This window comes from Geotrypetes seraphini, chromosome 4, assembly GCF_902459505.1.
Source record: "Geotrypetes seraphini chromosome 4, aGeoSer1.1, whole genome shotgun sequence".
Taxonomy (NCBI): Eukaryota; Metazoa; Chordata; class Amphibia; order Gymnophiona; family Dermophiidae; genus Geotrypetes; species Geotrypetes seraphini.
In genome coordinates this window covers 93,053,816-93,197,994 of record NC_047087.1, presented here as the reverse complement: position 1 = coordinate 93,197,994, position 144,179 = coordinate 93,053,816, and positions in this window count along the sequence as shown.

Below are 144,179 nucleotides of genomic sequence, written 5' to 3'. Positions count from 1 at the left end.
GGACTCTCACTGTTATCTGGGATTTCTAGTTGGGTGCTAACCTGATATTTCGTATTGAGGCATTGTAATGAGAAAATAATTGTGTTCTCTCTGTTCTGTGTATATCTTTCATGTTGGTGAATAAAAAAGTTTATATATAAAAAAAAAAAAAATACAAGATATGCATACAACATATAAATTTTTTTTAAAAATGACAATTCAGTGAAGGGGTTAGACCGACAGACCAACAGACAAGACTGGATGTGGAGGAATGAAGGGATAAAGTTACAATATTAATAATTTTAAAAAGAGGGAAACAATAAGGGAAAAAAATCCAACTGCAAAACCAGCACATAACCCCCCTTCCCCCAAAAAACTAAAAAAAAAACCCAAAAGATAAAAAGGCTCAAAGCAGTCTTTTATTAGATCAAGTGGTCCCAGGTACGAGGGGGAGCTGAAAAGTTCTCAGCCCAACCAACCAACTTTCTAAATTCTGAGCGTTTTTTGTTGTTGTTTTTTTTGCTGAAAACAATTAAATGCCAATTTGCAGAAACAAAATTCTATGTTTTGACTGTTTCAGATCATTGATTGAACCATATCCACCTCATTCTCTTCTTGGATAGGCTGAGAACTTTTCAGCTCCCTCTCATAGGTATATAGAGACTTCAAAAACAGTTCTTTATAATGCCCAACATGTATCGGCGCTTCAGCGCCCGCGTCAGGGGCATCAATCAAAAATTGTCTGTTAGAAGACAAACACATAATTAAGGGGTCCTTTAATAAAGGTACGCTAACCGATGTAGCGCACGCTAAATGCTAAAGGCATCCATTATATTCCTATGGGCATCTTAGCGTTTAGCGCGGGCTACATCGGTTAGGGCACTTTAATAAAAGGACTCCTAAATTCTCTCTTAAATATAAACATATAACCAGAATAAAAAAAATCAAACCATAATACAAGGAAGTAGATATTATCAATTAAAATTAATAACAATCAAAACTAAAAATCAGAGGAAAAAGAGGCAAGAGATGTTTTGGTAAAATTACTTCTCAGATTGCACCACTTTAATGGCAAAGCCTTCTAAACGACTAGAAAGACACTTATCAAAGCCCAATCAGCTTACCCAAATTCAACTATCAAAAGAAATCAAATATATATATATATTTTTTTAAAGGAACTGCACAGTACAAACAAAATGCTTCTAAATGTGAAATACAACTAACAATCTGTAACATGCAGCTAAGAATCTTTAAACTTGCAAGTATGCATATCTTGCATGAGCACAAAATTGCTTCAAATACAGGTAGAAGTTAAAAATAAACCTTAATTTGATTCTACATTAAAAGCCCTTTAAAAAGTACCTGAACAGCAGTAATTGTGATGTAAAAAGGTCCTAAAGCACATACCAATTTTTGGAATGCATACAATACAAGTGCTGGATTAAGTCTGGTTTGCCCACACAGCTTCAGTGAAACAGTGGCTGGCCACCATCGGCTTTGGCTGCTTTGTATAACGAGCATGATATCTATTGAGAGGCTTTGGCTGAACTTTACAAGCTTGACATCTACTGAGAGTTTCAAAATTTGAGATAAGTGAACTTTAAAGTCTTTTGGGGAGTATTGGATTTGACTGATTGAAATTATTTTGAAAGAATTATCTTGTTTAAAGATATTTAAGATCAAGAGGACAGTCTTTAAGAAGATCTAAAGAAGACAGTATCATTAATCTTATTTAAAGGGACATTTGAAATTTTGGAAGAAGAGTTTTTTTTTTAATGCCAGAGAGGTGTCACCTAATTTTGTATCTCTCTGCATTAAAAGTCAAAGTCTGAGGCATTTTCCTCCTCCTCAACAAAATTTTACAATCCTTCTCATTTAGAGATTAGCATCTATTCTCAGAAAGGGTTTTTGGGCAGTGATTATTTTGCACCCTTTAGTTTGTTTGTATTTTAGTTTTTCACATGACGTCAATCCTAATCTCAGTCCTCCCACTCAACCCTCAGCCTACTCACTGGAATCACACCACAATGTAACAAATCTTATTTTTGTTCCTCTCCTCCTCCCTTCCTCCCTGCCCTTCTCATGCACCCTGTGGAATGCCCACTGTATCTCCAACAAACATGGAGAGGCATAATCAAACAAACATGAAGGGGCATAATAAAAAAATACATCTAAAGGCTCCTTTTACTAAGGTGAGCTAGCGTTTTTAGCACGCGCTACAGATTAGCGTATGCTAACCACGCACTAAACAAAAAATACTAATGCAAGCTCTATGGAGGCGTTAGTGTTTAGCAAGTGTGGTATTGTAGCACGCGCTAAGCGTGAGCTAAAACTGCTAGCGCACTTTAGTAAAAGGAGCCCTAAGTCTGTTTGGGCATAAGTTGCTAGTCACCCAAAATTGGACGTTTCCAAAGTCCAGTCTCAAAAAATACAGCCAAAATATATATATATTTTTCCGAGAATCGTCTACTTATCCATCCTGCCATTTGATTGTCCAGACTGCTAAGTATTCTATTTTTATACCCCATTCTCAGCCAGTGCTAAAATAACCATGGCAGCCAGTGTTTAAATGTAATACGGACTGCTACAGATGAATATCACTCCAAAAGAGTTTTTGCAGTTACCATGCTTTAATTGCAGCAATTAACATGCGATAACTACAAAAGAATGACTGTACTTTAGCAAATAGGCTCCTACGTTAATTGTAGCAGTCTTTTGAGGAAAGCAAGATTGCAATTCAGGGAATGTATGAAAGAAATTGGATTGTTTCGATTAGAACTAAATTATTTGGATCACTTGGCTCTGTTTAGAGCTAGGTTTTTCACTGCTCCTTTTTAGTGGATAATACTTGTACATTTAAATTATGAATGAGGCAATCCGATTTTTCTTTTCCTTTCTGGAGACCTGTATTTCAATTCATTTAATAATATAGCATCCATTTTCTACTTTAGGGGAATATTTAAAGGAAGAGTTTGCCTAGTAATAGCACATCTTTTTATAATAAGCTTGTTGACTAGAATTTGATCAGGTGAGCAAAGCAATGTCTCTTTATTTAGAAAAACAAATCTATCTGTATGTCTACTAGCTTGTGTCTCCAAGACAAACCTCATGGCTATACTGAACAATCATTCAAACAGGCTTCATAATGTGTTGCTAGTAAATCAATTTGTACTTGTCAAGAAACCTGATGCAATTAATTTTTGAGCAAGGGACAGGAAAAGGTGAAAGGAAAACTGCGAGTGAGAATATTTTGATGTATAGAAGAAACAGCATTTTGCATTCTGAAGAGAATACATTTTATGGCAATTGATAGAATTATGTAGATGCGTCATTAGAAAGTTGAGTTTATATAAAGCTACACATTCATGATGCATTTTAAACAAGGCTTTCCATATAATAACATAAGAATAGCCATACTGGGTCAGACCAATGGTCCATCTAGCCCAGTATCCTAATCTAATCTAATCTTCCATCTTCCATTTGTGAGTCGCACAAACCTATACAAGCTCAAGGTGACAGATCAAAGAAGAAGTGGGGAAGTAGTAGGGGACGGGGGCATGGAGAAGTAAGAGGAGGGACCTAGAAGTAGGGGGTGCTATACAGAAGCTGTAATAGTTAATTGTCAAAGAGGTGGATTTTCAGGTTTTTTCAGAATGTGGTGTAGTTTGTCTCTTTCCTGATTGCTTCTGGTAGGTCATTTCAGGTTTTTACACCCAGATAAGTTAGGATAGAGTGGAAAATTTGCTTGTAGTGGAGGTATTTTGTGGATGGCAGGTTTAGTTGGATTCTGTTAAGGATTCTTTTTGATGTCAACCAAACAATAGAGATTAATTGGATGAGAGGGACTGCTGAGTTTCCATATAGAATCTGGTGTAGGATACATGACATTTTGAAAATTATTTGAGATTATATTGGGAGCCAGTGTAGTTGCCTGATGAAGATTGTGATTGAATCATATTTCTTTAATTTGTAGATTAGTCTAACAGCTGTGTTCTGGATGAATTGCAGTTTGTGGATAAGAGTGATGTTGATGTCAAGGTAGCTGGAGTTGCAATAGTCCAGTTGAGGTAAGACCATCATCTGAACGATCAGAGCAAAGTGATGTGGGTGGAAGTATGGTCTTGTGAGTCGCAGTTGACGCATAGTGTAGATGGTCTTTTTTCGAAGGTTAGAGATTTGAGGTTCCATTGTGAGAGTGTCATCTAAGATGCAGCCTAGTACCTTGGTGGATTTTTCCATTATGAGAGTGATGCCTGATGAAAGAGTAAGGTTAGATATGACATTCTGTTGTGCGGTGCGGAAACCAATGGCTTTGGTCTTGGTGGCGTTTCAACTTATCGTTTCAACTTGTTCGTTGGCCAGGTTTGGATTTTATCTATATTGTTTGAGATTTTTTCGGCAATATTAGGATGGTTATTGGTTATGGAGATGAGGAGAAGGATGTCGTAGGCATAGGATAGTACAGTTTCATATTCCATTTTGATGTGTCCCAATGAGCTCATGAATAAAATGAATAGGATTGGGGATAATGGGGAGCCTTGTGGGACACCACAGAATGCCAAGGGTTGGAGTATACTTCTTGATTTTTGACCATGTATTCGCAATTTTGTAGGAAGTCGGCAAACCATTTCAGTACAGTCCCTCCTGTTGTTACAGTGGCCAATCAAGGTCGCAAATACCTGGTAGAAACCCAAATAATAGCCACATTCCATGCTACCGATCCCAGGGCAAGCAGTGTCATCCCCCATATCTGTCTCAATAGCAGGACTAAGAATTTTTCCTCCAGGAAAATATCCAAACCTTTTTTAAACCCATCTATGTTAACTGCTGTTACAATATCCTCAGGCAATGAGTTCTAGAGCTTAACTATTTCTGAGTGAAAAAATATTATTGGTTTTAAAAGTATTTTTCTGTAATATCATTGAGTGTCCCCTAATCTTTACAGGTTCTGATGCAGTAAAGAATTGATTCACTTTTACCCGTTCAATACCACTCAGGATTTTGTAGACCTCAATCATATCTCTAACCTAATCTAATCTAATCCTTAGGTTTGTATACCGTATCTTCTCCACGTTCATAGAGCTCGGCACGGTTTACAGGAGATGAAATAGGAAGGAACTACAATAACAGGTTAGGGGTCGAAGCATGAACAATAATTAGAGGATTTGGGATGTCAGATAAGAAGAGTTTTTGAGGACTTGGGATACCAAAGTTGGAGAGAGACTTACATTTTTGAGAAAAGCCAGGTTTTCAGATGTTTGCGGAAAACTTGGAGAGAGCTCAAGTTCCGAAGAGGGGAGGTAAGGTTATTCCAGAGCTCAGTGATTTTGAAGGGGAGGGAGGTCCCTAGTTTTCCTGTATGGGAAATGCCTTTTAGCGAGGGGAAGGATAGTTTTAATTTGTGGGAGGGTCTGGTGGTATTAGGGTTTGAAGAATTCCAAGAAAGAGGGATAAAGGGAGGGATGATACCGTGTAGGATCTTGAAAGCTAGACAGGCGCATTTAAAGTGGACCCTGATGATTATCGGAAGCCAGTGAAGTTTGGACAAGAGTGGAGAGACATGATCAAATTTACTTTTAGCGAAGATGAGCTTGGCTGCGGCATTCTGAATCCGCTGAAGTCTATGAAGGTTTTTCTTAGTTAGGCTTAAGTAGATAGAGTTGCAGTAGTCTAATCTGGAAAGGATTATGGATTGGACAAGGAGGGTAAAATGGTTTTGATGGAAGCAGGATCTAACTTTCCTCAGCATATGAAGGCTGAAAAAGCATTTTTTTTTTTTTACCAAGGATTGGAGGTGGTCGTTGAAGGACAATGTGGAATCAATGATGACGCCCAGAAAATTGGTCGAGAACTCAAGCTGCAGAGTGGAGCCAGAGGGTAGTGGGATGGAGATGGGTATTTGGTCTAGTTTTGGGCCGAGCCAAAGAAGTCTTGTTTTGGACTCGTTTAGTTTCATTTGCACAGTGTGGGCCCAAGATTGTAGGTTCATTATACAAGAGGATATGTTTTTAGACAGGTTGGTGAGGTTCGAATCGGTCTCGAGGAGGACGAGGATGTCATCAGCATAAGTGTAAATTGTTTCAAGGGGGGATAGATGGAGGAGTTTGAGGGAGGACATGTAGATGTTGAAAAGGATAGGAGATAGGGGAGAGCCTTGCGGGACTCCACAATTCGGTTTCCAGGGGGAGGATGAGGTGCCATTCATGTTGACAGTATAAGAATGAGAGCGTCTCTTTTCCAAGCTGATGAGCCCTAAACACACTATTTTCTTCCCTATGAATGCAATCTAAGCAATGTGGAAAATTACTGGACATAGTAACACACACAAAAAAATAGCTGGATTTGCACAAATTGGAAACTTGTAAGCAGTGGCGTTGCTGCCAAGCCTGCTTTTTCCATGACTGTCTGGTCACTTAACTCTCAAACGCATTCCCACACACAAACGGCGATTTGTTACATATTGGTCCGGGGGTTTTGTGAGTATAGTAAGCACACAGAGAGCAGTTCTATAAAAGGCACCTAATTAAAGCCTGTTCTGTAATGGAAAGTAGGTGCCTATGTTCCTTCATAGATTTTCGGTGGAACAGGGAATATGTGTGTGAATGTGTTTAGGTGCAAGCGCTTACTCCAAGATTCAGGAGATATGTGCAGTAGCATAGCGAGGGTGAGAGGCTCCCCGGGCGATGACGCCCCTTCCCCGCCCTTATCTCTACCCCCCTTCGCTCTTTCCCCGATCCCACCTGCCACGCGCACCCCCTGCTCCTGCCTGCCAAGTACGTGCCCCTTCCCCCATACCTCTAGATGAAGTTGTTGCTTGCGGTAGTCAACAACATGCTCCTTGCGACCCCCATCGGCTCTCCCTCTGATGTCACTTCCTATGTGCGGTACCCGGAAGTGACAGTGGGAAAACCAACGGGGGTTGCGAAGAATACGTTGTTGACCACAGAGAACAACAACTTCTACTAGAGGCATGGGGGAAGGGAAGGGGGGCATGGGGGAGGAATGGGCAGACACAGGGGGTGTATAGGAGGAGGGGTGTCAGTGCCCCGACCAACATGGCACCCAGGGCAGACCTCCCCCTTACTAAACCACTGGATATGTGTATAACTTATAGAACCTTGTAAGTTACACATGTATGAGCCCTACTAGGCTCCACCCAGAATCCACCCATAAGAATGCCTATTTGCAAATCATGCATTAAGATATGTGCATAGTTATAAAACAGCACATAACTTAATGTCCAGCATTTATGCGCTTATATGCCTTTATTCTGGTCATTTACACACATATTTTTTCAGTAGGATAATTTTCAAAGGCATTTTATGTGCTTTTATTAAAAATGTGTCTAACTTACGGGCATGCTTGAAGCATAAGTTAAGCAGTTTGTTACAACATTATACTACTTGTCACCACCAGTTTAGAGCAGTAAGCAGTGAAAGAGTCAGCAGAGGCTGCCAAGGGTGTGATTCTTTGTTTTGAGACAGATCGTTTGAATTCTTGCATGCATTCTTGCTGAGGGAGTGGGAGGCTGAAAAAGGAAGGCTATTAATACTTTCATCCATTCAATGCCTTTGAGGAAATGCTTAATAAATCATGCAATTAGTGATGAGGAAAGAAAGTTAGAGGGAATAACTGAAGAGAAAGGTAAAAAGTACTTTGGATAAAAGATTAAATGGATAAAAGATAAAAAAGCCAAAAACAGAAAACTATTACTGTTGGGGGATTCCATCATTAGAGGCATTAACCTTGGAACACAGGGCGAGGAGACCAAAATAGTGAAATGTCTTCCAGGATCCTCAGCTACCAGGAGTTCCAGGCAAATACTGACTATAATTAAGGAAGAAACTAAGGATTTTAACACTGATGTTGTTATCCATCTGGGAACAAATGACCTGGCCAACAACTCCACACTTGCAGCACAGAAAGCTTTTCGGGAGCTTGGTGAGGGCGTGAAACCTTTTGTAAAGACTTTAGCTTTTTCTGAAATACTGCCTGCATATGGAAAAGGAGAGCAAAGAGTGAAAAACACAGAGGACTTTAATAGATGGCTCAGAGCCTGGTGTCATCAAGAAGGCTTCAGGTACATAGGAGGATGGGGAAATACATGGAAGGACAAGAAGCTATATTGCACTGATGGGCTACATATTACTACAGCAGGAAAAAGAAACCTTGCAGAGAAATTTAGACAATATTTTTCTAGGCATTTAAACTAGAAGGTGGGGGTGGTGTATGTACGAAGGACAATTATAGAGACCACCCCCGGCAAAAGAAAAGATGTGATAGTAGTAAAGGCTGCAACATAAGCAATATCAGCAACTCATTTCTTAGTATTGCAACGGAAAGTGAAACGACACAAAAATCCATACGAAAAAGGAGATTATCGCTGAAAAATAGCTGGAAAGCGATGACCACAAATGCTCGCAGTCTGAGCAACAAAGTTCATGATCTGCAAGCCCTGATATTAGAGGCAGATCTAGATATTGTTGCTATCACAGAGACATGGTTCAGTGAATCACATGGATGGGATGCAAACATACCGGGATATAATCTTTTTAGGAAGGACAGAGATGGTCATAAAGGTGGAGGAGTAGCTCTCTATGTAAAGATCAATATCCAAGCGACCGAAATGCAAGGGACCTGGGGAGAGGAAGAAGCGATATGGATTGCTCTGAAAAAAGAAGATGGAACTTCTATCTACGTGGGTGTAGTCTACAGACCTCCGACTCAATCGCAGCAAATTGATAAGGATCTGATTGTGGATATCCAAAAGTTTGAAAGGAAAGAGGAGGTTCTGCTGTTGGGAGATTTCAACCTGCCGGATGCGGACTGGAATGTTCCATCTGCGGAATCGGAAAGAAGTAGGGAGATTGTGGATGCCTTTCAAGAGGCTCTGCTCAGACAAATGGTGACAGAACCCACAAGGGAAAAAGCGATATTGGATCTGGTCCTCACAAATGGAGAGAGTATCTCTAATGTTCGAGTGGGTGCTCACCTGGGTAGTAGCGATCATCAAACGGTTTGGTTTGATATAACGGCTAAAGTGGAGAGCGGCCGCACGATACTTAAAGTCCTAGATTTCAAACGTACGGACTTTAATGCAATGGGAAGGTACCTGAAGAAAGAGCTGTTAGGATGGGAGGACATAAGAGAAGTGGAAAGACAGTGGTCTAAGCTGAAAGGAGCGATAAAAATGGCTACGGACCTTTATGTGAAGAAAATCAATAAAAACAAGAGAAAAAGGAAGCCGATATGGTTCTCCAACCTAGTGGCTGAGAAAATAAAGGCGAAAGAGTTGGCGTTCATGAAATATAAAAAAACCCAAGAAGAGGAGAGCAGAAAGGACTACAGGGTGAAACTGAAAGAAGCCAAGAGAGAGATACGTTTGGCAAAGGCACAGGCGGAAGAACAAATGGCTAAAAATGTAAAAAAGGGAGATAAAAATTTTTTCAGATATATTAGTGAAAGGAGGAAGATAAAAAATGGAATTGCTAGGCTAAAAAATGCTGGGAACAAATATGTAGAGAGTGATGAGGAGAAAGCAAATGTGCTAAACAAATACTTCTGTTCTGTGTTCACAGAAGAAAATCCTGGAGAAGGACCGAGATTGTCTGGCAAAGTTACACGAGAAAATGGAGTAGATTCTGCGCCGTTCATGGAGGAGGGTGTTTATGAGCAACTTGAAAAACTGAAGGTGGACAAAGGGATGGGACCAGACGGGATCCATCCCAGGATACTAAGGGAGCTCAGAGAGGTTCTGGCGAGTCCTATTAAAGACTTGTTCAACAAATCTCTGGAGACGGGAGTGATTCCTGGGGATTGGAGGAGAGCGGATGTGGTCCCTATTCATAAAAGTGGTCACAGGGATGAAGCAGGAAACTACAGGCCGGTGAGCCTCACTTCAGTTGTTGGAAAAATAATGGAAGTGTTGCTGAAAGAAAGGATAGTGAATCTAATGGGTTACAGGATCCGAGGCAACATGGCTTTACAAAAGGTAAATCGTGCTAAACGAACCTGATTGAATTTTTTGATTGGGTGACCAGAGAGCTGGATCGAGGACATATGCTAGATGTAATTTACTTGGATTTCAGCAAAGCCTTTGATACAGTTCCTCATAGGAGGCTGTTGAACAAACTTGAAGGGCTGAAGTTAGGACCCAAAGTGGTGAACTGGGTCAGAAACTGGCTGTCAGACAGACGCCAGATGGTGGTGGTTAATGGAAGTCGCTCGAAGGAAGGAAAGGTGACTAGTGGAGTCCCTCAGGGTTCGGTGCTGGGGCCAATCCTGTTCAATATGTATGTAAGTGACATTGCTGAAGGGTTAGAAGGAAAAGTGTGCCTTTTTGCAGATGATACCAAGATTTGTAACAGAGTAGACACCGAAGAGGGAGTGGAGAATATGAAAAAGGATCTACAAAAGTTAGAGGAATGGTCTAATGCCTGGCAACTAAAATTCAATGCAAAGAAATGCAGAGTAATGCATTTGGGGATTAATAATAGGAAGGAACCGTATATGCTGGGAGGAGAGAAGCTGATATGCACGGACGGGGAGAGGGACCTTGGGGTGATAGTGTCCGAAGATCTAAAGGCGAAAAAACAGTGTGACAAGGCAGTGGCTGCTGCCAGAAGGATTCTGGGCTGTATAAAGAGAGGCGTAGTCAGTAGAAGGAAGAAGGTGTTGATGCCCCTGTACAGGTCATTGGTGAGGCCCCACTTGGAGTATTGTGTTCAGTTTTGGAGACCGTATCTGGTGAAAGACGTAAGAAGACTTGAGGCGGTCCAGAGGAGGGCGACGAAAATGATAGGAGGCTTGCGCCAGAAGACGTATGAGGAGAGACTGGAAGCCCTGAATATGTATACCCTAGAGGAAAGGAGAGACAGGGGAGATATGATTCAGACGTTCAAATACTTAAAGGGTATTAACGTAGAACAAAATCTTTTCCAGAGAAAGGAAAATGGTAAAACCAGAGGACATAATTTGAGGTTGAGGGGTGGTAGATTCAGGGGCAATGTTAGGAAATTCTACTTTACGGAGAGGGTGGTGGATGCCTGGAATGCGCTCCCGAGAGAGGTGGTGGAGAGTAAAACTGTGACTGAGTTCAAAGAAGCGTGGGATGAACACAGAAGATTTAGAATCAGAAAATAATATTAAAGATTGAACTAGGCCAGTTACTGGGCAGACTTGTACGGTCTGCGTCTGTGTATGGCCGTTTGGAGGAGGATGGGCAGGGGAGGGCTTCAATGGCTGGGAGGTTGTAGATGGGCTGGAGTAAGTCTTAACAGAGATTTCGGCAGTTGGAACCCAAGCACAGTACCGGGTAAAGCTTTGGATTCTCGCCCAGAAATAGCTAAAAAGAAAAAAAAAAAAAAAAATTTAAATTGAATCAGGTTGGGCAGACTGGATGGACCATTCGGGTCTTTATCTGCCATCATCTACTATGTTACTATGTTACTATGTTACTATGGGTTTAATATTCAATGGCATTAGTAATTGGAAGTGTGGAAGGGCATTTTTGGTAGAGCGTCTAAGTCTGAATTTGGACCTCTTTGAGAGTGCTTTCAACTCCTAGCTCCTTTCACTTTGAGTTCTGCATCCCCAACCCTATATGCCGTGTCTGTCTGTCCAAGTTAGATTGTAAGCTCTTCTGAGTAGGGACTGTCTATATATGTCAAAATGTACAGTGCTGCATATGCCTTTCAATGCTATATAAGCGATAAGTAGTAGTAGCAGTTTGGGAAAACCATTCAAAAATCCAGTAGAGAAAATGACCATTTATGAAACAGCAAAACATTTTATCTTTTATTTTCAAAAATGACCATTTCTAGTTGTGTACGCCCTTAGTGCATCTATCTTATTTGACCATTAAAAAAATTCCAAAACAAAACTGCACAAAAACAAGCCGTTGGAATATACGCAGAGGGGTACTTTAGGGGGTGCTACACTGAACATCACATTCAAAAGTTTCAGGTACACATGTCACCATAACCTGCTTATATTGTATGGTGATCCCTTCAAACCCCACCCAAAACTTACTGTAACCACCTGTACACCACAACAATATGCCTGCAGGTGTCATCCTTATGTCGGTACAGGAAAGCACTTATATGTATAAGTGCTAGAGTGGATGAATGTAGGAGTGGCTTAATGGTTAGTGCAACGGATTGTGATCCTAGGGAACTGGATTCAATTCCCACTGCAGTTCCATGTGACCCTGGGCAAAAAAAATCCCTCCATTGCCTCAGGTACAAAACCATAGATTGTGAGATCAGTAGGGACAGAGAAATTACCTGCATATAATGTGTACAGCACTGCGTAGATCTAGTTGCACTATAGAAATGATTAGTAGTTAGGAATAGTAATATACTCGAGGGGGGTGAGGGTTGTAAATGTGTTGGCCAAGATTAAAGACTGAATGAAAGGGATAGGTCACACAATCACACTATGGGATAAACTACTTTGTGTGTTCATATTATGCTATCGTGATTGAGAAGCACATTCCATGTGCCATAACCTGGCTGAGCCAAGGACACACGCATTAAGGTGGGAAGAAGAATAAGGATGGGGAGGGGGAGGTACATGTGGGGGAGCTGAAATAGTGGGCTGGAGAACAGAAGTCTCTGATTGGGTATCCTACACCTTTGCTGCACCAATCAAAGTCTGGTTGGATAGGGATGTTGGTGTGTTTTTTTTTTCCTGAGGGGAGAGTTTTTGTTTTGTTTTAGTGTGGTTGGGCAAGAGTGAATTTTTGACCCACCCTCCCTGTAGTTGTTTTAGTGTAATTGGGGTGAGGAGATAGTTGAGTTTGGATTTGTTGCAGCGGTATTGTGGGGCCATTCCTCCTCTTTGCTTAACACTTATGAAAAGACTATAGATACTGAAGTGGGATTGGATATTTATGTACATTACCATCATATGTAAATTCCAGGGGATTTGGCAGGTTTGGCAGTACTGTGAACCTTGCCTGGGGATCGGGATGTGTGATTGAAACTAAATAGAAGGTTAGTACCATGACCGTCTAACCTTACACATGTTATGTTAGGTTAGGTTTGGAGACATGAATTGAATTGTTATTTGTAGGGGAATGGTTTGGGGGTAAAGGTTTGAAATTATACAATAAAGCTGCAGCCGGATAGTTTGCCACATGGCTGGATGTTCTGGAGATATTATTTACCTTACATTATTGTGTGCTTGGTATATGACAAGCGCGAATAGCATTGTTATGTGACTTGTACAGGAAGATTTGCAATGCTGTAACATTATTCTGACCCCTGACCCAGGCATTTGCCAAAACATGGGCCTTTTAGGGTCTCTGAATAAATTTCCATCCTCTTAATTCCAGCACTGCCTGGTTTTATTTTCTGAAGCTATCTACACTATTACTGCTCCATGATTGTGTGTTGCTGTTTCCTTCTGATCTGTTTGTATCTTTATCTTGGATGCAGTAAAACCAGGTATAATTTGGGGCTTCCTTGCATGACATGTAAGCTATTTGTACAGTGCTACTATTTACTATTTCCATACCCAGTTTTATGATGGAATGTATGTCTCATTACAAGACCAGGATCATAACAACAGGAAAGGACTACACCAAAAGGCAACATGGGTCTGAAAGTAACCTCTTAAACCCCTGCTTATATTCGGGATGAATAACAAGGCCCTGTGGTTAGGTGGTGATAGTCGGCAGTGAAGACAGTATGGGTGGTGTCAGAGGTAGGCTGTCACTTACAATCCTATATGAACAGTTTTCTGACAGTTTGGAAGGTTTGATTGGTGTCTACTACCTCAACTCAAAAGACTAATTTGCATCTTGATTTGCATGAGATAGAAAACTAATGAAGAGGGTTGTTTAGAAAGGAAAAATGCCTTCTGGAAACATACGCTAGGCCCTGAGAGGGAAAGGATATATATCACTTCCTCAGTCTTTGGAACTTGGTGGACAACTGGTTACAACAGGACAAAAAGCCTCATCCTGATTGTACGAAGAGGCCAATGATAGGACTTCAGGGGAAAGGAGCCCTAAGAGAAGGGTAAGCATGTGAAGTGGCCAAAGTGAGCAGAGTGAAAGACCTGTTGAAACAATGGTATTTAGTTGAATATATACTTTATACATGAATTTTCAGGATGCAAAGATGCAATTATAGAATATAATATAAATTGGTATTGTTGTTCTTACATTTAGGTGTACCTATTCCTGGTATTCTAACATTATGAACAAATTTTAGGAAAACTCCTGACCTGCCCATGCACCTCCTTTGGCCATGCCCCTTTTGGGTTGTGCATTATGGGATTTGGGTGCACATTGCTATAGAATAGTACCTAGCAAAATGGGCACGCAAATTCAGATCAGTGCCAATTAGCACCCATTTACTGACACTAATTGGCTTGCTAGCCATTTTAGTTGGTTGCACACCTTAGATCCAGGGCTGGATTTTCCTATAGGCTAACTAGGCTTCAGCCTAGGGCCTCAAGATCCGTGTCACATTTTTTATAAAGGTTAGTACCAATAACAACATGTTTCATTTAACATATTGATATATATAACAGTAATGATGTATTTTATTATCTCTTATGTAATTTACAAACTTAAAAATGGGAGGTGAAAGGGCCTCATAAGTGGAATAGCCGCCCTAGGGCCTCTTTTCATCTAAATCCGGCCCTGCTTAGATCACTAACAGTTTTGGATGTTATATGTAGAATCTGAGGGATTATTATTTGTAAGCGAAATGAACCTATGCATCCAGTTTCAAAACTGGCTTAATGGACATTGATCCCATGCAGTGTGATCTTTAGTAAATGTGCAAAATTTGCCTTACCAAAATTACAGTGAAATCAACCAGTTTGTATTGCATGCATACAAATAGAAGATGAATAAACACAGTTAGTGAATCTGTAATTAAGCCTTGCCTAATAAAAAAAAAAAAGATGCTATTACCCTTATATACAAGTGACAGGATAGCAAAAGAACTTTAAATGAACTAAACCCAGTAACAACCTCCTTTTCTCCTTCCTCTTAACTCCTCCTAATAATCCTGACAATGCTGGATAAGAGCATCATTGTAATTCAAGCCATGAAATTAGAACATCTTCTCAATATTTTAAAATGTTTTGGATATATTAAGTCAATTCAAAAAATAATCACCTTGTTTCCACATAAATTTATGTGGAAACAAGGTGATTATTTTTTGAATTGTTATATGGTTATCATATTTGAAGAAACAAAGTCCCTTATATTTTATATGTTGGATATATTAAGGATCATGTATTTGACATCCCACCTTTTTGAAGTATAACCAAGGTGGTTTACATATTATAATGCAGGTACTTTCTCTGTCTCTAGTGGTCTCATAATAGTGGTGTAGTAAGTGTGTGTGGGGGAGAGGGGGGGTTGCAGTCCTCCTTGGGCACCGTCTTGAAGAGGGGGCAGGCACCCTTCCTACTCTCCACCACCCCACCCCCTTTTCTGGTTGTTTTTTTTTGTGTGTGTCCCATACCTAAAGGCTGTGTCCTGACCATAGGCATGAGATACATGCACAACAGCTGTGTCCAAATTATAGTGTGACCAAAAAAAAAAAAAAAGGTCTACTTTTACTTCTGCCTTAGCAAAGATCTTAGCTGCTTCTTCTCGAAGTTGAGTACTAGTGATCTTCAGCCCTGGACTGGACTGGGCCTGCATACAAGAGCCGTGCTTAATGATAAGCTCTTGTGTGCAGGCACCAGGCCCAGTTCCTCCCCCTTTCACGGGGTACTCAGCAGAAATAGCATGCATATAATTTACAAGCTATTTGTGCAGAGCATAGACCGATAAATCAAAATCACTTCCAAGCCGATGTTTTCTATCAGGTTGCCATAGCTTTGTGCATTCTGCCCTAAGTGACTTGCTCAGGGTCACTGATTCTTAACTGATATACTAGAGTCTTTTGGATTCTGACTTCATATCATCATCAAGACAGTTCTGTTTTCAAGAGAAGGTTTTGTAAAATGGAATCTGGAAACTGATTGGGAAGAGGGTTTTATTAAACTTGGACAAAAATGTCACTTAGCCCTAATTTTAATGAATGGTGCAAATTGGCTCTGAACTGATGCAACTCCAGCCAAGATGTTTCTGAGTCTAGTAATTGGTTTTCTCTTTCTGCTCAGAGTTAATGTTTCAGTTCCAAGAGCTAATAACTTTTCCCTGAAAAGCTGCAAAATATTGCCATTTTTCACTTGATTTTCTAATATTGCTCAAAAGAAATGATTTCAAGGCTACAGAGGACAGCGAACGATGCCTGCCACCATTGCTACAGTAATTACAGTTATATGTGGAATAATTGCTTGCAAACTCAGCAGAAACAAGTTAAGTCATAACTTACTTAGAAATGATGAAGAACAGATGGTTTTCTACAGCAGTACATGAATCTAATAGCAGCACCATTAAAAATGTTGCATATGACTTAGTAAAGCTGCCCCAGTTTACGATTGCTAGTGTACAGTTAATGGAGCTCCAGTCCTAAGGGTTGGATATAGCTTGTTAGTTTAAGTTTGCTGGACATCATTGCTCTCAGAGGGCAGAGGAATGCTCAGGAGTCAATCATAAGTTGTCCAAGCTGAATATATCTCAAGCTCATTTTGCAATGAGAAAAAAAATGGGCTATGTATTGTCAGGTATTTGACCATTTACAAATATCATGAATTTGCAGCATTTCAGTCACAAGTTTCTAACATTTAAGGATGCACATGGACAACTTTTGGGTTCTGTTCATTTTTGGTTCAATCACCCATTCAGTTTGCTTTCATTGGTTTAATTTGTACCAATTAAAGTCAGTGGGGAAAGATATTTTGTACTCTTAACAGTGGGATCTTTTGCTTATCAAGCAGGTAAAGCTCAAGAACGGTTAGACAACCTGATTCAACAATCTGCATCTTATTGCATCTTTAGAAAATTGGTTAAGACCTATTTGTTCAAAAAATTAATTACCTAATTGATGACTATGTCATAGTTTCTTATTGTATTTTTCGCTATTGAAATATTGTACTGCTTTTCTGTATGCTTTGTATCATCACTGGAATGTCTAGTCCTCTTTATTTTGTGAACAGCGTATAACTTTTTGGTGTTGGCGGTATAGAAAAATAAAGTTATTATTATTATAATTATATTCATTGTTAATAAAGTTTGTTTAGAACTTGCTTAGAACTCATATCACAGAGACAGCTGATTCCAAAGTAGCAAATCTATAAATTGGTGCCTTAGTCTAGATTCCTCAATGCCTGTGCTGAGCAGCAGTTCTATAATGGCATCTTGGCATCTAGATTCCATTATAGAGTTCTGTTGTAAGTCAGCATCAACGTACCCACATTTAGGCATGCCTTCTTAAGCTATATCAATAAATGGCATAAGTTGGCATGCTTAGGCTCAATAAGTGACATAGTTTATATTATTCTATAAACTAGCACATATCTGAGGACATGTCTATAGTCTGCCCATGCTCTGCCAATGTATATGTCACCCTTGCAGTTAGACACTATCAGGCTCATATTCAGACCACAGGAGATCACTGGCAATCTCCAGCGATCTGTAGCAATACTGCAAGTTCAATGCTGGCACCTTATCCGGTCACCAGCATTGAATTTCCAGTCTATTTTTGGCTGGCCGAGATAAAGCCAGCTGGGCCAATATTCAGAGGCTAGCCACCTAAGTCTCAAAGGCTAAAGATATATCACCTTTTTAGGTTGTCTTTTGCCATCAAACTTAGCTGGTGAGCCGTAGAATATTGGCAATTATTGGCTATATTGTGCAACATAGCCAGTCACCAGCCACTCCACCAAGCTGGATATTTAGTATAAGCTAGCTGACTATCCCCTGCTGAATTTCAGCGGATAGTCAGCTATGTGCTATTTAGATGTTGGAAGCTGTGCCCAGCCATCTAAATAGTGCTGAATATTGGTCCCTATAGTGCTTAGTGCAACCTTATAGAATAGTACCTAGTTCACATAGGTTCCAGTCAATTAATGGTGCACTTCATGTGCCTAAGTGGCATCACATTATAGAATTATCTACCCCCAAGTCAACAAGATTGGAATCAAGATCCCATAGAACCATCATAGATCCCATAGATCCCATACATGGCATCAATACTCCAATCTACCATAAGAGAGACCAAGTGGCATAAAGAGTGGAAGAAAGAACTCAAAGCAAGGAGACAGGGCTAAAGCAGCACCAATACTGAATATAAGACCCCAAAACACATGAAGAGGACCAAAGAAGAACAACATTGGCTGGAAGGCCCCAAAACACTTGAAGAAGCCTAAAGCAACAGCAACATTGGCCAGAGGGCCAGAAAACAATGGGAAAGGAGTAAAATGACACAAAAATTGATATGAAGACTCCTAATCCTCTTGGCATGGGGCAAAGAAGCACCAAGAAGGTTAGGCCAGGCTCTGAGTTTTTTGGTAATGTAAGAAGGAATATTTATTTATTTATTTACTGGACCTGGGGCTTGGCTTTGTTCCCTCAGTGCGATATGATGCATTTGAGAAACAAATATTGGTATCTATTTATAGATTTATTCAGAAGATTCAATTAAGAGATTATTTTAATATGAGGGGAATCAGTCAAGATATTTCTATTATATATTTAATATTCGCCTTGAACCGCAAGGTAATGCCAGAATAGAAATCACTTATGTAATTTAATGTAATCATCTTGGTGCCCCCAGATCCAATGAATCATATTATATTTACTTTTTTGAATCTTGTGTTGTAGGATTTGAACTAGGTAGAGAATTATAGATTATCTAGTCAGTTTTATTCTAATTTGTCTAGAAATAATCGAGCACCGCTTTATCAGTTACATTCATATAATGGTTTAATCACCACTAGAGCAGAATATGTGGAAGAAACTTATAAACAAGTGAATGATAGAACCAACTATGGAATATTATTGTTGGACCCATGTTCATATTTGATGGTACAAATTTCTAATTTAATGAAGCAATTTGAAGCTAAAGACTTTTTGACACTAAAGGAGCACCATTTTTTGCAAGAATTACACCCAAGAATCTCATATATATATATATTTTTTACCAAAGGTTCATAAATCCTTGGAGAAACCCCCAGGATGGCCTATTGTGAATACAAGGGGCTCAGTTTTAGAACCTTTTTCAAAATTTTGGGATGTGTTTCTAGGATTAGATCTTTTTTGCAAGATACATCACATTTTTTACAATGTTTGGTGGAAGTTATAGAAATTTTGCCTGATTATTATTTTGTAACGCTTGATGTGGTTTCATTAGATACAATGATCCCACATGATAAGGCACTGCAGGTAATCTTATATATTTTGAAAACAAGATCTTCTCCTCAGAGAATTCCTACTGATTTTTTGGTGGAAATTGCACAAATTGTATTTACTCAGTTATTTTTTCTTTGATGGGAAGTATTATTGTCAACACCATGGAGTTGCTATGGGAGCATCCTTTGCCCTGTCAGTTTTTTACATTATGAGCTCCTTTTACAAAGCTGCGCTAGGGCCTTAACATGTGGAATAGCGTGCGCTAAATTGCCGCATGAGCTAGCTGCTACCGCCTCCTTTTAAGCAGATGGTAGATTTTCGGCTAGTGCACGCTCTAGTGCGCGCTAATCTGGTGCATGTGCTAAAATGCTTAGCACACCTTCTTAAAAGGAGCCCTATATGTTTCTTAGGTTGAAGAAAAAGAATTATATCCTTCAGAGTAGTTTCGATCAATCTGCATGTAGAAACGTTTTTTGGATGATATATTATTTATTTAGACTAGTTCAGAAGATTCCCTATTGGACTTCTTGTAGTGGCTGAACAGTCGGGATGGTAATTTAAAATTTGTAGCTCCTTATAATGAAGAAGTTGATTTTCTAGATGTTCATGTGTATAAGAATAATGGAGGGTTAGCAACAACATTATACTGAAAACCATCTGATCAAAATACTTTATTGAGATTTCATAGCTTTTACCCACGGAAAAAAGGAAAATTTACCAATTGGGCAATATCTACATCTTAGAAGAATCTGCTCTGATTTAATATCATTTAAGGCACATGTAAGAATGTTGAAATAGCATCTTCTTGAAAGGGGATGCTCTTTTAGGCAAGCATATTTACATGCGTGATTTGCACAGTGAGATCTTTTGCTCCATTACAATAGAGGATACTCAGATGATAACAGCGATCGATTAGCATGTGTATTGTCCTATTTGAGTTTTGGATCTGAAATTAGTAAAATATTAAGATGACATTGCCATGTGTTGGGTCTATTGCCATTTAAGTTAGAATTTCCTTTGATCACTTATAAATGGCATATATGAATACTGATTGCAATTCACCATTTCTGGTATATGCGGTTATACGTCCATGTCAACTGATATAATGGTCATTCAACTAGACCAATTAAGATTTGTCTGAATGAGCATAAATCAAGAATTAATACTCAAACAGTTACTGTATCTTTAGTGGAACACTAGCTAGATAAAGATCATAAAATTTCAGATATTAGATAACAGGTGATTAATGGAATATAGCGTGGGTGGGTGGCAATTATGAGAGAAAGTTGAACTATAGAGAACAGCACTGGATTTTTGAACTGGGTACTCTGTCCTCGCGTGGTCTCAATGAAAAACTTGATTGGATGTTGTTGATTTGAGCTACTGATGATTGGCTGTTTAGTACTTTATATTGACTGACATCAGACGCCACCACCATCTTTGGAGATGCAGTAGAGTATGCAGAAGATTGGATAAATGAATGTAGGATATCAAGTATGTGAGTACTAAAATTTAATGAATTTTATGAGTTAGTTTTAGCACTTTTATTTTTGTGAAATATAAAAAAATTCAAGAAGAGGAGTACAGAAAGGAATATCGAATAAAGCTGAAAGAAGTCAAGAGATAAATACGTCTGGCGAAAGCGCAAGCGGAAGAGCAAATGGCTATAAATATAAGAAAAGGAGACAAAATTTTTTTTCAGATATATTAGTGAAAGGAGGAAAACAAAAAATGGAATTACGAGACTAAAAGAAGGTACTAACCGCTATATGGAGAGTGATGAGGAAAAAACAAATACTTCTGTTCAGTGTTCACAGAAGAAAAACATGGAGAAGGACCGCGATTGGTCAGCAAAGTTACACCTGACAATGGAATGGATACTGCACCGTTCATGGAAGAAAGCGTTTATGAACAACTTGATAAATTGAAGGTGGAAAAAGCTATGGGGGTAATAATCAAAAAAGAAAAACATCTAACAAGTGTCCTAAATGGCTACTTGGACGATCAAAAAAGCCTGATCGTCCAAGTACCCATAACCAAAGCTAGTTTTTAGATGTATCTAAAACCAACTTAGGCCTTTCCCCTGCCTCTAAACGCACAGAGAGAAAAGAGGTGTGTTTAGAGGAGGGGAAAGGGCGGGCAATGGGTGGGAGGTGGGCCGAACTACACCTAGCCGAACAACAGGTATAATCAATACAGTTTAGTCGGCACTTAGACCTTTTTCACTTAGACGAAATAAAACCAGGTCTAAGTGCCGAAAAACGGGGCCACTGAGCTGATGGCCGTTGGCGCCATCAGTTCAGCGGCCTGGCAACCTAACCATCGCGGCAGAAAAAATGCCTCATCTCCTCTACCGCGATGCCATCACTCTTCTACCCGAACTGCCGCGACCCGCGGCAGTTCGGGTAGAGGAATGATGGCATTTCAGTAGGGGAGATGAGGCATCTCTCCTGCCGCGATGCATCACTCCCCCCCCACAACATCGGGGCAAGAGGGAGCTCAAGCCCTCTTGCCCCAGCCAACCGCGGCACCCCCGACACGATCGGGGCAAGAGGGAGCCCAAGCCCTCTTGCCCCGCCGACTCCCCAACAATATCGGGCCAGGAGGGAGCACAAGCCCTCCTGGCCTTGGCGACTCCCCCCGCTAGTTGTTCGGGCCAGGAAGGAGCCCAAACCCTTCTGGCCCAGCCGATCCTGCCCCCCCCCGACAACATCGGGTCAGGAGGGAGCCCAAACCCTCCTGACCACGGCGACCCCCTACCCCCACCCCGCACTACATTACGGGCAGGAGGGATCCTAGGCCCTCCTGCCCTCGACGCAAACCCTTTCCCCCCAACGACTGCCCCCCCCAAGAACCTCCGACCGCCCCCCCAGCCGACCCGCGACCCCCCTGGCTGACCCCCATGACACCCCCACCCCCTCTTCCCCGAACCTTTGGTTTAGTTGGCCGGACAGACGGGAGCCAAACCCGTCTGTCCGGCAGGCAGCCAATGACGGAATGAGGCTGGATTGGCCCATCCTTCCCAAAGCCCCGCCTACTGGCGGGGCCTAAGGCACCTGGGCTAATCAGAATAGGCCCGGGAGCCTTAGGCCCCTCCTGGGGGCGGGGCCTTAGGCACATGGTCGGGTTGGGCCCATGTGCCTCAGGCACCGCCCCCAGGAGGGGCCTAAGGCTCCCGGGCCTATTCTGATTGGCCCAGGCATCTTAGGCCCCACTAGTAGGCGGGGCTTTGAGACAGATGGCCCAATCCGGCCTCATTCCGTCGTTGGCTGCCTACCGGACAGGCAGGTTTGGCTCCCGTCTATCTGGCCAACTAAACCAAAGGTACGGGGAAGGGGGGTGGGGGTGTCGTGGGGGTCGGCAGGGGGGGCGGTCGCAGGTCGGCTGGGGGGGCGGTCGGAGGTTCTTGGGGGGCGGTCGTTGGGGGGAGGGGGGTTTGCGTTGAGGGCAGGAGGGCCTGAGATCCCTCCTGCCCGTAATGTAGTGCGGGGTGGGGGTAGGGAGTCACTGTGGCCAGGAGGATTTGGGCTCCCTCCTGGCCCGATGTTGTCGGGGGGGGGCAGGATCAGCTGGGCTAGGAGGGTTTGGGCTCCCTCCTGGCCCGAACAACTAGCGGGGGGGGGGTCGCCAGGGCCAGGATGGCTTGTGCTCCCTCCTGGCCCGATATTGTCGGGGAGTTGGGGAGTCGGAGGGGCAAGAGGGCTTGGGCTCCCTCTTGCCCCGATCGTGTCGGGGAGTCGGGGGGCAAGAGGGCTTGAGCTCCCTCTTGCCCCGATCGTGTCGGGGGTGCCACGGTTGGCTGCGGCAAGAGGGCTTGAGCTACCTCTTGCCCCGATCGTGTCGTGGAGTCAGGGGGGCAAGAGGGCTTGAGCTCCCTCTTGCCCCGATGTTGTGGGGGGGGGGTCGCGGTTTGACATGGCAGGAGGGCTTGGGCACCCTCCTGCCTGGATCGTTGGGTGGGGGGATTCTGTAACCGGTGTTGTTTTTGACAGGCACCTGTTACAGAATCCAGCTTTTAGGCAAAGGACTGGCTCCTCCTTCGCCTAAAAGCTCTTCTGTTGGACGTTTGTGGCCTAGGCATGTTTTTGTTTCATTATGGCTAAAAAGTGTAGACGTGCTGTGGGGGTACTTGTAGACGTAGTGGAGATTGGGCGTTTAGGCAGAAGAAGGCCATAATTAAAACATGGACGTTTGTTTTGGTTATGGACACTTTCCCTGCTTCTGGGTTGAACGTTTAGGGACTTAGGCCAAAAGGGGACTTAGACGCTTTTTTTGATTATGCCCCTCCACGGGACCAGACGGGATCTATCCCAGGATATTGAGGGAGCTCCGAGAGGTTCTGGCGGGTCCTCTTAAAGATTTGTTCAATAGATCTTTAGAGATGGGAGAGGTTCCACAGGACTGGAGAAGAGCGGATGTGGTCCCTCTTCACAAAAGTGGTTGCAGAGATGAAGTGGGAAATTACAGCCTCACTTCGGTTATTGGAAAAATAATGGAAACATTGCTAAAGGAAAGGATAGTGAAATTCTTAGAATCTAATGGATTATAAGATCCGAGGAAACATGGATTTACTAAAGGTAAATCGTGCTAAATGAATCTGATTGATTCCTTTGACTGGGTGACCAGAGAATTGGATCAAGGACATGAGCTAGATGTAATTTACTTAGATTTCAGCAAAGCCTTTGACACAGTTCCTCATAGGAGGCTCTTAAACAAACTTTGTGGGCTGAAGTTAGGGCCCAAAGTTCTGAATTAGATTAGAAGCTGATTAACGGACAGACACCAGAGGGTGGTGGTTAATGGAATTTGCTCGGAGGAGGGAAAGGTGACTAGTGGAGTGCCTCAGGGATCGGTGCTGGGGCCAATTCTGTTTAATATGTTTGTGAGCGACATTGCTGAAGGGTTAGATGATACCAAGATTTGTAACAGAGTGGACACCCTGGAGGGAGTGGAAAACATTTAAAAGGATCTGCAAAAGTTAGAAGAATGATCTAACATCTGGCAACTATAATTCAATGTGAAGAAGTGCAGAGTGATGCATTTGGGTGGTTGAAATCTGAGGGAACCCTATGTGCTGGGAGGTGAGAGGCTGATAAGCACTGACAGAAAGAGGGACCTAGGGGTGATTGTATCTGAGGATCTATAGGCATCTAAACAGTGTGATAAGGTGGTGGCTGTAGCCAGAAGGATGCTAGGCTGTATAGAAAGAAGAATAACCATCAGAAGAAAGGAGGTATTGCTGCCCCTGTATAGGTCATTGGTGAGGCCACACTTGGAGTATTGTGTTCAGTTTTGGAGGCCGCTTCTGGTGAAGGATATAAAAAGACTTGAAGCGATCCAGAGGAAGGCGACGAAAATGATAAGGGGTTTGACCAAAAGAAATATGAGAAGAGACTGGAAGACCTAATTATGCATACTCTGGAGGAAAGGAGGGACAGGGTAGATATGATACAGACATTTAAATACTTGAAAGGTATTAATATAGAACCAAATCTTTTCCAGAGAAGAGAAAATGGTATAACTAGAGGAAGACAGGAGCAATGTTAGAAAATTCTTTTTCACAGAGAGGGTGGTAGATGCCTGGAATGCCCTCCCGAGGGAAGTGGTGGAAAGGAAAATGGTAATAGAATTTAAAAAAGCGTGGGATAAACATAGAGGATCTCTAATTAGAAAATTAAAGAGCTAAGGCCAGTACTGGACAGACTTGCACAGCTGTGTCCCATATGTGATGATTTGGTGTAGTATTGGGCTGGGGACGGCATAGAAATATAGAGTATGACAGGAGAAAAGGGCCGTCGGCCCAACACGTCTTCCCACTCAAAAGAACTCTCCCCTTAACAGAACACTCTCCCTAAGCAATTCCCCGAAGTGAACCCACATGTTTATCCCATTGTTTCTTGAAGTCGAGCACGTTGCTGGCTTCAACTACCTGACGTGGAAGGCCATTCCAATGATCAACCACCCTTTTGGTGAAGAAGTATTTCCTGATGTCACCATGAAATCTCCCACCCTTGAGTTTGAGCGGATGCCCTCTTGTTGCTGTGGGACCCGTAAGAAAAAGGATATCTTCCTCCACCTCGGTATGGCCTGTAAGATATTTGAACGTCTCTATCATGTCTCCCCTCTCTCTGCGTTCTTCGAGAGAATATAACTGCAGCCTGCTTAGACGTTCTTCATATGGGAACTCCACTAACTTGGAACATGAGGGTGTTACTGGCCAGGCTTTATGGTATATATCCTGTAAACAGGATGGTTGGATAGGCTGGAGTGAGCTTGGATGGCAACTTCAGCATTTGGAACCTAGGACAATACCAGGTGGACTTTACAGTCTATGACCCAGAAATATGAAAGAAGAGACAAGTTAATTTAATCATATATTTTTAATGGATATAACTAATTGGCGAACTGGATGGACCGTTCAGGTCTTTATCTGTCGTCATTTACAATGTTATTAAGTTATGTTACTATGTTAAAAAGAAATAAAGTAGAAAATTATGTGCTTCCCTGAAGCAGCCACATTGGCGAAACATAGCGTTTTGTCAGAAGCCTTATAAACAATCTCTACTACATATTAAGATAAGTACAGTGCATGACACTATATAAGCTAACTATATAAACTAACTTATTTTCCTACAAAAAATTGTTTGAAAGATATCAGTTTGGAGCTATATACTTTATTTCTGTTGTATTGCTGATAGCTTCAGTGGATCGATTTATTACTGCATCACTAAACTTTCCAGCATCAGATGAGTAAAATGCCACTTGGTACCAACAATCTGAATGCTTCTCATGCAACTCGTTTCCACCTAAAGGCGCCTAATGTTAGATGCCTAACTTAATTAGAAAATTGGCTTCAATAATGAGCTTTAACAAGCTCATAACTGAAAAAAATTAATTGTGAGATAGGTGCCTATCTTTTTAGGTGCAATTCTACAAAAGATATGTACCAATTGCTTGGTACCTAGTGACGTCTAACCCCAAAGTAGGCGTGTTTAGGGATGGAGAAAGACATAGGAATGCTAGGAGTAATTCTCTAAAGGTCTTAGGCACCTATAACGTATGTCTTTAAAACCCTGGCCTACATTACAGGCACCTAAGTTTTAACTTAGGCGCTGCTAAGCTCTATTCTGTAATGGGCGCCTAAGTGTGACTGATATGTAATAAGAACCTAACTTTAGATGGTTATTTTTTTGGGGCGCCCATTGCAGAATCTGGCCCTTAATAATTGAGGGCTAAGAGATATAGCATCACATATTTTCAACCACCTACAAGGTCTGGTCATCCAAAGAAATCATTCCCTTGATGTACCATGTCACTATCTTTGATGCTACCTTCCATTTATCCCAGGAGAGTGCTTCTGAACTGAGCTTTCAATGATTATTTGCTTAGATTCATTTTGAGGGCTGTCATCTCACTGGAGGAAGAGACTTAAGGATTGGCTTGAAAAGCACATATTATTTTTTCTTCTAAAACTTTCTCATCACTGCTATTTTTACTGCTTGTGATGGTTTAAGGTTTGAATGTTTGTTGTTAAAGTTATATATAGCTTGGTGCCAGACTAGATGCCAAACTACTTTCTTTATTTCATTGTACTATCCCAGTAGACAGTTGCGGTCCTTTTTGTAAATCAAACTGCAGGTACCCTCAATAAAAGTATGTAGGAAATCAAGGAGATAGATCTTTGATAGTCCGTGGTCCGGCATTGTGGAACAGTTTACCTAAGAATATTCAAGCTAGCTCCTCTTATTCAAGTACTTAATTTCATTTTAGATTTAATGTTTTATATTGCTTCAATCTAAATGTTTATAATTATGGATTTGTAGGTAATTGAACTTTTATAATTCAAAGGCTTGTCTTTTGTCTTATTATTTGTAAACTGTCTTGAGCTTTATCGATTAGACGGTATATAAACTCCTTGATTAGATTAGATTTAAATCTTCAAGCTAGAATCCACGTCCTTCCTTGAATTTAGCAGGAAAGGGTAGTGTTTCTGTAAATAATGCAGCATATTACTGTTGGAAAAATGGCTCATCTGCTTCCCTGTACCAATGGTGTTCCTACTGTAATAACATTCTGCATATGCCAGATGCTGATGCACTTTTAAAATGCCTCTGCGTTTTTGAGGATTTATTGTCTACTTCTTTGGGGGTGCTCGCTTCTGCTGCTGCTGGCCCTGAAGACAAGGGAATGAAAGGCCAGGACCATTGTTCCCATTTTCTACTCTCTGCTCTAACTGTGGAGTGGTCTTGGCTCTAACAGAATTACTTCTTTCTTCGTTACTATTTGGTACACTAACAAGATCTTCCAGACCCTGTTCAGCTACAAAACTTTCAGTATCTGATGTTTCTAATAGAAATCTCTTACATGAGGATTCATGAGATTCTTTATCTGCTAAAATCAACTCCATACATTTCTCAGCAGGGGAGAAGGCATGTCTGCTACTATTGACTGTTGGCATTACCCGCTGTTGGTCTTCTGTCCCCTCATTTGATACCATTTCTGCCTTATTTTGCTCATTTGTGGAGATGGGAACTGAAAACTGCTAAAGTACTATGAGGCCACCACAACCTCTTTCATCAGCCTCGTTATTCTACAGTGGACTACGAGACTGCCACAAGAGATTGCAACACCATTTGGAAGATGCTACCATTAGAGGCAGGAGTGAGTGGGGTTCGTTCTTTCTTCCATTGCCCCCATTGCCCCCATTAGATCACCATAGATGTGAGGTAGGCCTTGGGGCCTATTAAGCCAAGGGGGGTTGTGGGGATGTTCCAGGGGGAGGACATTGCTACTGTCACAGGCTTGCAGGAGAGTGCCAAGAAGAGAGGGATTACATTGAGGAGCAGGAAGGGGATCTGGAGGAAGGATGAAAGAAAGGAAAAAAAAGTTATTCAGGTGCTAGCCACCACATAGCTAAACAGGCCAAATTAGGACAGCTTTTGAGCTGTCCTAAATTCACCTACTTAACTATGGAGGTGCTAGCACTGAATATTTACAGCATGCACATAACTGTTGGCTCCTTTCAAATGCTTCTCCTTGTACCCCACCCCCGACCAGCCTATTCCCCCCCCCCCAGCTTTTATAAAACCACGTTAGGCTTTTTTATCACTGGCCATGGCAGTATTAGATCTGATTCTCATAGGAATTCTATGAGCGTCGGAGATTTGCTGCTGCAGTCGGTGATAAAAAAAAGCCTAACGCGGCTTCATAAAAGGGGGGGCCTATATTTTTTTTATGGCCAGTCAGAGTCGATATTCAGCAGCACTGCCAGGTTAAGTGCCACTGAATATCAGCAGTTGGGTGGCCCTGAACAATTTAAGCTTTAATCACTTTGAATATTGAGTGGGTAGTAACTATTAGGAAGATAGAAAAAGCTCTACAACCACCAGCCAGAACTGCACCAATAGAAGCGGCAGGAAATCCCCAAGGAAGCAATCAAATAAACAGAAAAAAGTGGGCAGGTTGAGATGTTCCAGTAGGGGGTCTTTATTGTCAGTAACATAAAAACATTCAGCAACGCAACGCTGCATGCGTTTTGGTACTCAGGGTACCTTCGTCAGGAGTCATGAAATTTGTTGTTTAAGAACCAAACATTGTGTTTTAATGGTACGTTTTGAAAAAAATGTTGCCTCTTATAAAGACAATTTAGACTGCCTCTCAGTCAAACAGTGCAATGAAATTCTATGGCTCACTGTTGCAGAGGGCTTTACTGAGTTTGATCCTTGGTAGGAAATCAGCCAGCAACCACAGAGTTTTATCTGCTATAATATAAAATCTGCCTGAGTTACTGAGCTAACAAGATCTACCTGTATACTATACTATATATCAGTTAACTGTTACTGAAACTACCAGGCAGACACAGAGAGTGCTGCCCTATAGCCACCAGCCAGAAACCCTGCAAAAGTTGTAAACATGGTTTTGTTTGCTTCTAACACAGATCTATCTTAGTCACAGAGCTGTGTTCTCTTTGGCTGATATTTTTGTTTGTATGTTTTATATTTTGACATAGGGTGCTCTCTGAAAGCCTTAAAGGCATTGGTACCCTGCTCTGATCCTATGCCATCTTTTCCTATCCAGCTGCTGCCATCATCACTCAATGAGAATGGAATAGACCAGGTAGATATCGGTTTAGCAGGAACTGCCAAATTAACCCCAGAACAGTAGGTAAAGTGGGTTCCTCGTACATAACTATATTACCCCTGAAATTCAAAGGGATCCTAAGATAGAAAGCAATGTGCCAAGTAAAGTCCTTGAGAAGAAAGAGAAAGAAATCATCTGTTTCAAGGGATATCGGTTCAGCTATAAGTTGAAGTTTCCCTAACAGTTTTATGGGACCAAGTGGAAGCTAGCAAAGCTAACAGGGATATGCACAAGCAAAAAAATGTTGCTTTGCTTTTGGATCATTAACATTTTACCCAATTTCTGGATTTATTTTTGGAGGGGGGGAGTTCTTTTCAGACATTTATGTTAACTTTTTAAGATGCATTGGAACATTTTAATGTATGCAAATTGTTTATACACACATTAATTCATAAATTAAACATGAGATAAATTGATTTTTGCATACACTAATTTTTTAAGGCACCCTAATGAACCAAATGCACAGTAATGAATGAGCTTTCTTAATGCCTACAGAGATTGCTCTGTAATTTATTGCGTTATACGAGGGGGTGATGAAAAGTTCTCCGCCCAACCAAGAAGAGAATGACGTGGATATGGTTCAATCAGTGATCTGAAACAATGGCAAAATGTAGAATTTCTTTTCTGCAAATTGGCACTTAACGAAATAAGATAACGCTCTTTTCAGCTACAATGGCAAAATAACGCTCAGAATGTAGGAAGTTGGTTGGTTGGGCTGAGAACTTTTCAGCACCCTCTCATATACCGTAGTTCATTGTTTAGCTCTAAATCTGAGTCCTGATCATGGTTTTCTCTAGAATGCAACAGCCTGCTATAAAACCCTCATAATGTACAAAATGTCAGAACAGTCTAGAACCGCACTATCGGAGTATATCTGAATTTATTGGAATTCAGGGACAGGATTGGTATCTTAACCAAAGAGACAATTCCTTGCTTCATAGTGAGTTCCACGTGGTATGCTCCATCATCTGATGGACCACTGTATAAAGAACCCCAAACCAACTAGGACACACACTGACTACCAACATTTATGTCATTTTCAGTTTTTTGGTTTGTTTTTTTTTACCTTCTCCTAGAGTCCAGTCAACTGAATCTGGAAGAGATCTGTTCCCATTACAGGTTGGATCTCCTAGGTAATACAGAGTCTTGTAAAGCGCAACTAAAGTGAATAATTAAAGGCTGATTACGGCTTGTAAGAAATGAACAGACAGTCAAACTGCAAGATCAGAGATAGGCAGTACAGCAGCAGATTGATGATAATGAAAAGTCCACATTTATTCACCACATAAAAGCATAAATTCATAAATAGTTAAAAGCCCAATATGACTGTTTCCCCCTTAACTCTGTACACCGTGAATTGCTGACATAGCCATTGAAAGGGTGAAATATGGCCATGTCAGGCATTTAACGATTTATGTATTTATAATTTTATGTGGTGAATAAATTTGTACTTTTCATTATCATCTATCTGCTGATTTATAGCATACTGTATATACATCTCTCATGTGTGTGTACACTTTGGAGGCAACTCACTCTATAACTAGACCACAAGTTAGTCACCTAGCTAGTTTCAAGAGTTTCTCACAAACAGATGATACAGAATACTGAAAGACAAAATTTAATCTGACCACTGGACCCCACCATGTGGAGTACCACAAGGATCCCCTATTTCACCTTTACTTTACAACATCTTCATTACCACCCTAAACTCAATGAAAGAAAAGCCTGGAGAATGGCTTTACTCATATGCAGATGACATTCTTCTACTAATCCCCATAAACCTGAATTCAACCAACCTCAATGCCAAGTTATCCCAAGCCATATGTAGAACACAAAAATGAGAAACAAAACACCATCTTAAACTAAATGCTGAAAAAAACTAAGCTATTATGGTTTGAATTACAAACACACATAATCTCTCCTATCGCATTGACAAAAGGAGACAACTTCAATATAGAGAAATCTGTCAAGAGTCCTGGGAGTCATCCTAGATAACTCATTGACATTTCAAAATCAGACATATAAGCTAGACTGAAAATTTTATGCCACAATACAACAGCTGAGAAGGATCATACCTTATTTTCTCCCCCAACACTACAGGATACTCATCTAATAAATAGTCACTATAGCATTGCACTATTCTTGGGACTATTGAAGAAACTAAAAAAAAACAACACCCTCCAATTAATACATAAGACAGCGTCAAGACTTAAATTCTATAAATCAAGATTTGACCATGTCACATTGAGAAGAGGATTGAATTTAAATTATGCTAACATTCAAAACCTTACATAGAGAGTCCACCAAAATTTCCACAGAATTGCTGAGCTACTTGGAACATCTGCCAAACAGCAAAACACCAACCAATTGATACTATCCTTTCCATCCCTGAAAGGAGCAAAATATAATGGGCAACAATGCAACTCATTCAACTATCAAACCACAAAATCATGGAACTCACTTACCATAGATAGTCGTGCCACTTACAACCTGTTTTATAAAAAACGGAAAACATGGCTCTTCAAAAAATCATGGCCAGGAGTTTAGACCAACCCCAACTGTAATCTACAACCTCAAGACTCATCATATAAATACACTACCTATGAACAGAATGTATCAAAAGCCCACTAGGAGCTAAACTGGACTATTTTTCACAATGTTTATTAACACTTGGACTGAAACAAGTTCTACTCTAAAGTATCAATGTATCATGTAATAACTGTTTTCTTGTAATCCACCTCAAACTCCACCTCAGAAGATTTGGTGGGATATAAGACCACAAATAACATAACATAACCTGATCCTGGAATATATCTTCTTTTATATATATTGTGAAATGGAAGTTCCTGTCATGGGTTCAAAATCTGCTTTAAACCCTGCCAGACCTACTATGTCAGCATCCATATGCCAGTCTACATTTTTCATAATGCATAAAGCTTACTGGACCCCTGCTAAAATGGCTAAAGTGTTACATGTGACTTCAGAGCTCTGTTGGTCATGTCAACAGCAACTGGGACTCTAATATACCTCTTATATGAATGCCCTAACTTACAAGTTTACTGATCAGACATTTGGTCCAAAATCTGCTCATTTTTAAACATGAATATTAATGAGTTGCCCATTTAATATAAATCAATCATATTGCGTTCCTCTAATCCAGATATATCAATATCACCGTTATAAAAAAAATATTTGATTTCATGATTGCCTTAGCTATCCACCATATTGTTTCCAATTGGAAAGACAATTCTAGGCTTAATTTTTATGAATGGTGGAATCACCTTTGTGTCATCAGAAAGTATGAGGAAATAATAACATTCAAACAAAATAACATAGCCAGATTCACAAAAATTTGGGCCCCTCTTGATGAATATGTAAGGACTCATGTAAATCTTAATTAACTTTACTTTGTATATTAACTATAGCATATTTTGCATATTATTAGGTATATTTTGGTATCTGCAGCTTATTGTTTTGTTTTATTCTTATACTTTTGTATTTGTAAAATTTCAAATCAACCAAAAACCCTGCCACTAAAGAAAATGTGTCTATCCCTAAGCCAAGGAAGCTGCCCATTAACTCTGTTCCCAGTGCTAAGATCAGACAGGCAGGGCAGAACAGAGAAAGGATAGCAGAGAAGAACAGAATACCTGTTCCAAGTCACTATAATCCCTTTAAAAAAAAATCTGTTAATTCTCCAGTAAAACTTCTGGTCAGGCAATCTGACACAGCAAGGGTTAAGGAAAGGGGTGGAGCTGACAGGCAGAATATGGTTAGAACACCAGTGAAAGTTGCACAACAGGATAAATCAAGGCAGCTGAGAACACACACAAGCAATCAGGAACCTGGAGGGAAGGATGTTCCTCACAGAACAGGGAACTCTGTCTTACTGTCTTCTGCTAAGCAACCTCCAATTCCACAGTACCGCCATGCTGACAAAACTTTGCTTTCTAAGCAGAGGCTAATTGGAAGGGAAAAGCTCCATAAGCAGGGCTGGCCAAACGCTGCTCTAGAGGATAGCTTGTACCCAGCTTCAGAGAGTGAGGAGTCTCTTATGGAAGTAGAGGGATATGTCTCTGAGAGGAATGAAATGGACTGTAGCTCAGAAGCCTTAGACTGCATGGCTAAATGCAGTATGAGTCAGTAAGGTACTGTGTGGGGGAAGGGAATGAAAGTTTATTCTATGACAATGGTCTAAAGCAAGGGTGCCCACACTTTTTTGACTCGCGAGCTACTTTTAAAATGACCAAGTCAAAATGATCTACCAACAATAAAATTGTAAAAAAACACAACGCACACTGTACGCATAGAATTGTTAATTATCATTCCTATTCCGGGTTTTTTTCAAAGAGGTCAAAGCAGATGACTCTATGCACTGTCACCTCAGTAACAACCATACAAAATTGGACAAATACCCACCCCCTCCCTTTTTACTAAACCACAATAGCATTTTTTAGCGCAGGGAGCTGCGCTGAATGCCCAGCTCATAGGATCATAGGCTCCCTGCACTAAAAACCACTATTGTGGTTTAGTAAAAGGGGACCATATTGTAAAATATAGACAGCAGATATAAATTCAGACACATTTTGATCACTAAATTTAAAATAAAATCATTTTTCCTACCTTGTCTGGTGATTTCATGAGTCTCTGGTTACACTTTCTTCTTCTGACTGTGCATCCAATCTTTCTTTCAGCCTGTTTGCTTCCTCTCCTCCACACCTCATTCCCTCCCCCAACTTTTTCTTCCTCTCTCCCTGACCTTTCTTTCTCTCTTCATGCCCCTTTCTTTTTTTCTGTTTCTCTTCTTTCCTTCTGTCTCCCTGCCTTTCTCCCTCCCTCTCTTCTTTCTTTTTCCCAGCCCTTCCCCAAGCCACTGCCACTGCCGCTGCCATCGGGGAAAAGGACCCAAACGCCACCAATGGATAACAGACCCCGACGCCAACACCGCCCCATGCTCTCTCTGCTTCGGGTCAATCAATCTTCCTCTCCCCGACGTCAATTCTGCCGTCGGAGAGGAAGTTCCGCCAAGCCAGGCAGCGATTGGCTGGCCCGAACTTCCTCTTCGACGGCAGAATTGACGTCAGGGAGAGGAAGATTGATCGGCCCGATAGATCGCCAAGGCAAAGTGAGTCCTGGATGATCGACTCACTTTGCCTTGGCGAGCTACTGGTCGATCGTGATCGATCTATTGGGCACCCCTGGTGTAAAGTATTTAAAGAAACATTTCTGTCCTTATGTATAATGAATGAGAGTTTGATGTGTGAATGTGAAGATTGCCTAATAGCAGAAATAAAACCAGAATCCCTGTATGCAAGCAGAGCATAGTGAGTGGGGGGATGGGCAATGCTAACTAACCTTAGAAGGAAAAATAAAGCCTGAAGTGGATTCAGTGACCTGACATTTCACATCCCTGATAGTGGGAACTATTGGGAGGGGAATCTTAGACCATTAAAACAAGGATGGATGGTTCCCAGCCCAGAAATAAGAAGGGTCAGTGGGGGTATTTATAATTCAGGTAGTCAGGTGGGGAGAACTTCCTGAAGAAACACAGTGGACTCAATACAATAATTGTGCCAAGCCTAAAAAGAGTGGAGCTAAATTATTGTATATAAATTCTTGAAACCAGAATGCTGCCCAGAACTGAGCAAAGCATGGCAGCAGAACTGTGAGAAAGAAACCCGGTTTAAAGGCAGTGGCGTACCAAGGGGGGGGGGGCAATCCGCCCCGGGTACCAAGCCCTGAGGGGGTGCTCCCGGTCCGGTCCAGTTACCCCCCCCCTGCGCCGGGTGTCGCGTCTGGAAACAGCCTGCAGCAAGATCGCGATGCCAGAGATCTTTGCCTGCTTCGACTGTTTCCTCCGCCACGGTCCTGCCCCTCCTCTGATGTCAGAGGAGGGGCGGGACCGCGGCGGAGGAAACAGCCGAAGCAGGCAAAAATCTCTGGCATCGCGCGATCTTGTTGCAGGCTGTTTCCCCAGGGCAGTAGCGTACCAAGGGGGGCGAGGGGGAGGTCCATCCCGGGTGCCGCCTTAGGGGGGGGTGCACAGCTGGCCCGGTCCCTATCGCGCTCCTACCCTCCCAGCGAAAGCAGCATCGGCGCCATTATCGAAAAAGGTAATGGCGCCAGGCCTTGGAGCACCAAGGCAGACCGCTTCTCCCCCCTCCCAGCCGAAACCCCGCTGACCATCCTATCTCTCTCCCCCCCCCCCAAGTGAACCTTTCTGACCCTCCCAGCGAAAGCAGCAAACCTCCCTCCAGTAGCGTCGGCTTTATCCTCCCTCTGCCGCATCACTGATGACGTCATCAGTAACGCGGCAGAGGGAGGAGAAAGCCGCGAAGGAGGTTTGCTGTTCTCGCTGGGAAGGTCGGAAAGGTTCACGGGGGGGGGAGATAGGAGGGTCAGCGGGGGTTCGGCTGGGAGGGGGGAGAAGCGGACTGCCTCGGTGCTCCATTACCTTCTTCGGGCAGCAGCAGCGTTTACAATTCGCTGCTGTTGCCGGCTTCAGGCCTTGTTCTCTGCCGGGTCCTGCCTACTTCCAGTTTTCATGAAGACAGGACCCGACAGAGAGGAAGGCCTGAAGCGGGCAACATCAGTGAATTGTGAATGCTGCTGCTGCCCGATGAAGTTCAGGACATCGGGGAAGGAGCAGGGAGAAATCGGCTGCTGGCTTGGGGGTGAGGGTAGGGAAAGAATCGTGGAAGTGGAGAAATCGGCACGATGGCTTTGTGCAGGCTAGGGGGGGAGAGAAAGAAAGGAAAAAATAAAGAGGGGGGGCTAGGGGGAGAGAGAAAGAAAGGCAGAAAGAAAGAGGGGGACCAAGGGGAGAGAAAGAAAGGCAGAAATAAAGAGGGGGGTCAAGGGGGAGAGAAAGAAAGGCAGAAAGAAAGAGGGGGGCCAGGAGGAGAGAGAAAGAAAGGCAGAAATAAAGAGGGGAGCCAGGGGGAGAAAGAAAGAAGAAGGATCAGAAGAAGGACCAGAGACTCATGAAATCACCAGACAAAAAAGTAGGAAAAATGATTTTATTTTCAACTTAGTGATCAAAATGTGTCCGTTTTGAAAATTTATATCTGCTGTCTATATTTTGCACTATGGCCCCCTTTTACTAAACCGCAATAGAGTTTTTTAGCGCAGGGAGCCTATGAGCGTCGAGAGCAGCGTGGGGCATTCAGCGCAGCTCCCTACGCTAAAAAGCGCTATCGCAGTTTAGTAAAAAGGGAGGGGGAATATTTGTCTATTTTTGTATAGTTGTTACTGAGGTGACATTGCATAAAGTCATCTGCCTTGACCTCTTTGAAAACCCGCGGAATATAAATGATAATTAACATTTTCTCTGCGTACAGCGTGCTTTGTGTTTTTAAAATTTTATTGTTGGTAGATCATTTTGACTTGGCCACAAAGGTAAGGGGGAGGGAGGGAGGGGAACTGCTGAAAGACATCTAATAATCCTTGCAGGCTTGACTGCAGGGAATTATTTTTGTAAAATCATGTTTTGTTATGTGACTGGCATTATCTAGACTTTAATTTCTATGAATGAATAGAATGAAAATGATATAAAATTACTTGCTTGTTTTTATGTGCGTGCGCTGAAGGAAAGTGGAGAGAGAGAGTGGGCTGAGGATGCTGAAGGGAAATGGGGAAGAGAGTGGGGAGAAGACGCTGATTTATAAATTGACAATTGTACAGAATATTGTTTCTTTTTATACTTTAATATAAACAATTCAAGGCTTGTGTGGATGGAATCAGGTGGTTTGCGGGGATGGGGACCGAGCTTACGGGGATTAGTCCAATAAAATTGTATTTTTTTATATCTCATTATTTGTTTTATTTTTATTTGTTAATTTATAAAGTGGTGATTGTTATGTATCAGTTTTTTCAAATTTACATCTACTGTCTTTATATTTTGCACTGTATTAGAGGACATGTGTTACTGTTTTTTGTGGTGTTGCATTGTATCCAGGGTCTGGTTTCTTGGAGGATCAGTTTAACTTTTGTCTACATATTTCTATTTTTAGTTTGTGATTATTCCATTTTGGGCGAGGGTGTATCTCTGTTCTGTGTGTATGAAAAAGACATAGTTTTCAGTTGGCATTGACTACAGGACCAATTGACTGTGCGGGATCTGGCTTGTTTAGTTTTACAATGTATGTGTTGGTGTTCTAGTGCTCACTGCAGTGTTTAAGATGCAGCCTTTTCCTAGGTACACTCTTGTGGTGCGATATGTAGATTGGTACTAAAAATCATATTTTTCATATAGATGGGGGGGGTGTCAAAAAATGATGGGCCCTGGGTGCCACATACCCTAAGTACGCCACTGCCTGCAACTACTCCATATGTACTTCTAATGTCATGACAATTTAGACATAATTTATGTTTTGTTATGTTTGGAATAATGGTTACATATATGAGGTTCAATAAAAGAAAATTTTCACTGCCTGTTTCTATTCTGACCATTTATTCCATTTCATGGTTATTGCAAAAAAAAAAATAAAAAAATTTTTACATGGGGGGGGGGGGGGGGGTGTCAAAAAATGATGGGCCCCGGGTGCCACATACCCTAGGTACGCCACTGTTTAAAGGGAAATGTTTTTGTTTTGTTTTTTCCTTTCCTGATTGATGCAAGAAGTTGCTATAAAAGAGGACTTTATTTGTGATAAAATCTTTTCCAAGCATCATCAGCCGGTGTGGTAGAACCAGTGCAAGATGAACTGGATAATAAAACTTGGAACTGTGAATTATTGGTGGAGAGTTTTTTTTCTGCTGTGCTTTATTCCAGAGTGGTCCTCCAAAGAGCGCTATTTTTGGCCCTGGAGCAGGAGCCGGGTTGCCCACACTAGGCTTACCCCTGGCTCCGTCACAATATTAATTCCATTAATATCCTTTTGAAAATTTAATGTGCACAAAACTGATTCATGTGCAGATGATTTGTTGGCATTATAAAGTTCTAATGTGCTAATTTCTTTATTAGTAATTGTGAAATGAACAGAAAAAGTCAACAAAATTTTTTTTGAAATTGAACCAAAACTTTATTGCCTGTTCTCATCCCTAGGTTAATCTAGGAAAGTACAAGATCAACCAATATGGCTGCTAATTTGTCTCTAATTTGTAGTATATAATATTTCTCTGAATTAGAACTATGTATATGTGGACAAGTGTTATGAATTGGCCGCTTTGCAATTCCTACCTGCTACAAGAGAAATCCTAGTATTGACCTAGTGTTGTGCCACTAATTTTGTATAAATAGTGAATTTGATGAGTCTTAGCATTTTCATCTGTTATTTCCAGAAAATCATATTAGCATGTAAATGGATTATCATCTGAAAGATGATTAGACAACCAAAGAGAGAGATTACCAAGAATAATCAGAGCATGTAGAGGTAAACATCCAAAGTGTCAGTAAAAAAACTCCAACAACTTTGAATACATTTCAAGTTAGGTTACAGGAATTTTGAATGTAAGACTATTTCATTTTTGGTAATGGCAGGGGGAGGTAGGGTTTTGGGCACCCCCAATAATTTTGAAAAGTTGGCTCCCATGATACTGATCACTACCTCAAGAGATACTCCTTGCCTCCCTGCCCCTTTCTTCCTCCTCCCCATGCTATATCATAGTAATGGTGTAAATGCATACACATAAATTGTCAAATAATATGTGCAGATTATAGTGTTTTATAAACAGTAGTCCCCCAAAATTTATGGGGATTCCGTTCCAGGAACCCCCGCAAATTTCAAAAAACCACAAAAGGCAGGGGAGGCAGGAGAGGGTAGCTGGAGTGCCGGCGGGTAAAGAACATCATTCGCAGTCTGCTCCAACCGCCTCTTCCTGTAGTAAAGTCGGGCTACACCAATCAGGAGCTGCTTTGACACACAGCTCCTGATTGGTGTAGCCCAACTTTATTACAGGAAGAGACGGTTGGAGCAGACTGCGAATGAGCGAGTCCGTGATTTGTGAATTTGCGGGGGAACACTGTACACACATAATTGGGCTCCAAGTCCCTGCTCCACCCAAATTCCACCAAGTGAATATCCACCTGCAAAGTACAAGTAGGGGATCATTTTCAAGGCATTTAGACACAAAAAGAACCATAATAATCAATTGAACAGAATAGCACTTGGAAAATGGCCATTTACAAACAATGTATCCACATATACACATAAATGACTAGAATACACAGTAACACAGTAATATACATAGTAAATAACAACAGGAAAAGACCCTCGTGGTCCATCTAGTTATTTGTAAATTGAGATTCGTAATGCTGTAAATTTGAGCAGCATCCACAAGTCACTGTCATATTCTTTGGGCCCCTGAGGAAGGCCTTGAGGCCGAAACACGGACTGTAGGGTCTAGTGACATATATTTGTGGATTTTTACTCAGAATGAAAATGCCAATAAAGCACTTTACATCTGGATCATCTGTTCCACTTTCTTGTTATTTTTGGGATGTTTTCCCATCCTTAGTGGAACTTTGTGGCTTCCCTTTTGGGAATTTTTTTTTGTGCATCTAGTCTGCCCAACAAGGGGACCAGTGTAGACCCAGGTCACCCATGTTTAAATGCTGATTGTGAAGTCACCATGCCAACCATATAAGCAGCCAAACATGATGGGGATGATAAGTTGAATACTGTCAGCAGTACACCACATATCAGTCAAGATGCCTACCCCTTCCTCCTAAGTCACCCACACTTGCATGTTAGTTTTCTGTGATAAATATTACTTGAGGAAAGGTATTACCCTGAGGAGCACCGTGTGCAGCCGTGACTCTTGAAGATGCTTTCAACGAAACACAGTCTAGTGTTGAGCAAGAATAGCTCCAACTGTTGTATGAAGATTCAAAATATAAGTTACTGAAAATAATATTTTATGGGACTATCCAGTGAAGATACTCACTGAGATCTTTTGAGCAAATTTATCACTTTGTGCTTGCAGTGGACATCGACACAGTTTTTAGGTGTTTTTTTCTTGGGGAAATGTCAGTATTGGTGTTTAATTTTGTGTACTGGACTAAAGTGATTATATTGTATTACATTTTAGGCTTAAGTGTAAATAAGTTTACTATGCACTCAGCTTCATTATTTTAAGTATGTGTTAAGATTGGAAGCTAGTTATAAATTGTATAATTCCCAGTTTCGTTTTATGTTTTGGTAAAACAATCAAATGATCAACACGCTGGAGTTGTCGAACCTAAACATAGAAACATAGAAAATATAGAAGATGACGGCAGAAAAGGGCTACAGCCCATCAAGTCTGCCCACTCTGCTTACCTACCCCCTGTCTATGCCCTAATGACCCAATTTCCTTATCTTGACCCTCGTAGGGATCCCACATGGGTATCCCATTTATTCTACACCTGTGTCTTATCATGTTCAGGACACAGATTGTACAAGTCTGTCCGGCATCAGCTTCCGTTCCCCGGTGCTGGATTTGGCCACTTGTCTTTGTCTCGGTTTGTGGGACAGACCATTCAAGTCTGTCCAGCATCTGCCTCAGATCCCACTATTCTTACCTGCATTTATGTGTGCTCTTGCCTCCTTAATCAAGGTGGCTCCTTATAAAATTATCCAAACCCCCCCCCCCCTCGATTGCAATCCTAAGTTAAACTTAAAGGTCTGGAGAAATTAGATTTTCTGGTATTAAACACAAGTCAGACTGGCCTAGCAAGCTGCATTAGCATTATAAATCTGCAGAAATAAAATTAAGGATAGTAACATATAACATTTTTCCAAAAGTGAAATGGAATAAATGACCATAGCCCCAGTACATTCATTTTAAAAAGTATCATAAATATTATGTGTTCTGGAAATCAGGCCTTGCTGTGATGTAAAGCAGTGACATTTTACCTGGGCAAGAAAGCAAATCACTAATTTTCTCATGTGAACAAACATAAGTGTATAATCCATCAGCCCTGGCTTGACAAAATCGGATCTATCAGATAAACCAGTGGAAGTAGATTTATTGGAAAGGCTGAGAGAAGGCAAAAAACAGCAACAGAGTGAAATAAAAATATCAGATCAGCCGCAGGATTATATATTACATTATATCATCTTGGACTGGTCTACCATCAGAATACATCTCTGCTGTCAATTCTGCTTGGGTACATGACCAGAAGGTTTGAAATTTTAGATTTCATTTCAGCTGGGGGTGAGAGGGAGAGATATTACAAATAGATTAACGATTCAATAAAAATGTTTATGAAAATGCTGCATATTGGTTTCACACCAGTGAGGGAAAACAGTGTTGCTGATCATTATAAATTTGTCAGTTAACGGCTAATAACAGTATTTGCTTCAATAGTATAATTAGAGCTTCTGTTATTGGGAGTTTATAAATTTAACTGTTTTCCAGCTAATTAAAGGTTCTTTGAGGGCACATAAAAATCTGTGGGGGTTTTCAGTGTTTCTACACCACAGGTACTACTGCTGGGTACTTTTTTTCTTATGGAATCAAAAATCTAGGCTTGTATCAATTAGGGTCCTTTTTTACTAAGTTTCGGTAAACATAAGAATTGCCGTTGCTGGGTCAGACCAGTGGTCCATCGTTCCCAGCAGTCTACTTCCACAGCAGCCCTTAGGTCAAAGACCAGTACCCTAACTGAGACTAGCCTTACCTGCGTACGTTCTGGTTCAGAAGGAACTTGTCTAACTTTGTCTTGAATCCCTGGAGGGTGTTTTCTACTATAACAGCCTCCGGAAGAGCGTTCCAGTTTCTACCACTGTCTGGGTGAAGAAGAACTTCCTTATGTTTGTACAGAATCTATCCGCATTTATCTTTAGAGAGTGCCCTCTCGTTCTCTTTACCTCGGAGAAGGTAAACATCCTTTCTTTATCTTGAAGATTTCAATCATGTCCCTTCTCAGTCTCCTCTTTTCAAGGGAGAAGAGGCTCAATTTCTCTAATCTCTCGTTGTACGGCAACTCCTCCAGCCCCTTAACCATTTTAGTAGCTTTTCTCTGGACCCTTTCGAGTAGTACCGTGTCCTTCTTCATGTACAGCGACCAGTGCTGGACGCAGTATTCCAGGTGGGGGCGTACCATGGCCCGGTACAGCGGCATGATAACCTTCTCTGATCTGTTCGTGATCTCCTTCTTAATCATTCCTAGCATTTTGTTTGCCCTTTTTGCCGCCGCCGCACATTGCTATGCTATGCGTATACTACAGATTAAAATTCTAGGATGCAAAGATAGGATATCAGTTGGATGGCTGGTTTTAATATTAATGCACTCATTTGTATGCCAGAATCAGAGAATGAGCAACTGTAGGGAAAGCCACGTGGAATTTAGTGCATTGTCTAAATACAATCAGTTGCTAAACCAGTCAAACCGGTGCCGTTCTTTGATTTTAAAAAAAAAAAAATATGCGGGTGTATTCTGCACATGTGCAGATCACTACTACCAGCGACTCATCCCAAGTAAATTTAGCAAGCCTACATAAACATCCATGAACCTCATTTGCATGTGGGGTATTTTGAGAATGACTCATCTTTTTGAAATCATTACAATTGCGACCTCAGTGGTGGATTTTACCGCTAAATTTTAAGAATCTTCCCCTAGTTCAGGAGTAGGCAATTCCAGTCCTCGAGAGCCGGAGCCAGGTCAGATTTTCAGGATATCCACAATAAATATGCATGAGATAGATTTGCATCTCAAGGAGGCAGTGCATGCAAATCCATCTCATACATATTCATTGTGGATATCCTGAAAACCTGACCTGGCTCCGGCTCTTGAGGACCAGAATTGCCTACCTCTGCACTAGGTAATAATAATGACCAAACATTATAGAAGGATAGCTGTCTTTGCAATGGACACATATCTTGCCTAAATTCACAGTGCCTAACATTTCAAAATGCTAGCTATGTAGTATTTTCTTCTGTCTTTATTACAATGATATCAGAATATTGAGAAATACATAGGAGGAAGATATGATGAAATGAGACTCCACTGTAAAAAATTTAATGTTCAAGATCTAGATTCAGTATATGCTGTATGGTCTGACTGCATATACTCTGGGAAAGATTGAAGGAATAATTTGTTAATGCAAGGTGTCAAACACTGCTTGCGGACAGTTTCCAGCACACCCAGCCCCTTTGTTTGGCTTATAGCAGCAGTATCCTGTAAGTCTGGGAAAAGTGATCATTTGCTCATCCACAGGGGTAGCAGCGTCTGTTCTTTCTGCCTGTAGGATATTGCTGTCAAGCTCTGATGCAACCTGTCACCGCTGTTGTTACCAACAGCAGACACTATGGAGTCGCACAGCTACATCTAGTTCCAGAACTGACTTTGCTTCACAACACATCGCCCTGGGCTGAAAAGGAGCTGATGGTCACTTGAAGCTCTTTCAAATGTAGCCACTTTATCCCAGTTTTCCTGTTCAGGTCTTCCTTGTACTGGTCGCCGGGAGTTTCACAAGCTGCAAACATGTCCTGTGTGATATACCCCCCAAATGTTCCCATCCTGCCCACCAGTGACACGGCCACAATGAAAGCTAATGGATGGGGTACAAGTTTAGTGTCTCAGCTTCCCTTGTGCTCTATACCAGTGTTCTTCCATCACCGGTCCATGGACCAGTGCCGGTCCACAGGGCCAGCACGTGCATCAGGCCCAAAACAGTATTCTTCAACCGCCGGTCCACAGTGCGATCGATGCGGCGTTATCTTCGAGCCAGCTCCCTGTTCCTAACTGATTCATTGCACAAAGCCACGGGCAGTGGCTCCTACAGGCATCCTGCGCCTGAACCGGAAGCCTTCTCTCTGACGTTGCAATGTCAGAGGGAAGGCTTCCAGATGAGGCACGGGACGTGCAAAGTGCAATTAATACTATTATGGGGGCGGGGTCTGGGGCAGAGATTGGGTAGAGATGGGTGGGGTCTGGCCCACAACTTAGCCCAGTGTTCTTCAACTGCCGGTCCACAGAATAATTCTTTTATTTCTGCCGGTCCATAGGTGTAAAAAGGTTGAAAAACACTGCTCTATACAGCCCCAACGGCTAAACGTAGCTAGCTATGGCTCAGTTGATGGTTGATCAAGAAGTGTAGTTCTTCAGTGTAGCTACTAGGTAGTGAAGTTCAACTGGTGTGCCCACATTAAGTGTTAGTATTGATAAACCACTTCTCTCATGAGCCAGACCCACCCATACTCATCACCCCAGACTTACTACTCAGAAATCATGAAGGGTGTCAAACCCAGTGTTTTCTAAGAGTATCTCCTTGCCAGTCAAGTTTTCGAGATATCCACAATGAATAAGAATGAAAGAGATTTGCATATAATGGAGACAGTACATGCAAATCAATGTTATGCTTATTCCTTATGGATATCCTGAAAACCAGATTGGCAAGGGGGTACTCTAGGACCGACTGCATCCCTATGGACCTCCTGTAGCTCCTATTATAACTACCAGATCATAAGAACAAAAGAATTGCAGTCCCGTATCCCATTTCCAACAGTGGCCTTTTCCTCCTCCCTATGTTGTGCTGCACTCATTCTGCCTTGCTGGGAAAAGGAAGAAAACAGCAATGAAGTTTTGGGGCTGTGTCCTTCTCCTTTGCTCCTCAGACACATCGTGTCATACTTTGAAATGACCATAGAGCTGCACTGTTCAAGTTTCAAAGTTCAAGGCTATATTCTGCAATTTTGTGATGGGAGACCGAGGGTTCCTTTTACGAAGGTGCGCTAGCATTTTTAGCGCACGCACTGAATTAGCGCACGCTAGCCGAAAAAACTACCGCCTGCTCAAGAGGAGGTGGTAGTGGCATTTTAGTGCACGCTATTCTGCACGTTAAGGCCCTAAAGCGCCTTTGTAAAAGGAGCCCTGAATTTTAAGAAAATGTTGAAAACACAATTATTTGTTAATGCCTTCATGTGCTAATGCTATTTGCTACTGAAGCCGTGGAGGGGCATAATTTTAAAAAAACGTCTAAGTCCCCTTATGGCCTAAGGCCTTAAACGTTGAAAGCAGAAGCAGGGAAAATGTCCATTATCAAAAAAACATCCAAAAGGAAGTTTTTTAAAAATAATGGCCTGCCTCTACGTTCAGCTGTTTAAACGCCCAGACCACCACGACGTCTAAACTTATACCATATAATCAACCTAAAAAAAGCCTAAGACCCAAAGGTCCAAAACAAGAGCTTTTAGGCGAAGGAGGAGCCAGTCCTTCGCCTAAAAGCTGGATTCTGTAACCGGAGTCTGTCAAAAACAACACCGGTTACAGAATCCACCCCCCCCCCCCCACCGATGACATCAGGGCAAGAGGGAGTCCAAGCCCTCTTGCCCCAGCGGCACCCCGACTCCCCACCTATGTTCGGAGCAAGAGGGAACCCAAGCCCTCTTGCCCCAGTGGCACCCCGACTCCCTGACTACGTTCGAGGCAAGAGGGAGCCCAAGCCCTCTTGCCCTGCGATCCCAAACTCCCCCTGGGCTGAGTACGTTGGGGCCTGGAGGGAGCCCAAGCCCTCCAGGCCCGACGATCTCCCCCCCCCACCCCCAACACGATCCGGCCAGGAGGAAGCCCAAACCCTCCTGGCCCGCGACACCCTCTAACTCCCACTAAAATATGGGCAACTAGTCCATGTGCCTAAGACCCCGTCCATAGGAGGGGCCTAAGACAACTGGGTCGATTCTGGTTGGCCCAGGCACCTCAAGCCCCACCTGTGGGCGGGGTTTGAGCTGCCTGGGCCAATCAGGCCCTAAGGCCCATCCATCCGACCAACATTTTGTAAGGTACGGGGAAGGGGTTGTGGGGTCGGCGGGGGGGGTCACAGGTTGGCGGGGGGGGGCCGATCGGGGGTTCGGGGGGTGGTTATGAGGGGTTGCATCGAGGGCAGGAGGGCCTGGGATCCCTCCCGCCTGTATTTTAGTGGGGGGTGGGGGTTAGAGGGTATCGCGTGCCAGGAGGGCTTGGGCTCCCTTCTGGCCCCAAAGTATTCGGCCCATCCTGCAAATGTTTTTATGGGATTTGTCTTTCCATCTTATTGGATGAATTTGAAAAAAGGTTTTAATAATACGACTGTTAATGTTTTATTGTGTTTGTTCTGTCGAAGCATCTTTTAGTATTTTTAATATGTATGCATGTAATTTTATAAACCGCATAGTATTTATGCAGTAAATAGATTTTTTAATAAACTTGATTTATCGCCTAGGGTCAAGCCATCAAAGTGGATTACAGTCAATAATAATCATTAGTACTAGAAAAGAAATACAGTCTAGTAGGAAAGAACAGTTAATTCATAGCTCATCTATAGGTCAACTGGGTCATAGGTGCCATGCAGAAAGCTGGGTTGGGATGCTGGCAGTTTTTTTTCTTGAATTCCGCTCTTCAATTAAGTGCCTCAGCCAGACACTTTCTGGAAAGGTGACGTTTATCAATGAACTGTGGATTATTACCACAATTTTAATGCAGCAGTAATTTTCATGCTCATTGATTAGACTGAAGCATGCTGCAGTATTTTTTAGTAGTAATTTTACAGTAGCTTGCAGGCTCTACTGCAAAGCTTTTTATAGGGCCCCTCAACATTTGTGATGAAGGGCCTTGAAGGGAAATCCCTTCATCCTGGAGAAAATCCATTCCCTTGGAGAAGAGTGTGTATATGATGACTGAAGAAGGGTACACCATCAATAGTGCGCAGGACATTGGTGCGCCGACAATTCCGCTCTGTCAAATGCGTGCACCAAATGCGTATGAATGGAGGGGAATTGTTGAGGCAGAAATGTAAGCCTAGTGGGGGGAGGAGGGTTGCAGGAAAGATTGTGTCAGCATTGAACACCCCCCTCAACAGAGCGCTAGTGTTTGGAGGGTTCCCTACCCACCTCACCCCTCAAAGCGCAAAATACCTTGTAAGTTTAGGTCATGTGCAAGTTGTAAGTTTAGTGGGGGGTTCCCTCCACACCCCCTAAACCAGATCGCGAGTGTAGTGGAAGGATTACCCCACACCCCTCCCCCCCTAAGATTGCAAAAAGGAAGGGATAGGGGGGCACACACTTGTCCTGTGTGCAAATGTTGGGGTAAAAGTGTCAGTGCGCCAATGTCCTGTGCGCATTTGATGAGTCACCCTGAAGAAGAGGTGAGGACAGTGGCATAGCGAGGGTGAGATCAGTGATTGATCCATATTTTTATTTTCCAACCCTTCGGGCCTTCATAACGGTAAATAGAACCAGCTATAAACAGAAAAATAAACATAATAATAAAAATTTTTTAAAAATACCAAAGCAAATCTAGAATGGTAGCACGCATAAAATATTTAGATAGAAAAAAATGTCTTGTGCATATTATTTCTGCCATAAATAATGTATGGTTCTTAATTAAGTTAATATAATTGGCATCAACAAATTCTAAGTACGTGTTCATAGAAAAATGTAAAAGTTTTTTTATTTGCAATCAGAAGTTAATTAGGTTTTCAACATTAGAAATTAATTCTTAAATGAATACCTGTCCAACAAATAAGAGAGCACACTTTGTAATCCTAATTATTATCTAAATTCAGTGTTTTATACTCTCATCTGCCATAATTCTACAATGATTTGTTACAAAACGAGAAATTAAAACAAGTTTAAATGCAATCATATTGGCTTTTATCTTATTTCATTTATACTTTTAAAATAAGTTGTTTTTTTCCCATGAAAAATATCCTCCTCTCCTTTTACAAAGTCATGTTAGCGGTTGCCACATGGAAATGGCCCTGAAGCCCTTTACACTTCTCCCTCGGTATTCGTGGGGGATAGGGGCAGAGCCGGACCACGAAGTGTGAAAAACCGCAAATAACTTCTCGTCCTGCTCTGACCCACCCCCGCCTCCCTCCCGCCTTTCCCCCGGCATCCCGGCCTTACCTGGTAGTCTAGTGGGCTTTCGGGGCAGGAGCGAACTTCCTACCTTCCTGCCTCGTGCAGATCGCCAATAGTAAATGACTGCCGTGAGTTCCCGTAGTCTTTCCTGTAGGGAGGCGGGAAGGTCCTAAACTATGCTTTTTTTTTCCCACCCAAAAAAATCATGGATAATCGAAACCGCGAACCCCGAAACCGTGAATAGGGAGGGGGAAGTGTAAATCCCTATGGGCTTTGGGGCAGTCACTGCAGTGGCCCGCACTACATGGCTTAGCATGGCTTAAAGCATCTTCAATCAATTCATTCTATACTTCTTCTTAAATGATCCCATCCTTTGTGTTCAAACCTTACATGTTTCTTTTTTTTAATAAATTGTAGTTCTTCCCATTACCCATTTGTACCAGTTTGTACTAATTTGTAATAGAACAAAATGATTTGTATGTAATGTCTTATCTTATTTTATTTTGTCCACCCTGCTCTCTTTTTATGTATTGGAAACATGTAATACGCATTGAAATATATGATATTGCGTAAAAATCAAAATCTATTAAACTTGAAACTTGAAAACTTAGTAAAAGAGGCCCTCTGCCATTTGGAAAACACTCTGGGATTTATGGGAGGAATAGTGGCTTACTCAGATACTGTGTGTGGTCTCTGCAGAGTCAGACAAATAACAATTCTTTGGAGATTAAGGAATGGGAATAAATGCACTATGACTTTAGTGCAAGTGATTAGGGCCAGTCATGTGCCATAATCATACACTACTTCTCCCACCTATCCCTTCAGTGATTGTCGGTAACTGCGTAACTGTATATATACTGTATTAAAGGTGCGTTTTATGCATGCCCGTTTTGTCGCACCTCCTGAAGATTGGCAGGAGGGATGCCCTCCTGGTTCGTCTAACTGGACCCCCCCCCATATTCTGGATCTCCCTCCTCAGTGAAGATCACGGCCACCCACACACACACACTTGCACGGTCTGTGTCTGTGTATGGCCGTTTGGTGGAGGATGGGCAGGGGAGGGCTTCAATGGCTGGGAGGGTGTAGATGGGCTGGAGTAAGTCTTAACAGAGATTTCGGCAGGTGGAACCCAAGCATAGTACCGGGTAAAGCTTTGGATTCTTGCCCAGAAATAGCTAAGAAGAAAAAAAAAAAAAAAAAAATTTAAATTGAATCAGGTTGGGCAGACTGGATGGACCATTCGGGTCTTTATCTGACGTCATCTACTATGTTACTATGTTACTATGTTACTCCCATCACCCCTGTAAAGATCATTAGCAGGAGAGGTATCCACCCCCTCCTGCCTTGGCTAACCGAACCTCCCACACCCCTGCCCCTACCGCCAAACTCACCTCTTCAAAATGGCAGGCCTTCCCCTTCCCGGGCTTTACTTCCATTGAAAGCAATACTCCAGGTAAGGTCGCACCATAGAGCGATATAGGGGCATTATAACATTCTTAGTCTTGTTAATCATCCCTTTTTTAATAATTCCTAGCATCTTGTTTGCTTTTTTGGCCGCCGCCACAAGTTGTGCAGAAGGTCTATGATGTCACCCAGATCCTGGGGTACGATAGCCTCTATTGGCTGCTTCTCTTACCTCCTCCTGTACCCAGTAGCGTACTAAGGGGGGGCGGTCTGCCCCGGGTGCCAGCCCTGAGGGGGTGCTCCTAGCCTTGCCGTTCAGTCCCCCCCCACCCCCGAAGGACCGCTCGCCCCCCTGGCCTCCTCGCACCACCTATGAAGCAGCCCGCAGCAGGATCGCGATGTCAGCGATCCCTGAGCTGCTTGGGCGCTGCTTCCTGCACTGCGGTCCCACCCCTCCTCTGATGTCAGAGGAGGGGCGGGACCACAGCGCAGGAAGCAGCGCCGAAGCAGCGCAGAGATTGCTGACATCGCGATCCTGCTGCGGCCTGCTTCATAGGTGGTGCAGGGAGGCCAGGGGGGCGAGCGGTCCTTCGGGGTGGGTCGGGGCATCAGACCTTCAGGGTGGGTCGGGCGGGCAGGCAGGCAGGCTTTCAAGGGGGAGGGGGGTGACAGGCAGGCAGGCAGGCCTTCAAGGGGGGACAGGCCTTCAATGGGGGGGGGACAGGCAGGCCTTCAAGGGGGGGGACAGGCCTTCGGGGGGTGTGCAGACCTTCAAGGGGGTGCAGGCCTTCAAGGGGGAGGGACAGGCCTTCAAGGGGGGGCAGGCAGGCCTTCAAGGGGGGGACAGGCCTTCAAGGGGGGTGCAGGCCTTCAAGGGGGGACAGGCAGACCTTTAAGGGGGGACAGGCCTTTGGGGGGGACCCCGGTTTAGAAGTACACAGAGGGAAGGTGGTGTTCAAAGAGACGTGCATATGCCAAACTTTGGAGGGGGGAATAAATAATGGGTCTAAAAATAGAGGAAAGGGAGAGAGATGATGGACCATGGGATTTAGGGAGGGAAGGAACAGAAAGGGAGAGAAATTGGACACAAGGGAAGGTGTGGAGGAGGGATAGAGATACTGGATAGGAGGGTAATTGGGAAAAGAAAGGGAGAGATGGTGGACTCTGGGGTGGTGGGGAAGGAGGGAGAGATGCCGGATGAAAGGGTAGTTAAGAAAAGGTGGATCTGTGGAGGGAGATGAAAAAAAGGAAAGATACCAGACTTCCTGGGGAGGGAAGGGAAATGGAAAGGGAGGACAGAGTTGGCAGATGGATGGTTAGCATGCAGAAAGAAGAAAGAAGGAGACCCTGGCAAGCAAGTTATCAGAAGAAAACTAGACCCTTGGACCAACAAGATTTGAAATATAACCAAACAAAAGGTAGAAAAATTAATTTTATTTTCTGTTTTGTGATTACAATATGTCAGATTTGAAATATGTATCCTGCCAGAGCTAGTGTTGGACTGCAAATGTGAACTAGGATTTAACAGAGAGAGGAAAAGTCCTTTTTGTTTCTTTATTTTATTTACACCACAGCGCCAGTGTGGTTAGGAGAATCCAAAGGGGGTGAAAAAGCTATAAAACCCACCAGGATTTTTGAAAAAAATCACCCAACTGGGCAGGAGAATCGAATTGAAAAACCAATTCAATCGAATCAAAAATTTTTTTCCTGAATCTGGCAGCATTAGATTACGCTACTGTCTTAGACTTTAGGACCTGGGATTGGGGAGAGATGGCATCCTCAGTACTTTATAATGCAAGTGAAACGAGGATTTAGTCAGACTTTTGAAGGGTCTGCAGAAAAAAAATATTGTATAGGCCGGGGACATGAGACAGCAGGAAATGGGAACTTTTCTTCCTTCTATTTTTGTGAATGGAAAGGCTGAGGATGTTAGAGAGTTCAGTTAAAATATGTGCTTTATAAGAAAATATAATAATGTGTTTTATAAAGTTTATAGCATAGCTGGCCTACCCAGTGAGGTGTTCCTAGAGGTGGTGGTGGCAGCGTGTCAATGTGTTGAGAGGAAGAGGTAGTCTGGGAAATTCTGCTGAGCAAACTCCGGGCCCATTTCCACCCCCCAGTTAGTCCACTCCACTCAACTGGTTCACACACTGAGTGGGTCTTTGGGTGTTGTTTTGGGATCTCTTCCAGTGGTTTATCAGTATCTCATTCTGGTCCAAGGAAGGAAACTTTGTTATCCTTAGTATTGACCTACAGAATATGTTTGTAACAGCGCTGCTTGTTTGGCATTAGGCTATGTAGTGATCGAAAGAAAAAAACAGACCTTTGCACATTTTTGCACTATATGGTGGGTGTATGAGATTCACATTTCCTGCACAGCTAAGTCCATGTGAAGTTACCTTGTGCTGTATTTGATATCTAGCAAGGTCTCTGTTTGAAAGGAAAGATCTAAACTTAAAAATGAAGTGGCCAGAAGTTATGGTTAAAGCAGATAGTGTAGCTGGTTTTAAGAAAGATTTGGACAAATTCCTGGAGGAAAAGTCCATAATCTGGTATTAAGACATGGGGGAAGTGTCTGCTTGCCCTGGATCGGTAGCATGGAATGTTGCTACTCTTTGGGTTTTGACCAGGTATTAGTGTCCTGGATTGGCTACCATGAGAATGGGCTACTGGGCATGATGGACCTTTGGTCTGACCCAGTTAGGCTATTCTTATGTTATGTTCTCATCTGTAGGGGCCTTTGTTTTCACTTCTTATTTTCATGTATTTTTTTTCTGGGAACTTATCAGTGTTTTTTATAATGGGAACAAAAATGGAAGAGAATTAATGTGTGTGGGATGAGGGGGTAACTAATTCCTTCAGCTAAATAATTCAATCCACCTCAAACAGACATAGGAGAACTCACGTACCATTCACACACCCTCCAACCAAAAACGTCAAAAGAAAAAAACTGTTTGACAACCTCCTAGCCATTCGAGCTGCAACACTCGACCCCCAACTCTATAACCTATTGACCTCGACCACAGACTACAAAACCTTCAAAAAGAAATAAAAACCCTTCTATTCAAAAAACACATAAAACCGAACTAACACAATCAGAACTGTCCCAAGCATCACCTGCAACTACTCCATATGTACTTCTGATGTCATGACAATTCAGACATAATTTATGTTATGTTATGTTTAGAATATAAGAAAATTTTCACTGCCTGTTTCTATTCTGACCATTTATTCCGTTTCATGGTCATTACAAAAAATATTTTTTTACATGGGGGGGTGTCAAAAAATGATGGGCCCCGAGTGCCACATACCCTAGGTATGCCACTGCCTGAACCCCATGGGAGTGAAAGACTGTCTGTGCTTCTTAGTAAAGGAAACAAAAGCCTGGGCAAACTTCAATTTTCTTTCCTTCAACCCCGTGGTGGAACGGTGAACAGGCAGAAAGATTGTTTCCTTGCACTTCACTGCCATCTGCTCAGTCTGTGTGGAAGAAGCAGTTATTTTCATGGGAGGGGGAGGAAACGAGAGTAAAAAAAGCTAGCAACTAGTAACTGGAGCTAGCCACCTACATCATTTCTTCCCCCGAGCATGCGTCCAAGAGTTTTGCTTATTGCAAAATTGTTGCATGCATGCACTAAGTACGTTTCTCCCCCTTAGCTTCCCAATTCTCAATGCTTACAATGCATGATTTGCATACTATCAGTGTTGAGAATTGGGAAGTTTTTTTGGTGCTGTTCTGGCTGTATTTTTCCGGTGCTGTTCCTTACAGCACCAGAGTTCTGAGCATCAGCCTGTTGGTGTTTAGGAAGATAAAAAATGTTGGTCTGGCCAGCTGCCAGAAGTTATTTGGTCAGTCTGGTGCCTGGATAAAGTCAGGGCAGTCTTTTTGCTGCTGTAACGTTATCTGGGCATTTATTCATAGAGCTGATTGAAAATTACTGCTAACTGGGTAAATCCTGGCTTCACCCAGACTCAGTTCCTGGACCACCCTGGCATTAACAGGAGAGTGCTGTGGCAGTAAGAGCACATGTTCAGTGGCATTAGCTGTCTGAGGGCTGCTGAACATGTGTTCTGGGACCAACCAGATGGATTTACCTGGGTAGAAGTTTTATTACCCAGTTAAATGCTTCAAAATATCTACTCCTGTGCTTTTTGTCTTCAGCCGCAAGACGAAACTAGCACCACTTTGAACTAGGAGATGGACTTACCAAGAGGTCCCGCTGCTGTGAAGATTGTGGCGCAATAGGGCTCGGATTCTGTAAACAGCGCCGTCATCATCTGCCACCTAAAAATGACCACCGATCACGTGCAAATCACACAATGGCGCCGTTTGCAGAATCGCAGCTACATGAAAGGTTGGCGCCAGAAATGTAGGCAAGGATTTTAAAGGTATACATTTCTGGCGCCTACCTTTCAAAAGAATCACGCCTACAGAGGTGCTTTACTACTCATAATGCCACGTCCGGTGTTAACCATGCCTATGGTGGCGTTAGGCGTCGTAAGGTGCCTCCGTAGGCAGGATAATGGCAGCCTTTTTGGATGTGCCCTTTGGCGCCTCCATTATTTAAAATTGTTTTTTATTAGTGCAGCCAATTATTTCACCGATTAAATCAATTAAAACCAATTAAGTTAGGCAGCAATAGAATTGGACCATAGGTGTCTAATGGAAGGACTGATCTAATGCACCCCTTCTCCTCCCCCCCCCAAAAAAAAAAAGTAGAAAAGTTGCTTTAATTTGCATTCTCCCTCATTGCTTCCATCCTGGAATGTCTATTTTAACCACTGATTTCAAAGCAGACAAGTTAGGCAAGTGGCACTGATCTCTGCTTTCCCCAGATTTTTAAAACTTCTGCAGAAAATGGAAAGCTGTATCTCATCAATGAAATGCTCTTGTTCTTCCTTTCCTCCCAAGATGCTATCCCTATGCTCTTCCTCCTTGCCCCTTTCCCAGCAGTGTTTACTAAAATCCTTTATCCTCCACCCTCCTGCTCCCAAAAGAAGGAGAAATTATCCAGACACATGAAAAAAAAGAATACATTGATATTAAAAAAAAACACCCAAACAAACAAATCTATGCAATTTGCCACAGAGCTGTTGCAGAATTTCAGAACCTTTGTGACAAAACTGAAGTCTTGCCACAGGAAACTGGTTATTCCACTGCCTATGATTTATCTTGACCAGAGTGCTCTTGGAATATGATAAAGTTCCAGCAGCTACATTTCTGCAAACCTCATTTTCAACAACCAGAAATGATGGCATTCTTAGTGCAAGATTTAGTGAATTCATACTTCCTTGACATATTTTTTTTAAATAAAGGGGTTTTCACTGATTTGTATTTAAGTCAGTTATTGAAATTCACATCAGGAGCGGGGGAAAAAACCCCCCTCCACATAGACATTTGCATTACAAATAAAAAAAACAATGGCAGTTCGTTTTTAATAAGCTAGTAAAGTCCTTTCAAACAGTGACAGTTTGATTGGCCAATAAACTCTATTATAGTCCCCAAAGAGTTCTATTATGTCAGTTCCATAACAACAGTTGAATGCAGTCTGTGGCTGTTTTTAATACGATTGCTTTTCTTAGAATGACCTTATGGCTATATATGAAGGGCTACAGTCCTGGTTTTCCCCCTATTGACAGCCATCTTTCTTTTTTTGTTCATTCTTTTTATTGAATTTTAGAGAAGTATACAGATAACATGAAAAAAGTGGGTGTAATGTCACAAAAGAAGTAAAAAGTTAAATCTAAAATTTCAGTAAATTAAACCTCTCTGGCAATATGCGTCAATACAATAACCACAAGCAAACAAAAGGAAAAGAATGTTATAGGAAAATGTACTAAGATAGAGGAGGAAAGAAAATGAGAAGAAAAGTAGGAATATACGAATATATATATACTGTATATATATATATATTTAAGTTCAATCTTTAGTAAGTTTTAACACGTTACAGAATAAAAAGAAATTATATCATATATTATCCATTATATTACATTAGTGATTTTTATTCTGCCATTACCTTGCGATTCAAGGCGGTTTACAGAAGAGGATTTCTGGATATGTCCAGAGGTATTACAGAGTAGAGCAGGCTGTTTCAGAGGATTGAAATGTTTCATACGATGTTAGTTCGTCTTCATGGATTTCTTGAATAGCAGGGTTTTTATTTCTTTTCTGAAAGTTTTGTAGTCTGGGATCGCGATTAGTAGATTGGAGAGTTGATGGTCTAGTTTTGCTGTGTGTGTGGCTAGAAGGCCATCGTACAGTTTTTTTTTTCCTTTTGATGTCTCTGATTGGAGGGTATGTGTCTGGGTTCTCCTGTGTCTAGGTGTGGTAGTTTGGATTAGGCAGTTGTTGAAGTAGGCTGGGCTAATTATATTTACATTAGGAAATTATTAACAATAATACATCAATATCTTATCCCCCCATCCATCCCTTACCCAAACCCCAATACTCCCACCCACCTTTACCCAACCCTCACTCTCTCTGCATTCCAAGTAGTAGGAATATTCATGAGAGTTTGTTATGGCTCTTTTGCACATATTGATCAAGAAGATACCAAGGTGAATGTTTAGAAGATATATAGGAAGACATTAAGGGAAGGCTATGCTTTCCAAAGGCGAATTGTTCATATTTTTTTGTAGAGGCAGATAGTTCCACCAGAAATTGTAGCCCACAAAAGAAGCTGATTTCCAGTTTTTAGAATGTGAAGTATACCAATTCCAATCAATGAGTCTATCAGTTTAGGAGGACAGTCTGAAGATTTAAAGCAAGGGTGGTGTGATCGAAAGATAATAATATTGAATGAAAATTCCGTAATGCAATTGCTAATTTCCTTGATAGTACTCCATATCTTGGACCAAAAGGCTTTGGATGAAATTGCAGTAATAGATTGACAGCCATCTTTCTAAGGCACTGACTCTCCAACCAGTGCTTAGGAGACAACTAGCCAGTTGGCATTTCAGGATATTCACAATGAATATGCATGAGGCAGATCTGCATACAAGGGGAGCAATGCATTCAAATCTGCTTTGTACATGTTCTGCCTCTTGGATATTCTGAAAACCTGACTGGCAGTGTCCACAAGATTGATTTGAAAAACTCTGCTCAGTAGAAAGAAGGACACTCTCTCCAGGCAAACAAAGATGTAAAACAAAGGGGTGGGCAACCTGCAGCCCGTCATTGAATTTTATGCAGTCCGTGACCATGGGACAAATATACAGAAGACTTATCTCAAGAAAGATACAGTGGCACTAGAAAAGGTTCAAAGAAGAGCGACAAAGATGATAAAGGGGATGGAACTCCTCTCATATGAGAAAAAGACTAAAAAGGTTAGGGCTCTTCAGCTTGGAAAAGAGATGGCTGAGGGGAGGTTTGATTGAAGTCTACAAAAGCCTGAGTGAAGTAGAACAGGTACAAGTGGATCGATTTTTTACTCTTGTCAAAAATTACAAAGACTAGGGGACATTTCAACACAAAATATTCAGGTCCATATTTTATTTATTTAAAAAATATATATACCGTCTACAACTAAGAGGTTTCCAAGAAACATACATATCATTAACATAGATACTATTACATAAAACAAACACAGCCTCTTTATTTGCACCTTCATAACTGTCTACTTACCACCTATTTACAAAAATGCACTACAAATAGCTGTGTTTTCATGAACTTCTTAAAATTCACACGATCAGCACAAAGCCGCAAATGCCCTGGAAATGCATTCCACAATTTCACACCAGCTATAGAAAACATTGCAGCCCTCATCACAGCATAATGCACTCCCAATTCCCTGGTCACTGTCAAACTTATCCCACTCTCAGACCCCAACACTCTTCCGGGTCAATATATCTCCAATAGAGTTTGAAAAGACACATGGGCCATCTGATACAAAACTTGATGAGCTATGAATAGTGTCAGCCTAGAGCACCTTAAATGCACTCTTTGTTGTAAATAAAGCCAATGTAACTGTTTCAAAATAAGTATAATGTGAGCTATCCTAGAAACACCAATGATCAGCCTAGCAGCTGAGTTCATCAATAATTGTAAAGCCTTACTCTTCGTCTTAGCTATTCAAGGACAGAGTGAATTGCAATAATCTAATCTTGACAGTATTAGCCCTTGAAATACTGATTGAAAATCATAGGGCATCAACATGGATTTCAATCTGTGCAAAATATGCAACTGAGCATATCATCCTTGAATGATCTTTAAAATTTGTTTTCCCATTGACAAGGCAGAGTCTCAAGTTTCCAAGGCAAATATCCCAAATTTCTAAGTTTATTAATTACTTGATAGACCATCTATCACAAAATAACTACATGGTTTACAATAAGTTTTATAATAAAATACTACTATAAGAAAAAACAAAATATAAAAACAATGCTAAATAAAAATAATGAAGAGGGGGGTCACGAACCAAGATAAGTTGACATTGAACCATGAGGAGAGGAGGTACAGGGAAATAAGATTACATCGAGATGATAATAAAAAAAGAGGTCGGAAAGGGAGAAGGGAAAATACAGTAGGAAGGGGATTGCTTCTTAAGAAGCGATTATTTAGTCTTGGCTGGAAAAGTCTAATCTCAAGTGTTAAAGGCATCTTTAAAAAGAAAGGTTTTGATCTTAGATCTAAATTTCTCCAATGAGGATTCTAGTATGATGTTGAGCAGTCGAAAGAGAAGGGGTTGAGCAGTCAAAAGAGAAGGAGCGGTAACTGAGAAGATTGTCTTACGGGTAGTGTCGTAGAATATTTTGTGGATGGATGGGTTTACTAGTATATTCTGATTGTTGGATTGTAGGGTTTGAGAGGAATACTAACATCTCTTTCTTCACATTTAATTGAACACCCAACACAATCAAACATTCTAGATATATTTCATCTTTATCCTGATCCACAATCATCACCTCAGTCTTGTTAACATTTACCGTATTTTTCCACTCCATAAGTCGCACTTTTTTCCACCGAAAAATGGGTGGAAATGTCAGTGCGCCTTATGAAGCGGAAGATACAAAATTTTTACCATTTTAAAACACACACACACACACACCCTCAACTTTGCGCAGCAAAACTCTCCAGCCCTCAGTCTTTTGAAACACTGTAGGCTGGAACATTGCAGTATCTCTACTAAAACTCCCAGGAGGCAAGCAGCCGACAATCAGCTAACTGCGCATGCTGGCTTGCATTTTCTGATTGGCTGCTTATTTCGTGTTTCTATCCCACCTCGTATGACTGGGTTAGGTGGCGACGGTGGCAGCAAAGCTCTGGTCATGTGTCTGGAGTGTGCGAGAGCTGCCGGCAGGAGAAATCCCACAATGAGGTAAATTGTTGTCAGGGAGCGGCCATTCTCACTCAGTCACCACTAGGTGACGAGGGCTCAGTCCTGCTATACTGGTTATTGCTGCTGATAGGGCATAGGTCCATCTCTATCTTTTGGGGGTACCACAATGTTGTTGCTGTGGAGATGCTCGTGTGGCATCACTTTGGAGAATGGGGAAGGAGAGTCAGGAAGGAAGAAGGAGAGGGTGACAAGAGTCATGAGCTTTAGGTTATTTCTGCGAGAATAGAGAAGTGGATGAGGTGGGGCTTAATGAAAAGTGCATTTTTGCTCTGCCTCAGATGCTTGGTCCTCAGCAACATATTTTTTAAAAGGTACTGGGGGGGCTGCCTATGGGTTTTTCACTCTGTAAGACCCTGTCCCAGCCTACCACTAGACTGCCAGAGGGGGTACAGGGCAGGGTGGTGGGAATTATTTTTTCTAGGGTTTTCCTCCTCTACAGGTGGGTGTGTCTTATGGTTGGGTGCATCTTATAGAGTGAAAAATAAGGTAATTGTAAACCATGACTAGACATGCACAGTCCCACCTCGTTCATGCACAGGTTCAGTCTAGCCTCAACCTCTTATTGTTGCTCTCCAATGGGGAAGAAAAATAAAATATCATCTCCTTACAATCTATACTGAACCCCTAATTTTTGAAATACCTTTCCTAATTTTGCCATATTCTATAAACGGCATTTTAACTTAGGTGCTGGTAGGTGCCCTACCAGCGCCTAAGTTAAGAAGAAAATGCGGTTTAAAAGTGCTTTTAAAAGAAATTTCATGACAAATACTGATGCCTAAAAAAGTGGAGCCAGATTCGTACCTGCGTAGACACTTTATGATGCCTAACGTCAATGTAGGTGTGGCTAACGCTGGAAGTGGTGTTAGACTCCGTAAAGTCCCTCCATAGCATGATTCACATCAAAGATAGGCACCAGAAATTTAGACCTTGAAAACCCTGGCCTACATTTCCGGTGCCTACCTCCTCTGAAGGTGTGATTCTCTAAATAACTCCATCACGTGATTGACATGCAATTGGAATGGCCCTGTTTAGAGAATCCAGGCCTCAGTATCTTGCTAGCTTGTTGAAACTGAACCACAGGGCTTCTGAAAACCAGTGGCTTTCAGGTAACAGCCTAATTGAGAGCTCTTGCTCCTTTCCCTGGTACTCCAGCTTTACTCATGCTGCACAGAGAAAATGTGCAGCATGCATTCAGAGGACTTCAGGTGTTTTCAATTATTCATAGAAGCCTGCCATGCTCTGCTATATTTGATGATATTTCATTCCTGGGTCATAAGATGATACCTTAGCTAGAGTATTCATAAGTACAAATTTATAGGACTGGGTTAAACAGAGGCATTCACAGAAAAATTGATTTCAGCACGAATGCTGCCACTACTGCTACTATTACAGTATGGGGCTCATTTTCAAAGCACTTAGACACACAAAGTGCTATAGAAACCTATGGTACTTTGTGTGTCTAAGGAACATAGTAACATAGTACTTGATGACAGATAAATACCTAAATGGTCCATCCAGTCTGCCCTGTAACTACATGCATTACAATTTCATGATTGAATTGTCTTTTTTTAAAATTTTTTCAGTGCTTTGAAAATGAGCCTCTATGTAATACAATTTTTTGTTCCTCTGCAGTAAGTGTAATTTCCTAGTTGCTCATACCTACAAAGTATAGAAAATGTCTGTTATTTCCATAAAATTTTGCTTTTGTGACCAGGATAATCAAATTTTGCAATATACCTATTTAAAATGTGAAAACACTGAATTTTCATCTTTTCAGACTTATAAGGTCATAAAAAGCAACATATGAATCACAATTAACATGTACTTATATTGAAGTTATACAAAGATAACCACAGAAAATTTAGAAGTGAGTAGTTTTTCAAAATTTGTTATTACATTGTAAGTCAGTTTCACAAATCACACCCCCCTTCCCTTCCCCCCCCTCTCCAACCAGATGTAGCCTTCCATCATGTTCTAATTATGTCTTTGGCAGCGGCGTTTGAAGTCCAGTATATCCTCGTGAAAGTGCTCACCTTGCTTCTCTGAGTATGCTACCATGCTCTCCTTGAATGTCTCAAGATGAGCATCAAGGTCATGGACTTTGAGAGACATCCTTCAACCCATTTTACTGTAATTTGGTACCAGATTCTCAACCAACTCCATGTAGTTTTCGGCCTTGTGATTTTCCAGGAAGCCCCAAACTACTGCGACAAAATGTTCCAAGCTGCTTTCTCCTTACTAGTTAGCTTCTTGGGAAATTCCTTGCACTCCAGGATCTTCTTTATCTGTGATCCGATGAATTTACCAGCTTTGACCTTTGCCTCAGACAGATTAGAGAAAATGTCTTGAAGGTACTGGAAGACTGCCAACTCTTTACCTAGAGGTCTGACAAATTGTTTCATCAAGCCCAATCTGCAATTTCCAGGGGTCCACCAGTGGTTCCCATTTGACATTGTTTGTCCCCATAGATAATTCGGTCTGCTGTGTCCAGTCCCACCTTGGTATCCCTCCTGTCCCAAAGGCAGAGATAGCAAAGAAACATGGTAAAACTGCCTTGGAGACCCATTAGGAATGCTACCATTTTGAAGTCTCCAATGACCTCCTAGTTGTACTTATCATACTTCAAGGTGCCTAGTAAGGTCTTGATGCAGTTGTAATTTTCTTTCAGGTACACTGAGTGAGCCAGTGGAAGAGTGCTCCTAAGTTTACTCAGTTAGAATCAATTTGAAATAGAAACATAGAAACATGATGACAGATAAAGGCCAAATGGCCCATCTAGTCTGCCCATCCGCAGTAACCATTATCTCTTTCTCTCTCTGAGAGATCCCACGTGCCTATCTCAGGCCCTCTTGAATTCAGACAGTCTCTGTTTCCAGCACCTCTTCTGAGAGATTGTTACACGCATCTACCACCCTTTCTGTAAAAAAAGTGTTTCCTCAGATTACTCCGGAGCCTTGTCACAAAAGCAAAGTTTGAGGGGAATGATAGCCATTTTCTATACTTTAGTGGCATAGCCAATTAAGAAAGAATATTTATTACCCAAGAACAAAAAAACAACACAACGTTTATTATATAGTATTATTTATGGTATTTCTTCTGTAGTGTTACTTAGCGTACATGGTACTTTACAATTACACATAAGAGACAGTTCCTAATCTGTAGAGCTTACTATTTAATATATATAAACAAAAAGGATGCTAGATGGAATGAGATCCACATATTGAGCTTTACCAGCCCTATGATATATTGTGAAAGCTATTTTAAAAAAACTAAATTTGGAGGTGTGTTAAAACTACAGGGTAATAGTTGACATCCTTTTCTTAGCAAGTAAGATATGACCTCCAAAACTGAACACAATACTCCAGTTGAGGGTTCACCAACAACTTCTACAGCAGCATCCTTTCTTCTGTTGGTTATGCCTCTCTCTATACAGTCTAGCATCCTTTAGGCTATGACTACCACCTTGTCACACTGTTTCATTGCCTTCAGATCCTCAGACACTATTGCCCCAATGTCCTTCCCTGCTAGACATCTGGGACAGCCTGATAAGTGTCAGGAGAACTTGAACTGTGGAGAACTTGAACCATAGGAAAGATTTGAATAGGGATTTGAACTAGGGGTGCTTCTGCCAGGAAGGGCTTAAGTTGAGGGGGTAGTCTTCAACCAGGCAGAGAGTTGAATGGGAAGGGGGTGCTTTAACTAGGTGGGTTTCTTCTGGGAAAGCTTGAACAATGGAGAGGGATTTGAAAAGGTGAATCTGCTGAGAGGGATGGGTGGGAATTTGTGTTATACACCTTTTAAGTATCTGTGCATTAGTGGTCCAATGCTTCTGAGGAGGAAAAATAAAGCAGTTTGTGAAATTCAAAGCATTTTACTATCTTAACTTTATCTGAATCCAGACAATGCCTAACTCCATCTAAGCTCTCTTCCTGGACCACTCCAGAACTTTCTGAATAGCACTGCTGAATATCCATGGAAAAACCTGTTCAGTACAAATATCCGGATAACTTCAGAAGTTGTCCAGATATTTACATTTGAATGAGGAGTCCCACATTTATCAGCATTATTGACATTATGATAAGTTGGATGGGCCATTTGGTGAAGTTAAGAGGTGATAGGCTCAGAAGTAATCTAAGGAAATACTTTTTTACAGAAAGGGTGGTAGATGCATGGAACAGTCTCCCAGAAGAGGTGGTGGAGACAGAGACTGTGTCTGAAGTCAAGAGAGCTTGAGATAGACATGTGGGATCTCTTATAGCACAGGTGTCAAACACAAGGCCCATGGGCTGAATCTGGCCCGCCTGGCTGTTTTATGTGGTGCGATGTGGTGTTTACATTGCCACCTCCGGGTGTTTTATCATCTGGTTGGCTTCCTCCTCCTCATTGCCGCAGTTTGCACAAAGCTGCAGGTAACGGCTCCTCGCGCATCCTGCACCTCATCCAGAAGCATTCTTTCTGACATTGCGACATCAAGAGAAAAGGCTTCTGGTTCAGGCAAAGGAGTCAGGATGCGAGTAGGAGCCGTTGCCCACAGCTTTGTGCACTATGGCAGTGAGGAGGAGGGAGCCGGCCAGAAGATAAAACACCTGGGGGCTTCAATGAAAAAATAAGACACCCACCAAAGAGAAGCACCTAGTTGAGGCAGGGGAAGGGAGAGGGGTGTGTTGGGACTCAAGAAAGAGGGAGCACAAACTTCGGACAAATGATAGAAGAGAGAGAGGGAGGGGGAATGAACTTGTGATATAGAATGGAAGGAGGGAGAAAGTGAGGGAAAGAGATGCTGAGGTGAGGGAGGGAATATAAAGGGAGAATTGGGTGTCTGAGAGAGAGAAAGAGAGATGGTGCACATGAGGAGAAAAAGGAGAATCGTTGGGTAGAGATAGGAAGGGAGAGAATTATTGGATATGGTGGTGGGAGAGGAGTGAGGTATAAAGATGAATGGGGAAGAGAGAGATGTCAGACCACTGGAGTGGGAAGGAAAGAGAGAGAGAAGCCAGACTGCAGGGAGGAGAGATGCCAGACTGCAGAAAGGAGAGGAGAGAAGGAGAGAGATATTAGACTTCGGGAAGAGCGAGGAAAGGAGAAGAGAGGAGAAAGATGCTAGATCATATGAGGGAGGAAGGAGAAGACAGAATTGTCTGACCATGGGAGAGGGATGAGATGATGCACAGGGATGGAGGAGGAGGGAGACAGAAGGAGGAGATGGTGTACAGCAATGGATGCGGCAAGGAAGAGATAAGAAGAAATGCTTCTTATGACTAGATGGGAATAGGGAGACAAGAAAGAAGGAGGAGATGGTACACATGGATGGTTGGGAAGGGAAGGCATGGAAAAGTAGATAGATTTTGAGAAAAAAGCAGAAAAATGGAAGAAAGTTGAATGTTAAAAGTTAATGCTAAATATGGATGTAAGGCAAAAAGTGAAGGAAAGAAAAAACAGCAAATGGATAAGGTGGCCCTGGATACACAGTTAAAAGCAAAGACAGAAGGAAATGCAGCCAGAGACTGGGAAAAGAAAGTTTGAAAACCAAAATCATAAGACAACATAGGTAAGGGAAATGATTTTATTTTCAATTTAGTGATTGAATTATGTCAATTTTGAGAATTTACATCTGCTGTCTATATTTTGCACTGTTCAGGAAGAAATGCATTTGTTTCTTTTTCTCTGGAGTTGTACTGCATAGATTGTAAGCTCTTCTGAGCAGGAACTGTCTATTTTATGTTATAATGTACAGCGCTGCGTACACCTTTCAGCGCTATAGAAATAATAAATAGTAGTAGTAGTAGTAGTATTGAATCTTAGGGTTTCATTTGTATATATTACTACTTTTAGTTTTTGTCCCATATTTACATAGAGGAGTGTGTGGCGCAGTGGTTGGAGCTACAGCCTCAGCACCCTGGGGTTGTGGGTTCAAACCCCGTGCTGCTCCTTGTGACCCTGGGCAAGTCACTCAGTCCTCCATAGCCCCAGGTACGTTAGACAGATTGTGAGCCCACCGGGACAGAGAGGGAAAAATACTCGAGTACCTGATTGTAAAACCGCTTAGACAACCTTGATAGGCGGTATATAAAAAAACCTAATAAACTTGAAACTTGAAGGTTATCTGTGTTCTGGTAGGAATGAATGTTGAGAAGCATACAGTGTGCTTTGTTTAGTTTAATTTTATGGTTAACTATTATGTGCTGTTAATAAGGTTATATTGTATGCATATATGAAAAATGAATGGAAAAAATTGTGTTACAATTAGTACTATTATGGGGGTGGGGACTGGCGCAGAGATTGGGTGGAGATTGAGCGGAGTCTGGCCTGCGACTTAGCCTGTGTTTTAGATTTCGGCCCCTTAATGTGATTGATTTTGACACCCCTGTCTTAGAGAGAGGAATAGATAATGGTTACTGCGGATGGTGAGCAAGGGTCATTGACGCCATTTGTGAAAGCTTCAGGTTTGAAAATAATTCTACATGCAAAATGACACCAGCGCAAGGTTTTAAAAATTATAACCAAGATTTATTGAATTATTGTTTCTATTTTCCCATTATTAGATCAAAAGAACAGCATCATTGCTTACCGATTGCGCTAATGGGAGATCGTTAGAGGTGCCAAAATACTGGCCTTCTCCTAACGGTCTTGTTTTCATATCTCATTACATTCTATTATATAACTTTTGGCTCAGTGACATCATCAAGTTTGACATCCAATAACAATTCATCAAAGAGGTGGTCCTAAAAGTTTAGACAAAGGAAAATAAATCCCTCCATGTTTCCATGTCCAAAAGTTTAGAACAGTACATTTGATTTCTGAATTAACATTATTATTCAAGAGAATCTACAATTATTAACATGGTGCTGAAAAATTCTCAACCTCTCCCTAAATTGACAGTAACTTTAGTCTGGAAGAGGAAAGCTGACAGCTTATTGTTACACACAGTGATAAGCATGGGCTTCCAATGCCCCCCTTCCTATGCTGGAGACTGAAGCAACAGTCTCTGACTCTAATTACTCCCAGATGTTGCCTCAGGATTTTCCTTAGTGTTTCTTCAGGTTTAAAATATATAAAATATGTTTTTTCAAAGCAACACAGTCATACACTTCATTTATACTTTGCTTCATTCATTCTTTGCTTGGTCAAGCTTTTCCATTCAATAAATCATAATTTTCATTCAAAACTACATCCAATTCAGTTTGAGACACGTTATCCTTCTTTACCAGACTAAAGCAAGCCCATGTGGTATTAATTAACACCACGAGGCTGGGAGCGGGAAAACTCAGAGAGGACAAAGACAGAATATTATTCACTGGTCCAAGATGGTGGCCGAAGACAGGACAGATATAGTACACACAAAGAACCCAAACTGGATTCCATGTAATCATGATTTCCACCATGATTTGGCTCAACAGCAAAGTACATACACAGATATTATTATGCTTTCCCTTATATTAATCCTTAGTGTGTTTTTCCCTGGCCTTAGCTACATTATATTCAAATTTTTATTCACCTGTTTTTCCGTACGCTTCTATTTGGGCGTGGTCCTTAACTGACACAGAATTGTCTCTAACTAGAATTATCCAGAATCATATGAAAAACTGGCGCTTTTGTAGAAAAACTTCACAAAAATACTGCACTATCATGCTCCAACATCCATTCCATTATCGTCCCATAAATAGCACCCCCTGCTGGCCATGAGCCACTACTCCTCAATGGGCAGACTGGATGGGCCATTTAGCCTTTAACTGCCATCCTGTTTCTATCTTATCTAATCTAATATGGGCATTTCTATTTCTCCTGCTTGACCAAGCAACTCAAGGCAGATTATAAATATAAAGGAAAAATGGACAAATCCCATTTGATTACAGGACATAAAAATAAAACCAAGACATACTGAAATTCAAATACATATTGCCCTAAATATATTATATAAGGTAATTTCTTGAATTTCACTTGTAATTTATTCCATAAATCAGGACATCTACCTACCAAAGATATCAATCTAATAGTAGATTTCTGACAAATGGAGATGGGAATTTTTAATCTGACCTCTTGAGATGAGCATAATGATCTGGGAGCTGAATAAAGACAAATTGGGTTTTAGAGGTTTTCTGGAGCTAATCTAAATAATATCTTAAAGACAAACATTGATAGCTTCACCTGTAGAGCACCCATGTCTGTTTTTTCATTCCCTCAGTAAGAAATTCCTTAAACCCTATTTGTCCTATTTGTAAGCTCTATCGAACAAGGATTGCCTCTTACATGTTTAATGTATAGCGTTGTGTATGTCTAGTAGCACTATAGAAACTATTGGGGGGGGGGGTTGATTTATATGTAGTAGGTGCCATTTTCCTAGGCACCTACTAAGTTGAGTGCCATTTATAGAATCTGGCCTTTAGGCCCAGATTCTCTATAGGGTATCAATATCAGCGGCTGCCTACAAAGCAGCCACTGATCGTGTGTCAATCATACAATGGTGCCCTATAAAGAATTTCACCTCCACAAAATATAGGCACCAGAAGATAGGCACCAGAAATGTAGGCCTGGGTTTTCCAGGCCTACATTTCCGGTGCTTATCTTTGTCATGAATCATGCCTACGTAGGCACTTTAGGCCACCTAATGCCACTTTCGGTGTTAGCCATGCTCAGAGTGGTGTTAGGCAGCCTAAAGCACCCATGGAGGCATGATTCCAGGGTGAATTATTTAGGCACCATTAGGCGCTTTAATGATGCATTTTTTTTGTTGTTTTAAATGGCATTTATTTATTAACTATGGTACACAAGGATGTCCATTAGTGTAGAAGGACCCCAATGTGAGTTATGGCTGTAATGCACCTTAATTTCTACCTCCTTTAAGGCTCCATGAATAAACTTTAAAGTATTTTTACTATACTGGGGTCATTCAGTAGGGATTAGCAAGTGCTCTCTGCTATAGGGCCCATTTTATTGCTGTGAGCCCTATGGCAGATTGCACTAACCTTTAATAAATAACCTTCTTTGCTAGAAAATATACAAGACTTTAGTGTGTACTATATTCATTCAATTTTCTATACCATACTCCTGAGGGAGCTCAGAATGGTTTACATGAATTTATTTAGGTACTCAAGCATTTTTCCCTGTCTGTCCCAGTGGGCTCACAATCTATCAAATGTACTTGGGGAAATGGGGTGATTAAGTAACTTGCCCAGGGTCACAAGAAGCAGCATGTTTATTCACACTTTCAAAGAAGTCAATCAAATTGGTGAGGCAAGATCTGTCTTGGCTGAACCCTTGCTGACTCTGTCTCATTAAATCATGTTTGCCTACATGTTCCACAATTTTATTTCTTATACTTGTCTACACTACTTATTACAGGAGACCTCTGTTAGATTGAATCTCTGGCGAGCCTATCCGCCTTCCTTGCTGAGTCGTATTCATCTCTTTAATATGTTATTGGCATCTAAGTGGTTGTTTTTCAGATGTTACCTCTTTTTCTCAAAGCCAGTGATTAGAGAAGACTATACAAATTATTACAAACATTTGTTTAGGCTGGGAGACTATTGATAATCTACCAGAAAACCAATCTTGAATTTTGCTTTTATATAGGTACCAAGGATCACATTATTATTACCATAATATGCAATCCAGAAATGGTATTATTCCCCAAGTAATATACATGGAGCGGAATAATAATAATAAAAAAATTCTAAGTCTGTTTTGGGCCTAGGGTGTGAGGACTAGTGGCTCTTGGCCAGTGGGGGGAGATGTCTATGGGACCGTAATGGAATGGACATCAGGACATGATAGTGCAGTATTTTGTGGAGTTTTTCTACAAAATGCCTGCTTTTCGTATGATTCTGGGTAACTCTAGTTAGATACAAGCATATGTGTTAGTTAAGGCCACGCCCAACAGAAGCGTATGAAAAGTTGGTGAATAAAAATCTGAATATGGATGTAGTCAAGGCCAGAAAAACACACTACAGATTAATATTAAGGAAAAGCATAATAATATTCTTTTTATGTACTTTGCTATTAAGCTAGATCATAGAGGAAAACAGGATATACATGAATTCCATCTCTGTTTTTCTGTCTTCTGCTTGGCTTTACTCCATTTTGTGTTCAGCCTATATCCCTAGTCTTTGTTCAGGTTTTTCCCGCTTTTAGTCTTGTGGTTCTAATTGATACCAGATGTGCCTTAGGCTGGTTAGGAAGAGCATATTAGATTAAGTATCCCAATCTGAGATATAACATGCATTAAATATGAATGAAATATATGGATGGATGAATGAAGGGGCCCCAAGTGTGGATGGATGTATGAACAATATATATATAAAAGAAGATGTATTAAAAATGAAATAGTTTATAGAAAGAACACTAAAGAAAAATCCTGAACACAGCATCTGGAAATGGTTAAGTTAGAATCAGAGACCTGCAGCAGTCTCTAGCATAGAAAGGGGGGCACATGAAGCCCATTCTTAGAAAGGCTTCTGTGTGAGTATCAGTGTAATTTGAAACTGTCAGTTGTTCAAAGCAGGAGGAGGGAGTACCCCTCCTCCAGGATAAGGCTGAGAACATTTCAGCAGCTTGCCTGATACAAATACAAACTGTCTGAAATAAGTTTTAAGAAGGACAAAAAGAATATTGAATATGTTATAAAATGTTAATGTATATTCAAGGATGAATGTAAACAAAAAAAATTATGATTTCTGGAACTTTTATTCCATGTTAAAAAGAATGTCTTTGTCTAAATTTAAGTACAGCCTCTGTTAGTTGATTGGCTGACGGCCAATGATGTCAAACTGGACTGAAGGTATATATTGGGGAGCTTCGAAGTATCGGGTTGAGTTCATTATCAGAAGGCCAGCATTTTGGCAACTATAACGACCTCCCGCTAACGCAACTAGCCTTTTGAGGTCCATGATGGAAAAATAAAAGCAATAAATAATTATTTTGGTAAACCTTGTGTTATGCGTCATTTCCATACATTTGTTATTTTGCACACCTTGAGTGAAAGCTAGCGCTTGTGTCTCATTATCCATGCTCAGGTGCTAGTCGCTCAAAATCGGCATATTTCTTGAAAAATATGTCCAAAATATTTTTTTTTCTCAAGAATCGTCTGCTTATACATCCAGCTATTTGCCACCAAGTCATCTATCTTTATATCACATTCTCAACCAAAAATTCATCCAAGTCTGTACTTTGGCCCTGCAGTGGTTATCTGGTCATTTTGGATACCTTCTGGGCACTTATAACTGTTTTTAGATCGCCTAAGTCACAACGTACAAGTTCCATCTAGGAAGTCACGTTAAACTTTCGATTATCCCTGCAGGATGACTAAGTCTAGGTCGACCCACATCTCACCCACCTCCCGTCCTAACCACTCCTCGAAAATGCCCCTTTTCACTCTGGACACCCAGCGGCAGTCAGAGTCCTAAAATGCCTCTAGATACGTCAAAACACCCATTTCGATTATTGGCACATGGATGACCTGTCATAGGTCATCCAAGTGCCAATTTAAGTGGGTTTTTAGACGTATTTCTGTTTCGATTATGAACCTCTTAGTCTTGTTTAACAAACTGTGTCAAAAGCGTGAACTGAAGCCAATTTGACATTCACTTGGAAATGTACAAGTCAAATGAAACTGGCTTGATCTTGGTCCATGCAACTATGGGATGTGCACCTTAGAAAATGAAAATCCTGTTGAAAGGCTCCATGCCTATTATGAAACAATGGCTTGACTTGCTTTGGCCTTACATAGTTTCATGCACTGTCTTCTCAAGTGTGGAAAGTGCTTGTGTCAAGCCTCCTTCTTTCTTTTGTCAACATTAGCATCTAATTTCTGGTAAATTAGATATGGCTAATCACATATGCTTTCCTTTTTTAAGTGTTTGTGATATTTATAACTTTTGCAGTTACAGTATATTTCCTAATAATAATATCAACAATTTTGATGTTCTATTCTCCTTTCAAGCTCAAGGTAGATTGCAACAATTCAGGCACGATAAGAATGATTTTACAATATATTTCCTTATTATTTTTAATGATACTTTGCAAAAAGTACTATACTGACCATTTCTCATCTCTGGGCTCTCTGGATTATTTCAGGAACACAGCAATATGCAGGCATACCTGAAGCCTCATACTGACTCCATCCAACATATTCTGCTATATATCATAGCTTTGACTGCATTTTGTGATTCATCCACCTGCCTCCTATCAAAAAGCAATAATTTAAAAGTGAGCATCGAACAGTTGCTGTTATCATTCAGTCTTACTGGATAGGTTTCATATGAGTTCTCTTGGGCTTTGATAGAAGCCACGTGTTAGTGTCATATTCATAATATGTGAGTAATTTGATGTACTAATTGGGAAAGGTAGAAGTGGATGTTGAACTGAGGTCTTAATATTCTTAAATATAACTAGTACATGATCAATATAGCCTTTTAATGGTTATCCAATACCCAAAGATGACGTATAAATAAACTGAGTGTGCTTGGTACAAGTCTTAAAGTGATTTATTGCATTAGAAATTGATCGGGTGGGAAGTAACAAAGGTTTGTAATAAATAGCGTTCACACCATGGATAAGGTGCTACAAGTGGTGTGATACAGGCATCAGTCCTTGGTCCAGTTCTTTTTACAATTTTGTAAGAAATATTGCATAAATGTTGTTGGGTAAGGTTTGCCTCTTTATGGATGGTGCCAAATCTATAATATGGTAGACACCCCTAGTGTGGATTAAAACAGCCAATGTAGGTTCCATGCTATATGCCTAGCATGAGATGGAGCAAGGACTGGGCAAGATGGGTGCAGATTGTGCATAGACTGCACATTTCAGTCAGGAGGTGGTAGGTAGCATGTGCTAACTGCCAAATGTGCAGTTAATGTGGGTTCATTTAATGCTACTACTAGTCATCATTTCTATAGCACTGGCCAATACTCATTTTGGTGCCTCAAATGTTAGACTTGTTTCTGGGTATATTTGACCTGCTGATTCCAGTTTTTTTCCTATCAGCTGTAGTTATTAAGGTACAGAACATAAACCATATACCACTCTTCGCTCTGTTTGACCATTAAAAAAATCAAGATATTTTAATGTAGTGTTTAAATTAATATATTTTAAGCATGAAGGAAACATAGTAAAAATTAAAAGAAAAGTGTACAACAGTGTTCTTCAACCGCCGGTCCGCGGACCCTGGTCCGCAGAAATTTCCTGCCGGTCCACAGTGCCAGCACTTGCATTGGGCCCAAGACAGTGTTCTTCAGCCACCGGTCCACAGTGCAATCAATGCGGCATTGTCTTCGGGCCGGCTCCCTCTTCCTATGTGTTGCAGTAAACAAAGCAGTGGGCAGAGGCTCCTATGTGCGTCCTGTGCCTGAACATCACAAAGTCAGAACATCACAAAGTCAGAGGAAAGGCTTCCAGATGAGGCACGGGATGCATGAGAAGCCACTGCCCATAGCTTTGTGCACAGCAACATAGAGGAAGAGGGAGATGGCCCAAAGATAACACCGGAGGCGGCATAAAATGACAAGGTAGGAGCAGGCCAGAATGCAAGGCACAGCATTGAGAGAGACTACAACGGTAGGGGGAATGATTTTATTTTTTAATTTAGTGATTGATTTACATCTGATGTCTGTATTTTGCACTATTCAGGAAGAAATGCATTTGTTTCTTTTCCTCTGGGGTTGTACTGCATGCAGAGTCTTGCATCCCAGGTTTTGTTTGTATATATTAGTACTTGTAGTTTTTGGTCCCGTATTTGCATGGGGTAATCTGTGTTCTGGTAGGAATGAATATTGAGAAGCATACAGTGTTCTTTGTGTAGTTTAATTTTGTGGTTAGCCATTATGTGTTGTTAATACGATTATATTGTATGTGTGTATATATGAAAAATAAATGGAAAAAATTGTGTTACAATTAGTACTATTATAGGGGTGCGGTCTGTGGCAGAGATTGGTTGGAGATGGGTGGGTTCTGGTCCACGACTTAGCCCAGTGTTCTTCAACTACCGGTCCGCGGACTGGTGCCGGTCCACAAAATAATTTTTTTATTTCCACTGGTCCATAGGTGTCAAAAGGTTGAAGAACACTGGTGTACAACATGAAAATCTACTTATTTCATATGAAAAGCAAAAGTTTATGATACAAACTTTCCAGTCATTCGACACACAAGAAGCTCATTTTATAAGAATTCTGAGAGTGGGATCTGCCAGGACAATCCTGCATGATTCCAACAATAGTCTGCCATCATGTGTACATCCAATCTTCCATGGGATCTGGCTTCCATTGTTTTTGTCTTGGTGAAATCTTTCACCTTGCTCTTTGCCTAAGGTTCTCTGGAAAGCGATCTAAGTGACTGTGTAGATAATTGACTTAAACACTCATGTTACAGTCAAGTCTGTTGAAATGAAAGAGCATATCCTCAACTCATTGTGCGTAGTTGTCTGCTTTCTTGTTGCCAAGAAAGTTTGTCAAAACAAGAACAGGCACATGATTCGATTTTATTACATTACATAAGAACATAAGAATAGCCTTACTGGATCAGATCAATGATCCATCAAGCCCAGTAGCCCGTTTTCATGGTGGCCAATCCAGGTCGTTAGTACCTGGCCAAAACCCAAGGAGTAGCAACATTCTATGCTAGCGATCCAGGGCAAGCAATGGCTTCCCCCATTGTCTTTCTCAATAACAGACTATGGACTTTTCCTCCAGGAAACTGTCCAAATCTTTCTTAAAACTAGCTACGCTATCTGCTCTTATCACAACTTCTAGAAACACATTCTAGAGCTTAACTATTCTCTGAGTGAAAAAATATTTCCTCCTTTTGGTTTTAAAAGTATTTTCCTGTAACTTCATTGAGTGTCCCCTAGTCTTTGTAATTTTTGATGGAGTGAAAAATCAATTTCCTTGTACCCATTCTACTCCACTCAGGATTGTATAGACTTCAATCAAACCTTCCCTCAGCCATCTCTTTTCTAAGCTGAAGAACCCTAACCTCTTTAGTCTTTCCTCATATGAGAGGAGTTCCATCCCCTTTATCATCTTGGTCGCTCTTCTTTGAACCTTTTCTAGTCCCGCTATATCTTTCTTGAGATAAGGTGACCAGAATTGAATACAATACTCCAAATGAGGTCGCACCATGGAGCGATACAGAGGCATTATAACATTCTTAGTCATGTTAACCATACCTTTTTTAAATAATTCCTAGCATCATGTTTGCTTTTTTGGCTGCCACTGCACAATGGGTGAAAGGTTTAATCGTATTGTCTACGATGATACCCAGATCCTTTTTTGGGCGCTAACCCCCAGTGTGTGATTTGGGTTATTCTTTCCAATGTGCATCACTTTACATTTGTCTACATTAAATTTCATCTGCCACTTGGACGCCCAGTCTTCCAATTTCCTAAGGTCTGCCTGCAATTTTTCACAATCCGTATAAGTTTTAACAACTTTGAACAGTTTAGTGTCACCTACAAATTTAATCACCTCACTTGTTGTTCCAATTTCTAGATTATTTATAAATAAGTTAAATAGCACATGTCCCAGTACAGATCCCTGTGGCACTCCACTTTTTATTCTCCTCCATTGAGAAAAATGACCATTTAACCCTACCCTCTGTTTTCTATTCGATAACCAATTCCTAATCCACAACTGAACGTTGCCACCTATCCCATGACTCTAATTTTCTCAGGAGCCTCTCATGAGGAACCTTGTCAAAAGCTTTCTGAAAATCTAGATACACTACATCAACTGACTCACCTTTATCCACATGTTTATTCACACCTTCAAAGAAGTCAAGCAAATTGGTGAGGCAAGATATCCCTCAGCTGAACCCTGACTCTGTTTCATGAAATCATGTTTGACTACGTGTTCCACAATTTTATTTTTTTAATATAATTGTTTCCACCATTTTGCCCGGCACTGAAGTCAGACTTACCGGTCTGTAATTTCCTGGATCTCCCCTGGAACCTTTTTTTTAAATTGGCATAACATTGGCCAACCTCCAATTTTCAGGTACTACAGACGATTTTAGTGACAGGTTACAGATCATTAACAGCAGGTCAGCAATTTCAAGTCTGAGTTCTTTTAGTACACTGGGATGTATGCCATACGGTCCAGGTTATTTTTAACTTTTTAACTTATTGATTAGGCTTAGTACAACTTCCAGATTCACCGAGATTTCTTTCAGGTCCTCCACATAATCACCCTTGAAAACCATTTCTGGTTCAGGTAGATCTCTTTCATTTTCTTCTGTAAGTCTCATCGCTATGGCCTTATCCTTCATGAGTACCCTTTTTGCTTCTTGATTATCCAACAGTCCCAAGGATTTCCTCACAGGTTTTCTGCTTCTGATGTACCTAAAAAAAAGTTATGAGTTTGCTTCTTTTGCAATCTTCTCTTTATATTCTTTCTTAGCTTTCTTTATCAATGCTATGCCGGTGCTTGTGTCTTTTCTTATTTTCTTCATTCAGATCCTCTTTCCATTCTTTAAAATATTTTTTTGGCTCCAATAGCCTCTTACATTTCACCTTTTAACCATGCCAGCTCTCGTTTCCTCTTCTTTCCACCTTTGCTGATATGTGGAATGCATCTAGTCTGGGCTTCAACGATGGCCTTTTTAAATAACCTTTGCAACTGACCCATTTAGCTTCTTTTTAATCATTTTCGTCATTTTATCATAGTCTCCCTTTTGAAAATTAAACGTCTCTACATTTCTTTTGCAACGTCACTCCTGGTATCAGCTCAAATTTTATCATGTTATGATCACTGTTTCGCAGCTGGGAATCGCGCTGTTTGGGGCTCCTCAATAACTGACCTCACGACATTCGATATGCTGGTATATGTAATGTAATTTTTATTAATTAATCAGTAACAGCTTACAAGAATAAATCTTTCAGCATATAGAGTAACAGAGCATATACTGGTACACCAGGCCGGCCTTAGGACCTCTGATCTGTCCCAATTTCTCAACCCAAGGAGCTATCTTATATATGCTTTTGATAGCTCAAGGCCATGTAGGGGCATATTACATTTTTATTGGTTAATCACATACGTCATTACACTTATTTATCTCTTGATTGGTTAGTATTTTTACTTGTTTTTGAGTGATACTGTGCGTTACGCCACTTTTCACTAGAACTACTCTACTTCCCCATAAATGTCCTTTTAATATACCAAGATCCTCAATTCTGAACACCTGGGGGCCAACTGTGGTCTATCTATTTCAAGACTTTCCTAGTATTCTGTTTCAATTCCCTTTTCTTATGAAACTTCTAACAGATGGCCATGTTGACTTGGGTGGAGGGACATTTTTCTCAAGAATTGTTATTTTCAGCATTACTTTCTGCATGACTTGCTCTTCTTAGAAAAGTAGGACTAGATTGTGCAAAAGGCTGACAGCTTTGGTCAGAATGTCTTTTCAGCCTTTTCAGGCTTCTTAGTTATCTGTTAGGCCTTTAAACAATGTTAGCCTATTTCTATTATGCTGGGGATTTCAGGGGGCTCTGTCTTCACCTCTAGTTTCATAGAGGACTTGAAATCTTCACCTGTTCATACCTGCACAGGTCTTCATCTTCTCCCCTTCCTCTCTCACAGTGGACCCAACACAGTTAACTCCCATACTATGCCTTGCATTCCACTAAGTACCAAATCTATAATAGCTCCCCTTCTTGTTGGTTCCCGGACCTGTTGCTCCAAGAAGTAGTCATTTATGACGCTAGGAATTTTACCTCTCTAGCACTCCCTGATATAACATTTAACCAGTCAGTGTTGAGGAAATTGAAATCATTGATGCTATGAAATGTGGGTCATTTATAAGTTATTTGATCTGTGGACAATCGACAATTCCTGCCTTCAGTTTTTCCATAGTAAGTCCAGGTAACATATGCGCTATGTATTCAATGTATGAACCATTTTTATTCAAAGTCTTTACAAATTGTTTACATTTTTACGCCAGTGTGCATTATACGAAAGGAAGTAGATAAATAGTTGTGAAACAAAGGTCATTATACACCAAAAAAATGTGTGTAATTTAAATAAATAAATTTCCCATTCAAAAAAGAAAGCTTATTATCACATCCTGATTCTGCAAAAGAGATCTTATAAAATTGTGGTTAAAAAAAGTAATAAATTCAACCCTTTCTAAGAAATTAGAGCTGATGCAATCTATCCAATGTGATTTTCTGAATCAGCACCCCAAATAGCCCTAGGACCAGGTCAAAAAACCCAAGGCACCAAGAAATTATTATTTTTTTGGTGGCATGTGTAGTGCTACCAGACACATACAGAGCTGTATATTAAACATGCAAGAGATAGTTCCTGCTTGAAAGTGCTTACAAACTAATTGTGACAAAAAGGGTAAATCTATACTCGCTGCTCAGGAGGGGAATTACAGAAGGAATAATAAGGCAAATAGGGTAGGGCGACTATAGGGGGAATGACAAACAGATAAGGGAGTATTACAAGTGGTTCGGAGTTAGGATGGATTTAAATACCGCCAGAGACGGAGCCTGATGTACCGAGTCAGGCAATTTGTTAAGGGTATACAGTACCAGGTGCATCTGTGCACATAACATCTGAAAGTAAAGCACAATAGGGAGAGAAGCTGACAAAATTTCAGTTTTGGTTTCAGCTTTGCCACTGAAACTGGCCTGAACTTCATGTTTGGTCTTGTTTTGATTTCAGCCTAAAATGCTGGTACATTTTCAACTGAAATCAAAACTGTGCTGCATAGTCCCCTTTGCCTCCCTCTTTCACTGTAACCAGAAGAAGTCCCTTTCCCAGATCCACTTATCGGTGGCAACCCCTCTTCCAGCCTACCATGTGGCCTGTCAACCAAATTTGAGTCAGTTTAAACTGTTGTTGAAGCAACATTTGTTTATTCGAGACAAGATGCAAGGGACTTGTTTTTCTTTATTTGCTTGTTGTTTTAATATTATGCAAGTATTTGTGTACACCACTTTGGAATGGTACACTGACAAATCCGCGCATCCCAACAATTGTGCGCACGGACAAGTGCACGTATGAGAATTGTGGCCCGTCAGATTTGGCGGTATACCTCCCTACCTCCCAAGGGATGGGGCCTGAGGAGTCTGAGCAAATCAGGGCCTTCCAGATATCCACTAAAAGGGTTCCCATAATCATGATTAAAACCTAACCCTAACACTAGATAGGAAGTGCATGTTTTGAGTGTAGTAGGGGTTCCCTCCCACCCCCTCTCAAAAAAGAGGGTTACTTTGTAACCCTCAAAAAAATAAAATAGTATTCTAATTTTTGGATCACCTCCCATTCAGTGCGTGCAAATGTTGGGGTGCAATTGTCAGCGCAAAATTGTCCTAAGTGCATTTGATGGGTCACTCTTTGGAATAAGGTGGTCTTTAATTTTTTTTTAATTGAAATGAAATGTTACTGATGGCTGGTGCCGCTGGAGGTCCAGGAAACCATTTTGAAACAGGAGCTAGCTCAGAGAGGTTTAAGCAGACAGGAGCTGCCAGATTCTAAAAACAGTGCCGGTATTGGTGGCCGCCTGAGAAACGGCTGCCGATCAAGGGTCAATCACGCACTGACACCATTTGTAGAATTGCAGCTGTTTTTTTAACACAGGTGCCATAAATGTAGGCCAGTATTTTAAAGGCCTACATTTGAGGTGCCGGTCTCGCATCTATGAAGGCGCATAGGGATGTCTATACATGTCTAAGGCCATTTATGGCACAAACCACGCCCCATCTGACCTTAGGTGTCAGTAAGCATCCCTATGTTCCTCCGTAGGTGTGAGACCAGCCCCTCCAACTGCATCCCAAGATGCAATGGGAGGGGGAAGGCCTTTCATTCTGAAGAGGTGGCCCTTTCGGTAGGAAGGAGTGGGTTTCCCTCCTGCCGATATTTCATCAGAAGGTGCGGGGGTGTCGGGTGATGTCAGCGGGTGTTAGTGATCTCAGGTGGTATCTGGTGATATTGGGGGTGTCAGTGATATTGGAGGGATGTTGGGGGGGGAGTGGTGTTGGGCTCTGAGGACATGCTCTGTGTGGAGCGGGCTGGGGGAGATTGGTGAGTGTGAGGGAGGGAGGGAAGGATCACGGTTCTCTCTGCTGCTTCAAGAGATCCTGGCTGGGGAAATCTCCGATCAGCTGAGCTGGCAGGTCTCCACAAAACCATCTCAGCTGATCAGGATTCCCCTGCTGCAATCAGCTAATGGCAAACCATTCGGACAGATTGGACAGTACTGTTTTTTAAAGATCTTTGGGTGGTGGGAGGGGGTCAGTAACCATTCCAGTGGTCATCTTGTCAGTTTGGGCACCTTTTTGACCCTTATCCATGTATGAAACAGGTCTAGCTCTATACGTCTAAGAAAGGTTTGATTAACCCTGCCAAATGTCCAAGTGATAATCACGCACAAAACACGCCTCCAACACCTCCCCCCCTTAAGATTTAGATGCACCAGAGACAAAAATAATCAAAAAAACATCCAGAAAGTCAGTGTTGAAAATGCCCACTTGGACATTTTGTCTAGTAAGACATCCAAGTGCCAGTTTAAGCTGTCATTTCGACGTCTGAAAATGAATCTGATAATGTGGTAAAATAGCCCAGCTTGATGATAGCCCACATTGATAACTTTCCCAAAATCTTAGCTTCCAAAATCTAGATCCCTTGTAATATTACCCACATGGGCTACTGCACTAAAACCCATAATAACTAGAAGTAGTTAGAGTTCCTTGATAATCATGCTCCTTGCTTTTTTAGTTTCTTGGGTCTACCATTTGCCATTGTTAGCTCAAATTAATATTCAGGTTGACATTTTTAGCTGTTTTTAGCTATAAGGTTAATACAATTAGGAGAGGATGCTCCTGTATGAAAAACTTCTTAAAGATGTCAAACTGGATCCAGAAACAGAAAACAAGCATTTAGTCCTGTCACTTTTTACCTTCATAATGACAAGGTGCACATTAGCTAATTAGCTGACAGCAAGCAGATGCCAGTGAGCTTAACCATACCTTTTCTTCTGAATGACTGGTAAAATTCATCAAACAAATGCAGTGCTTGACCCCAATTTTGCAGGCATCAGATGGATAGGTTCCTTTTTGTTGTTTAAATAGTCCTGTTTTATGAGCTATAAGCTTACAAAACATATTCTTTACCAACACTTGCCATGGTCATACTTTGACGTCTACTATGTGAAATCAAAATATTTATATATTTATAGCTATATCTGTCTATACACACACATATACACACACCCCACTGAATTCCATGTATTGTGTCCAAATTTGTGTGTGCACCCAGTATGTCCAATACGCAGTGTCAGTGGGAGAAGCACAGGGAGTGAACTCCCATCCTGGGAGCTATTCACAGACTAGAAAGTGGAACTTGCTCCAATACTGAAACATCTTCCAAAGTTCTGGGAGTCATTATGGACAGGTTGCGAATTTTGAAGAACGCGTTAACAATTCTGGAGACCATACCTTCAAAAATATATAAAAAGGATGGAGTTGTTCCAGAAGGCAGGAGAGGGGAGATTTAATAGAGACATTTAAATACCTAAGTGGCATAAATGCGCATGAGTCGAGTCTCGAATGGAAGCTCTGGAATGAGAAGACATAGGATAAAGTTAAGAGGTAATAGTCTCATGAGTAATCTAAGGAAATACTTTTTTACAGAAAGGACGGTAGATGGAACAATATCCCTGAAGAGGTGGTGGAGACAGAGACCATGTCTGAAGTCAAGAAAGCATGGGATAGGCACGTGGGATCTCTTAGAGAGTGGAAGAAATAATGGTTATTGCGTTTGGGTAGATTGGATGGGCCATTTGGCCTTTATCTGTCATCATGTTTCTACAGCAGTTAAGAAAAGTCAGATCCTACTTTTTCCAGCAACAGTATAGGATGCTAGTACAATCAACTATTCTGATACAAAACACTGCATCAAGACATATTTCTACAAATCAAGGTTCGATCATGTCACATCACTGCTCATGGAGCTACACTGACTCATGATAGAAAAACGGGTTGACTTTAAGTTATGCTGTATGGCATTTAAATCCCTATATGGAGATACTCCAGACAGCTTCCTCAGATTCACTGAACTATTAGGCAGATCAGTAGGACACCACAATTTTGTCCAATTGATTCTATCATTTTCATCTATGAAATGAATAAAAAATACAAAAAAATCACACTGCAATTCCTTTAACTATCAGTTCACAAGAGTTTGGAACTCACTTCCTGCGGAGATCAGCAAATATCTGAAAACTTGGATTTTCAAAATTCTCTATGAAGATCCTAATGTGATCCAAATCACACACTAAAATCTACTCTGCAACCTGCTATTTATGATATGACTATCAACAATTTGCTATCTACGAAAACACTATGGGTCAGATTCTCAATGAAGCACTTTAAGTTAAGCAGTGGTAAGTGTCCTACCACCACTTAACTTAATTAGTTTAATTGGGTTTAAGTGGTGCGATAATTGGTCACACAATTAAAACACAATTAAAAACTTTGTTGAAAAAACGTCCCTGCTACCTGGCCTAGTGATGCTAAAGGCCAACAGGGGATGTAGTTAGGGGCGGTGTTGGACTTTGGCTTCACTAAGTGATGCTGGATGTGATTCACAAAGGACCCTAGGCAACCGAAATGTAGGCCTGTGAAGCCCTGGCCTATATTTCTGGCCCCTAGGGTCCTTGCTAGGCGCTGGTATGCCCAATTCTATACATAGCGCCTATTGGTGATTGACATATGGCAGGCACCACGTATAGAATCAGTCCCTATTTGTAAATCACTGTTTCTGAAAGACTTATTAAGGATGTCATTTGATCTTTATCATATAGTGTATGTATATAAGTTCTGTGTAACACTTATGCTATTTGTAACCCACCTAGAACTCCAATCTGCAAGGATTCAGCAGGATATAAGACTACATATAATATAACATATGTACAAATTAATTGGATAATGAGCCCTTATCTATCAATAATTGGGTGCTATCAACCAGTTATTGAAGTTACTTGGAACTCATTAAAATGTGCATGTGTATCTGGCCATGGTTTATTTTATAAGGCATGATGCCTAATTCCTAGCACATAACTGAAAAGGGGGCATGGTTATGGGCATGTCAGGGCCCCGCCCCCTCAACCTGTACATTTGTCGGGAGGGCGTCTGGGCATGTGCTAGTGTGACGCACGTGCGTAATATCACCGCGTTGCATCCCCGCATGCGCAGATGCTGTCCCAATCAATGTTCCCTCTAAGGATTGATGAGGTGTGTGCAAAAAAAAATATGCATGAGCGACAAATTACATACTCCACAAATTTATGAGCAGGCGCGGAGGACGCATTTTTAAACAAATGTAGTTTATCCTTATACTCCTTATGTATTTTTAATTATCTATGGATATGTTTGTATGTTTATTGTTCAAATGGTTTTATTTATTTCCTCATATTTATTTTTGTTATACGCATTGAAAATATTTGATATTGCGTTTAAATCAAAATCTCAATAAACTTGAAACGAGTGCCCGTGAGATTGTGGGAGGGTTAAATACTCAAAACTTAGAAGAATAACAATTTACTTAAAGTTTTTGCTTCGCCAGCTTTCTGATATCTTTACATACAGTGGCATACCTAGCATATGTAACCCGGGGCCCATCATTATTTGGCACCCCCCCTCCCCATCTGTACGAAAAACATGATTTTTAGTAACAAGCCACGTCACACATGAGTACCTAGGAAAAGGCAGCATCTTACATATTGCAGTGAGCAGTACATCAATACACCCATTGTAAAACTAAACAAGCCAGACCAGCACAGATCAATCCTACACCGTCAATCCTAACAGAAAACCATGTCTTTCGAACACACAGAACACAGAAAACACCTTCGCCTAGTATGGAATATGTCATCACAAACTAACCCCTCCCCCTTTTACAAAACTGTAGTGTGAATTTTAGCTACGGAGGTAACAGCGCTGATGCTCATAGAATTCTGAGCATCAGAGCTGCTACCACCATGGCTGGCGCTAAAAAACGCTCCACAGTTTTGTAAAAGGGGGGATAAAATAGAAATACACAGCTTCAATGCTCTAACTCAGGGGTGCCCAAACTTTTTGTGCTTGCGAGCTACTTTAAAATGACCAAGTCAAAATGATCTATCAACAATAAAATTAAAAAACACAAAGCACACTATACGCTGAGAAAATGTTAATTATCATTCCTATTCTGGATTTTTTTCAGAGGTCAAGGCAGATGACTCTATGCATTGTCACCTCAGTAACAACCATACAAAAATAGACAAATATACCCCCCTTCCTTTTTATTAAACCACAATAGCAGCTTTTAGCGCAGGGAACTGCGCTAAATGCCCAGCGCTGCTCTCGACGCTCATAGGCTCCCTACGCTAAAAAACACTATTACGGTTTAGTAAAAGGGGGCCATAGTGCAAAATATAGACAGCATATATAAATTCAGCCACATTTTGATCACTAAATTTAAAATAAAATAATTTTTCCTACCTTGTCTGGTGATTTCATGAGTCTCTGGTTGCACTTTCATCTTCTGACTGTGCATCCAATCTTTCTTCCCTTCTTTCAGCCTGTATGCTTCCTCTCATCCAGACCTCATTCCCTCCCCCAACTTTTTCTTCCTCTCTCCTTGCCCTTTCTTTCTTTTTTTTCCTCTTGATGCCCCCTTTCTTTTTTTCTGTTTCCCTTCTGTCTCCCTGCCTGCCCCCTTTCTTTCTCCCTACCCTCCACAAAGCCACTGCTGCCACCATTGGGGGAAACAGGCCCCAAAGCCACCGCCGCAACCATCGGGGGGAAACAGGCCCCAAAGCCACCGCCACAACCATCGGGGGAAACAGGCCCCAAAACCACCGCCGCAACCATGGGGAGGGAAACAGGCCCCAAAGCCACCGCCGCGGCTGCTCCAAGCTCTCTCTGCTTCCCCCGATGTCAATTCTGCCGTCGGAGAGGAAGTTCCGCCCAGCAAGGCAGCGATTGGCTGGCCCGAACTTCCTGCCTTAGGGGATGTGCACAGCCGGAGCAGACCGCCCCCCCTCCCCCTTGGTAGCCACTGAAGACGTGGCAGCGGCTCCTCTCACGAAGTCCGATGCAGTCGGGGATTTTGAAAGGAGCCACCGCTGCATCTTTCAACTTTGGAAAATACAGGCCGCTGCTGCCGCTTCCTCTCACCTCCCTCGAGTGAGCAACAGGGGAAAGTGTATGAGCGACGCCACTGAAAATAGTGAGCGATCGCTCATGCGCTCACCTTAGAGGGAACACTAGTCCCAATGTCACTCCTGGCTGGAAGCTTTTCAAAACCCAGACAAAGTGCCCTCGAGTAGCCCTAATAAAGAGCCGATTCTCTTTATAGCTCTTAGGCCCTGATTCTATAAAAGAAGTCTAAAGTTAGGCACCTAGATTGGTACGCCTAGCCAAACTAGGTACCTAACTTAATTTTTTAAATTGGTTTAATCAAGGCTGATAATTGAAAGCGCCAATGAAAAGCATTAAAAATATTAGTTGGTAGGCACCTAACTCAGAAGGTGCCTATCACTTCAAGGCAGTAGGTGTGGTTAGGGGCTGATTCGGGGTATATTTTGGGCATAGCTTCACTTAGGTGCACTCATTTAGGTCAAGAAAAATCTAGCCTAAATGACAGTGCATCAAAGGTTTTAATGTCTGTTGGCGCCTAAGAATGCTTACGTGCCACTAGGTATGATTCTAAAAATGACGCCTAGTAGGTAATTGATGCCTACACTCAAGGCGCTGTTTATAGACCCAGGACCTATTCTTGAGGCAATTTATAGAATTCCCCCTATAACTTTTGTTTAGGATATAAAGATATTACATTTATCAAATAAGTATTTCAGTTTCACAAAGCAAATTGTCAACTTAGATTATGTATAATATATATATGGTGTATATGTGTATACCGTGTATATGTATATATTATATATGCTGTGATACTGTGTGTATGTGTAGCACAATGAAATGCCAATTTATCATAACAAAATATGTTATGAACAAAATAGCCAAGGGCTTTTTGTTGTGATATACACCATGAGCTATATAGAGTGATTTATATTCTTTCATATCTGAAGGCAGCGATGTGACTTACTGTATCACAAAGACTGGAAACTGGGCAGGATCTGACTGGCAGTACTTTAATGAGTTTGTCGAAATGCTATTATGGCTTCGTGCACCTTGCATCAAGAAATTTGCACCAGTTAAAGCAAAGGGCACACACTGCCCAAGTTTATTCACTTTTCATTCCGTCTATTTACCTGATGACCCAATGTTTTGGCTCTTTCTAATCTAAACTCCCTTGTTGTAGAAATGTAGTATACCAAAGGGTGACCAGTGTCTGTCCTTTGTTAAGCAAGTGAATTCTGTAGTTGATGGGAGGGAGTATGTGTAAGGGTTTGTTTCTAGAATTCCATCTACTGGAGCTCAAGTTAAAACCAGTGCGAAAGTCATGTGTGTGTCTATTGTCTTCAAGTCTGTAAGCTGCAGGACTGCACAGAATTAAAATGTGCATTTTTACTCCTATTATTTCCATTTCTTATCTAATTTACCTCTCACCTCTTTTTACAAAGCCACGGTAGTGGCTGTTGAATGGCAAATGCTCTGATGCCCATTAATTCCCTATGGGCGTCAGACCTATTGCCACAGCAGCAGCTCCTACCGTGGTTTTGTAATGGGGGGGGTACATTTTAGCTAGCTAGTTTCTTATAGTGTGTGCAAGTGCTTCTGTCCTATCCACATTTCGAGTTTCTTTCTTAATGAATATTTTTTTAATGTATGTATACCGTCTCAGCCCATATAAGTATATATAAAAAAAATAATAAACATTATCTCATTTCAACTCGCCATCAAGGGCTCCTTTTATAAAGCCGCGCTAGCGGTTTAACGCGCATGGTAGCGCACGCTAAACTGCTGGCTGCGCTAGCCGCTCCCGCCTTCTCTTGAGCAGGCGGTAGTTTTTCGGCCAGCGCGGGGGTTAACGCGTGAGGAAACGTCACCCTGCTAGCGCGGCTTTGTAAAAGGAGCCCCAGGTCTCACTTTGAAATATTTATTATAATGAATTGTGGAAGAGATTAGATGGTAAAAACTTGTTCAGAATTAGTTTCTGTGGAGTGAAGGACAAGCATGTTGGCCTAATAAATTGGTCTATTTAGGGCAGGGGTGTCAGACCTGCGGCCTAAGGGCCGCATATGGCCCCCATGAAGTATTTTGTGTGGCCCCGGTCGAAGGTGATACAGTGTTTTCCTCTGCTGCCCCCGGGTGTTTACAGTCTTGCCGGCTCTCTCCTGTGTCTTGCTGCAGTGTTTGCTCATTTATGTGGCCCCAGAAACATTTTTTTCAGCCAGTGCGGCCCTGGGAAGCCAAAAGGTTGGACACCCCTGATTTAGGGCTTACAGAATGTACCCTAATATCCTAAACCCAATTATTTGGTGCAAAATGAGAGAAAATTCTCAGTCAAGAAAATGACCAGCCAATGCAAATGACCAGCATTTAGGCTATTTTACATCCATCAATGGGTAGAAATATTTGTTTTTAATTAATGATCATAAGTTATTAGGTTTAGGTAAATGTGAGATTTCTATGGTTATAAATAAAATAGTCAAACTTTCAATAGAAATCTAAAGTGCAATTTATGATGTGGAAAAAGGTCAGTAATAATAAATTGTCTGCAGAAGTGAGGAACTTAAGAATAATTCAAATCTGTAATCAGCCTCCATACACCTGAAACCATTCTAGATCTTGAAAAAATTTAGGAACAGAAGAAATGTTGCCATGGCAACCACAAAATTAAATACAGGACCATGTAAGTGCAACTGTAATATACCGTTTACTATGATTACAACAGCGAGTGAAGAATAGTTTATGCAGAATCTCTCACTCCCTTCTCCCCCTCCCAAAAATATTATTCACCACAGTGAGGACCCTGCACCCTAGTATTCCCATTTAATGTGTAAACAACTGGAAGAAGATGAATTGGCTGCAAACTTTCCTTTAATTCTCTATCGATGCTGTGCATCTTCCAGCTATAACCAGGTTGACTGACCCATAAGGATCCATTTATGCAAGGTATTTTTGGAAGAATCAATGGGGAGCCAGCCAGTAACATGCTGCTCGTATCTTGAGGGTATTGTTATCAGCTCTACTCTACTCAATGAGATGTGATGCTTTTCATTTTCACACAATTAATTTAATTAAGGAGTTCCCGCAGCAAGTCTGCGTGCCCCACACAGAATAAAAAGAATGTTACTAATTATCTATGCCTTAAAAGCTTCCTGATGGGAAGTACTCAAGTGGATCATTCACACTGTGATGAGGAGCATTTTGTTATATGGTTATATAGCCATATGCCTGCTGTTGGTTTTAAACCAACTCGTAGTGCCATGGGCACCGTCTCTGAACTGGTTCTTTAACTTTTAGAGAACTGGAAACTAGGGGAATCATGTCAGAATGGGTTTGTGATTGTAAGAAAAATGGTTGCATTTTTCTCAGTTGTAGAACTATGTATTTTTTTTATCAAACCAAGCTGTCTTTCATGGCATTCCTTTCTAACAGAACATTATTTACAATAAGTACTTCAAATCTGTAATATGCCAAAGTGAGGCTGGGTCATAGAATGGAAAATTCAGTTATTGCTTTATCACTATCAGAAATGATTCTATGGAAAATCTTAAAGGTTTTAATCTACATTAAGGGGGCTACTTTGGAAACATCTCAACATGTTAATCATTCCCATAATAAATGAAACTCATTAGCCTCCTGTTTGTCTGTTTTGAATAGACTGTAAGCGCTGATCAGCAGGGGTTGTTATGTCTTGTTTGTGAGCAGCATTAAGTGCATTTACTAGCACTATAGATATGTAAACAAACAGGTCACTATTCAAAGCAATTTAACTGGCCAGAAACAGCTCCTGGTAGGTTAAGGGGCTCATTTTCAAAGCACTTATATATACACGCCCAAGGTACATTAGATAGATTGTGAGCCCACTGGGATAGATAGGGAAAATGCTTGAGTACCTGATTGTAAAACCGCTTAAATAACCTTGATAGGCGGTATATAAAATCCTAATATACTAATAATACTAATAAACAAAGTACCATAGGTTACAGTGGGTACTTGTCTGTCTAAGGGCTAGATGCACTAAAGATATTGACTTGATCACTGTTGGCCAATTCTCTGGCTGCTTCTTCAGTAGTGATTGATGCGCTATCAAGTTTGTATGCAAACACGACTGATCAATCGCTCAGTGAACGACTGTCACATGCACAGAGTTCTAACAGCAATGACAGAGGAAGCAGCCTTTTGTCACTGCTGTTAGGGCTTTTTTTTTTAATGGCACAGATGTGTTTGTGTTACACATGCACAATCTGTCCCATTAAAAAAAATAATAACCCCCCCCGTGCCATGCCCCCCCCCCTTGCACCAGGCACCCCCATGCCACTGTTCCTCCCAATCCCCCCAAATGGCAGGAGGATGCCCACTCCCTTCCGCCATTCCAACTGCACCCCCCAGTGGCAAAATGGCAGGGGGGATGCCAACTCCCTCCTGCCACAAAGGACCTCCTGTGCCAATTGCCCCCCCCAACCACCCCTACCCTCCTCCCCCAGGAAAAAAGGCAGGAGGGATGCATACTCCCTCCTGCCACTGGAAGTCTCTCCTTCAACCCCCCCCCCCATACCTTTTAAGTTGGGAGCAGGAGGGTGTTCAGTCCCTCCTTCTCTGAGGCCAAGTTTACAGTGCCAGGTCTTCCTCTCCCCGGTGCATCATGTGATGCATGGGGAGAGGTCTAAGGCTCAAATGCCTCAGGCTCTTCCTGGGAGGGGTCTTAGGCATCGGAGCCATCAGGGACTTCCTTAGACTCCTTCCTCTGTATCCTAGATACATGGGGAGGAGCCTAAGAAAGTCTCTGATTGGCTCAGATGCCTAAGACCCCTCCCATGAAGAGGAGCTTGAGGTGTCTGAACCAATCAGGGCCTTAGGTCTCCTCCCCTTGCATCACATGATGCACCGGGGAGGGTAAGACCCGTCATTACAGACCACGGCCTCAGAGAAGGAGGCACTGAGCGCCCTTCCTTTTCCCAACTTATAAGGTACGAGAGTGGGGATAAGTGAGTTGAGGGGGGCCTCCGGTGGCAGGAGGGATTGGGCATCCCTCCTGCCTTTTTTTCAGAGGGGGAGGATAGGGGATGATTGGCAGTGGGGCGATTGAAGAGGGTGGCCTTCATGGATAGAGGGAGTGGGCATCCCTCCTGCCTCTTTTTTCAGGGGTGTGGGAGATGATTATTGGGGGGGGGGAGGGGAAATTGGCATGGGGGACTTCATGGCAGGAAGGAGTGGGTATCCCTCCTATAGTTTTGCTGTAAATTATTTGCATGCAAACTTGGAAGCACATCGATCGCTCCTCCACAATCGGCCAGAGAATCAGACAACAGTGATCTATTCGGTATTACCAATTGACTTTAGTACATCTAGCCCTTAGTGCTTACAAACAGAGAAAGTGTTTCTGATGTTACACTCATCTAGCTTCTAGTGATCACCGCATGGTGAGGTTTAATATTAAGACAGGATTCATTAAGACATAGTTCATTTGAAAATGAAAGTTCTAGACTTAAAAAAAACTAATTTTGTTCAGATGGGGTTTTCATCAAGGAATTGTCTGGATGGGAACATAAGAATTGTTATACTGGGACAAACCGAAGGTCCATCAAGCCCAGTATCTTGTTTCTAATAGTAGCCAACCCAGGTCCCAAGTACCTAGCTACTGTAGATCCCAAGTAGTAATACAGATTTTGTGCTGCTTATCCTAGGAATAAGCAGTGGATTCCCCAAGCCATCTCAATAATGGCCTATTGACTTCTTTTTTTAGGACATTATCCAAGTCTTTTTAAAACCCTGCTAAGCTAACTGGAAGAAGTAGGAAAGCAATGAGCAAAACTGAAAGGAGCTATTGTAAGAGCAACACACCATTTTAAATAAGAGCAAAAGAAGGCTACATTAGTTATCAAAAGTAGTAGCTGAGACGGTAAGGAAAATGAGATTAGCTTTCATAAACTACAAAAGATCACAGAAAGAGGAAAATGGGCAAAAATATTTGGAAAAGCAAAGATGCAAATAGAAGAAAAACTAGCCGACACAGTAAAATGGGGGGACAAGACATTTTTTTAGATACAGTATAGCAGTGATAGGAAGAAATGTAAAGGTAGCATTGTGAGACTCAAAGGTAAAGGGGATAAATATATAGACGCTGAATTGCTTAACAATATTTCTGTTCTGTGTTCAAAGCTAAAGTGCCAGGAGTTGGATCACAGATGACAAACATAAATAGGGCTGGAGATGTGGTAGACCCTGGCATGATCGATTTTCAGAGGATTGGGTTCATGAGGATTAGGTAAATTAAAGGTGGACAAAGCAATGGAGCTGGATGGAGTACATCCGAGGGTATTGAAGGAACTTTAAAAAGTCTGGCGATTCCACTGGCTGATGTTTTCAATGCTTCTCTAGAGTCGGCAGTGGTACTGGAGGACTGGAGAAGGGAGGATGTGCTCCCTCTCCATAAAAGTGGAAATAAGGAAGAAGGAGGGAGCTGTAGGACTGTAAGTCTGACTTCTGTGGTAAGTAAATTAATGGGAACACTTTTAAAACAGAGAATAGTGACGATTACAGAATTCAAGGCAACATGGATTCACTAAAGGCAGGTCTTGTCAGATAAATCCAATCAATTTCTTTGATTGGGTGTCCAGAGAATTGGACAGAGGGAGAGCACTAGATGCGATTTAGATTTTAGCAAAGCCTTTGATAGTGTTCCACGCAGGCATCTAATAAATAAACTGAGTGCCCTCGGTATGAGCCCCAAAATGATGGACTGGGTCAGGAATTGGTTGGGTGAAAGGCAACAGAGGGTAGTGATTAATAGAGATTGCTCTGAGGAAAGGGATGTTACCAGTGGTTCAGTTCTTGTGCTTGTTCTTTTTAACATTTTTATAAGCGATATTGCTGCTGAAGGACTGTCACGTAAGATTTGCCTCTTTGAGGATGATACCAAAATCTACAATAGATTAGACACCCCTGATGGTGTGAATAACACGAGAAAGGAACTAACAAAGCTTGAAGAAAGGTCTTGAAAGTTGACAGCTAAGATTTATTGCTAATAAATGCAAGGTCATGCATTTGGGCTGCAAAAATGGTTCAATTTAGGGGGTGAAGAGCTTTTGTGCACAAGAGGAGCAAGACTTGGATAATGATAAGTGGCCAAAAAGTTTGAAAAGGTGATGGCAAAAGCTGGAAGGATGCTTGGGTGCATAGGGAGAAGTATGGCAGGTAGGAAAAAGCAGATATTGATGCCCCTATATAAGACTCTGGTGAGACCTCATTTAGAATATTGTGTACAATTCTGGAGGCTACACCTTCAAAAAGATATAAACAGGATGAAGTTGGTCCAAAGAAGGGCTACTAAAATGGTCAGTGATCTTCGTCATAAGGTGTATGGGGACAGACTTAAAGATCTTAATATGTATACTTTGGAGGAAAGGCAGGAGAGGGAGAGATATGATAGAGACATTTAAATTTCACACTGCTCCTTGTGACCCTGGGCAAGTCACTTAATCCCCCATTGTACTGAGTACATTAGATAGAGTGGGAGCTCAATAGGACAGGGCAAAATGCTTGAGTACCTAAATGTAAACCACTTAGTCTATAAGTGGTATATAAGTACTTAAATAAATAAAATAAATACCTACATGGCATAAATGTACATGAGGCGAGTTTCATATGAAAGGAAGCTCCAGAATAAGAGGGTATAGGATGAAGTTAAGAGGTGAAAGGCTCATGAGTAATTTAAGGAAATATTTTTTTACAGAAAGGGTGGTAGATGCATGGAATAGTCTCCCAGTAAAGGCGATGGAGACAAAGACTGTATCTGAATTCAAAAAAGTGTGGGACAGGCATGTGGGATCTCTTAGGGAGAGGAGGAGATAGTTCATGGGCAGACATACCCCCTCTGCAGTAAAATAAGTGCATGCAGATTACTAAATTACCACGAGATGCCTCAGCATTAGTGCTGCACGATTCAGGGAAAAAAAAATTCAATTTGATGTTATTCAGCCTATTGAATCGATTTTTCGATTCGATTCAATTTTTCTGCCCAACTGGGTGGGATTTTTTCAAACATCCTGGTGGGTTTATTTTATAGCCTCTTTACCCCTTTTATAGCCTCTTCACTAAGCATTTCCTGCAAGAAGCTCTTTTCAGCTGCAGTAAGAACATGCTAATGTGTACTACAGCTTTGTAAAAGAAGCCCGAACAGATGCAATTTACTGTTACTGTTATTCAATGTGAAAACATCTAAATCAATACTGCATTTAGCATGCTGAGGTTTTACTATAAGGAGGGCAATTTTCATTTAAAAAAACACAACTATTTAAAAACCTACTTATCTGGACTAATGAGAATTTATACAAACAAACAGGAAGTCTGATAAATGCCCACCTTTTTTTCTGGTAAAAATATGCATGGGGGATCACTAATGCATGAACATTTTCCTGTAGGAAAAGTAAATAAGCTTCGAGGTTGAGTGAAGCAATAAAATTTAACAAAGAAAAAAGTGATACAAGGTGGTAACGTGTATAGGAATAAATATATTTCTTAACAGAATATTATTGAAACATATCCACATAACATGGAGCTCACAGTTAAAAACAAACAAACCATAGATTCAGTTTACTATACTGTGAACAGTCCCATAACTGTTTCTTTGCTGACAATTATATCTTTACAGGTCCAAATTCGTAGTATTGGATGCAGAATATATTTTGAAGTTATATTCAGTTACAAATAAACTATCAACTGAATTGTTGTCACAATATGTTTCAAAGCCAGATAATATTGTAAAGAATGATTTTCAATTTCTGTTTGGAGCTATAAGCTAGTAAATTGCAGCATAACATTTTGTGCTATAACAAAAGCCTGGTTACCAGAATGTATTGAAAACACAGGTTTCCCTTTGTTTTTTGTTAAATGTAGCATTTGTATTCAAGACGTATTTTCAAAACCCAATTGTCAGCATTGGCAATCATTGCCTAACCTGAAATTCATTTTGCCTATGTGTTATTATAGGCCCCAGAAGGGTTTATTTAACTTGGGAAAGAGAAGAGTGAGCAATTGATAGAAATCTGCACACACATTATAGAATGGTGATGAGTTTCTTCTACTTCACTGAGGAACAGACACGAAACAATGGGATTCTGTTACAGCAGGAGACATTTACATTATACATTATGATTATTCTGATTATTTTATTTATTTATTTATTTATTTTTTAACAAAATTTACTATGAGGTCAGTGGTCAAAAACTCTACACACGTACGAAGAGAGACTGAACAAATTGCAGCTCTACACTCTTGAGGAACGTAGGGAGAGGGGAGACATGATCGAAACATTTAAGTACCTCACGGGACGTGTCGAAGTGGAAGATGATATTTTCTTTCTCAAGGGACCCTCGGCCACAAGAGGGCACCCGCTCAAACTCAGGGGCGGAAAATTTCATGGCGACACCAGAAAGTATTTCTTCACAGAGAGGGTGGTTGATCATTGGAACAAGCTTCCAGTGCAGGTGATCGAGGCAGACAGCGTGCCAGACTTTAAGAATAAATGGGATACCCATGTGGGATCCCTACGAGGGTCAATATAAGGAAATTGGGTCATTAGGGCATAGACAGGGGGTGGGTAAGCAGAGTGGGCAGACTTGATGGGCTGTAGCCCTTTTCTGCCGTCATCTTCTATGTTTCTATGTTTCTAATATAATGTACCCAACATATAGGTATAAAGGGGCAAATTCTGTCCAACCACTTAGGCGTCCAAATAAATTGAATAATAAGACAAATTAACAACTTTAACATGCAATAATTGAAAGTTAGACAACCATAGGCTGTGCGTGCTTCCCAAAATAGGCATCCAGAATTTCATAGACGCCCATTGGAAAAAGCTGTGCCTAAGGTGATAGGTATGGGCGTGATTTTAATATGGACGTCCATTTACAGAATCGCTTGCCACTCAGCATCCTAATGTATCTACAATCTTGCCTAAAATGTAGGAGTAGCAAAACCAGCTCTCATACTCACTTTCTCACTCACACACTCTGGGGGTCACTCTCTCTCTCACACTCTTTCTCACTCTGTCTCTTACACCTAACTCTCACTCTTTATATTTCTCTCACACTCACTTCAGCTGGCACACTGTCTCTCTCTCTCTCTCTCTCTCCCACACTAGTACTCTCTCAGTCTCTCTCTCTCTCACTTAACCACCTATCCTCTCTCCAACACTACTCCTCACTAAACACACAAAGACTTGTCATTCCACATGTAGGGCTATATATTGACATGCAGGATGTCGGGAGCATCATGTTACTATTGCGGTGACATTTTGATGTCATCAGGAACGTTTTCTAGCACAACTTTACTTTAGGCATCTTGCAGGTCATATAATCAAAATACTTGGATGTCCAGTAGAATGGGCTTTAGACATATAGCTAGTTCATTTTCAAAATGTCCTGTTCTTCCTCAAAGTCATTTTGATTATGAGCTCTGCATTTTAGACATCCAACTCTGGATGTCTTGAGTCAGACGTCCTATCAAAAATGCCCCTCTATATCAAACATCTCCTCTTTATTCACATGTTTATTCATACCTTCAAAGAAATGCGGCAAATTGGTGAGGCAAGACTTCCCTTGGCTGACCCCATACTGACTCTGTCCCATTAAACCATGTTTGTCAATTGTGTTCTGTAATTTTATTTTTTATAATAGTTTCCACTATTTTGCTTGGCACAAACGTCAAGCTTACCAGTCTGAAATTTCCTGGATCACCCCAGGCATCCTTTGAAAATATTGGTGTAACATTGGCCACCCTCCAATCTTCGGGTACTATAGTCAATTTTAGCGATAGGTTACAGATCACTAACAGCAGATCAGCAATTTCATGTTTGAGTTCTTTCCGTACCTTGGGATGTAAACCATCTGCCTAATCGCAGCACACCATATTCAATTGAAAATCTTTCTCTTCTTCTATAACTTTAAAAGTTCAAAGTTCAGCCACAGCAATGAAAAATAATTCTGAGCGCTATCTTTAGGAATCCGGGCTTCGGTGCTTGGCCATTGTTGTTACAGGCTACTTTGTGAAGTCAACTTCAATGTGTAAGTAGTAGCAGCAAATAATCCATACAATTTGATGCAGCCAGCATTTTGCGGCATTTCTGCTGCTGCATATGGGCAAGAATAATTATGCTATCAAAATTACAGAAGAAAAAAAATTAAATTGAATATTCTTTACTGCGATTAGGCATCGGTATTTAACTTGAAGTACTAAATAATATATAGATACACATATAAAATCCAGGGAGCTTTTGAGCCAATGATCAATATGGAGAGGGTCTGAAAGTTTTTATGACCCCCTAGTTTGAGGCTTTTCCTACCCTGATATAATACCCTGATATGTTTTTGAACTTTTTGATTTAACACACTGTACATATACGGTTGTGTACATTAAAAATTTTATACATGACAGATGCTAAGCATTGGAATATATTACCTTGGGGAGGTAGAATCTTTACCAGGAAAGCTTTTGAAGAGCAGACTAAAAAATATAGAACAGATAATACAGGTGTAGGTTCATCTTGTACTTTATTTATTTATTCATTCATTAATTTTTCTATACCGTTATCCCAGGAGAGCTCAGAATGGTTTACATGAATTTATTCAGGTACTCAAGCATTTTTTCCCTGTCTGTCCCAGTGGGCTCACAATCGGGGGGTGGGGGGGAGGAATTAAGTGACTTGCCCAGGGTCACAAGGAGTAGCGTAGGTTTGAACTCACTGTAGCTTTAATCACTGCGCCACATGGATTGTAATAGCAAATACTGGCAGCAATTTTTAAACTGATATAAAAATGGCAACTCATTGTCCAGCATTGTGAACAAGCAGTGACAAAACCAAAGGAGCAAAAAGGAGCCTGGGCCCCCTCACTTTCTGCTTGAGCCCCTGCTACTTCATTTATTTGTTTCATTTTTAAACAGGAGTCCTTTATTAAGCAATTGGAAGGAAGAACAATAAATACAGAATTCAAATTACAGTCCCGCTGTAGCTGGTGGTATATACATAGCCTCCCTCAGGTTCTACCTAGTTAAACATGGCATAACCTCATACAGCTGTGCAGATGACCTCACTATCCTCCTCCCCTTCGACCACCCAGAACCCACCATGACAAGCACAATGCACAAAACTCTCAAACAGTAGCAACATGGATAACAGAGCACAAATTAAAACTTAACCTTGACAAAACAAACTTCATCCTCCTAGAAAACAATAAAACTCCTACCTTAACAAATCTAGTAATAAACTCGATCTCATACTCTATTCAACCCACACTAAAACATCTGGGAGTACTAATTGACAGAGGCTGTACCATACAACCACAGATCAACAAGGTAATAAAAGCTTCATTTGTGACGATGAGAAATCTAAGACAAATCCGAAAATTCTTTGACAGGAAACAATTCCTACTGTTGGTACAATCCCTTATCCTTGGACTAATAGACTACTGCATCATACTTTAACTCCCATGTATAGCGACCGTGATAAAACAATTACAAACTATACAAAATACAGCCCTAAGACTCATTTACTCGTTGAAAAAATATGACCACATCACAGAAGCATACCATGATTCTCACTGGCTCCCAATACAAGCAAGAGTACACTTCAAATTCTACTGCCTACTATTTAAAGCCATTATGAAGAAAGCCCAACTTACTGGAATAACCGACTAACTCAATCCTCCTCATCCAGGCACAGGAGAACCCACTCACTTTTCACACACCCACCATCCAAAAATGTCAAACGAAAAAAAACTATATGACAACCTAATAGCTACCAAAGCAGCTAAACTAGACAGACAAATCACCATTCTGCTGTCATCGACCACAGACTACAAAACCTTCAAGAAAGATACTAAAACCCTACTCTTAAAAAAAAAACCTATCTAACACGACCAGTCCACCTAAACACGACCAGTTCCTACCTAAATATCTTCCGGCTCATGGGACCCTCGACCACCAGAGGGCATCTGCTGAAAATCAGGGGAGGGAAGTTTCATGGCGACTTCAGGAAGTATTTCTTCACCGAGAGAGTTGTGGATCATTGGAACAGACTCCCACTCCAGGTGATAAAGGCCAGCAGCGTGACGGATTTTAAGAGAAAATGGGATACTCACGTGGGATCTTTAAGGGAGTAAACTCGGGGGGGGGGGGGATACTTGGAATGGGCAGACTTGGTGGGCTATAGCCCTTTTCTGCCGCTTTTTTTCTATGTTTCTAAATCCCACTTCTAATTACCCAACTAATGCTAAAATGCCTCTATTTGCCCATCACTTACCACCGTAAGATCTTGACAACTCTTTGGTAATTCTTATTACCCAACATTTATCACCTTAAGATAACGACAACTCTTTGGTAATTCTTATGTAACTCTTATGACATCTCTTATACTATTCCTGTAAATTTTTATGTAAACTTTTTATGTAATCTCTGAAAACTTTTATATAATCCGCCTTGAACCACAAGGTATTGGCGAAATAGAAATCAGTAATATAATGTAATGTTATAACAGTTTTCTCCCCCCCAAATAAAAGGAATGAACCCTCCTGCTAAAACAAAAGAAAATGGGGGGGAGGGGAGAGAGGATAGGGAGGGCATAAAACCAAGGATACTAGCAGTCTTTCAAAAGGAAACAAAATATCATCCTATTCACACAGGAAATTAAAATTTTTCAGAGAACCCCAGACTTTCACCCATTTTCCTTCTTATATATATTATACAGTCTAGATCTCTACTTAAGGCCTTCTCTACTTTAATGGCTGGCGGGGATGCTAAGCCCTGGCAGCTGAAGAGGTCTCCTCCAGGAGTCTTACCTTTGCTGTTCGAGCAACATTCACAAGTCAGCAAGCATACTTCTGCTTTTAATGCCAACTCTATCAAACATGCTCAGTTCAGCAATTGGACTGAGCATGTGCGGGATTGCTGACCTCAGTGGCTAAAGAGCACTGTTGATTTGAGTACTATGCTGGCAGCACAAGCGGGATTCATGAGGGAGACCTCTTTGGCTGGTGAGGCTTGGTATGGTATGCCTCAATATTGCAGTGGCAGTGGTGATGGGGAGGGGGAGGGAGCGAATACATGGCCCCCTCTGTCCACCTTTGGGCCCCTCTCCAAAATGCACTTTGTGCTGCATATGCACCTGAACAAGAAAGCTGATTGGCTCATTTTAGAAACAGTTGCCATTTTAAAATGTTGTGTGTGTTTTTTGTTAAAATCAAAAGGGGGCTAATGACATATACTGAAGGATCCTATAATTGAGGATATGAATAAGTTGCTCCAACAAACTTGGGCAAAACAAAGAGCCAAGTCAGGTGAGTTCTATACATTATATACTTTGAATGGGATATCCTGCAACCTATCAAGTGGACTAACACTTGGATGAGAGACAAATAAGTGGACTTTTGATTTTTTAATATTGTTTTCAAGTGAAAAAAACACTAAAAATAAATAGAAATTGAATAAGGAATGGACAATCTATGAGTCTTGGGAACAATGATTTTACTAAATGACACTGGTTGTATAATATGTGACAATCTGTCTCAAAGGCATGACTTAATAAGATTATCAAAAGGTGGAGAGAGACTTTAGAAATTCTTATTTTGATTTTTTTTCTAATTTACTACTGATTTCTTTTATATATAAGTTACTTTTTCCTTTCTTTTTATTAGCAATTTTTACATTTTTACAAGCAAAACAAAATATTTGACCAGAAAATAAGATTACTGGATATACAGCGTAACTAAAGAGGTAATGAACTAAACAAAAATGATAAGAATCCTCTTTTAGTTCCCAATGTGGGATAGGTAATATATAAATAATTAGTAAACATACCCCCTCTTCTATTAAACTGCGCTAGCAGTTTTTAGCACAGAGAGCTGCACTGAATGGCTCACGCTGCTCCTGACACGCATAGGAACTCTATAAGCATTGGGAGCAGCGCAGGCCATTCAACATGGCTCCCCGTGCTAGAAACTGCTAGCGCAGTTTAATAGAAGAGGCCCATGGTATTTGTCTGCTTTAATTAGAGTGTAAGTTCTACTGAGCAGGGATTATCTCTTAGATGTTTATTGGGCAGCATTGCATACATCTAGCAGCACTATAGAAATGATAAGTAGCAGTACTTCCTCCCACCTATGATGCCCTTTTCTCCTCCCTCTGCTCCCCTCCCTGAAAGAAAATAAGGTCCCCCAACAATGATCCCCTGGGCCAATCTTCTTGATGCCTGGTAGTAGAGAATGACATGGGGACAGAATTTGTCCCCGCCCCTGCAGGTAACTGTGGGAAACCATCTGGTGTCATTCTTTAGTGTCTATCTCAACCTAAGTCCTTGTACACCATCATCCTTCAATGCAAGGCTTGAGGGTCAGTGGTTGTGCCCATTCATACTCTGATTCTTATGCGAGCCAAGTATAGGACAGTCAAGCCATTGTGACATCACTGATGCGGTTGTCTCTTAGGCATTGGTGGAATGAGGCATTATGACATCACAATGTCAGCTCTGGATACCAGAGACTGTCATTCTTTAGTGTCTATCTCAACCTCAGTCCTTCTACACCAACATTCTTCAATGCAAGGCTTGAGGGTCAGTGGTTGTGCCCATTCATGCTCTGATTCTTCCCTCTCTCCTTAAAGAATGGCAAGGGGATGGTTTCCCGCAGTTAAGCGTGGGAATGGGGACAAATTCTGTCTCCATGTCATTCCCTACCTGGTAGTCTAGCAGAGGAAGTGCAGAAGAGCTAATCTAATCTAATCTAAACCTTAAGTTTATATACCGCATCATCTCCATGAGTATGGAGCTCGACACGGTTTACAAGAACTTAAAATAGTAGGTAGAGAGGAAGAAAAAAGAATTACATGAACTTATGTGAAGAAGGGGGGGGAAGGGGGGAAGGATAGAGTTAATCTAATCTAAACCTTAAGTTTATATACCGCATCATCTCCATGAGTATGGAGCTGTCCTCTTACTTATGGCCTTCGCAGCTCCTACTTCAAAATGGCTGCTGCATCCTCTTGCATCAATATCACAAGTCTCAATGAGTAAAAGCAAGTGGATATCACTCCTGCCCTTTCTCTGCTAGACTACTGGGCATCTAAAAGGTAGATCTAGGAGGCCTATGGGGTGGGTGGGTGGGGGATCACTATTAGGAGGGGCCCAATTTTGTTTAATGAATAGGAGATAGGGAGGGATGGGGATCAGATGCAGGAAGATCCTGATGCACTTTAGGCAATGACATGTCTGGTCATACCTGAATATTCAATGATGGCAGCCGGACATGATCCAGCACTGAATGCTCAGGGCTAATTTAACCAACTACAGTTGATGCTTAAAAAAGGCTGGCTCTTTTCTAACAACCGGAGTTAACAGTAAAATACCACATCTTAACAGTTGCCCATGTTGATAACTTTCCCCAATATTGCTATTGCTATCCACATCTTATATACATGTTTGATCTGAATAGGTATCGTCATAAACTTATCTTTTTAGCGTTTTTTAAGCATTCTTAAAAGGGGAGGTTCCCAATATGATATCACATTTCACCATATGCTGTTTCAAGGTTTCTCCCCTTTCTCTCCACACTGCATAAGAGAAAGAAAGGGAGACGTGCGATATGGAGAGACAGGGGTACAAGTGAGTCGATTTTTCACTCTGTCAAAAATTACAAAGACTAGGGGACACTCGATGAAGTTACAGGGAAATACTTTTAAAACCAATAGGAGGACATTTTTTTCCACTTAGAGAATAGTTAAGCTCTGCAACTCGTTGCCAGAGGATATGGCTGGTTTTAAGAAAGGTTTGGACAAGTTCCTGGAGGAAAAGTCCATAGTCTGTTATTGAGAAAGACATGGGGGAAGTCACTGCTTGCCCTGTATCGTTAGCATGGAATATTGCTTACCTTGGGTTTTGGCCGGGTACTAGTGATCTGGATTGGCCACCGTGAGAACGGGCTACAGGGCTTGATGGACCATATTCTTCTTAAGATTTATGTATTTTGGTTTAGCTTATGTTTTTTTACAGGTATCTCATAACATGTTACATTTAAGTACATTTTACTTGTTCTACCAGTTTTTGCTGAAAAACTCTCAAGCATTCCCAGGACATATGGTTGAAAATGAAGAACAGTTTTACAGAATTGAATAGCATGAAGACAAAGTTCTTTAAACAATGATTGCTTTACTATGCACATCATAGGAGGAAAGGTCTTTTGGAAAAAAAACAAAATGTGCTTGAATGCCATTGCAAGTCAAGCATAACAGGGGCTAAATCCTAAGCTTTCAGACAGTGCAGGACACACTTCTGCTTACAGTTTACAGTACTTGAGCAGATTGCTTTTCAAACATCACTTTTCATATTCTATTGATTTAAAAGTCTTGCATATTCCCAAGATACTTATGTAAAAGGTTAAACATATTCAGTACAAAATTACTTTTTTTGAGCATTTGGTTTCCAAAGTCAAGATTTTCACTCTTACAAAATCCCCTTCAAGTCAATTTAGAATTCATTTTACGAATGCAGAACCTGTAGTCCACTAGGTTAAAATCATATTGCAAAAGTCAAAAGAGATAGAAAACTAAAAATATAGAGGTTAATTTTCAAATGACACATATAAATTCCAATGCTTTTACTGGCACTTAAATAAATGCATTCAGTACCAGTAACTGAATATCTAGCTGTACTGACCATATACTGTATACGTATATTCAAATATAAACCTATCCAAATATAAACCGAGGTACCATTTTTGCCCTCTCCCCCTTTTTAGAGGAAAAATGGTAACTCGAATATAAACCAAGGATTTATATTCTACCACCCTCCCTCCTAGTAGTCTTACTCCTCTACCACTGCTACAAAACTCCCCTAAACTGGCATGCATTTGCTGCTACCAGCAGAGCATGCCCATACCCTGCCAATGCCCTAACCCCACAGGAATGTTAGCTACTGCTCCCGCCTTTCCTCCATCCCAAGTGAAATACCCATGCATACAACCTTGCCTGCGCCCCACTGGAACGTCAACTAGTGCTCCTTCCCTGCCTTCCAAGCAAGAATAACACCCGCACCACTGTTCATGCCCCAACCCCGACCAGAACATCAGCTACTGCTCCCTCCCAAGCCAGAGGAACACCTACACCCATACCCTGTCTGTGTACCATCAGAACATCAGCTAGCGCTCCTTCCCTCCCTAGCAAGCGAGACTGACATCCCCCCAGGCCTATTGTAATCTCCTGGTGGTCAAGTGGCTCAGTGGGGCAGGAGTGATTCTCACTCGCTCCTGCTCATTCTTCCTCCGCAATAAAAATGGTCACCGGGACTTCCAGCAGCAGTTAAATTGGCCTTTTTCCAGTTTGCTGGCATGCCTAATGTCTTGGGTGACATTGATTATAATCTAAAACACAACACACCCTCAAATTAGCACCAAAAAATGGTAATTTTATGAATGTATTGAGGGGAGCCTCAGAGACTATGAAATCAAACAAGGATTCCAGTCAAGTTAAAATCTCAATCATTGGCTCCACCCTCACAGGTATTACAATCAATTTGATTTTTTTAAGCTTTTTATAAACTTTTTTTTTATTTTTCCTTAAATATATAAATATGAAAAAAAGCACTTATCTTAGTTGATGTGATCGACAGCACTGCAATATGAAACCCGATGGGGCCTCCGTTTCACCCTAATCGACTTCGTCAGGGATTTAGATTTTGGCAGTACCTAAGTATTAAAGGAATAATCATTATTGCTTAGATTAACCTTTATTCAATTTTAAATTATCTTAAATTGTCTTAACTTCTAGTGCTTAGCATAAAAACATAACAACTTATGGAACACAGCTTCTTCCGTGGCTCAAAAGAATTTTTTTCAAAATGGTGCCGTCAGCTGAGAACGCCAAGTTTTTATAGAGCCAATCATCATGAGTTACGTCACAGATTTCAAAAGACGTAAAACAAAAGTGAATTAAAAAAATATTGTTTAAACACTTGATAGCATTGACAAAATATTTAAATATGTGTATTGTTATTGAACTGTTGTCTATTTCGTTGGCATTCCTCTCAAATCAATAATAACCAGACCAATTGATCTTATCATTTAGTCCATTGGGGGACAAAGTTTGCAGCATAAAAATCCAATAGCATTCACGTTGTTTTAAAGTTGAAATCCTATCAACTCCTCTATCATTCCTCTTATATTAAAACATTTTGTCAAAAGCTAAATGAACATTATTACATCTAATGAATATAGTGATGGCTGTTTTTTGTTAAAGAAGAGAAGATATTGCTTCCAATATATTTAAAGAACTATAAGAACTCTAAATTTTACAAATTATTCTCAGAGTCTTAAAATGTGATCATGGATTTATGAAGTTGCAATGACTGGAAGGTGAACTCTTTTTTACGGAGGTTTAGTAGTTTCATGTCTCTGAGCATTTTATATATTTAATTGATCACACTTTATAGACTAGCTCCTATTGAAGTCAGTCTTTTGTTGTATTCAAAGTCCTCTTCTGGCTTCATCCCCCTTTTTTTTTATATATTTATAACCCTAATTTATTCATAAAGATGGATGTAGGACAGAAAGTGAAGGAGAAAACAGCAAATAGATAAGAAGACCCTAGAAACAGAGTTAAGAGCATAGACAGAAGGAAGTGCAACCAGAGACTGGGAAAATATGATTAGAAAAATAAAATCACTAGACAACAACGGTAGGTAAAGTGATTTTATTTTCAATTTAGTGATTGAAATGTGTCAGTTTTCCAGATTTGCATCTACTGTCTATATTTTGCACTGTTCAGGAAGAAATGCATTTGTTTCTATTTCTCTGGTGTTGTACTGCATGCAGAGCCTAGCATCTTAGGGTTTTGTTTGTGTATATTAGGACTTTTAGTTTGTGGTCCTACATTTGCATAGGGTTTATCTATGTTCTACATGTGTGACCAAGGCCAGCTGCTCTGATAAGAATGAATGTCATGGTCCCAAGTAGGAAGATATTTGTCGGCTCTCCATCAACCCTTTTGGACCCAAAACGGCCCTCGCTTAAAAATTAGTGAAGACCACTGCCCTACCATTTCCAGGGTCATGCAGGACCTCCAACACCCCTGGTGGCATCAGCTCATCCAACGAGACCACACCCCAGCCGGGACCCAGCCATGGTCCGTCAGTCTTCTGGACTCCAGCCTGTATCAAGCTGGGGTTCATTCACATTTCCACCACTGTCGGCAGCAGTCTGGAAGACCTCTCTCCTCTTGTCGGACCCCTCCCAATCTTTGGCATGTGCTAGGCCTTCTCTCTGGCCCCACGCCTCATTGCCATGCATGTGCTAGAATGAGCGCACTTCTTCTACCTTTACCTGGCACTGGCATGCAGAATCAACATGTGCCATGGCCACCAGGAGAGAGATCAGCTGAAATCAGCTGATCAGCCTGCCTCCTACTAATATGGTCTTGCTGACCCGGAGCAGCAATGCTATGCCATCCCAAGCCCACAGATCATAACAGGATCGAGGGAAAGCCTCCAGTCCCCACAGCCAGACCCCACATGGGTTTTATTGAATCCTCCAAAGACCCTAGCCTCATTCCACTTGGGCACACCACAGGCTCCTGCTGCATGCACTCGCTGGGATTCAGTGCCTGGAGAGAATCCACCTAAAGGCTTTTTTTTTTTTCTTTTAATTTCATTGGTTGCACAGGCTCGGAAGTTCTGCTAGCTCAACCAAAATAAAAACAAAACACTTTGGGGGATTCTGTCTAAACTGTCGTCACTCCTGTGCAGGAGGACAGCAGGATGCTATGGAGAAGGAGCCTGAATGCTGTGCTAACCTCTGATTGCTCATCCAACAGCCATAAGGGAATCCAAGAATCCCCTGATGGCAAGAGGCACATGACTGCATGGACACATAGGAGGAGCTAGTAGCGAGCAGCCTGAACAGAGTGAGCAGTGCAGCATAGAGCTGCAGTTACGGTCAGGGCCTTCACTCATTCCCCTGCTGAAGGGTTACCAGACATCCAGGAAAACCCGGACGTCCTCTTTTTAGAGGATTGTTTAGGAACCTGGAGGGATTTCCAAAGCTCAGCAATTTGTTCAGGTTTTGGAAAGCCCCAAGCTTGGGACTACATCTAGAGGGACTCTACGCGTGCGTGGATGTCAACGTGATGATATCACATACATATGCGCATGAGCGTGATGTTATCATGGCCCTCCAGACATGGCCCGGAGCTCAGGGAAGGAGACATGAGGTTTGTGTGGGGGCAGGGCTATGGGTGGAACAGGGTGGGGCTATGGGGAGAAAAGGGTGGGGCTGGAATGGAAACCTGGTAACCCTATGCCAGAACATTTTTACCTCATGAGACATGTCTTCTTAAAGGGGATGGTGGCTATGTGTGTAAGCCATGGCTAATGACTCCATTACTGGCACCCTACTCAGAGGCAGTGAAGCGCTGCAATAAGGCACATATCTCAGCCAGGTATACCATCAAGTGCACTTTTGGGGTGCTGAAGAGCTGCTTCCTCTACCTGCATCTCTCTGGAGGATCCTTGCAGTATAGCCCTCAGAAAGTGTCAGACATTGTGCCAGGGTGCTGGATGCTGTATAATATTGCGCTGAGACCCTAGTTGAGATTCCCATTGATGTGGCACATGATGAGTTGGGCATTGCCCCACCTGCTTCAGGATCAGATTTTGCAGGGGGAAATGCAGTGTGACATAATTGCTCCAACAGAAGGCTGCCCTTGTTGGGGTTTTTGACAGTGTACTGTTGACTGTTGCCCGGAGGCGAGTTCTGCTGGAGCAATTTTTATTTTTTCTTCTCTTTGGAGTATTGCTACAGTGGAATAAATTGTGACTTGCCGCCCTGTGAACCTAGCTTCTAGATCTTGGCCAGGAGAGAGACAACTGACAGCTAAGTGACTGTTTTTTTAAGTGTCAGCTGTCAGCTAAGTAACTATTTCTGAGCAGTGTGCTTTGATGCATTTTTGATTTACTTGAGACCAGAACAAGATTTGTATATATTACTGTTTGTTTGGTTGGGGTTATTATTATTATTATTTTTTTTTTTTGGGGGGGGGGTGCCTTCTATTTTCTTTGTTGGTATGACTAGTTTTTTCCTGAGCAAAGGAATTTTCCTCTTTGAGGTTTTTGTTTTTTTTGCTCAGTTTTTTTCCAGTCTAATTTGGCCAATGATTGTATGGCTGGACTCCGTAAGAGCTCTGTTGTAGCAACTTTGTGTTGGTTCAGTGCTCGTTGAGTTTTCTGAGGCTATGTTTACAATCATGATTAATGATTGCCCCCATAACCAGTAATATTTTTCTATCGTTTTTATTACAGTCAGCTGTTTTTGTTTTGCTAGTGAGCTATGTACTACTGTTGCCATTACTGTGTGGCCAATTTTTAAAAGATTACCACAGAAGCACTTACTGTCAAAAGGATCCCTTGTTATCCATGTGCTAACCAGTTACCTCCTAGATAGATTGTGAGCCCACCGGGCTTGAAGTACCTGTATGTAAACCGCTTTGAGAGTGTTTATAAAACTACAAAAAGGTGGTTTATAAATCCCAATCCCTAATTCTAGAAAAAGCGTCAAAAATTGTATGCACAGATTTGGTCACATACCTAAATTGCATGCACAATTGAATTGCATAACAAGCTTAGCACCAATAATTGGTATTTTAACAAGCAATTATTAAGCAGCGAGAACAGAGCGGGAGCAGGGTAAAAGACACCCAGGGCGTGGGAGTGAGCTCCGCCCCTTCCCCTCGTCGCTGCACCGCTGAGCCAGTTGGAAGGCTCAGCCGGAAAGAGTCTACAGTTTAAATTTCCTGTAGGGCTTTTCTCCGTTCCTCCAACTACCTCCCTCAGATCATACCAGGAGCAGTGAGAACAGAGCGGGAGCAGGGTAAAAGACACCCAGGGCGTGGGAGTGAATTCCGCCCCTCCCCCTCGTCGCTGCACCGCTGAGCCAGTTGGAAGGCTCAGCCGGAAAGAGTCTACAGTTTGAATCTTCTTCGGGGCTTTTCTCTGCATTTCCACCTTTTTTTCGCTCCTCCACCAATTCCCCCCCTCTCACCCTGCTGCCAAAAATGAAACTAATCCCCCACACACACACATCCAAATCATCCTACTATTACTCCTTATTACCATCTGGAAGGCAGTAGCAAATAACATACCTATTACACCCACTAGCACAATCGCAAACAAAACCCACCAACATAACAGGAGAATTCCAACAGCTAGAAGATCAAACCAACAAACCAGTATCCAATATCCCATCATCCTAGCATGGAGATGAAAATCAACACACCCCAAGACCAAACCTCAACCTTCTCCCAAATCATTCATCTACCCTGAAACGACTCACAGTTATCAAACAGAAATCACCACACTAACATGTGCCTACCTAAACATCAGAGCCCTAGACCCAAAAACAGACCACATAAAAAACTGGATAAAAAACGAAAATCTAGATTGCCTCTTCATTACAGAAACCTGGCTAACATCAGACACAGATCCCAGAATAACTGAAGTGTGCCCGCAGGGATACAAAATAACAGTGACCTGCAGAGAGAAAAAAAGAGGAAGAGGACTAGCAATCTTAGTTAAGGATTCCCTAACCCTAAAAATACTTGAAAAAACATCTACCCCACAAATGGACCTCCTTGCCTGTCATCTTTCAAACACCACACTAAAAAACTCGCTAAACTGCATGCTCTGCTATATAACATCGGGAAACTGGAACACAGTAAGATCTGAATTCGAAAACTTCATATACCAAAACTCATTAACAGCAGAATGCAACCTTATCCTAGGAGATCTAAACCTACATCTTGAAGACCAAGCATCCAAACTAGCAGATAACTGCCTAACATTCCTCAATGCCTTATCCTTCCAAATTCTAAACCCACAAACTACTCATGAGAAAGGACACCAACTTGACTAGTCTTCATGACCCATCAAATATCCACCCCAGAAATACAAACATTAAATGGAAACTGGTCCCCTTCACTTTGGTCAGACTACTTCACATACACCTTCAACCTCAATTGGACCAAAAACAAAACCACACCAAAATCCAAAAAAGTAACTTACACCTGGACAAGAATAGATGAAACAGTCCAGGACTGCGACCCCAAGGACTTCATTTTACATTGGAGCAATCTGAGCCCCAACATCTTTGATGAACTAGCCCCACTACAAACCAAAACTAGAACCAGCAGGCGATCAGACCAATGATATGACAACAAATTACTCCTTCTCAAAAGACAATGCAGACAACTAGAAAGAAAATGGAGAAAATCTAACCTAGAACTCACAAAAACTGCCTGGAAAAATATTAACAAACAATACAAACTACAACTAAAGAATAAGAGAAAAATATATTACATCAACCTAATAGGTACAGAAACCCAAGATACCAAAAAACTATTCCAAATATTAAAAGATCTAACAGTCACCCTCTTAGTAGAACACTTCAAGAACAAAATTACAAATGCCAGAGCCACCCTCAATTGTACCTCATCCCACCTAAACGAACTCACAATTCATCCCACAGAAAAAGAATCAATTGCAGCAGACAGAATATGGTCTCAATTCCCCAACATACAATGGCCCGAACTCAATAAACTCTACAAAAAGTACAGCCACGCATCCTGTGACCTCAACCACTGCCCACCATATCTCATAACAACCTCCAGCGCAAAATTCCATACTCTACTCCTACAGTGGATACAAACCATGCTCACAGATGGCCTTTTCCCAACTGATCTCAGCGAAATCATCATCACCCTGCTCCTAAAAGACCCAAAAGGACCAACAGACCAAACATCCAACTATAGACCAATTGCTTCAATACCCTATATGTCAAACTAACAGAAGGACTAGTCACCAAACTCCAAACCAACTATCTAGAACAGTGGTTCCCAACCCTGTCCTGGAGGACCACCAGGCCAATCGGGTTTTCAGGCTAGCCCTAATGAATATGCATGAGAGAGATTTGCATATAATGGAAGTGACAGGCATGCAAATCTGCTCCATGCATATTCATTAGGGTGATCCTGAAAACCCGATTGGCCTGGGGGTCCTCCAGGACAGGGTTGGGAACCACTGATCTAGAAGACCATAACATACTTCACCCCATGTAATCAGGCTTCAGAACCAACTTCAGCACAGAAACATTACTAAGCTTCCTTAAGGACACAGCCAGACAACATCTCAGCACAGGGAACAAAAATGCTGCTCATACAACTGGATCTAACTGTAGCATTTGACCTAGTAGACCATAATATCCTACTGCAATTCTAGACACAATAGGTATCTCAGACAAAGTATACTCCTGGTTTGAAGGCTTCCTAAAATCTAGAACGTACAGAGTAAAATCGGGTAAAGTAAAATCCGAACTTTGGTCCAACCCCTGCAGAGTTCCACAAGGATCCCCTCTCTTGGGACATACCTGGACAATCTAGGCCTAACCTCCTATAGTTACGCAGACGACATTACCATTCTCATATCTTTTGATCATCCAAAGACCGCCATGAAAAATACACTACACCGAACACTAGAGGCAGTAGCGACCTGGATGAAAGATTAGAAACTGAAACTCAACCCAGATAAAACAAAATTCATCCTCCTCGAAAATAACAAAGTCCCAACCATTACCAATATATAAATTAACTCAATCAATTACCCCATTCAAACCACCCTAAAACTACTGGGAATGACTATAGACAAATGCTGCACCATGCAACCACAAATGAACAAAACAATACAGAAATCTTTTGCAGTTAATGAGAAACCTAAGACAAGTCCGAAAATTCTTTGAAAGAACCCAATTCCAACTCATAGTTCAATCCCTAATCCTAGGCCTTCTGGATTACTGCAACATCCTATACCTCCCTTGCCCTGCAACAATGACTAAACAACTACAGACAATCCAAAATACAGTCTAAGACTCATCTACTCATTAAGGAAACACGACCATATCACAGAAGCATACATCAACTCACACTGGCAATTCAAGAAAGAATACTATTTAAATTCTACTGCATATTATTTAAATCTTTAAACGAAGATGGCCCAACCTACCTGAACAACCGCCTTATCCAAACAACCTCAACCAGACACAGAAAAACACACACCCCATTCACACACCCTCCAATCAAAGAAACCAAATAGAAAAAACTATACGATGGCCTCCTAACCACTCAAACAGCAAAATTAGATAACCAAATCTCCAACCTACTGATAACCACTCCAGACTACAAGATGTTCAGAAAAGAAATAAAAACTATACTCTTCATATCACAGTTACCTCCCTTCCTCCCACCTACTTCCTATTTCACAGATTCTACCTATCCTACTCCTTACCTCCTCTAGAAATCTCCAATGATCTTCCATTGTAACCTTCCATTTATAACTCTTTTGTAATCCGCTTTGAACCGCAAGGTAATGGCGGAATAGAAATCTCTAATGCAATGTAATGTTAATAAGAATCCATTAAGGGTTCATGTGTGTAAATATAGGCATGGGATCTGTGACTAAATTTTACATGTGAGTCCAAAAAGGGGGCAGGTCATAGTCAGGCCAAGGGCAGATCGGGGGTGTTTCTTTAAACTGTGCACAAATTTTTAGAAATAGGGCCTCTGCACCTAAAGTTAGGTATGGGCATTTGCACCTCATTTTCGTTACTGCAAATGGCCATACCCAATTTTAGTCAAGGATCCTGGGCATAAGTGCTATTTTATAAACTGTGTCTAACTTTAAGCACAGCTTATGGACTAGCCCTTTGTTCAGTGCCAATTTTTTAGGTGCAATATATAAAAGTCAGGCCTTAGCATGTGGTAATATAGATGCGCCAACTGATTAGTGCCGTAATGTCCACTCTGTCCCTAACACGTCCACTCAGAAAAAAGCTTCAAAAAGATATGAGTATTTAGCACATATAATCAAGTTATTTATTTGTTGGCCATCAATGGACATATAGGGCTAATTTTACAAAGCCGCGTGACACTTTTTTTTATCACTGGCCACAGCAGTATTAGCTCTGACAATCATAGAATTCCTATGAGTGTCAGAGCTGATATTGCCACAGCCAGTGATAAAAAAAACCCCTAAAACAGCTTTGTAAAAAAAAAAGGGGGGGGGATAATTTGCTTTGAATATTGTCTTGATAATATTTTTTTTTAACAGTAAGAAACTCAGATACTAAATGGAATAATGTTCTTAATGCAAAGAGCCACACACACAAGTATATCCTACTATACCAACGTAAATGCTCTTTTTAAGGACTTCTCAGATGTGACCATTGCCAGTAAAAGTTCATACAGACAAACCTGGTCAAATATCACTTCCTCATATGTTCAAAAAGCATTGTGAGTTCATCTTAGTCGTGTACATTTTGTTTATCAAAATTGGTTTTATAATTCTTGTGCTTTAAACTGAAATATTCAAAAATAGCAAAACTTATCTTATTTCAGCATGGAAGAGCCATTTGCCCTTTTTTTCTGCAAAGGGGGCAGAAAGGGGGCCTCAAGCTCTTTGCTAAAACAATGCATAGTAGTTGATAGTAAGTAATAAGGAGGTACAGGAAAACTCACTGGCTTTCCCAATCCTGGGAGTCCAAAACCTCTCAAGAAGGCAATTAAACTTGCACAGGCACAAGCAGCTGGAAAGCCCCCAGCTCCCTTGCAAAAGATTAAAAAAACCAACAAAAATCCTGGCAAGTAAAATGAATTCTGCCATCCTATCTCTCAACAGCAGCAGTTCTCTTTTAAGTTCTCCTGGCAGCAGCAAACCTTGATGGCTTGGTCCTGGCAGGTAAAGGGAGTTCTTACTGTCCTCTTGTATTTCTTTTTAAAAAGGAAAAAAAAAAATCAATGACACTTGATTTATTTTAATTTCCTTTTCTGTTAAAAATTTTGGCCTGTGCCCATCATGAAGAAAAGAAAACAGCTTCTTTTGAGTCCATTTTTTCCGAGCAACACTCAAATTGCTCCTAAATCTCTTACTCTGTGGGCTATAAACTCTCCACTATTCATGTTCTGCCAATGCTGTAATTCAAATTGTTGCAGCCTTTGAATATCTGCTGTACAATAAATTAAACATTAGCTTCTTTTTGGTTGGCCTTTGCCTTTTCATATAACAGTATGGTTCATCTTTGAAGGATGCCATCAGAGCAGGGAAGTTAGGACATCCAATTAAAGAAGTACAACAAAGACATAAGTAAGCCAGGCACTTTTAAGGAAAGAACAGATCCTAGAGTAAAGATAGCAAATTATCCCTGTCAATTGCTAAGCAGATTGTAGATACAAACAAAAACACATTTTCAAATGTCTATATAAAAATCTAGAAACCTAAAAAGTAAGATAGAAGACTTGTACTACATTCTGTAACACTAAATGAAGATGTAGATATAATATACATCTCAGAGACCTGGTGGCGAGGATAACCAATAGGACATGGTGATACCAGCATATAAATATTACAATGATAGCATGGATCAATTTGAAAGGGAAGGGTGGCACTATCTCTAGATTCTATATAAGGTGCTCAAATTTACACAAACAAATTTACATATTTTTCTGAGATGCACGCGTAAATAAATTGTCTGAGTCAATTAGCACCAATAATTGGTTCCTAACAATGAATTATTGACATTAACTGTCAACAATTTGGGTATACATTACATTACATTATATTCTCCTGTAGCCCTTATGAGTTCCAGGTGGATTACAATAAAGTAGATGACCAGAAACAAACCCAGTTAAACAGGCAATATTGAAAAAATCACATTCTAAAAAACATTGAAACATTATAGTTTTTAAAATTTTACAGAAAACCTGAAAAGAAATACAGTACATGATCGTATCTGAGTGGGAAGGTAATTTCATAGTGCAGTAAATAGGAAGGAAAAAGATTGAGCAATTTTGCCAGTTGATCGAGAACTTTTGACCGAAGGAAAAGATAATTTTTGTATATGAACAGTTCTACAACCCAAAATATTTGAAGAGTCAAACAATCCATGAATAATTTTATAACAATATAAGCATATTTAAACTGAAACTCTGTAACGAAACAATACGATACAAGCACATTTAAACTTCATAGAATCATGCTTAGAGCCACCTAAGAGGGCTTAGGCATTACTTAACATCCCAACTTTAGATGCACCCTATTTATAACAGAATTTTCTTCATCTAAATATTTGTGTCTCAGTCCAAAACAGGCCCCTCCATTCAAAACACGCCCAAGATCTGCCCCCTAACTACACCTACTTTAAGGTAGGCACCTTTGACAAGACACCTACCTTGAAGTGGTAAGCGCCAAACCTGACATGCAATTAAGTGCAATTTACACCAATTATGAGGTGCTAATTGCCAAGTAATGGCACAAATTAAGTCTACTAAACAATGAAGTTAGGTGCCTACATCAACTAGGTACACCAATGTAGGTGCTAACTTTAGACAGACTTTATAGAATATACTTTATAGCTTCCTAAATTCAGAGCATTATTTTTCTACAGTAAATGAAAAGAGTGCCAATTTGCAGAAACAAAATTCCATGTTTTGACATTGTTTCAGATCATTGAACCATATCCACGTCATTCTGTTCTTCATTGGGCTGAGAACTTTTTAGCACCACCTAATAGATATACCTTCTGCGCCCACTTGTCTTATTGACCATTTTCAGTTTAGATCCTCCCGAGCTTATGTCTCCCCCACCATCTATTTTATGCTCTAGTACTGTTTTGTGTTCTCCTCCATTGTTTTAAAGTGTCAGTCTCATTTTTTTCTTCTTTTATGTAGGATCTCAGAGGCTACCCTCACCCCTTTCATATAAGGTCTCCTTCACTGGTTTGTTTTTTTTCTCATTCTTAATAAATGATATTTAACAAACAAAACAATAACATCAAAATAAAACACACTCATAACAAAATCTGCAGGTAAAAATATCTAAGGACTTTGCGTATATGTGAATACCTAGAAAAACTGCTCCACTGAAGATGTGAAAGGCAGTTCTATAACTGTGTGTGGACAATTACATATGTCTTGCATACATAAGTGCTAGAAAGTGGCACATATACAAGCAAGTACTCTAGACTTTATTCTATAAAGACGCACATATGTGCTTAAGTGTATAACTAAAACTAAAGGAGACTGTAGGAATTATGTACAAAATGCCAAGTCTTTTATTAAAGTCAATTAAGCGTTGTCCCAAAAAATGGTTCACTTTAGGTATTAGACCTGGACCCGACATGGTGCGTGTTTCAAAAAACACTCCTTCCTCAGGGGTCTGATGTGATCTATACCTCAAATGCGATGTATATAGATTACCACAAGGCTCTTTTTTCAGCTCATCAGTTTTGTTTGATTACTCATTTTGGTCCATTTGGGTTGTTTTAAAGAAGCTGTTTTAATCCAGTTTTGCACCCCATATGGTTTATTGCATTTGAGGTATAAAACACTTCGGACCCCTGAGGAAGACGTGTTTTTGGAAACAAAGACCGTGTCAGGTCCAGGTCTAATACCTAAAGTGAGCCATTTTTTGGACAACAACAATTTATTGACTTTAATAAAAGACTTGGCATTTTGTACTTCATTTCTGCAGTCTCCTTTGGTTTTTGTTGCACAACAATTACTGCAGACTTGTTGGCTTTCTCTTTGCTCTGACTTTAATGTATAACTGCCTGGGATATACACATGGGCAGAACATGTGTGAGAAATGGGCACGTCTCCCACCTATACCCATAATTTTATTTATTTTAAAAGTTTCTTACCCACACAATCTGAAAATTCTTGACAGGTTATAATTCTAACATAGATATATATTCACCAAATTAAAGCATACTAAAATAATATAACATAAAATTATCAAATTATTAGCTCCATTAGCTCCATAATCATCATCGAGTTAAAAAAAATAAAATTCTTGTAACATAATCAAATGCCTGCTGAAGCAATATTGATTCAACTTTCTTAAATTTCTTCGTTTTGCACTGATCTCAATCCAAGACAGGGAACATGTGCCTTCCATGTTATAGGTGCACCCGTTTACGCCTTCCAGCACCTGGTATAAGTGGATGTGTCTAATTGAGCTGCACCAGTGCAAGTAGTATTCCACAACAGAATCTGGGTGCCCAGATGTCATTATAGAATAGGCACTCACACACAGCATTGGGGTTTCTGAAATGGGATGTCCAGTTATAGAATTGCCCCCAGGATGCATTGGTGATGATAGCAATGTTATATGCGTGGCATGACCAAAGAGATGGTACTGCATGATTTTTATTTTTTTTTTAAATCTGAACAACAAACCACTTTGTCTCCTGCAGTGACCTTGAAAGAGGTCCTGAGATGAAATGTGTCAGGTCATGCACAAAAATTGGTTCTTCCTACATTCTGTGCATGTAGGGTATCACTGACCTGATTTTCATCTATTACAGGGGTGTGCTTTGGAAGCCAACATGCTTCTTATAGGCAGGCAAAGTTCTTCTTCAGCTTTAAGCAGCCAAAGGTGAAAAGAAACACTTCATTCTCCTTTAAGTGCCTTCTTTTTTTCTGTTTCTTTTCACACCTGCTTTTCTACGCTGTGATTCTTCTCATTGCATACAAAACTCTGCTTCAGGGGAAGGGTTTTTTGATGTATTTTTTTCTATTTAATTACACAACAGGATTTAGACTAGGTGAAGAAGTGGAATTTCTCACCTTTGCAAAAAGATTCAGAGTTTCATATTTGATATTAAAAAACTGGTACTGAAGCAATAAAATCTTATTCTAAGTTTATTGTGTTTACCAGAGAAGAGAAGATATGCCTGATGAAATAACAAGGCTATTAGATGGTCTCACTGCTAATTTTGCTGGCTACATCAGAAACAAAGCTTTGGGTATTATTTAAGGTGACCATACGTCCCGTTTTAAACGGGACAGTCCCGTTATTGGACCGACCTTCCCGTTGTCCCGAGCCACTGCTTCGGGACGCTGAAATGTCCCATTTTCAGGGACAGCGTCCCGAAGCTGTGCGCGGGGACAAGGGGATGGTCGGTCCAATGCCAAACCCCCGCAGTGTTCTCCGTGCCCTAATCCTGCTGCTGCTGTCGATGTTCCTTCCTGGGCTGACTCCAGAATTCAAATTGAACCTACGCTCTGGGGCTCTAACGTGTGCATGCTGGCTTCCCTTCTCTTCCCTCCAAAACCGGAAGTTATGTCCCAAAGGGGGGGAGGAGAAGAGAAAGGAAGCCGGCAAGCACACATTCGAGCCTCGGAGCAGGAGTTCACTACAGGCAGCGACGGAGGGAAGCTAAGGGAGACACGGAGGAAAGCTTACAATTTGCTTCGGGCCTTCCTTGCTGCTGGGTCTGACTCCTGCCTACTTTCTGTTTCAGCGGGCAGGACCCGGCAACGAGGAAGGCCCGAAGCAAGGAAGAGCAGCAAGTTATAAGCTTCCCTCCGTCGTATGACCTATGGAAGATAGGTCAGCGATGGAGGGAAGCTTGCGACTCTGCCGTTGGGAGGGATGGGAAGAGAAATGATGCTGCTGCACCCAAGGGGGGGAGGGGGGAAGAGAAAAGCTGCTGCACCCGAGGGGGGGGAGAGAAAAGCTGCTACTGCACCTAATTGGGGAGGGGATAGGGGAAGAGAAGTGCTGCTGCTGCACCCAATTGGGGAGAGGATAGGAGAAGGGAAGTGCTGTTGCTGCACCCAATTGGGGAGAGAGAGGGGGGCAGGAAGACCATGGAAGGGAGAGGAGAGGAAAGAGATGCCAAGACCATGGGAGGGAGGGAAAGGAAAGGAGCTACCAGACCATGGAGGGGGGGGGAAAGATGTCAGGGTATATGGAGGGAGGGGGAGGAGACAGATGCCAGACCAGGAGGAAGGAAGGAGAGAAAGGAAGAAGAGATGCCAGATAATGGAGTGGGAGGGGCAGATGGAAAGAGAGATGTGAAGGAGATAGAGATGCCAGACCACGGGGTGGAGTGGGAAGGAAGGAAAGGTGAAGAGAGAGATGCCAGAGCATAGGGGAGGGGGTGGAGACAAAGGCTGGAAGGCTGTGAGGGGGACATAGGAAGGAATCACCAAGGACACTAAGGATATAGGAAGGGGCACTAAGGACATAGGAAGAAGGCACTGGGGACACTAAGGACACAGGAAGGGGCACTAAGGACATATGAAGGAGGCACTGAGGGCAATGAGGACATAGAAAGGAAGGAGGGAGGGAACAGAAAGGGACAACAGTTGGGCCTGAGTGCAGAAAGAAAGAAATGAAAGAAAGGATGCAGAGTCAGAAGGAAACGCAACAAGAGACTCATGAAATCACCAGACAGTAAAGGTAGGAAAAATGATTTTATTTTCAATTTAGTTATCAAAATGTGTCTGTTTTGAGAATTTATATCTGTACTATATTTGTCTATTTTTCTATAGTTACTGAGGTGACATTGCATATTTTAAAGTCATCTGCCTTGACATCTTTGAAAACCCCTCAAATATAAATGATAATTACCATTTTCTCTGCATATAGTATGCTTTGTGGTTTTTAAAAAAATGTATGGTTACCATTATGAAAAATAAATGGTAGAAATTGGGGGCGGAGCTGGGGCGGGGCTAAGGTGGGATTGGGTGTGTGGCTAGGGCGGGGTTGGGGGTGGGACTGAATATTAATAGATGTCCCGTTTTGATGAAAAAAATAAATGGTCACGTTAGTATTATTGCTATGACTAACAGGTTCACAGGGAACTTCTAGCCTATCCTCTTCTTTTCATTTTTTCTGATCATAGTTCTGCTTAGTGCTGAGAGGAAGACAAGACAGCAGCATAGAGATAATTTAGTAAACTGTAGTAAACCGATCTTTAGAAACAAATCTAGGTAAATCTGAAACCATGGATACTGTGCTATTAGAACAACAACAAAAAAGCATAAATGGGAATTAAGAAATACCAAAATGCCCTCCTTCAACATTATGTTCATTTAAAAGCAACTGACAAATGCTGTGGTACATTTATTGTACAGGCCTAACTTAGCGTTCTCACTGCCCCTGCATTGTGAGGGCTATTTTCAAAACATTTACTTGGTAAAATAAAAATCTACCTAGTAAGTAAACTGATTTTCAGTCTGTTAAAAGTAAGCATGCTCTTCCATAAAACACTTGCGTGCAACCAGACTGCAGGGAGGTGTTTCCAGACACATCTTTAGATTGTACAGCGATTGCTGGTCCAATGTTTAAACCAAGCTTACCTGTAACTGGAAGTTAAATGGGCCTTATTAGGCTGAAAATAGGACTGAATGGTCTGACACTATCCAAATAAAAAGGACTGGTTTGAGATGCGGGCAGGCCAAAAAGTGGTCAAAATAGTGGTGGTACTCATCCACTATCCGGATAAGTTAGGGCTTCTTTTTCGAAGGCACGTTAGGGCTTTAACGCGTGGAATAGCAAGCGCTAAAATGCCGCGCGTGCTAGCCACTACCGCCTCCGCTTGAGCAGCTGATAGTTTTCGGCTAGCGCGCGCTAAAAACGTTAGTGCACCTTCATAAAAGGAGTTCTTAAATGTTTAGTTTAAGCCTATTAAATAGTAGACCTAAATTAAATGGTGGCCACAATATCTATATATTCAGCACCAGTATCTATCATACCATGCCATACCATATTTTGTAGTTTCTTATACCCAAAATTGTCAACAAGGATTCATTGCAGTTAACAATAAGATTTGAGATTAATCATTACAATTACAATAAGATTCTAGGGAGCATTGGAGGGCAGTTACAAGGAAAAAAGATAGGGTTTTAACATATTCTTGAAGTTGTAGTATGAAGGGGCCTGACACAGATATAGTGGTAGGCTATTACAGACTTTAGGACCCTGGAATTCAAAGGTAGATGTGAATAATTTTTTTCCATTGAACTTGATGGGGGGAAAGAAAGGTCAGCTTGAGTTATGAAAGGAGCAGGGACCCTTAATGCCCGATACAAGTTCATTAGAGTTAACTCCATAAATTGCTTTGTAGGTTTTGCAAGGGATCTTGAAATGGTAGAACTTTTGGGGACTAGTAAGTCCTTTAATGATGTATGGAGTCCATTGACTACTTTTGTTGCATTAAGGGTCATGTTTCTTCCCTTTTCATTAGATTTCTTTACACATGCAAGGAGGGTGGTGGGTGGGGGGAGGGAAATGTACTTTGAGGAGTTAAATTATTTAATTATAATATTGAAATCACATCATATGTTTTATTGTATTAATAATTAAGATGAGGATGGGAGTAAATGACTGTTTAATGTAATAATTGTATAGTTAGTGCGTTCTATGCAGTATTTTATGATTTACCAATTGTATTGCACTATCAAAGTTTGAAAATCAATAAAGATTTAAACAAAAGAAAAAAAGAATTGAACTCTTTTCATTGGCAGCAAGTGTAACTCTCCCAATAGCGGGCTAACCTTCTCAAACTTGCCTACTCCAAAAATTAATCTAGCCGCGGTATTCTGGAGTGGTTGCAATCTCTGATATTCCTTCTCTGTGATGCCATAGTGCAAAGAGTTACAATAGTCTAGGTATGGTAGTAAGATGGCTTGTGCAATAGTTCTGAAATGGCTTAGGAGAGATCTAATTATTCTTAGTTGTCTTAGTCTAAAAGATTTTTGACCAAGGAGTTGATCTGATCTCCAAAGGTAAAATAACAATCTAGAGTAATACCTAGCATTTTTTAAATTTTCTCAATTTTAAGGATATCTCTTGTAGTCAACACCAGATCTGTGCAGGGTAGTGAGTTACAGTCTCCAAACCAGAGCACTTTAGTCTTCAGTTTATTAAGTTTGAGGAAATTATTTTGTGTCCAAGTACTGGATATGCATATTAATTTAAGTGTCAGTGCTTAAATTAATATGATAGAGATAGGAGCAGAGGGCCAAGAAGGGGATCACAAAAGATATACACTCAACCTCATCAGAGACCCATTCCTTTCTTCTCTCATGTCTTTTCAAAGTACCCCTTTTAGTTCTTCTCATCCTCTCTCCAGTTCTCTAGATCAGTGGTTCCCAACCAGCCAGTCATAAACCTGAAAGTGCCAGTGGGCAAAGTGGGAATCTGGAGTGGATAATGAGGTATATGTGTTAGGGAATGGTAAGACTGATAAGGAAATTGGAGGAGATTGATATGAATAGGGGGTCATCATGTGGGTTGGAAGTATGAGTAAGGGTAGAAATGGGGGAAGGGAAAGGGTCTGAAATATAGAAAGAAGCTGAGAAATGGTGTGAGTGATCTAGAGCAGTAGTTCCCAAATCTGTCCTGGAGGACCACTAGCCAGTCAGGTTTTCAAGATATCCCTAATGAATATACATGGAGTAGATTGCATGTCTGAAATCTCCATTAAATGAAGATCTCTTTCATGCATATTCATTAGAGCTATCCCAAAAAACTGACTGTCTGGTGGTCCTCCAAGACAGATTTGGGAACTACTGCTCTAGATCACTCACACCATTTCTCAGCTTCTTTCTATATTTCAGCCCTTTCCCTTCCCCCATTTCTACCCTTACTCATACTTCCAACCCACATGATGACCCCCTATTCATATCAATCTCCTCCAATTTCCTTATCAGCCTTACCATTCCCTAACTCATACACCTCATTATTCACTCCAAATTCCCACTTTGCCCACTGGCACTTTCAGGTTTATGATTATTTCAGTTGTTATCTTCTTAACATAAGTAGATTTTAAATGCTTTTAAATCAATATTTTATAAAATGTGTGGGTATGTGCATAAGGTACAATCACACATTTGCCTCTATTTCAGCATAGATTTAAATGTGTGCATCAGCATTTGTGCACTATTGTAGCTGATTCTGGGAATATGTTTTATAAAGAAATTTATTTAACATGGATTTCCTTTTGCTAATTGGGCAAAGGCATCCACTTATAAAATTACCATCCACAATGTAACATCAATCATCATGATCACAAAAAGGTACTCCAGAGATTTATTAGACCTCCAGCAGTGAGCATAACTAAGGGCCTCTTCTACTAAACCGCGCTAGTGTTTTTTGTGCTGGGAGCCGCGCTGATTGACCCATGCTGCTCCCAATGCTCTTAAGAACAGGAGCAGTGCGGGCCATTCAGCGCGGCTCCCCATGTTAAAACCGCTAGTGCAGTTTAGTAGAAGAGAGGGTAAGTCTAGCAGAGGCAGGACCAACTGAAGAGTATCTAACACCCTAGATGATCCTTCAGCATGCACTCTACCCACCTCCACCCCCAAGCATGGGCCAGCATCTCTTCTTTCCTCCCTTCCACTTCCTTTGTGTTCTGGCATCTTTCTTTTTCCCTCTTCCCTGCCATATTTTCATTCCCCTTTTCCCTTCCCTCTGTCATGTGTACCCCCCAAAACCCCCCAAAACATGTGCACCCCCCAACCCTACTGTACTGCCATATAGGTGGCACCTGCACTCCTAAGGACTATTAGAGTTGTTGACAGGTGGGTAGAATAAGTTTTGAGGGTCTTAGGGAGGTCTTATCATGACCTGCAAGGGAGTTGTGGTGAGATGTTTATATGGTACCCTTTTTGTGAAGTTCATAACAGTGCCCTGTAAGGTGCCCCACTACTCTGTTGCCATATCTGGGTGGCCAGTTCATCACTTTTCTGACCCTTCCCACATCCAAAAGTTTTTGTTCTATGCATTTTGGACTTGGACAAATTTTTGGATGAAAATGGGGTGTAAAGATAGAGTTAGCGGTCTGGACGATCAAATGGCTGGACGTAGAAGTAGAAGATTTTCAAAAAATATTTTGGACATATTTTTCGGGACTGGACTTTGGATGTTTCTGACTTTGGGCAACTAGCGTTCTAGTCCCAAAACGGATTTAGACATATTTTTTTATTATGCCCCTCCACTTGCATGACAGAAGAGCAGGACTTGAGTGTGATTGTATGTGATGATCTTTAGGTGGCCAAACAGGTTCAAAAGGTGATGGCAAAAGCTAGAAGGATGCTAGGATGCATAGGAAGAGGTATGGCCAGTAGGAAAATGGAGGTATAAGACTCTGGTGAGCCCTGATTTAGAATATTGTGTACAATTCTGGAGACCGCACCTTCAAAAAGATATAAAAAGATGGAGTTGGTCCAGAGGAAGGCTACTAAAATGATGAGTGGTCTTCATCATAAGACATATAGGGACAGACTTAAAGATCTGGTGGGAGAGGAGAGATACAAAAGAGATGTTTAAATACCTACATGGCATAATGCGCATGAGTCGAGTCTCTTTCATTTGAAAGGAAGCTCTGGAATGAGAGGGCATAGGATGAAGTTAAGAGGTGATAGGCTCCAAAGTAATCTAAGGAAATACTTTCATACAGAAAGGGTGGTAGATGCATGGAACAGTCTCCTGGAAGAATTGATGGAGACAGAGGCTGTGTCTAAATTCAAGAAGCCATGTATAGGCAAGTGGGATCTCTTAGAGAGAGGAAGAGATAATGGTTATTGCAGATGGGCAGATTAGATGTGCCATTTGGCCTTTATCGCCATCATATTTCTTTGTCCACTGCTCTTTCTCAACTATTTCTGTGACAGTTCCTTTGCTCACTAGTGCAGTCAATCAGAAAACACTCATGAGTCTACATACAATATATTCCTTTATTCCATTTCAAGGGTAAAAACAAAGAAAAATCAGAATCCTTGTACAACCCTGCGGTGTGCCCCAAGGATCCCCACTATTCCCAACACTCTTCAATATATATATTGCCTCACTCGGCATCTGCTTAGACCAACTAAACATAACATCATATAGCAACGCAGATGACATCACCATCCTCCTTCCCTTCGTCCAACCAACCCCCACCACAATAAACACACTACACAAAACACACAAAAAAATAAAACTATGGATGGAAAACTACAACTTAAAGCTAAACCCAGCAAAATAAAGCTCCTACTTCTCGAAAATCCCTACCATAACGAACCTTGAGATAAACTCCATCTGATACCACATACAACACCATCTAAAACTACTAGGGGTGACGATAGACAGAGGCTGTACCATGCAATTACATATCAACAAAACAGTCCAGAAGGCTTTCGCAGTCATGCATAACCTAAGACAAATCTGAAAATTCTTCGATAGAATACAATTCAGACTCCTGGTCCAGGCACTAATACTAGGCCTAATAGATTACTGCAATATCATATACCTATCCTGCTACCATGATAAAACAACTATAACCAGTACAAAACACAGCTCTCAGACTGATATACTCACTGAAAAAGTGCAACCACATCACTGCTGCCTACCAAGACACACACTGGCTACCCGTACAAGCATGAATACATTTTAAATTCTGCCTGCTCTTCAAAACCCTACATGGCAAAGGATCATCCTACCTGAACACTTGCCTAACTTGGAACAACTCTTCCAGATCAAGGAGAACTCAGACACCCTTCACCCACCCTCAATTAAAGTCATTCAGCGTAAAAAAATATACGATGGACTACTCGCCACGCAAACAGCAAAACTAGACAGCCACATCTCCAATTTACTGATCTCAGCACCAAACTACAAAACCTTCAGGAGGGAGATAAAAACCAGGGGCTCCTTTTACTAAGGTGCGCTAGCAGTTTTAGTGCACACACAAAATTACTGCATGCTATAGCGCGCGCTAGCAAAATTATTACCACCTGCTTAAAAGGAGGCGATAGCGGCTAGCGCACGTAGCAATTTAGCATGCGCTATTCCACGTGTTAAGACCCTAGCACACCTTTGTAAAAGGAGCCCCAGGATATTCAATAAATATATCAAGACAAACTCATGATACAACCAATAATCTTCCTCCATCACCAGACTTTACAGGCGAGCTATTGGTTGTAACATTAATCTTCTGGATATGACCAGAATCTTAACCTTTTGCAATCCACCTAGAACTGTGAGGTACTGGCAGAAAAAAAGATTATTTTTTTTGCTTTTACATATCATGACTCAGGTCACAAACGTCCTTATCTGATTTATATGAAAATTTGAATTTTAAGTGCACCAAATTATCCCCAATGGGCATCCTTCATTTTTCAGCACTTTGCACATAAAAATAGCCTCAAAAAAGGCATATCTCTAATTTGTCATCTCTGTTATTATGGGTTTTTTTTTTAATTTCATACTTTTAATATAATGCAAAACAAGGATCATAATAAAATGGAAGCAACAATTTTTTTTACAATCTTTCTAGACCATATCACGGAAATACCAAGAAATATATTGGAGAACACAATATCAAGAAAATTAATATTTTTAATTTTTTAACTTTGCTAGAGCTTTAAAACTAATTTTATGCTGGCTTTTACAAAGCTGTGGTGGAGTTTTCTACTGTAGGCTTGTGAGATAAATGTTCCGATGTTCATAGAAGTCCTATGAGCATTGGAGCATTTACCTTGCAGGCCCGTGGTAGAAACCTCTACCATGGCTTTGTAAAAGGAGTCCTTAGTTATTGTCAGTCTTCACTGACCCTACTTCACATGTGCACAAACCCATGCCAAAATCAGCCTCCATGGATTCTTTCTATGCCCCCTTTGGCTCCCTGCACCCTTCAGGATGGATGTAACCGTAATCAGAGAGATCACGCATATGCGATTCTACAATTGCATTAATTGCAGCATGATCATGGCTACCTAAATACCTCTTTCTTTGGGCCTCTGTTGTCTCTCTGGCACCATAATTAATTTATTAACTGGGCTCCCAGACCCGCAAGATCACTTTCTTAGTGCCTTCGCAGTCTGCCGGCATAATCTTCAGGCCTGCACACATGTGCAGTCCATGACATCATTACCGTGCATCCACAATGAGGTCATCCACATTTGTGGTCAGTCTCCAGGCCTTGTTCTCCAGCAGAGCAGGGTCCTTTCCTATTGCTCCTCCCCTGACTATCCACACTCAAAATCAGCCCAGAATGGCCGCAAGCAACCAGCTCTCATTTCTGCCACAAAAATCATAGCAGGTACTTGCAGTACCACCAGGGTCCTTCCGAAGATGGAAACTCCCCTCCCCAGGTAAAGAAAATACATAAAAATTTATTTTAACCTCTGGTTACATTTAACCTCATGGTACATTATGCTGGTCCTCTAATACAGCATCTTTAGAAGTCATTAACCCCCTGAATTATGCATTTCTGTTTATGTTTTTCAAGAATGGATCTGCCAGTAATTGAATAGCATCTGTGTATCCCTGTGAGCCAAAAACGGAAACCACTCGCTTCAAAAAGAACAAAGGTTCTTTCACACTAGGATGCCTAATGCTTATCTTTCCTCTTATATAACAAAGAATGATTTAAAATGTCTACTGCATGCATTGATGGGATGGTGGGAGATGCAATTATATTCATTTTTGGTTCTGAAGCCTTTATGTGTAGTCAGTTAGACTGCAAAACAGGGCAGGTGTAAGAAAGACCTTCTGCGTCTCATTGCAATGTTTCTTAAGGCCAAAGTGTGCCAAAAGAGAAATGAAAGGGAGACAAAGAATAATTGTTTATTGCTCCAAGTTTCCATTATAGAAAACTTTGAAAGTTCAAAGCTAATTCTTTTGTCGTTCTTTGGTTCAGATTTTTGTCTTTCATGCATCATCACTTATTTCTGTCTTTCTCTAAGTGCCTTGGCATATAAAAAGGGAACACCAATAGTCTGAAGCTCTGGTAGTAAACAAAGACAAAGGCCACCACTCCTGCTTAACCAGAAATGTAGAGAATGACATGGGAACAAATTTTCCTCATCCCCACGGGATCTCTCTATCCCCATCCCATCCCCATGAGCTCTGTCCCTGTTCATGCCTCATTTCTGCAAGCTCTGTCCTCATCTACATAAGCTTCAAACACTTAAGTGTTCGAGACTTGGGCAGAAAAGGCAGAGCTTGTAGGAATGGGACATGGATAGAACTCATGGGGACAGGACAGGAATAAACATAAAAACTCACTGTTATACCGCAAAACTATTAAGTTCTATGCAGTTCACAAAAGATTGAGTGTACAAAGTGAATACAGTAAGCAAGGTTAACCTAATTTCCAAAAGATTTAATAAAGAGATATGTTTTTAAAGCTCGACAAAATTGTTGGTGAGCGTCAGAAGACGTGGAGGGGCATAATCAAAAGAAATGTCTAAGTCAGTTTTGGCCTAACTCACAAGTCATCCAAAGTCGGACATAGGAAAAGGTCCATTTTCAAAAAATACGTCCAGCATATTTTTTTGTTCGAAAATGGTCCAATTGTACGTCTAGCTGTCTGATCATCCAGACCGATAAGTCATACATCTTTATACCCCATTTTCAACCAAAAAATTGTCCAACTCAAAAACGCTTAGAAAAAGACCTTTTGGGCATGGGAGGGGCCAGAAAAGTAAGGGACTGAACACCAGACATGGCAACAGAGTAGTGGGGCACCTTACAGGGTACTGCTGTGAACTTCACAAAAAGGGTGCCACATAAATATCTCATAACAGCTCCCTTATAGGTCATGGTGAGCTCCCCAAAACACCCCCAGAAAATAATAGACCCACCTATCTACCAGCCCAATAGCCCTTATGGCTGCAGGAGCCACTTATATGGTAGTACAAAAGGGTTTTGGGTTTTTTTAGGGGGTACACATGTTTCTCCATGAATGCAGTGATTAGAGTAGCTTATGGGCCTGGGTCCTCCTCTCCATGGTTCACTAACTCACCCCCAAGACCACTTAAGCCACCTCTGTGCAGCTCTACTAGGCTTTCCTATACCAGGCTGCCAGGTGCTGATATTCTGTAGGCAGATATGTAAAGTTGTTATTACATTTTTTATGGGGGTGGGGGGTGGGTGTCAGTGATCACTGGACCAGTGTGTGGGGGTCTGTACTTTGTGTCTGCAGTGCTTATCTGGTCACTTTGGATACCTTTTGTGGACTTAGACCTGGTTTTAGATGGCCTAAGTCACATCATCCAAGTTCCATCTTGGCAGTGTTGTAAAACTTTTGGTTATACATGCAGTATGACTAAGTCTAGGACGGCCCATGGCCCGCCCAAATCCCGCCCTCAACACACCTCCTGAAACGCCCCTTTTAGCTCTGGTTGTTCAGCAGCACTGTGAAGGCCTAGGTCGTTTTTAAATATGTCTAAAACCCGGTTTGATTATCGGCGCTTGGATGACTTGTCTTTTAGATCGTCCAAGTGCCGATTTAGGCTGGTTTTTTGATGTTTTTCAGTTTCAGTATGAGCCCCATAATGTTTATGTTATTATCAAATTAGTAATTTTGGGGCCCTTTTACAAAAAGTTAGCATGCACTAATGGACATTAATGTGCTTTAAGTGCCACATGGCCCAATCTCCACATATACCCTCCCCATTTCATGCTAAACAATTAGCATTTTTACCATACTTGCTCATAGTGCACATTAAGACCAACGCTAACTGCTTAGCACAATTTAATAAAAGAGCTCCATAGATGCCTAAGTTCAATGAAAAATGTGCTTAGTTTTAAGGACCTAAAACAGGCACTTAGGTCAGGTGCTCAACTTTCTTTGAATACCAGTTTCTATACCTTTAAAATGTTTATGTTATGTTACATAGAAACATAGAAATAGACGGCAGATAAGGGCCAAGGCCCATCCACCACTCAAATATTTCTGTAGGGAGATGAAAGTTCCAAAATTATGCAACTTCTATGACTCCCTTCTACCCCATCACTTAATGAAGAATTGATATTTGAAGATCTGTCTTTTCCTCTGAATGGTGTACTCCCTTTTGTTTTTCTGTTTTCATTAAGATTGGCCCAAGATGTTCGCCTTACTGTAGCAAATGTGAGGAAGTTTTGTTAATTAAGGAAGTCAAAAAGGACTATCATTGAGAGGGGTTCTGAAGCTTGGAATTCCCTATCAGTACACTTGAGATCAACCACTGATTATCAGTCTTCTAGATGCATGCCAGCTGATATTCAGCCGGTGGAGGACAATGTTCTTTGTTCACTGCTGGCGCTAAGACCGTAAATTCAATCCCAGACCCTGTGCAGGATTCAGCATTTAAAATGTTTTTGCTGCTGTTGTTGTTTAAACTGTCTAAGACATGAACCCTTAATTTAATATTCAGAGTTAACCTGTTATAGGGGAAATCACCCTCCAGGGATTCAAGACCAAGTTAGACAAGTTCCTGCTGAACCAGAACGTACGCAGGTAAGGCTAGAATCAGTTAGGGCACTGGTCTTTGACCTAAGGGCCGCTGGGCATGATGGACCACTGGTCTGACCCAGCAGTGGCAATTCTTATGTTCTTATGTTAACCTGCCAAGTTTAGTGCATAAAAATAGGTCATCCCGTTAGCTGTGTCATATAGCTGACCATTGAGTGCAAGGGGATAGATTGAAAGGTCCACTGTCCTGTCTACTATAGATCCCCAGAGAGACCAGGACCTCTCTACATCCTGTCTATTCTACTACTACCGTATTTTCGCGGATATAATGCGCACCATTGTAAAACGCGCACAGGGGTATAGCGCGCAGAAATCACGATGATATGTACAAAAACTTTTCTATACCGCGCTCAGGCATATAACGCGCATGCTGCCCGACTCTCCTTTCGCCCGCCCTGACTTTCCGTGCGCTGTCCCGACTCTCCGTTCACCCCCCCTGACTTCCGTGCACTGCCCTGACTTTCCGTGCGCTGTCCCGACTCTCCATTCACCCCCCCTGACTTTCCGTGCACTGTCCTCCCTTGAAGTCCTGTCCCCCCTTGAAGGTCTGTCCCCATCCTGAAAGCCTGATGCCCCCCCCGACGTCCGATACATCCCCCCCCCCGGCAGGACCACTCGCACCCTCACCCCGAAGGACCGCCGACTCCCCAACAATATCGGGCCAGGAGGGAGCCCAAACCCTCCTGGCCACGGCGACCCCCTAACCCCACCCCGCACTACATTACGGGCAGGAGGGATCCCAGGCCCTCCTGCCCTCGACGCAAACCCCCTCCCCCCAACGACCGCCCCCCCCCCAAGAACCTCCGCCCGTCCCCCAGCCGACCCGCGACCCCCCTGGCCGACCCCCACGACACCCCCACCCGCCTTCCCCGTACCTTTGTGTAGTTGGGCCAGAAGGGAGCCCAAACCCTCCTGGCCACGGCGACCCCCTAACCCCACCCCGCACTACATTACGGGCAGGAGGGATCCCAGGCCCTCCTGCCCTCGACGCAAACCCCCCTCCCCCCCAGCCGACCCGTGACCCCCCTGGCCGACCCCCACGACCCCCCCACCCCCCTTCCCCGTACCTTTGGAAGTTGGCCGGACAGACGGGAGCCAAACCCGCCTGTCCGGCAGGCAGCCAACGAAGGAATGAGGCCGGATTGGCCCATCCGTCCTAAAGCTCCGCCTACTGGTGGGGCCTAAGGCGCGTGGGCCAATCAGAATAGGCCCTGGAGCCTTAGGTCCCACCTGGGGGCGCGGCCTGAGGCACATGGGCCAAACCCGACCATGTGTCTCAGGCCGCGCCCCCAGGTGGGACCTAAGGCTCCAGGGCCTATTCTGATTGGCCCACGCGCCTTAGGCCCCACCAGTAGGCGGAGCTTTAGGACGGATGGGCCAATCCGGCCTCATTCCTTCGTTGGCTGCCTGCCGGACAGGCGGGTTTGGCTCCCGTCTGTCCGGCCAACTTCCAAAGGTACGGGGAAGGGGGGTGGGGGGGTCGGCCAGGGGGGTCGCGGGTCGGTCGGAGGTTCTTGGGGGGGGGCGGTCGTTGGAGGGAGGGGGGTTTGCGTCGAGGGCAGGAGGGCCTGGGATCCCTCCTGCCCGTAATGTAGTGCGGGGTGGGGTTAGGGGGTCGCCGTGGCCAGGAGGGTTTGGGCTCCCTCCTGGCCCGATATTGTTGGGGAGTCGGCGGTCCTTCGGGGTGAGGGTGCGAGTGGTCCTGCCGGGGGGGGGATGTATCGGACGTCGGGGAGTCGGCCGGGCAAGAGGGCTTGGGCTCCCTCTTGCTCCGATCGTGGATGCGGGTGCGGGTGGGAGCGCGTGCGAGCGGTCGTTCGGGGTGGGGGTGCGAGCGGTCCTGCTGGGGGGGTGAATCGGGCGTCGGGCGGGGTGGGAACTATGTTTAAAAACTTTTCTATACCGCGCTCAGGCATATAACGCGCGAGGGGTATGCGCGGTACGTAAAATCACGTATAACGCGCGCGTTATATCCGCGAAAATACGGTACTTCTTTTTCACATTTCTATAGTGCTGAAAGGTGTAAGCAGCGTTGTATTTATTCTACTCTATATTTAAAGGGGAAGGAGAGACGGGGCTGTTTCTGTGACTTTGCAACCAGGCATTTGGACCACAAACCTAGTGATTCAAAGATAAAACATCTCAAGACTGAAGGACTAAAGAGTTTATTTCCTCTGAAAGAGAGTCTGAGGGTTCCAATACAGCTCAAATCATCCAAATCAGTGTTACTGTTTTGAGTCCGGTCTCCTGTTAGCAAACTGTAAGTGATAATTAATTGATAACAACATTGATAATCTTATTGAGGAGGCTTGCAACAGAGTACTGTGTTTGACCCTTGCCACTATCAGTAGTGAAATTTAGGAGTTTAAAGGAGAAGACAATGCAGAAATACTGAAGATACTTTGCTACGGTTTAAAGTTCTTCCCTCTGATATTCAGCCTGTGCTGGCAGTGCTGATAACGCTCACTACTGACATTGAATATAAATAATCAATGCCAGGCTGTATCCAGCTACCAGCATTGAATATCCTTTTTTTTTTTTTTTAAAGCTGCATAGTGCATGCCTGGTTAACTACATATTCAGAGCTAACCAACCATTTGTTAATGCATAAAGAACACCTTTCACAAATCTGCATTAGCGATTCCCCCACGGAAAATGCACCAAAGCCTATTCAATTCCGAAGGATTTCAGTGCATTTACCGCAGAAGAACAGCTACCATGGCTATGTAAAAAGAGCCAAAAGATATGAGGGAGTTCTGAAAAGTTCTCAGCCCAACCAACTTCATAAATTCAGAGCATTATTTTGCCACTGTAGCTGAAAAGAGTGTTATTTTAATTTGCAAAGTGCCAATTTGCAGAATTGTAATGCTATGTTTTGACATTGCAGGCTTCTTCTATCAAACTACGCTAGCAGTTTTTAGCGCAGAGAGCCGCGCTGAATGGCCCACGCTGCTCCCGATGTAGCTGGGTATGCAGAAGCTATCAGACAAGTGGGTTCCAAATGTTTGAATGCTGATGAGAAACAACTTTGAGTGAACACTTCCCAATTGACTTTGCAGCACTTTCAGTGAGCTGGTGCCAACTTTTTGGAAGAACTAGTTACTGTTGATGAAACATAGTTACACTACGATAATCCTGAGACAAAACAACCATGCAATTATGAAGCTCAGGTTCTCCAAGGCCAAGGAAACTCAAGACCCAAAAGTCAGCAGGAAAGGTCATGACCACAGTGTTTTGGTATCATGAAGGTATTGTAATGACTATCTTCCAAGAGGCCAAACAGTTAATGCAGAATACTGCTGTAACTTACTGTGCTGATTAAAGGAGGCATTGAAAGAAAAAAAGAGAGGGAAGCTGTGGCAAGGAGTTCTCTTTTTGCAAGACAATGCACCTGGCAAAACGATGGATATTTTGATGCAGTTAGGGTTTCAGTGCATAGACCATCCATCCTACTCACCAGATCTTGCTCCATCTGACTATTTTCTGTTTCCAAACCTTAAAAAGAGTTGTAAGGGTGACAATTTTTGAATGATTCAGAGGGGACTGCAGCAGTGTAGCAGTATTTTAGTGACCCGATATCAGAGTATTTTTTGGAAGGGTCACAGAAACTTCAGACATGATGTGCCCAGTGGGTTGAACTTAGGGGTAATAACTTATAAGTTCCATGGGTAATAACTTGTAAGTTTCACGGGTCCTTGCCATTCCCTTCTTGGTTGGGCTGTGAACTTTTCACAACCCCCTCATAGGGAGAACTATTTTTGCAGACCTATTTATACACAAACACTGGCCGGTTAGCTCTGAATATTGGGAGCTAACCAGATTCTGCCTCTGAAACATCCCCAAAACACCCCTCCTGTGACATCCAGAGACTATTGTTCCACTTTTGCTGTTTTGGATTTACCAGTGTTGGTGTGGAACATAGGCCTCTTCCTTGTTCTTGCTTGCTCGTCTATAGGAATGTGCAACAATCCATTTTGTTCCAATATTCCAATAGCAGGTATATTGGTGCTTTAGGGCCCCATTTAATAATGTAACTCTGTCCTTTCATAGGTGAATCAGGGCTGTTATGCTTTGGTATTCACAGGGTGATAATCAAAATATGAATATTGGTAAAGTGAGTTTTAAGGGACATAGCTCCATTGTTGAGGAATATGAAGTTTGTGGTAAAAAGCTGGAACATCAGATTTTATGTAGAGATTCTGATCAATCTTGATGAGAATCCAGACTTCACTTTCATACAAAATAATTTTTTTGAATAACACTATCAATAAGAAGAAGGGTATGATGTGTGAAAATGTTGCTTTGGCTTGCCACTCCCATACTTATTTATTTATTCAATTTTCTGTCCCAAGGGAGCTCAGAATGGTTTACATGGATTTATTCAGGTACTCAAACATTTTTCCTTGTCCGTCTTGGTGGGCTCACAAGCTATCTAATGTTCCTGGGGCAATTAAGTGACTTGCCCAGGGTCATAAGGAGCAGTGTGGGTTTGAACCCACAACCCCTTAGGTGCTGAGGTTGTAGTTTTAACCACTGTGTCACTCAGCTCCTCTTAGCTTGCGCCCAAATATTTCTGTCTAAAGACACCACTGTCAGCAGTGGTGTGCGGTGAAGGCTTTCAGGAGATTCAGTGAAACTCTAGCTCTCCAGCTCTGCTTTTATTTTATTTTTTTTACTTTTTGCTTCATGCAGCTTGATTTGTTTGAGTAGGCAGCCAACCAATCAAACTCCATCAAACAGAAAGAAAACAACAAAAAAGCAGGGCTCATGGGCTGGGGATTCTCTGAACCCCTCTGAAGGCCCTGACAGTACTGATCTGAATTTGATTGTCTGAGCAGCATTTGCCTGTTGCCTGCTCAACCAATAAAATTCAGAGCAATGCCCTCAGGGCCTTTAGGGGGTAGGGTGAATTCCCTGAAGGCCCTGACAACATGCCACTGACTGTCAGTCACCTCTGTCTACAGGTTCCCCCAAATCTTATTTATTTTTTCCTAGCCTCATTCATCCTTCCACAGTGTTCATCATTAGTCTCACTCATCTTCACGAGTGCTCCACTACATCTCCCCCATCCTCCTTCCATCTTCTCTCATCCTTTCGCAGTGCTATCCGGCTTCATTAATCTTCTAGTACTAGTCACTTCCTGATCCCAATAATCCCAGTCCTCCTCCAGCTGTCTTCCTCCTTCCCCAGTTTTATCTCAATGTTTCAAAGCATAGTGTTGGAGTGTTACAATGACCTTGTTCTGCTTTTGTGTGAGTGAGGTTTAAGGCTATCAGGAAATAGAAATCCAAATAGGTAATTCAGGGGCTGTTATTCATAGACCACTAGCTACTTTTAAATGATCACCACATTTAGATTCAGGAAGGGTTTACAGACATGTATTCTCTCTCTCTCTTTTTTTTTTTTTGCCTTACCATCTATTGAAAGCTTTCAGACATTTCACAGAAAATGAAAAATGACAAACTTCAACTAAACCATGTAAGCAGGAATTCACAAGATGTTTTGTTTGCTAACCCACCACATTTTTGAAGGGGTTCCTGATCAGTATAAATGATTTGGCTTGTCTTTTTTTTGTGTGTCAGCTATGACTACTTAATTATTTTCCCTCTTTAACAGCCCAGTCACTCACTACCTCATATTGTTGCTATCATATCATTTGCACTTTGAAGTTATCTAAAATCCTCCTTCACTCTGATTCTGTTAGACCTGCTGGTATTTTACCAGTGGGAAAAAAAAACATTATAGGCTATTTCCTTATGACATTTTGCATGCGGCAAACACTTGTAATCTTTTAAATGTTCTACAACTGCTACAACTCAAAAGACAATGTAGACGACTAGAGAGAAAATGGAGAAAATCGAACTCGGATCATACAAAATCCGCCTGGAAAAAAATCAACAAACAATACAAATCACAATTAAAGGACAATAGAAAAGCACACTACACCAACCTAATAGGCACTGAAACCCAAGACACCAAAAAACTATTCCAAATTCTAAAAACCCTAACCGACACCAAACCCTACCTGACCACTAACAATACTACCCCCCTCAGCCACTCTATTAGCAGAATACTTCCAAAATAAAATTACCAATGCAAGAGCTACCCTCAATGACACCTCTACCCATCCTAACGAATTCACATTTCTCCCCATAGATAGAGATTCTACTGCAGCAGATAGAATATGGTCTCAATTCCCCAACATACAATGGCCTGAATTCAACAAATACTACAAAAAATACAGCCATGCATCCTGTGACCTCAACAACTGTCCACCATATCTCCTAAAAACATCCAGCACAAAATTCCGCACTCTTCTTGTAAACTGGATACAAATCTCGCTAATAAACGGCCACTACCCTACCAACCGCAGCAAAATCATCATCACCCCAATCCTCAAAGACTCCAAAGGACCGATAGACCAAACAGCCAACTACAGACCCATTGCCTCTATTCCACTCTACATCAAAATAATAGAAGGACTAGTTGCCAAATTCCTCTCCAATTACCTAGAAAACCATAACATACTCCATCCCACACAATCCAGCTTCAGAAACAACTTCAGCACGGAAACGCTACTAGGATCTCTCTTGGACACAGCCAGACAACATCTCAGCACAGGAAAAAAAAATGATGCTCATACAACTAGACCTTACCGCTGCATTCGACTTGGTGGACCATAACATTCTACTACAAATCCTGGATACAATAGGTATCACAGATAAAGTATACACATGGTTTGAAGGATTCCTTAAATCAAGAACCTATAGCGTAAAATCAGACAAACAAAAATCTGAACCTTGGTCAAACCCCTGCGGAGTTCCCCATGGATCCCCTCTATCCCCGACTCTGTTCAATCTCTATACAGCCTCCCTCAGCTTTCACCTGGACAAACAAGGCATAACCTCCTACAGCTATGCCAATGACATTACCATTCTCATACCCTTCGATCAACCTGAACTCTCCATGACGAACACAATATACCAAACACTAAAATCAATAGCAACCTGGATGAAAGATCACAAACTGAAATTGAACCCAGATAAAACGAAATTCATCCTCCTAGAAAACAACAAAATACCAACCATAACCAACATTGAAATCAACGCAATCAACTACCCCATACAAACCACCCTAAAACTGCTAGGAATAACTATCGACAGATGCTGCACCATGCAACCGCAAATCAATAAAACAATACAAAAGTCATTCTTAGTCATGAGAAACTTAAGACAAGTTTGGAAATTCTTCAAAAAAACTCAATTCCAGCTCATAGTTCAGTCCTTAATACTAGGCCTACTTGACTACTGTAATATCCTCTACCTCCCATGCCCTACAACCATAACAAAACAACTACAAACTATCCAAAACACAGCACTAAGACTCATCTACTCATTAAAGAAACATGATCACATTACAGAAGCATATCTCCAATCGCACTGGCTTCCGATCCCAGCAAGAATACAATTTAAATTCTACTGCCTACTATTTAAGACTTTATACGGAGACAGTCCAAACTACCTGAATAACCGTCTCATCTACAACACCGCAACCAGACATAGGAAAACTCACACCTCATTCTCATAGCCCCCCAATTAAGGAGGTCAAACGGAAAAAACTATATGATGGCCTCCTGGCCACTCTAGCAGCCAAACTAGACAACCAAATCGCCAATCTACTGATGGCATCCCTCGACTACAAGAGTTTTAGAAAAGAAATAAAGACCATACTCTTCAAGAAAACTCTGAAAAAAGAAATAATACCGCAAGTCTCAAACTCCACCTCTCACTAAAGCCAACTACCCCAAACAAATAACCTTACCCATTTCTTACTCTTTTTGAAAATGACCAATTTTTATTTTTTTTTGTAAGTTCTTGTTGTAATACTTCTTGGATAATTTTGTAATCCGCCTTGAACTGCAAGGTAATGGCGGAATAGAAATCCCTAATGTAATGTAATGTAATAATAATAATAATAGAGGTCCCCCTTTTATCAAGCTTTGTTAGGACTTTAATCACTGGCCGCTGCGGTAAAAGCTCCAACGCTCATAGAATTCCTTAATATTAAACCGTACCATGCAGTGATCACTGGATGCCAGATGATCACCCACTGTAACACTTTCCCTATTTGCAAGCACTATGGGCTCCTTTTACAAAGATGCGCTAGCATTTTTAGCCACACACAAGATTAGCGTGCACTATAGCGCGTACTAGCTGAAAATTACCGCCTGCTTAAAAGGAGGCAGTAACAGCTAGCACACGCGGCATTTTAGTGCGCGTTAAAACCACTAGTGCACCTTTGTAAAAGGAGCCCTAAGTCTAGTATGACCCCCATCCTGCTGGAACAGTTCTCCTTGTAGAAAATCCATGATCTCCCTACTTTTAGAAGACCCCACAATAGGGATACCCCAATCAATATCCGGCATTTAAAAATCACCTATTATTACAAATAAACATGATCAATCAAGATCTCAAAGAATATTTGTATGAAATGATATAGAGTTACTTTTTTCAGAGATGAAAATAAAAGAATTATTAGAATGCCTCTGTATTAATCCATAATGCTACCATACCAGAGCTAGAAAAGTAGAAAACAGCTGTTGAACTATTGTATAATACCAAATGCTTGGATAATACCTCCTCCTTGTTCCTAGTTACAATGACTAGATCCTTAGTATGTGTCAAATTAGGATAAAAACTTGTATAAAAAAAAAACCTTGTATTGTAACTATGGCAAATTCTAAACCCAGTCTGATCTCTTTGGGGAGAACAGGATAGAAAACAAATTAAATAAATATTTTTTAAAAATATAGAATAAAACTAAATACTGGCCTTGGCTCACCAGGCTCTTTACTTAGAAGTATCAGTCTTTCTGAATTGCTTGCTGTCCATAGTGTTCACTGAGATCCTCATAGACCAACTTCCAGGTCATTCCTTCTCTATCAAGAGTAAGGCTGGAAGCCATATTTACCCCCACCCCCCTTTACAAAACCATGATAGTGTTTTTTTAGCGCAGACCGGCACACTGAATGCTCTGCACTGCTCCCGATGCTCATTCTTTTAACATTCAAATCTAAAACCTCCAATAAACCAGAATTCATAAATAGATTAATAATTCCTTATACACCTAATAGAGCACTTAGGCCCTGATTCTGCAAAGTGCTCCCGATTGTAGGCAGCTGTAGGCGTCCTACAGCTGTCTAATCAGCCAATCGGGAGACACTTTAAAAAAAAAAAAATGCTCCCCAGGCAGGCCGCCTAGAGAGGCCCGCAAGCCGCCTAAGCATGCCTAAGGCTAGGTGGTAGCCTTAAGCGAACCTAGGCAGCCCTACGCGTCTCCCTAGCAGACTGGAAGACGCTTACAATGTAGGCTAGCAAAATGCTGGCCTACATGGTAAGTAGACGCGGCTGCTGTACCTAATCGCAGCAAGGATCTCCCTGCTGTGATTAGCGGCTGCGGCTAAGGCCGCAAAAATCTCCCCTCCCCCCACCGATCATTGCAGGAGGGTGCCCAACCCCTCTTGTCCACCCCCCAAAGGCCCTCCCGATGATCGCAGCAGGAGGGTACCCAACCCCTCCTGCCGACCCCCCCCAACGGCTCCCCCCTAAGATCACCAGCAGGAGGGTGCCCATCCCCTCCTTCTAGACCCCCCCAGCGAACACCACCACTCCGGAATCACCCTTGACCTTACCAGCAAGTTGGACCGGATGGCTCCTCACACGTCCGGCCAGCAGGCCTGCCTCCGTCCAAATGAGGTGGGCCCGCTCCTACCCAGCCCAACCCACAGGATCCTAGGACCTGATTGGTCCAGGCGCCTAAGGCCCCTCCCGGTTATAGAATCGGGTTAACTTTGGGCGGGTGTAGGCCCGATTCTGAATAGGACACCTGGGATTGACATCCTATACAGAATTTGGGCCTTAGAGCCCCAAATCAACATCTTTTAGTTATACTGTCACCACAGCAGATAATACATGACACCATATAAGACATAATTTATGTTATGTTATGTTTTGTTCATCTATATTCTCCAATATAGCCCCTCAGTTATGGAACTCAATGCCTACTTACCTTAGGGAAGAATCCAACATCGAACAATTTAAATCAAATTTAAAGATTTTTCTATTTAAAGATTCATTTGATTTATAATATATGACATGTTTCCATCTACTTTCACAGATGCTAATTCTCCCACCTATTTGTATTACCCTTTTATGTTTTCCTATCCTATTTTAAAACTGTATTTCCCTCTCCCCCCGCCTACCTCCTGTAATTCTGTTAGTACATAGTGTCCATGTAAATACAAATATTGTTTTTATATAATGACAAATATTTGTAAGTCCCCCTTTTGTTTTTGTTTTTGAAATTTTATTGGAAAACCGCTTAGAACGCTTAGAAATTTGATAAGTGGGATAACAAATTTTAATAATATTTGGAAACTTGGGAGTAGCACAAAGCATTCAGCGTGTTGGCCTTAAGTTTATATACCGCATCATCTCCACGGATGTGGAGCTCGGCACGGTTTACAAGAACTTAAAATATAGGAAGAGAAGGAAAAAAAAGGTTTACATGAACTTATATATAGAAGAGAAGAGTAAGGGTGGAATAGAATTACATTTTAGTGAAAAGCCAGGATTTCATTTGCTTGCGGAATAATTGGAGGGAGGCCAGGTTCTGCAGCGGGGTAGTAAAGTCATTCCAAAGACCTGTGATTCTGAAGAGAAGGGATTTTCCCAGTTTGCCTGCATAGCGAATACCGTGTAGAGAAGGGAAGGATAGTTTATACCTTTGGGCGGGTCTGGTAGAGTCAGGACTCGAGGAGTTATAAAATAGTGGGATTAAGGGAGGAAGGATGCCGTGAATGATCTTAAAAGCCAGGCAGGAGCATTTGAAATGGATTCTGGAAATCACTGGGAGCCAGTGAAGTTTGGCTATTGTTTATCTGGAGTAAGAGCCATCATTGCAATCAAAGTGGAACTAGATGGAACTTCACTGTCCAAAGTCTCAAATGAAGCAATGGCATCTAATGAAGCTGTGGTCTCACTTTGACAAAAGTAGCTAATAAACTTTGTGAATAGACAAAAGTAGATAATAAACTTAATTAAAGGAGGAATACTTTCTTTGAGAACGTTCAAAATTTCCACAATATAGTATTTTTTAACATCTCAGAGTAATAATTGTAAAACTGAAGAAAGTCAGAAAGCAAAAATTGTTTCTGGAGAAATTTTCCAAAGATCCACATCTTCCCCTCAGCTTTGTAACATCTCTAACAATTGTAGCATGTTCAAGTTTCCTAACACCCTTCTCTAATTTTTCAACTGTTATTAAGAACATAAAACCAAAGAATCCTTATCAGCCTTTGTTCCAATTTAGGCACATTCTGAGCCAAACTATTTATCTGTGAGGCCAGCTTCCCTAGATCCATAATCTTTGCCATATAACATCCAAGGTGATTTCAATAGATTTAGTTATGAGGAATTGCGGTAAATCTGCCATCGATATCAGGAGTTTGTTCATCCACAACTGTGCTACCAGACATTTTTCATTCCAAGCTATTATTCATCAAATCCAGTTACCCATTGGGACTCTCCAAAAATAGGATCTATGCAGTGTCGCCAATGGATTGTCTCTTTCCTTCTTACTCAGGAATAGCTCCAACACAGGCAAACAGGAATATTGTGGCTGAGGAGGAAGTGATCTAGAATCATGGCTCAAGCCAACATCCAGTCCAGGAGATGTAGTAGAACCTCCATTACCCACCCGCATCTCCGGCAGGCATGTCCTTGACAATTCAAGCTGCACCCCAGGCTTTCACAAACTTATTGACTGGACCCAGTGAAGGTGTTGAGCTCTGCTGAGGGAGCGAGCAGAAGCTTCCCTCCATGTATTTAACAATGGCAGAAGAAAAAAACTTTGAAAGTATCAGTGGAAGAAAGTCTTAGAGTATTACGGTAGGTATGAGTAGCCATCTTGGATCTCAGTTGAATGGTTCTATACCAATTGCATTTTTCTTTGTAAACCATTATGATGCAATGTTTTGACCATATGGTGGTACACGGTATAAATAAATAAATAAATAAATACAAAGGGGATTGAACAGTACCTTTATGAATAAAAGCTTAAATAGGTTAGGACTCTTCAGTTTGGAATAAAGACAGCTGAGACGAGATATGATAGAATTCTATAAAATCATGAGTAGAATGGTAGAGGTAAATAGAGAATCATTGTTTACTATTTCAAATAGTACTAAGACTAGGAAGTAATCTATAATATTAATAAAAGCATATCAATAATGAATCAAAATAGTATTTTTGCACCCAATGCACAATTAAACTTACAAATTTGTTGCTGGAAGATGTGATCAAAGTATATAGTTTCCTGAGTTAAAATAAAATAAGTTTTAGACAAGTTCCTGAATTAAAAGTTCATAGACCACTAATAAACATGTAAGAACATAAGTATAGCCTTACTGGATCAGACCAATAGTCCATCTCGCCCAGTATCCCATCTTCACAGAGGCCAAACCAAGTCACAAGTGCCTGGCGAAAAAGCCATCACTTTATAAAGTATGCAGAACAAGCAATTGATCCTTTGGAATCCTGAGTACTTGTGACCTGGATTAGCAACTGAAAAAGGTAGGTTGCTGAGCTCGATAGTCATTTAGATCTGACCCTAAATGGTGCATTTTATGTTCATATGTGTAAATGTTGGTTGCAAAGCAGGAAACCAGGCATCATGACACTCATTTTATTTTTAAAGAGTTTCACACAACTCTTATATTGGCATAAGCATACCAGTAAATATGACAGTAAAATGGTATACCTAATACTCATCATAGAACTGCATATAATATGTATCAACATTCTTATGAGTCATAGCAAATAGGGCAAAGGAAGAGATTCTGTAAGAAGAATTGAAAATAATGCATTCTGTGCATTACACCAGTACTACAAAGTAAATCCCTATTGTGCTTTATCAGCTTTATAGATTTATTACAAGGTCTGTCTTGTTCTTATAAATGCAAGCAATAGTATGCTGTTCTGGTCATTCTTCTGGAATAATCTATAACAATATGCTCAGCTCTGCTCAGACTGCTAAGGCAGTTTATATCTGTGGATACGCTGTAATGTTTACAGTAGATGACTAAACAGACAACTTACTGTATTTTTCGCTTCATAAGACACACTTTTTTTCCTCCCAAAATTGGGTGGAAATTTCAGTGCGTCTTATGAAGCGAAGGTAACTTTTTTTAAAAAAAACACCCCCACCTACCCCGGTGTACCTTTTTAAAATGACCCACTTGTTGGGGGTACGTGGGCTGCCTGCTGCCTGCTGCGCTGCTCCCCGCCGCCACAGCTCCTGCTCCCTGCTCCCCGCCGCTGCACCCTGCTGGCTGCCGCAACTCAAAGAAGGGAAGGGCCAACATGCAGCGATTGCACGTTGCCGGCCCACAAGCCTTCTCCCGACATCAGAACTGACATGAGTTCTGATGTCGGGCGAAGGCGTGTGGGCCAGCAACGTGCAATCGCTGCATGCTGGCCCTTCCCTTCTTTGAGTTGTGGCGCAGCGGCAGTGGACCGGGGCCAGAGGAAGAGGAATCAGCGGAGGGTAGGAAGGTTTCAGCGTGCAGGGGGGAGGAAGGCAGTTTACAGCACAGCAGGGAGGATGAAGGACAAAGGTTGGAAAGCAGTGAGGACAAGGAGGTACGAACTCAGGACATGGGGGGGAAGGGAGAACGAAGGATAAAGGCTAGAAGGCAATGAGGGGGCACAAACTCGGGACATGGGAGGGAGGGAGAACAAAGGACAATAAGAGCTGTCTTAGTAGACATACAAAGGCATTTTCAAATTTGGACCTTGGGTCATTTTCAGCTTGCAAGAAAACAAGAGCACCATGTGTGGAATTTGCAGAGTTGTAAAATACTGATAGAGTTTCCTCTTCTGTGATAAATAATTTCACTGCTTTTACGGTACTATCTTTAAACAATGTCAAGGTTTGAGTTTCTCTGAAGGTTTTTTTTTTTTCCTTTTTACTTCTGATTGTTATCAGATTTGTTTTATAGGCATATAGCAAGTACAAGCATACACATGACACTTTTTCTTTAAAGTCACCATCTACTTTTGTTGTCAAGTTGCATCTGAATATTAAAGAGGTGGCTCAGCCTTGCAAACTCAAAATCAAATGAGCAGTGACGCACTCAAAAGGTATGTATTTCTAGTGTGATAATCCATGACAAGTCGCAGATAATTAACACAATTACTTTCTCCTATTGCTTTCCTTTAAGCTAATGGAAAAAAAACTTGGTAGCATAAGAACATAAGACAGACCGAAGGTCCATCAAGCCCAGTATCCTGTTTCCAACAGTTGCCAACCTAGGTCCCCAAGCACCTAACTAGATCTCAAGTAGCAAAACAGATTGTATGCTGCTTATCCTAGGAATAAACAGTGGATTTCCCCAGGCCATCTCAATAATGGTCTATAGACTTCTCTTTTAGGAAATTATTCAAGCCTTTTTTAAACCCTGCTAAGGTAACTAATTGCACTACATTCTCTGGCAACAAATTCCAGCATTTAATTACACATTGCATGAAGAAATATTTTCTCTGGTTTGTTTTAAATCTACTACTTGGTAACATCTCTTTTAGAATCACAAAAACTAATATGTACCATCATTAAGCTGTGTTAAGTGAATCACATTTTTTAAAAAAACACCTGGGAATTCACTAGTAATATGCTTTCATGTTATTTCAATGTGGTCTGTATTTTTCCATTATGGTTCATATTATATTACTTTATGTGGGGTCACCTCGTTATTAACTCAAGCAGCTACAAACAGTGCAAAAGGTAGGAATTAGACTTTTAGGAAAAGGCTTAAGGCAAGATCCAGTTGTGCTGCATTATTTGCGATATCTATGGTTGTCCATGGAATTTAGATCACTGTATAAATGTTTGATTTTGACTCACAGGGCATTATACGAATGTCAGCCTTCTTAGCTGATTTGATGCTCCCTTATGAACCAGCTAGAGCACTGCACTCTAGAAGTGCCTCATTGTTAGCCCTCCCTCCATCTGTGGAAGCCCACCTAACTTCCACTAGGGAAAGGGATCATTTTTTGGAGATTTCCAGCTTTATGGAATGTGCTTCCAATTGAACTTCAGGCTGAGCACTCAGTTTAAAATGAAGTTGAAACTTCACTTGTTGCGGGGAGCTTTTGGGGAGATCGATCCAGTAAGGAACTTTAAATCTAGAATAATCTGATTATAATTCTCCATTTCTGTAAAAAGAAGGTAATAATTTTTTATTAGTGAGGTATGGTTTTTGGTTTTGTATGATTTTCTTCGAGTGAATGTTCTTTCCTGTTTTTAATGGTGTTCCATAATTAATTTATGCTATATTTTCTCTGATAATTGTTTTCAACAGTGATATATTAAGTATTTTAAACTATTAAACTATTACTTTTAATGCTAAAGATATTATAATCTTATACAAATCATGAAGTAGCATTTTGGCGTACTAATGGCAGACTTGGAGACCAATTCAGGCCATGTTAAAATATTGTGATTCATTTTAAGTGCTAGATCCTGTGTTAATTTAATTATACCTTTTGATTTGTTAAATTCTTATGGGTTGTAAGTAAGTAGATTTTCCAAATCCAAACATGATCTAAGCTTGGGAACACCCCCTATTCTGACACCCCAATGCTATAAAAAGACTGTGGCTATACAGGTTGTTGATTGAATAGTGGCTGACACAACATATGGAGCATCTGCCTTTGCCAGCTTTCCTCATGCTGGGTGAAGAGTGCATTTGATGCTTCATGAGGCTGATAGAGGATAAAGATGCATTGACATGACTATATCTTTTATTACAGAATCTTTTTTCTGGGATTGCCTGAGGATAAGATGCTGCATAGGTAGTGGTTGAGCTTATAGGCTATTGTAAAACTCTATGAGGTTCTGAAGGAGAACATTAAAAAGTTCATCACCTGTTCTTAGTCCATGCTAGGACGTGACATTCTACTAGGGTTGATCTAATAAGGTTG